Below are 144,179 nucleotides of genomic sequence, written 5' to 3'. Positions count from 1 at the left end.
ATTGAATCCACTCAACTGAAAGTCACAATATTTTCAGATACAACATTTGGAAATGAGCTAATTGCTGTTTGCCTATTTCTCAAATGAACAGTACAGGCCCCTCAGAGATTCCCATGGCAATGGGACATAGACTTTGCAAAATCATAGACCAAATGGGACACAGTTTCTTGGAGGATCAATTTTGTTGAATGGTGATTAGCCTAAAATATTTCATATTAAAAACCACATTATATGGGTGGAGAAGGAAATGGGCAAGTATGTGAGATGATGGATGTGTTCATTTGTTCCACTGTAGTAACCATTTTACTATTAAGCACATATGTCTTTTATAACATGTTGTATACCTTAAATATACACAATAAAATTTATTTTTAAAAAAGGGAAAGAATCCACATTATAAATAGAATTCAACATATGTATGGAGTTTTAAGGGAAAACAGAAAATTTTAAAGAAGTTTCGTTTGCAGTGCCAACATCATCTCTCCAGCCCCCCCCCCCCCACAGGATATGTATGCATTCAATTTCCTTTTCCTTGGGATTGACTGGGAGAAGTTTAAGATACTCTAACCTAATATGTTGACATTAGTCAAAGTTCATTAAATGACCTTGAGGAAAACTAGCTAACCTGACCTTGGCTGTGTGGGTGGTGTACTCATTCTAGTACCCCACCCCCACACACCCCAACATCACCTCCCCATCCCCACAACCCCACCCCCTACCCCCATCTACCTTTCTCAGGTCTGCTAACTGCAAAAGGAACTCAACTAAAACTTACATTCCGCTATGAAGTTTGCTTCTTTTCTTAGCCAGGGTGTGCACTTCAGGACTGCAAGAAGGAAGCCAAAGCCTTAAGAACCCTCTTTCTTTCTTTTTCAATTGTCTATAAATACCTAAGTATTGTACACGGGGCCCACGGTTTAGACCATGCTGGCTTTCTCATATTGGAGGTTCCTTTCCTGAGAGTGCTAATTCTCACACGTCCATACCAGTTTCTCACCTTCTGCATCTACACCCCAGCTGAGATCTGTTCACACGGCTCTACTCCCTCCCTAGCACCTGTGTTACTCCTTCCAGTTTCTTTCTACGAATGTCCACCTGCTTCTCCTGCTTTACTGTAAAGACAAGAGGTAAAGACAGGAGTTGTTTTCTGCTAAAATCTGATATGCCATTACGGATATGGCATTTCCCACATAAAAATAGTTGATGGTGCCATGTTATATCATTTTTTAAGCTTTGTGCCTTCTTTAATTTTTCCCCCCATTATTTCAGCTCCTCTAGTTTTTGCACAAGGCTTGATAAAATCTCTAAAATTAAACTTTAGCTGGACACAGTGACTCATGCTTGTAGTCCCAGCTATTTGGGAGGTTAATGCAGGGGCATCACTTGAGACCAGGAGTTGGAGACCAGCCTGGGTGATATAGCAAGACCCTGTTTCTAAAAAAAATAAATAAAACTTTCTATAATCAAAAAATAGGATCATATTCTAAAATGCTTGGAATATATATAGAGATGATATTCTAAATGATGAATATGTTTTCAAGATACTGTCAAAAACCTAACAACCTCCCCCACACCCACCCCAATAAAACAGAGTAAAGCAGAACAGAAATGACTACAGCCTGCTGAGAGGGAAAAGAAGACACTTTCAGACTTCTCATTATACTCTTGGGAATCAAAAGGTAGTGTCCAAGAAGAGAGAACAGGCTGAAGAGACCCACTTCTGGACAGATTTATGGTCCCCTCATCCACTGAGAATGTTATTTATGAGGACATACAGTTCAGGCTGGTGGAGAGTACAGGGTGTGCATGACTATGGACTAGACTCTAAACCCTGTCATTAAGCGCTGCGCAAGTCATGTTTCCCGTCCAAGTGCACAGTAACTTAATGCTTGGGTCTTGAGAGGTGTGCAATTAACTCATACCAGCACTGGGCAGAAGTTTTAAATTAAACAGATGTGATGTATATTAATGGCCTAATGTGACATCAAAGGGGCCGTTTGGAATTATTTTCTTTCTTTCTCCAAATGGGCTTTGATCTGGCTCTCTTGCTCTAAGATTGCCAGGATTAGTGTGATGGCTGGAGATTCTGTTAGAAATGGACCACCACTTAAGGGTGCGTTGTATGGATGTGGCTGCCCCTCACTGAACCCAATTTCCTGCGTAGAAATGGAAGCATCATTGATTCTACTTAAAATAACACAAAGCAGAATAAACTTGGGAAGGTTTAGTATATTGTACTAACAACTATCAAGAATAGCACTTTCTTCGCTGGGTGCAGTGGCTCACGCCTTTAATCCTAGCACTCTGGGAGGCTGAGGCAGGCGGATTGTTTGAGCTCAGGGGTTCGAGACCAGCCTGAGCAAGAGTAAGACCCCCCTCTCTACTATAAATAGAAAGAAATTAATTGGCCAACTAACATATATAGAAAAAAGTTAGCTGGGCATAGTGGTGCATGCCTGTAGTCCCAGCCACTTGGGAGGCAGAGGCAATAGGATTGCTTGAGCCCCAGAAGTTTGAGGTTGCTGTGAACTAGGCTGACGCCACGGCACTCACTCTAGCCTGGGCAACAAAGTGAGACTCTGTCTCAAAAAAAAAAAAAAAAACCAAACTCAAAGTTGGGTGTTATTGGTTGCCAGATTATAAAATTAGTGGAATTCAGAGTTTCCCCAGCTGTAAGAAGTGAAAGTTAGAACTCTTGCTGAGAAAGAATGTTTCCTCAAGAGTTGATTAGATGGATCATGCCCATATAGTCTGAATCTCCCTTTCTAGAAGAAGCTGCCCTGCTCCTCTTCTTGTGAATCTGTCTTGCTTTACTTGAAGTCCTTGCAAAAACCTTACCTGCCTGCAAGGGGAAGCTAGTTCTCCCGGCTCCTCTCCTCCGTTGCTTCCCAAACCATAACTAGAATCAGAGCCCAGCATGTGCTGAGTGGCCAATTACAAAGTTAGACAGAGGGGAGATTATTTTGCTAATTTATATTAGGAAAAAAAAATAGAATACCTAAGTAGTATTCTGAGGGTGTTAGACCAAGTAGGAAAGATTAAAATTTTAGAGGAGGCTGAAATTATGAATGTGGGTGAAATTATCAGAAATTCTGAAATCACTGGGCTAGATCAAACAGCTGGGAGCAATTCTAATTGTGTGCTCCCTGTTTATACTAAAAGTTGGCCCACGGTGGCAAACTATTGTCTGGAGCTGTTACAACAAGGCCTCAAGAAGGCCCAATGGTGCAGAAAGCCACAAAAGCAGCAAGAACCAGATTGTGTGTCTATATCGGAATAAGAAATTCCTTTTCTGGAAATTGGACAATCCTTGAATGGACGTGGCTTTCTTTCTTTCAGCCTAAAGCGATATCAAAGACAGCCAGTCATATGCCTAGACTCTATTGACCTGACGATTTCGTCACTGTGTGAGGGCTGTTGAGACCACCAAACTTAGGGTCCACCTGTGTGATTAACCATGGGGATCCTGAGGTGTTTGTTTACTCACACCAACACGAATCCTTAATCATCTGTGAATATTTTGAAGCAACTGTGAAACCAAGTGAGAGAAGTCTTAGCTAAGTCTGAGCTGTCACTCTCACCAGTCCACACACATGGGCCAGCCTTTGTGGCCTGTCCTAGCGTACCCATGCTAATTGAAGCTGAGATGCCAGAAATTCCTTGGTATAATGTAAAGGCTTAGGAAAATAGGAATGTTGGAGCAGATTTTTAATGGGTGAGCTGCTCACTCATCTCCTATGTCCCTTAAAGGGCTGGAAGACACTCTGTTCACCAAAGACCTTGAAAAACCACCAAGACCTTGAGAAACCACCACACCTTGAGAAACATTGGAAAGAGGAGAACCAGCATCTTTGAATATTGCTAGAGTGGCTGTCAGGAAATTCTACAATTGAAATGAGTACCCTGATTTCTACGGGGAGAAAAACCATGATCCAGGGGTAGCAGAAGTTAGGTAGAGGCAAAGTAGGTGTCATTACAAAAATAGGCAGCAAGGTCAGGGTCATTATTAAAACAATCTGACTGGCTGGGAGCAGTGGCTCACGCCTGTAATCCTAAAACTCTGGGAGGTCGAGGCTGGCGGATTGCTCAAGGTCAAGAGTTCGAAACCAGCCTGAGTAAGGGCGAGACCCTATCTCTACTATAAAATAGAAAGAAATTAATTGGCCAACTAATATATATAGAAAAAATTAGCTGGGCATGGTGGTGCATGCCTGTAGTCCCAGCTACTCAGGAGGCTGAGGCAGCAGGATTGCTTGACCCCAAGAGTTTGAGGTTGCTGTGAGCTAGGCTGATGCCATGGCACTCACTCTGGCCTGGGCAACAAAGCGAGACTCTGTCTCAAAAAAAACAAAAGACAATCTGACCTCCAGAACCTAGCAGTGGCTGATTGATTATGGGTTCCCTCTGATCAAATTGTAAGGCAGCCCATGCAAGTCCTGCCTGATCTATATTCTAACAAAAACAACAAGAAAATCTCTAGGATTGGTGAACAGAAGCCTGACTTGCATCATGCTAACAGCAATTTATAGATTCCCAACTGATGGCACCGGGTGAGCAGGACCTAGCAGGTGACTAGAGGACTTAGTAAGACAGACACAATTTAGAGTAAAGGAAATACAAATTGGCCTTAAACATATATGAAAGATTCTCAACTTGACTCATCGTAAGTCACTTACAAATTAAAACTACTGAGATATGATTTCTTACCAAATTGGCAAAATTCCAAAACTAAGACAACACCTTCTGTTGAAAAAGTTGTAAGAAAATCAGCACTTTAATAAATTATTGGTAGGAACAAAAAAAATGGAACAACCTCTATGCTCTAAAATTTGCCTGTATTCATTAAATTACAAAAGTATGTACCGTGGGAGGCCGAGGTGGGCGGATTGTTTGAGCTCAGGAGTTTAAGACCAGCCTGAGCAAGAGCAAGACCCCGTCTCTACTAAAAAATAGAAATAAATTAGTTGGACAACAAAAAGTATATATAGAAAAAAATTAGCCAGGCATGGTGGTGCATGCCTGTAGTCCCAGCTACTCAGAAGGCTAAGGCAGGAGGATGGCTTGAGCCCCAGGAGTTTGAGGTTGCTATGAGCTAGGCTGACACCACAGCACTCTAGCCAGGGCAACAGAGTAAGACTATGTCTCAAAAAAAGAAAGAGAAAGAAAGACAGAAAGACAAGAAAAGAAAGAAAGAAAGAAAGAAAGAAAGAAAGAAAGAAAGAAAGAAAGAAAGAAAGAAAGAAAGAAAGAAAGAAAGAAAGAAAGAAAGAAGAAAGAAAGAGAGAGAGAAAGAGAGAGAGAGAGAGAAGGAAGGAAGGAAGGAAGGAAGGAAGGAAGGAAGGAAGGAAGGAAGGAAGGAAGGAAGGAAGGAAGGAAGGAAGGAAAGAAAAGAAAGAAAGAACATGTACCCTTTCATTCAGGATTCTTTTTTCTGGGACTGAATCCTTTAGGTATAGGCATATTTGCATATGTACAAAATAATGTATGTACTAGGGTTTTTATTGCAGCATTGTTTAAAATACAAAACATTGGAAATAATAAATGTTTACTGATAAGAAGCTATTAAATAAACTATGGTAAATTTGCACAGCAAAATACTATGCAGCTATTAAAAATTGTGAGTTTTTTATAGGTACTGATATAGAAAATATGTAAAATATATTGTTAAGTGAAAAATTGAGGTGCAGAAAAGTATATATATAATAATATGCTATTATTTGTGTGACAGAGGTAGGGAGGGTAAGAATATTTATTTTTCTTGCATTTCTATAAAGGAACTTCAGAAAGATACTGAAGATATGGAGAAGGGAATTTGAGAGGAGGTGGAAATAAAAAATAGAGAAAAAAGGGAATGAGAGGGTTGGGGGAAAGGGGACAAAGTTTGGTGGCCCTTTGACTATCAGAGATAACACATATTAAATGTGGGATTTGTTCCCCAGTCCATTTGTATTGGATATACTACTTAAGTTGTTGGTTTGGCCACTAAACAGATACTCAAATCATCAATGCCTTAAACAAGATATTGATAGAAATGCTTTTCCTTCTCATGAGACAGTCCAGCGGTAGGTGGCCCAAGCCTGGCAGGGCAGCTCTGCTCCAGAGACCATGAAGGGACCCAGGCTCCTTCTACCATGTTGCTTTGCCATGTCTGGGGTGTTGTTCTTGTTCACATGGTTTATCTAGCATGGTAGGCTGGGTAGTCATGCACTAGCTAAAATTCTATTTTAAATTTTAAATTCCAATTTAAAATACGATGGGGGAAAGGGAGAACGGATATTTGGGGACAACCCACAGCAGTCTCTGTCATGCTAAGTGATCTGGAAGGCTGTCAACTCTAAGGGAGCCCAGAGCATCAGAAGACCCTCGGCTGGGCCAGGTTGGAAATCAAGACAACTCTGCCACTTAGCCCGTGGGAGCCGGGTTCTGATGGTGCTCAGAGTGCCCGTGGCCCATCAGGACCCTGTGGTAAGTCCTCCTAGGAATAAAAAAATCACAATGAAGATCCCTAACAGAGACATACTCTTTTCAGTAAATAACTATTCTTTTGAGAAAAAGACTTTGTTTTACTGCTTGGTACTGGTAGCAAATAAATGCCTTATCACAGGACACTAGGAGCATAAGCACTTTGAGCTGTCAATCAGAAAGTAGGTGTTATCTGACTTCTAAGCCATACGGTTGAGCATGTCCAGTAAGATCCCATCATTAAGAGGAAGTCATCTACACAAGACCAGGTGTGAACAGGTCCCGAAGGCACGAGCAAGTTACGACGACAGGTAAGTCACATGCCCACTATTCCCATCCCTGCCACATGCCTACTCCTCCCTCAATCCATGGCAGGAGACAGACTAGACAGACACAAAATGAAAAAATAGGTCTTAAAAGCCAGGATAGGTGCACGTAAAAGGGAAGTAGAGACGCTCTCATATCTAAACTGCTGTTTAAAGAGGGCATCCGAAAAAGTGAAGATGTCTCAATAGTTACCAGGTCAGAAATAATGACAGACACAAAGAAGTCTAACAGAGAAGGCAGGGTATCAGAAAGCAGTCTAGAAGGATTCTCCCAGAGGAGTCCAACAACTAGGGAATGACTTACAGTGGTCTCCTAAAGTTAAAGAAAGAATTTAGAATCATTGTTATAAAGACACCACCTCCTAATTACTGGGACAGCCATACTAAATGGTCCAGAATGTTTAGACAGACTTGACAGGAAACAACCAAGGTCTGTGTCACACACTCTAGAAATTATTGGTAGGTTTCACTGTGCTCAGTCATTCTAGGTGGATTCATAAGCATTATCCGGAGGGAACCCAAGAAACATAGGGACGGCTCTGTACAGGTGAGACATATGAGAGACGCGCAGGAAGAAAGATGATAAATTGCATCTAGGTCTGAATCCGATGATGGTCTGATGAGGAAAATGTTTTCCAGATGGAACTATCCAGTCGAAGGAACTAAAGGTGGATACGATGTAGTTGAACAATGGATGGGTTTTGCAAACCAAGAAATTATTGATGTTATATCTCTCACTATAGAATATTTCACAAGACAAACTTGGATGAATGTGTTAGATGAACAGATATCTGGGCAAAAAGGGGAGTTGTGGATTCTGAAAACAATTTTGCCTGGAGTAACCACTCTAGGGATTGGAGATGGTTTGTTTCCTAAATTTGGTGGGTCCAGTGCCAGTGCTGGGATTATCTTACATGTATGGTAACTCGGACTCTTTGAAAAAGAAGCTTCATGAAAGACTTGACACTGAGCTAGTGCAACTTGTGAGGCCATGAAGGAAGGATGCACTTTACAGAAGAGATAATTCAGGCTTTCTCTGTTGGAATAACCTCAGCTCCCACCCAGACGTTGAGAAACATGTCACTGAGGTTGAGCAGGAAAAGCAATTAAATGTTTACATCACATTTGTTTTAGGCTTTTAAATTTATTTGGATTTTAGTGCCATTAAATTTTAACATACAAGGGGATCCAGGTTTTTGAACTTTGATTTATCCCTGGGAATTTCATATTGGGAGGGGGGTTATAGTCATATTGGGGAAATTTTTTATATTTGGGGCCTTTTATTATTGGAGTGTATCTATGCACAGTACTATCAGAGGACGTTCATTTCAAAATGTAATGTCATTGTGAAACTTCTTGCATGCTCTGTTTCACAACATGGCTGGGTGTATTTTAGACTAGGCAGTAAATTTATCGTCTTGGGAACACAATGAGCCTGGACCGTTTGGGCCCTTTTTAGTGTCTTCTGGCGTGACATTTACACTGCCCCTCAGTGGCTCCAGGATACCCAGATAAGCAGCGGTTGTTTGGAGTGAGCAATTGCATGAAGATGGGAGCCCATTCGCCTCACTTCTGGGAATGGTGAAACCAAAAGTATTAGAAATAAAAATCTGGAGACAGTTAGGCAGAAACACTTCCCCTGCCCCCCCCCCCAATCCTGATCACCAGGAGCTGATGTGATTGACTTTACTAGTCAGGGAAGAATAAACTGGGCATGCTAGACTCAGTGACTTTCTCCTTCCACTTGGGTGGGAGCTGCCCCCAGGAGTGCTTTCTACCTGTCCTCCTGCCTGACTCTTACCCTGAGAGGCCCCGCACATTGGGAAGTGCCCTGATCCAGAGCTGCCGGCAGCAGGTGGTGGAAGCCTGCTTAATTCTAGGGCTCCACTGTAGGCCTGTTTGTCTCTTTCTCAAAGCTACATCCTCCAGCTGTCTAGTAGACACAGTGGGGAGATCTTGCTTTCATACACTTCACTTGTTTTGTTTCTCCATTTTTTCAAAACCCAACTAGAGAAGAGAGGTGCTATTTATTGGAGCCCACTATGCTTTGTGTCCCCCAGAGTTCATGTGTTGGAAACTTAATTGCAACAGTGCAACAGTGTTGAGAGGTGGGCCCTTTATAACCACTTCTGTACGGCGCTCACCGGCCGCAAAACTTTGCCCACAGCCGGCGCTCATAGTCCGCACGACAGTCTGTGCTGTGCATTGACGACGAATCCGTCTTGCTCTTGTGTGATGAGGAAAGCTTTAAAGCACTGAAAGCTTGTTTTGCTTTACAGGCAGCTTTACTTGTAATGCAAATCAGAATAGGTAACATATACATATATGTTTTCATTACGTTATTTTTAAATGTTCACAATTTTATTTTGATAAATGAAAAATTAGAAAAGTCATATCACGGCTGTTGGGTAAAGTTGACGCTCAGCTGTGCGCCTTCATATCACGGCTGTCGGCTAAAGTCACCGTGCGAGTGCATCTGTGGCTATCGACTATAGTCGCCGCTCGTACCGAAGTGCTTAAGAGATGAGTAGGTCTTGAGGGGCATGGGATGACATGGCAAGAAGGCCCTTACCAGATGCCAGCACCTTGGTCTTGGACTTCCTAGCTTCCAGAACTATGAGAAAGAAGTTCCTTTTCTTTATAAATTGCCCAGTGTGTGGTATTCTGTTATAGCAACACAAAACAGACTAAGATAGGCTCCCTTGAAGACTAAACTCTCTCTTTTTATTAATTCCAGAGTAGCTGGGTACCAGGCAGAATGGGTTGCATAACATTTGCTGATCTTGCTCTAATTAAAATAACCAAAAAGGAGAGGGCATACGTTGTTATTGCATAAATGAATAAAAGTGGCATTTATATTTAAAATCTCCATTTCCTTAGAAATTAGGGGAGGCTTTTTCGAAGTTAGCAGAAGTCACCAAGAACTCCCAGGGCAGCTTCCACTGAGCAGCTCGTCTCAGTCCTGACATCCCCATAACCCTCAGGAATCAGAAGTAAACAATTCGGTGGCATTTAGTGAGAAGCAGCTTGGGAGGGAAAACAGCTGAGTCAGGATCCAGAAGTGAGAGTCATTTTCCTCCCCCTCCCGCGTACAGAGCCAGACAGTGGTTGAGTGTTATTCTCCAGATTTCTCACTCTCCATTCACTATTCAACCCACTGCAGTCTGCTTCCACCCACACTGAAACTGCTTATAACAAAGTTTTCAGTGACTTCCTAGCTGCAAAATGCAAGGGGCAAGTTTTCAACCTTCATGTTACTGGACCCCTTTGCCTTATTTGAAACTCTTGATTAACTTTCGTGCTTGTCAACTTCTTTGATGTCACCTTCTCCTGGATCCTTTCCTGCCTCCTGACTGCTCCTTCTCAGCCCTAGGCCAGGTCAGGTCCTAGGCTAGGTGCTGCGAAGACAGCAGTGAACACAACACAGGGGCTTCCCTTATGGGGAAAGACAGACATCAAACGAACAATTACACATCGGTTATTTAATTACAATTAGGAAAACCATGACAAAGAAGACTACAAGGAGCCTTGGGAGCCCATGCAAAGGGTCTAGTTACGCTGGGGGCACAGTGAGGGCTCCCCTGAAGAAGTGACATTTGAGCTAAGACCTGCAGGATGTGTGAGGAGTGGCGAGAACAGTCTCCCAGGCAGAGGGAACAGAAGGAGGAATGGCCGTGAGACAGAAGAGAGTTTGCATGTTCCAAGAACAGAGAAGTCGGCACTGCTGGAGAAGAGAGAGAAAAGGAAAGAGGTTGGGAGGGATGAGATTTTATAAAGCCTTATAATCATGAAGGATTTGGGACTAAATCTTAAAAGTAATGAGAAGCCATGGAAGTGTTTAAGGCAGGAAAGTGACATGATCAGATCTGTGTTCTGAACTGATCTCTCCATGTGTACATCCGACTTACCATACCTCTAAATCCATTTCTCCTGTTCCCCTTATGTGGCATCTCTATCCATTAGAAACCTGGGATCATCCTGGATGACTTCATCTCCCTTACCTACCACTTCCAATCAATTACCAAGTGTGTGGATTTGACCTACTAATTATTTCCAGATAACCAAGCCCTTCTCACCATGTCTACTACCATTAACCCATCAGATCCTTATTATGCCCCTCTCAGCCTGTGCAATGGCCTCTTATCTGCATCCAGACTTGCTCCTCTTCCTTCTAGCCATCCTCCAAGCTGCAACATGAGTGATCTGTCTATACCACAGCCCTGGCCACAACCAGCCCCTTCACCTGCTGCCACCCTCACTCCAGGCTCCCCAGAGCCTTGAGGCAGACTGGACTCTGTACTGAGGCATGTGAGGCCTTCTGTGGCATGACCCTTTCCTGGCTCCATCTACGGCTGCTTCCAGCCTCACACTGGACAGCCTAGAACAACTGAAATGCTTGAGGTTCTCTGTACAAGCCATTCTGTTGTATCCCGCTCAGTCTTGGCTGATATTTCCCTTCTGACTAGAATCCCCTTCCAACTTTTCTTTCAGTGGCTAGCCTTTAGAGCTCAACTCAGGTGTTAACCCATCTTTCATTGGTTTTTAGTCTCTCCTGGATGGTTAATACCTGTACTTCAGGTCTGTCATACCTTTGAAGCTAGAGAACATGGTCGGGTTGAGAGGATACGTAGGGAATGCTCCACAGGTAACCTCTGGGTGGCCAAGGGTATAGACAAGGCATCAACAGGATCATCTATAGGCTCCACTTATGCACTGTGCCCACAGTTTCCACCTGGAAGAGATGCACATCACTTCTGCTCATATGTCACTAAGCAAATCACATGGCCACATACGACTTCCAAAAGGGTGAAGTTCTCCCCTACCATGTGCTGGAAAGGCAAAGAGCTGACAGTATTTGGTGCTTAGCACTAATGACCATACCAAGCTATGTCAAAATTAATAAATGATAGGAAGGAAAATACTGGACCCAAACTAATTTCCATCCATACATTTATTTATCTACTAGTCATTTATTATTTTCTAAGTGTCAGGTAGTGTATTAGGCTAATTTTCAGCTTATAGGTACCAGGAAGTTCAGAATGGTTGATTGTTGGTTTAATACTGATATATTACTGTATCAATTGGAAAATAGCATAATATAACTTCAGTTAAGTCATACAATGAAATAATAATATAAAATATAAACTTTTAATTTTAGGGCAGTTTTAGATTTACAGAAAAAATGTGAAAATAGTACTAAGAGTTCCTGTATACCCTACACCTAGTACCCCTATTATTACATCTAACATTAGTATGTCACATTTGTCACAGTTAATGAACCAAAGTTAAAACATAATTAGTAACTAATGTTCCCACTTCATTCAGATTTCTTTAGTTTTTAATATTTTTTCCTGTCCCAGCACACTACATTACATTTACTTGCCATGTCTCCTTAGGTTCCTCCTGGCTGCAACAGTTTTCTCAGACTTATCTTGTTTTTTAATGACCTTGACAATTTTGAGGAACACTGGTCAGGTATTTTGTAGAATGCCCCTCATTTGGGATTCGTCTGATATCTTGCTCATGATTAGATTGGTGTTAATCTGTTTCAGAGAGGAAGATTCACAGAGATTAAGGCCATTTTCATCACATTACATCACGGGTACGTACTGTCAACATGACATCACTATTGACATTAACCTTGATCACCCCGGCTCAAGTAGTGTTTGCCAGGTTTCTTCACTGTAAAGTTACTCTTCGCCCCTACTTTACTATACGTGGAAGGAAGTATAGTATACTCCAAAGAGTACACTTTACTCTTTGGAAGGAAGTCACCCTGCACAGCCCACAGTTAAGGACGGGGAAGTTATGTTCTACCTCCTTGAGGGTAGAATATCTACATAAATTATTTGGCATTCTTCTGCCTATCCTCCCTCCATTTATTTATTTATTTATATCAATATGGACTCATAGCTTTTTAATACTTTGAGTTATAATTCAATACAATTTATTTTCTTGCTCAAATTTTTCCAGTTTTGGCCATTGGGAGCCCTTTTAGTTGGTTTCTGTGTCCCTCTGACATACCCCCATCACTGTGGGTGTTTTGGGCAGGGGCAGGGGGAGATGACAGGAAATACTTCCTTACTTTCCAGCACTATAGGCTGCTCCAGGATCATGCTGTATATTTCCCGCCCCAATCCTAGACTGAGACATTTCTGCAAGGAGCCCTGGTTTATTTTATTGGAGAATGGTATTAGAAATCAAAGGCTGACGCTGGATGTACTCTTTGCTAGTGCAGTGTTGCTGTTTTTAGTCTCTCTCAGAAGACAGAGAAAGGAAATACAGGTGTATACTAACCCAGGTACATATACATATCTATAAGTATTTCTATATGTAACCATTTGTATCTTTGTTAAGCTAAACCTCAGTTCATACAGATGTCTCCAACTCTAATCCATTACCACAAGGATCACTGTAGCCTCCTCCCCTTGCTTGTTTGTAACCTTCTACTCTAAGAATGAGGAGCCTGGCTCTCATCACCTGCCATCGCTTTAGTTAACAGTTCAGTTCCAGGATACATGTATGGAGGTATCAGAATCATTAACCCATACCACTGTGGGAAACGACTTTATCAATTACACTACTGGGCTAATGTACAGTTCCTTTTGCCTTTAATCTTACAGACTCCATTCATTTCCAAAGTTACTTAGGTCAGTAACTTTTTCCTCCCAACCCTTCAGTAAGTCTTTTTCACAGACTTGTAAAACATTTAGATTCTTTTGTCACATTCTGCAGCCCATCATCAGAATTCCTGCCCTCCAAAATGATCTTTTAAAAGTTTGCATACATTAAGGATCACTCTTTGTGTTGTAAATTCCCATGGGATTTGACAAATGCATAGTGTCATGTGTCCATCATTATAGTCCCATATGGAATTCACCACCCTAAAAATTCCAGAAGTAACATTTTAAAAATATTTAGGTTTAAATCACATATAATAAACTGTATTTATTTAAAGGAGGTGACGGACAAAGTTTCAAACTGAAGATATATCAGTCTTTAGGCCTTCAGAAATATAAATCCCCTGAAGGAATAGTATCTATTCAAAGGTATTCATATTGTAGAGATTTATAAGTCACAAGTCTAAGGCTTTTTTTATTTTTGTTTTTTAACTTAACAAAGGTAATAGATGATTATTATAGAAAAATGACCAATAACAGATAAAAAAGAAAAAAATTACATATAATCCTGCCATTAAGAAATAACATTTATCACTTTATTATATATAATTCTGTTTTTAAAAAACTATTTATATATTTTCAACAAAATGAGGATTCATATATGCTATTGTTTTGCTACTCAATAATATATATATTGAGTTGCTGCTTTATGCTAGATATGAGGTTAGTCTCAAGGAACATGATTTTGTACCCTGTCTTTTCATCAAACATTATACAATATTATAAACATCTTCCCTTGCCAATCAGTATGCTTTTTCAACATTGTTTTTGATAGTTGCATAGTATTTCATTTTGTTGGCTTAACAATTTATCTCCTATTTTTTAAAAAAATCTAAGCTATGCTTAGATTGTTTGCTCTGATTTTGCTAAATCTTTGTATACATTCTAGATTCTTTTCTTAGGATATGGTCCTAGAAGTGGAATCCACTGGCAACCTTGTTAGACAACTTCAGATTGGGTCTTCTAATGCTTCTCTCTTTAGTCACCAGGCCACCAAGTTCTCCTGCAGTGTTGCAGCCAAAGGGCCTGGCCCTTGCCTCAGAGAAGGTCTGCAGATTCTATATCTCTCACCTCTAGGACTAAAGGCTACTCCCAATAAGGCCAGGGGGTCCCATCCACTGTCACTTAGGTATAGTTTGCTTTCAAAATATTCTGAATATATTAATAAAAAGAAAACTGGAAAACTTTAAAGTTTTAGTCAATTTCCAAAATGTTTTCAAGTTTGTTTGTATTTATTTATTTAGGAGATGGGATCTTACTATGTTTCTCAGGCTGGCCTCAAACTCCTGGCCTCAAGCTATCCTCCCATCTTGGCCTCCCAAAGTACTAGAATTACAGGCGTGAGCCACTCTGCCCAGCTCAAGTAAATTTTTAATCCAGCACCTCCCCTCCCATGTTGTTGCATGTGTTAAATAATTTTTTTGTATGACACATTAAGGTAATTATGCCAATTATGGATTTTAAAATAAATATATGTTTTGCACCCATTTTCTTCATCAGGTCTGATTGTTACCTTGGATTATAATGTATATTATATATACTCGATTTCTATAGTTGGATCATGCTCTAAGAATTTGTTGCCAGTTGATTGTTTGGAACTTGAATGAATTTAACCATAAAAAGAAATGTTATGAATAGTTTTCAATCTCTAAAGTAACACATGAAATCCATTTGATCTATAGTGCAGCTGCAATACTAATTAGAGGTTCTGTGGCCAAGACCCCAACCCTTGATCTAAGTATTATGCAGGATTATGGAGGGTGATACCAAGATGGGGACATTCTTCAAACAAGCCAGTTTGCTTCTCACTGATGCCCAGCCCTGACGAGTCAGTCCCTCTTGGGGACAGAGGCTTCCCTGTGGAACCTCAGACTCAGAGAACAGGCACCTCCTATTGGGTGTGGAAACCAATGGCTTGCTTCGTGGGGGGACCCTTGACCCTCAGGAGTGCTAGTTTGACTTTAACCGACTCAGGCTCTTTAAAACTAAAGGTTTCAGCTGGGACAAGGCCAACTGGGTAGCTGAGTCAAAGAAGCATGATGGGACTCCCCTAAAACACGCCTAAAGTGACCCTCTCTCACATTTACATTTTCTTCCTCTGGGAATCTTTTCCTGACCCTCAGTGTTGGGGTCAGGTATCCCAGCTCTGGGCTCCCTGAGCACTCAGACTGTGGCACCCTCAGCTGTCACTGCCAGTTGACAGGCCTGTCTCTTTTATCCTGGCCCAGTGGCTCTCAATCCTGGCTGCACGTTAGACAGATCAGGAGAGCTCTGAGAAAACCCTGATGTTCAGGCTCCCTGCTGTCTCATTAAAGGAAAAATCTCTGGGTGTAGGGGTATGCAGCCTACTCACTAAGGGGTTTTTAAAGCTCCCCAGGGGCTCTGATCTTGGGCCAGGATTTAGAACCACTTCCCTTTACAACAAGCTGCATGAAAGCAAGGAACATGTTTACTCATCATTGGTATTACATTAGTTAATAAAGCTCTTAGAATAGTGCCTGGCATACATTAAGCTCTTAATAGTGTAGCCGCTGTTAGCAGCAGTAGTATTAACTCCCCACTGGCCAATACAGTCCTGCCATATAGTAGGCAGTCACCACCATGTAAGTTACTTAAATTGAACTACAAATGCTGAAGAGAAAAGAGAGAGAGAGAGAGAAATAATGTTTTAAAAGCCTGGCCAATTCCACTGACCCTTCCACTCAAGCAGCACAGACCTCACAGTGTGCCTGAAATGAGAGGTCTGGACCCGCCATTCCTTCTGTTGGTTTAGTCCTCTAAGTGCCTTTCAGAATGTGAGCATCTTGCTGCGCTGTGTTATAGACAACGTAACCGGGTTTTGAGAGCAGTTTTGACTGTGATTTTCACCAATGTGTAGGATAAATTCACTGGGTGTCAAAAGCCTACAGTTCTGTCCTTGGCTCAGCCCCTTATTAGCTGTATAGCTTTGAGCAAGTCACTTCGTCCTTCTGGGCCTCATTTTTGTCTCTGGAGTTCTTCAATTCTCTAACTTTAAAACCTGGCTGAGCTCTGTCTCACTCTTCCTTGTCTGCTTCTGTAACCCGGATGGATCAGGCTCCCCAGTCAGGCCTGCATGGGCCTCACTCCTGGCCCTGCCCAGGCTGCCCCCGGCTGGGCATCCAGGGTCATGCCCTGCGAATGCCCATGAAGCACCAGTAGCCCTCCTGGTACCCGGAATGGTGCAGGGGAGGTTATCAGTATCAGTCTGAACAGTTCAGCAGCCATGTGGGTTGAATAAGTGGTTTTGGAAACCAACTGCCATTTACACCTTAGCCCAAAGGAAAACCACTGTAAACATCATTGTCAACAAGTCTTCTCTTTCCTGGGTCCTGGTTCTGGGGCAGCATCAGATTTTTTTGGCACCAGGTTTCACCAAAGACATTTTCCATGGATGCAGGGAGCGTGGGTGGTGTGATGTGTGGCCTGGTTCCTAACAGGCCACAGCCCGGAGGTTGGGGACTGCAGTTCTGGGGAATAAAGAGCTCCAGGAGTCCAGCTTAGGCTTTGGAGCATTTCTCCCTCTCCTCAAACCATCTGACTTTTCAGTCAACCTGGCCGTTGTCCCAACTGTCCCAATCAAGGGAGGCTTCTCAGCCTGGTAACTCATCAAGAACAGCGGGGCAGATGCCAACGCCAGTCCCTCTAGCAAGTTGTTTATAACAAGGTGTGAAGTGCTAATCAAACACACGTGGCATTTGGGTCAGTTTTAAAAACGGACACAAAAAAAGCACACAGCCAACTGGAGAGACAAAGAGATGAAGTCGATTCCTGCTAGAGATGAAAGAACAGAATTGCCAACATTCTTTTATTGTACTTATTTTAAATGAGACTTTTCGGGCAGGGGCAGGGATTTTTATTTTATCCATAGACAGATATGTTCTAAGGGGATTTGATCTGTATTTAAAAATAGTGAAGTGACAAATCTTTTAAATCCATGTTGTGCATTTGGGACTACTGTGTGTTTATTTTGGTTTCTTTTGGTTTTGCTCTTGATTTTAAAGAGTTCATGGACTGGCCTTGTTTTGCATGGAGTTTCCTGGGTGTCGTGTTAGAGTTCGGTGGGGTCAAACACACTCGCAAGTTGCCTATGAGGCTCACCATTTAAATCAGCTGTCTTTCATGACAACACAGGATTCACAAAGCAGCAACCTCTTTCGGGGCCAGGCAGCAACCTTTATTTGTGCTCTACTCTTAGCCAGCACATCGTTTTGTCGGGATATTTCCCCAAACCTGCTCCTCCTCTTTTGTTTCATTGGCCCTTCCTTCTCCTCCTTCCCCCTATCTAGGCAGTCCCCAGCTTGTGGCTTTTCTTTCTCACCTCCACAGCCGCCACTGCCTCGCCCCTGCACTGACACTCACCCACCCGTTCTACTTCACTGTCACACAGCATCTAGAACCGCCCTTCGAACACATCGATGTGGCCACACCATTTCCCTACTTAACACTCTCCAATGGCTTTGCATTGCTGTTAGGACTGAATCCCACATCCTCAGCCTGGCCGCAAGGCCCTGAGTCAGCCCACGTCCACTTCAGGCTCCTTTCACAGTGCTCCAGCCACACCATGCTCTATTTTTCAGTTTTCTCAGGGCTGACGGAAGCTCCTTTCCATCTCAAGGTTGCAGGACACGCTGCTCCATCTGCTGGCATGGCGACCTCCCTGCCCCAGCCCCCAGCCAGTGACCTTTCCCTCATTCTCCAGGTCCTGGTTTAAAGGCTCCCTCCTCAGAGAAGCCTCCCCCCACTGCCCTAACCAGGTGGTCACAACCAACAATGGTCACACTTACAGTCAGGTAACTGAAACAGTTCAGGCGGGCCTCTCCCTTGAGTGAGTAAGCTCCATGAGGGCAGGAGTATTCTGTCTTGTTCACTGCTGGAACTGCACACCCAGCAGAGTACTTTATACCCAGTGGGTGCTCGATATATACTGACTGAATAAAATAATAATTTCTCCTCTATGGGTCTGCTTACTACTCTCTGAACACCACTGCTTGTTTTACTTTCCCTTTATAAATTCATTTATTTTCTCCCTGACATGATTCAGTCTCCTCCTGAACTGAGGGGCCTGGCACAATTCCTTCAGGACTGACCCCTCTCTGGAGGAACGAACCATTAGGGCACTAGTAATTCATCAACATTGTGCCACTGAGTTCCTGTTCCCATTGTACCTCCTCGCACAGGCAGCCATCTTTGAGACCTTCCAGAACAACGTGTCTCAGCGACACAGCCCCTCCGAGGGCAGAGTTCTACTGCCGAGTCTGGTCATTCTGCTGCCACTGGTCTCCAGTGACCCACAGCAGAGCAGGGTTAAACGGAGGAGGTGTCGCTTCTGCTCACACTGGCTTGTGGCGTCTGCACACCAGCTGCACATCACTCCTGTGCAGACATCGCAGAGCCCGTGCCCAGACTCGCGGGCAGTGAAGAGTTTACAGTGAAAGTTTTGCATTAGCGCACATGGAGACCCTACGGGCCCTTGCTGACATGGCGCCTGGAGCACGTACTGGACTTGGTGAACTTAGGCTTCTGTTTGCTGACCACTGGCATGTGCATATTTCCCCTAATGGTCATGATTCTTTTAATTCCTTGAGGTCCGTTCTCCCTCTAGATCATAAACTTCTTGAGTGTAAGGATCATACTGTTATTTTTTCTTTTGTTTTCGAGACAAGCTATCACACTGTCTCCCGGGCTGGAGTGCAGTGCCGTCATCACAGCTCACTACAACCTCAAACTGCTGGGCTCCTCCAGAGCAGCTCGGAACTACAGATGCGCACCACCAAGCTTGGCTAATTTTTCTAATTTTTTTGTAGAGAAAGGGTCTCGCTCATGCTCAGGCTGGTCTCAAACTCCTAGCCTCAAGCAATCCTCCTGCCTGGGCCTCCTAAAATGCTAGGATTACAAGCATGAGCCACCGCGCCCTGCCAGAAATCATACTTTTTTGGCATTGTATTTTCTACCCCACTGCTTGGCATGTGGTAGGTGCTTAAGTATTCATAAAATTGAAAAGTGCCTAGCAAACAGTGACAGCTATGACTAGAAAATCTAGGCTGGGCAAAGGATTTCCTGTCTATGACTTCAGTTTTTTTCAGGCCTATTAGTTGGTCCATTCCTGTTCAATGACCCCCCCCCCCCCAAAAAGGGCTCGCCCTCTGTGGCCTGTGAGTGGCTGCTCTTGGTGGCCTCATGAATTTAGATTTTCTACTTTTTCTTTACTTGAGGTAAGTTTTACAAGTCAGGAATCTGCTCAGATAGCCACTTCCCTAATTTTTATCTCTGTAAATCGCACAAAATTATTTCCATTCTACAGTATATACTGCCTGCGCAGACTGATTATCCTTTCTGGGAAACCAATTCAGTTATCTTCGAAACCATTACCTTCCCTCCTGTCTTCCATCTAGCAGGTAGAAAAGAACTGGTCCCCAGTTTTATGGGAGCAATTCAGAAATACTCGAGTTCACCGTTAGTGTCTGGAAATGTTTGCAGATATCTCTATTTTTCTTTCGTGTTCGGCCCATTTTTGTTATCCTTTGAGTAAGTACATTCATAATTTCCTTAAAATTTGATCCAATAGCCTGTTCTCTAGTTTAACAGACCCTCAAAGGCCTCCACTGGATATTTAAATTTCTCACCCTGGAATTCAAGTGATAGGTAGCACATGGTGGCAATAGGTTAGAGACTCTGGAGCTAGACTCTCCACATCCACCACTCAGATATGTGACCTCCATGCAAATTTTTTTAACCAGTGGAATTGGGATAGTACCTACCTCATTGGGTTGTCGTGAGAATTCAATGAGTTAATACATGGAAAGTGCCTAGTATACAGTAGGCACTGGGGACATAGTAACTATCACCATCTGGTTCTGGTCTGCCAACAATGTAAACTCCATGAAGGTAGGAATTTTTGTGTTTTGTTCATTACTGTATTCCCAGGGCCTAAAATAGTGCCTGGCACATATTAGACACTCAAATATTTGTTGAATGAGCTAATCCATTATGTATTTTTAGCTCAAACAGAAATACTATCCTTTCTCCAACTATTCTTAGTTTTCTTGCTCTTTCCTCTGACACTAACCACTTCTGTTAGGTTTGTCATAACCACTCAAATAGCACCTGTAAGAGGCCTTTCCCGATCATCCCAGGAGGAAGTCATCTTCCCAGACTATGCTCTCGTGGTACACCATATGAACTACTTAATACTTTTAGCATTCAATAGTCTTATCTTTACTAGGTTTTAAGCCCCTTGAGGAAGTTACCATCACATTACTCGAGACCAGAATACTACCTGACAATGTGCTTGCTGAACAAATGTACATGATTTTGAAAACTGAACAGATTTAATAACCTATTAGAGCATTGTCTTTTTGTGGCAATCTTCCTAGGAGTTCCTCTGTGTGGAGACCAAAGTCCTACCTGCAGTGGGGAGATGGGTAGGGAAGCTCAGATTCAAGACAACAATTTTGAGCCCCAGTGAGCTTTGTACACAGAAAATATTTCTCAGTTACAGGATACGCCCTCAACTTCTACTAGTCACCTCAAGGCCAGTGTAGGATTTGGATTTAGGTTTGAGGCATAATAATAAAACCCACATGCTACAGGATTTGTTATAATCAAATAAGGTCTTAAGTAGCAGTGTTTTGATAATTATCACATAATATTAAAATATTGTTATTGACAATTAGCCTATTTACATAAAATTGGAGAGGGATAGGTTTCTTGGTGTGCATACTAGTGACAAAGCAACGTGGAGCCTCGTGTACCATGCAGATATCCTGAGCAGACCCACTCAAGTCTGAAGGACTATTTTGAATTGTTCAGTGATAATATGTCTCTAGACAAGATGAGAAAAGATCATGGTCATCTTAAAATACAATATTGTTTTTAAGAAATGTTAACAGTTTACCAGCTGCACTTGTAACATTTGGTCCTCATAATTAGTGTCTGAGATGGTATAAATTGTAATATTTTCACCTGTGATGGAGAAAAAGTTTCAGAGACTTCAAGTCCTGAAGTGATGGCAGTGGGACATCAACTTGATTGAAATAATTTGCTTTTCAAATTTGCTATATTCAGCAGATAGAACTATGGGAATATTGGAAATGCTCAGACCCTGAGAATTTTGTTTCAATGGCTTTGGAAGACTAATAGGAATTTGGTCAATAATTTTTAGTTTAAATCAGTATTATTAATAAATTTCTTAAATAATGTCCCTAATTTGGCCAGGGCTTTCTACTCCATTCCAGATCAAAGATGTGCCCTCAAAGGGGAGCTCTGAGCTGGTTGTTCACACACACATACCCTGATGAAACATCAGCTGTTTTCTGAATGGGCAATACATAAGCTCATGGTAGCTTTCTGACACTCTCATAGCAGAATTCCACAGAAACTCCTTTGGCCTAGAATATAGAAGAGATATACTGTTCAGTGGTTTGGACTGTAAAAGAACAACTAAATATCTCAAGTCCACATTCTCTGCTAGGCAGTCCCATTGGGATTATAGTGCTCAAGAGACTTACTAGTGCTCAAGGACAAAATACCACAGCAAATGGGCTCCCTTCAGAAGATAATGCACACGTGGTTTTTGCAGTGTGACTTCAAGTTACCTAGTGATCTGGTTGCTCCTCAACACAAGTCATCCGATTCTCTCATAAAATCTAAGGTCTCTCCAGGGATCAGAGTCTCACATAGTCGTGATCATCTGAGCATCATCTACATCCTGAGTTACAGCCCATTAGATGCCTCTGTTGAACTTTGGCTGCAGAAAGAAGTGCTTAGACACAAGTTGCTACAAGGCTCCCTGAAGAAGGAGAAATGACCTTTGGCCAGGTTTCCAATAGCTGCATCGCTGTGTTACTGTAGCTGGCTGCAGTAGCTCATGGAGTACTACTAAAATGCAGATTTTTTCCCTCAGATTCTGCCACTTCATCCACATCTTTGAGAAAATTAATTTCTCTTTAAGTTGACCATCATGTTAATTCTATGTAAATCCACCGTAACACAAGAAGCTGATCTGAAACTGAACAAATGCCTTAAAAGGAACTGAGATGTGGCTTCTAATAATACCCAACAATAAAAAGTACAGCCAAAAGGTGATGTCTAACTCATGGATTATTTTATGTGGGTTCTATGAAGGTCATGGGAATTCTCGTCTCATGATAAAATATACTTGGGAAATATGGGGAAAGGTATGTCATAACCCAAGAAATAAGTTTTAAAAGGTTTGTTATATCACAGCTGTTTGTATTTAGGTAATACAACAAAACATACTCCATGTGTGATTTGTAAAAGCTGTAGTACTAAATGTCAGACTTTTCATCTGATTTTTGATTCAGTAAACTTTAAATTTAAAAAGACTCTTTATCACAAGTTTCTAATGACTAACATAAAGATACTAAATGCCAACAGTTTAAAGTGGAATAGGGATGAGCCACCATGGAGTCCAACAGCATTAGCACAGGTGGAACTCTGGAGCCAAAGGAGAGCAACACAAGAAAGCCAGGTTTTCAGTATGATTGGTAATTGCCAGGACCAGGGAGGTCTGGTTGCAAAAAGAGAAGGTAAAAACATGTTACTGGGTCCTTGGGGCTGCTCCTGTGTGACCTCAGCTGTTAAGAAATGAATATCAGGGGGATTAAACATGACCCACCAGTCTACTGGCCACTCCTGTAGTAATCACCTAGGTTTCTTTTTATTACTAGTTATTGTTCTTTCTCGGAAAGACTATTTTCCTGCTTATTTCAGCTGGGCAATTCATTTGCCGAGCTACTGAACTTTAATTTTGGGTCTTAGACCCAAGGAAATGTTATGTAACTACTCAATATCAGCTACTAAGTAAGACTACTATACTTCTCAAATATTTGGAATGCTCCTCCAAATCCAAACATATTCTGAGTATTCTGCTACTCCTCAGACTCAGAGTTAACTAAAGGTTATACAATTCTGGCTCACAGGACCCAGGATGAAGGTGGACTCGTATTACTAGACTTTAAGCCATCCAACATACAAGTGCATTGCTCCTTAGAGCAACTCCCCAATAAAAAGTGCAATGTATAGAGACACAAGGTATGGTTTTGAGCTAAAATGTATGACCACTGTATTTCGCAGTAGATAAAGGAAACCATCAATTTCAAGCTCTATAAAGTTAGTGTTCTATTAAATAAATTATATGTAGCAAAATGTTCAGATTTGCCTTACCAAAATAGATGTGTCAATAGTTGATTATATATACACACACACAAAGAAATAAATCATTTTCAAAGACGTATCTACTTCTTATTCAAAGTTCAGGACCTACCACTTAAATTTGTGAACATTTTTATTTATAAAACAATAAGTAATATTGATCACTACTACAAGTGTTCTGTTCTGGAGACCATGAGAGAGTATTTTGGAGAAATAAAATCAAAGGACATTTTGTTATACTCTTCTCAGTTTCCTCTGAGCTGTTATAATGTAGTAAAGTCATTTAAGAATGAAGCAGACGCAATTCTGCTTAGACACTATCATTGATGGAAATGGTATACGTGAAGAGTACAGAATATAAAGGTTAAAGAATTATATCCATACTTCAAAAGTTCTAAATGCCATACTTAACTTTAAGAAGCAAAACTAACCTTAAATTTAACCTGTCTACCAGTTATTACTGAAATCACCTTTAATTTTAGTACCTGTTCTACTGGAATAACATTAAGAAAAAAGTTTCAAATATCATCAATTGTTAAAAACAACAAAGAAGAGTTTAAGGAAAGAATGTATTTGAACCACATAAACAAACAAAAAGGTATTACATAAGAAAAATAATGTAACAATTTATGTAAGTACCTAACATGAGCATGCTCTTACATCTAAAACAAAAAATAAAAAGGTAACATTGGTACTATATATATATATATTTGACAAGTGTGCATTAAAGAATTCTCTAATATAAAACATTTAAAACGTGGAGAATACTTTTCAAGATACAGAAAACAATTGTTATGATAGGCACACCCACAATTCTTATAAAAACATGCTTGCAGAGATAAAATTCATCTGAGCACTCATTTCTCAGATATACAAAAGCTATGAAATTGTTAATCACTGGATATTGCCTCCCACTTTTGCACTGTTTTGAGTTTCAACACTGATTGGTATGAATTCTGAATTACACAATTAATTACTGTTATTTTTCAGTCTTTCTACCATATAGAATGCATCTATTTAATATGAATACTTAAAATAGCAACATTATTTGTATCAAGGTCACTTCCTTATGTTCATTTTTCTTTAAAGGCACTATATTTAGAAAATAGTTATTACAACAAATAGTGCTTGGAAGATCTGAAACTCCAAATCAATGTGCTCCATCTACTACAAGTAGAACTAAGAAGCCCTAACTGAAAAGAACACAAATGTAAAAAGCTGATAGATTTAACGATTATAAAATTGGTTTATTGTAAAAGCAATTCAAGAATACCCCATTAAAATCTTATCCCAATGCTACCCAATACAACCAAGAAGCAATTAAACACTTTTACATTAGGAACAAGGACATAAAACAAGAAAGACCACATAAAGGCCGTGATTCAAACTCAAAGAGAGAAAGGACTCTTAGGTTCCTTCAGTCAGTACAGAGGGTATAAGGTCAAAGCATTGTGTCAGGCACCACAGTGCTGCTACAACATTGAGGTATGACTGAGCAAATCAAAGTCAAGGGGAAACAAAGATCTCCATATTCTTGTTTTGTGGGTGTACTTAAATGATTGAAATTCTAGGAACGACTGCCTTCATTGACAGCAAGATGCAAGACAAGTCTTTACTGAAGAGAAACAGTTTATAAAGTTCTCTATCAAGGTCCCACTAAATCTTCAAAACCCTTCCCCACATCTTCCCACCCTCCCCCTAAACTAACACTATTCTGCTGATACATAAGATGCATTCTTCATTTGTGGCTTATTAGAAAATTACAGGCACTCCTTCCAAGTAGCTTTGCTCTTCTGCACATTAAAAAAAAAACAACCCAACAACATGATATCATCCATATACTCTACTTTGCATTCTAGGTAGAATTTTATTACCACTCTAAAACTCAATGCATCTGCACAGAGGCCATTTCCCCCCAGACTTAATTCAAGATTTAATCTTTCTGTTGTTTTTTTATTAAAAGCCTTGGAGTTAATTATTATGAATGACTGACCTATGATTTATTATATACAACACAGTGACTGCATTTTTTTTTTTTAGCACTGAAAGTACTTAAAATCGAACTTCTTACTTCCAACTTTTGCACTCCTCCAAATCAAAGGGCCAAAACGCTTACATTTTGTAACCGAAAAAATCTGCCTTCCTAAGCTGTGGCTTTTCATAGCAGCTTTAGCCAGGAAAGAAGATTTTATATTTGTTATAAACCCTTGAAAATAAGGGCTTATTCTAAAAACATTGAAAGACCCTTAATCATAGAGGTGCTTAGCTGGTGCCACACTTTTAATTCACAACCATTACTTCATAGCTTATACTGAAGAGTTAATTCATGCTCATTTTGTTCCTTTAAAAAATACTCTTTGGAAACCATTATTACTCCGGTAGACACATACTCTAGTTATATCTCTTCCTGTAAAAATAAAGGTATAATCATGATTATCTCTATTTCTTTGCTAAATTCAACTACCAATATACATTTATCAATCTGATCACTTTACCAGCTAACTCATGACCTTACACTATTCTATATATTCTATACCCAGGGTCAATTTTCAGCATATAGAAGTAGGAGCAAGTCTTATAAGTAAGAAGAATATTGTAGGCAACATTTCAATCTAGTCTTTAATGTATTCATTACAAATGAGAAATAAAGTACTAGAATTTACTTCCAAAACTAAGGTGAAGGTAAACTCACAAAGCTAAAGAAAGGTAAACCGCTATAAAGTTTACTTCTGTCTTGTAAGTTATGAACCTACTCAGTGATTTCCCATCAAGACTCCCAAGGGAGTCCAAGGAGGAAAATAAAGCCATTTTTTGCTTACTCCTTCCCAATTCATCAGATAATATATATTGTGTGCCCAGAGGGCACAGAGCACTATGTGTAGTAATAGCCCTTTCTAGAACACTAAACTACTTTAAACATCTGCAGATTGCCCCAACCAGATTTAAACTACCTGTGAAATATAAACTACTAGTCATGTATTCTAAATGCATACATTCAAAGCTACCATTTTAAAAATAAATTGGAAAGTAGGAAAACCTTAAAAAAAATACATTCTGCTATCACACTATTATAAACATTGTGTATGTGTGTGTATGTATGTATATAAGAGAGAGCAGAGATAATCAAGATTTAAATAAGATGGTAAAAAACCAGGAAATGTAGGTTTTACCAAAAACTCTAACAACCGTCCCAAGCTACAATTATAAACAGATTCATTAATATGGTAATTTGTCTTGGTTCTGACAGAACCAATCAATCGATGACAAGAACAACAAAACACCCACCAAAACCTATACTAGAGTATGTGGCAATAATTAATATATTTCTATGGAAATTGTTTCATGCCTTATAAGTTCCTAAAAATAAAATCAAGGTCACTATGTGACTAATGATAGCACTAGAAGGAAAAGAAAACACTGAAAGTTAAACAGTCTTCAGCCTTGGTTTCAGCTATCTCTTCAAATCAGCATTAAGTTCTTAATATCAGATACAACATTTTTGGCTTGTCAGACCAGTAAGTCATGTTTTTCCACTGGCCAAAGGCAGCTGAAGAAACAATTGCTTGAACAAACTAAATGTTGTGACATGAAGCATTCGACTTCCAAGTCTGAGTATTGAGTTAAAATGATTGGTGAACATCTAACTGGGCAAAAGGAATGGCATCCATCATCCAAACAGGCTCACTTCCCCCAGCCCCAAAATGAACAGTAGTTATAATAGCAAAAGAAATAAAAGTATTTTTTTTTTTTGATTCTTTAGAGCCAACTGTGAAAGAGGTCAGCAATATATTAACAGCAGCAATGGACAAAGAAGAGCAAAATAGTGGATGAAAGAATCTTGCTGGACGTTTGTTCATCTTTTTCTGTATTAGCCAGAAACTGCAACTGGCTTATTTGGAAATTTCAGGTATATATGTCTTATCTCCTTAGATCCTTCACAGATTTAGAATTCAGTCTACCTGAGGGCTCTATAACCATGTAAGAAAGCTTTCTTTATCTAGCTTGGTGGCAGCCAAAACAGACTCCATGTCATTAAGGATGTCAGAACTCAAAGCTTCCTGCAGACTTGGCATCAACTCCTCTCCTTCTATGTTCATTCCATCTCCTTCCAGTGTTCCAAGGTCCACATTTGTCCCAGGAATGGCTTCAAGGTAGTCTGGGAAACGGTTCTGCTGTGAGGGCAGGGTGCTTTGGTTAATAGTATCACCTAGTTGGAACAGAAAGAGAGATAATAAGGTCCTTTTTGAAAAGCTAACATCAGAGTCAGAGGTGTATCATATGAACATACAGAAATGCAGAGAAAGCAAAGGACTCCTAACCTGATGATGCTCAGAATTTATTTTAAGCCAAACAGCCCAAAGATAACAAAATATCAATGCCAAGTTTATTTTTGCTTCAACATTTATCCAGATATTCAACCAATAGGTTGACTGCTCATCATTATGTATTGACTATGGAAGAGAGTCGATTAAAAAAAGACAAAAAAACTCCACAAGCCTTGCAAAACTATAACCAACAGAGAGTGAAAGAATAAGTACCCTACACAAAAGCATCACTATCCTTCTGTCTTCCAGATATGCACCGCCATAATAAAATTAAATATAAAAATGAATGGTATGGACTCACCTTGCCCTTATATACACTTTGGGAAGCACTAAAGCAAAATAAAAAGACTGTATAAATACTCTATTCTACCCTTGGAGATTCACATTCATAATAGCAAAATGAGCCTCCCAGAAGTTCTTAAATAAATCTTCTTACCTTTGCTTCCAGGTTTCTCAAATTTACCTGGCCACAGAACCTTTTTAGCATATGACAACATTAACATTCCTCAGAGCCTCAATAGAACATTCTTTAAAAAAACTAATATAAACTATTAAGTGCTACAGAGGGTTAGTGAAGAGAGAAATGAAGATAGCAAGGTAAGGTACGACACCTCTAGGTATTATACATGAAATGGGTTTGAAGTAGGTTCCTAAGGATGACTTAAGATCTAGATAAGCAGAGAGAGGAGGCAGAGGTATAGTTTCTAGGCAGCATCAAAGCCATCAGCTGTATGAGCAGAGGCACAAAAGACTTGCTAAACACTTTTGGAAGAGTTGTCAGCTAAAGAACTAGCCGGCTAGCAAAGGGAACTGCCTCATTTCCCTCCCGATACGTGTGCTCTGACAGTTGTCAAGTCCAGGGCAATGGTCATCAGGCAAGCCACAGGAGAAATGCTTCCTTAACTACCTTTGTGAGGGAGGCATTTCTTAGCTCCCTTAGTGTTAGGGGTCTTCTTAGCAAGACCCCTACAACTATTCTAACAACAAAGGTGCCCCGCCCCATCTACCCTTTGTCACCTGGTTTCCTGAGACCCATAACACCTGAGCTGGTCTAAAAACCCTCAGAAGACAGGGAGGGTTAACTGAATCACATATAGAAATCTCTCTCCAAAATTAAGAACACAAATCTAGAAGGAGAGAGACTTCTAATAGGGTTCTCAATTGCCTTGCCAATTAACATTAACATGCTAAAATAAATCACATTACCAGAGTTTTATTCAAAAGAGCTAATATATCCAATCCATGATATTTAAAAACTAGGAAAAGATTTATATTTTAACCAGTTTTCTTCTGAATAATCTTTGCTCACAATAGCTTATTAGCCCTGGTGATAACATGACTATATCTGACTAAAAGTCAGGTTATTAACAGGAATAAAGAATACCAACCTGTATCCATTTCATCAACGCTGTTCAGAAAGTCATCTGGGGTTCGAGGGACACTGTAGCTGCTCATGCTTAGTCCACTGTCTGTACTCTCATCTCGAGAGTGATAGGTGCCACTACAACATACGACAGTTAAAAACCAACACAAAAATTTAAAAAATCAATTTGAAGCAAAAATAAACACCTTGTGACTACCAACATAATTCTCAAAGAGGATTAGTGAAAATTCCTACCCTGCAATGTCTAAAACAAGCACCCTCCTTCAGGGTCATATACAGCCCTTGTGCTATGAAGTAAGACAGACAAGTTAATCCTAACTGAAGCTGGCAGCTTGAAGGGGCCAAGAGCTCTCCTAAGGTTCTGCACTTGGTGACAATAAGGTAAAACAGATATACTCAGTTTTCGTAGGAAACAAAACATTCTCTGCATAGGTATTCGCTCAGTAATGCCATTTTAATCTGGAGGGTGGGGGCTGGGGTTAGGATCCACATACATAGCTCACTTGTTGCAAAGTCTCAATTCCCCAGGTGGTGGTAGCACAGGCAGAGGTCAAAACACAAACTCCAGGTGGGAGGTGGGACAGGTCTGCACTAGACTCATGTTAAATTCCTAGCTCTCTTGCAGAGAACTTAAGCCAAGAAAAAAAATCAACCCCAAATAAAGAACCAGAATTCCTTTTCAGACTGGCCAAAATAGATCAATCACTGCTGATAAGGTAAGAATACCCACTTGATCTCCTTGCTTCAGTCTGGGGTGGGGGGACCCTAAATGCCTCAGCACAAATAGGAGGGTGCACAGCTCCAGTAGAAGGAAAGATCAAAACAAAAGAAAAAAAACTACAAGGTACATCCCTTGAGAAAAACATGACCCACGATAGATTATTTGCTCAAGGCTAAATGAAAAGTCTCCCAGATTTGCATACAAGTATGATAAATATCCTCAGAACATGACTTTCATAAACAGAACACTTTCCTAAGCTAGTAGCACAAAGACATCAGCTGGCACTGACAGTAAAATTTTGAATTTTACTAACTAGAAAATCTTATGAAAAAGTGTAAAACCAAGGTTACTGTTTTTCTTCTTAAAGGTCTCTGAACATGAATGTGAACTTTCCCAACAGCTTGGACATTTAGGCAGCTATCTGTTTAACTTAGATAAAAGTTAAAAAATAAAAAAAAACCCTAAGCTTTAAAAACAAGCTTTTATAATACAATTAATCCAGGTTAAAAGCTCAGTCAATACCTCAAATTTTTGCCTTAAATTACTCAATGCATTTGCCTTGTCCACCCTCCCCCACTCACTCTGCAATTACTGGTTTATTCTAATGCTTCTGCCACATTTTGGCAAGATTCAAAAGCCTCACACAGATCCAAGAAAACAATTTGTTTCTGAGACCACTTGTATACAATGCAGTCATGTATGAGAAGGCTTCAGGATGTGGTTTGTTTTTATTTTGCCTGCCCTGATCTGGGACAACGGCCTGGTCCCAGTCATCACTTTATTCCCACTGCAAAGCATAGAACACGCATCAGACATTTGAGTCTGTTACCAAACTTATAGTGTTCATTCCAAACCACAAGGAAACACATGGGCATTCCTGAGGACAGAGTTTACAGGGCCATTTTCCTGACTAGGAACTGCTCCCTACAAAAACCCACCTCCTGCAGGCCCCACTCATTCAATAAGCATTCATTGAGCATTATTTGCTACTGCATGACAGGCATTAGATAAGGCTTTGAGGACAAAGAGGTTAACCACCACTACCACCACCATCCACAAGTGATGTTTTTTGAGAAGCTCACAACTTCAGGGAAGGAGATAAACAAATACAGTAATGAATCATATACAGAACTATATGAGCTATGTGAACAAAGTGCATTCAGAACAAAAAGGGAGCCTGAAACGTAAAGGGGAAAGGTTTCATGGAGGAGGATGTCTGAGCTGGCCTTGAAGGATCTCGAGAGTAAAAGGGAGATAAGGGGATGTTGCACCACTATTAAGAGCCAACTTCACAGCAAGTTAGAGGAAAAGTGTTTAGATTTTAAGGAATATGTGTAAATCAAGTAGAAATAGAGAAACCATCAAGAGTTTTGTGTGTGTGTTTTTTTTAAAGAAAAAAATGTCAAAGTCAGATATATGTTTTAGAAATTGGGGGTGCTACAGAAAGTAGATATATGATTCTGCCTTTACACTAGTGACATTGATTACCAGCCACTGTGATCTTCCCAGAAAATAGAATGTCAAACTACAGGCTCTCACTAGAAGTTTTAAGAAAGAATCTTCATAAACAACTGCCAGAAGGATATGCAGCTTATGTATTTTTTAGGCCTTCAGTAATACAGGTACTCGAATTGTATTGATCTGAAATTTTCCTTGTTGGGGGAGGAAAAAAAAGTTCTGTGGCTATGACCTTTTCTAATCAGTCTAAGTTCAGAACTATAATCTTGTTTAAATACACCTAATTTCAAGCAGAACTTTAAACTGCATGTATGTGTGTGTCAGAAGAGTAAACACAACTTAAAATGCATTTTAGATGGCCTTCAAAATTAAACCTCCCAACTAGGCACCAAGCAAATGGTAACAATTTAATTGGTGAGAACCGAAAGGGTGGCATAGTTTTCCTGAACCAAAATATGTTTAAATATTTTTAAAAGCATGTTGTTTAAGCTATGTTAGTTACAAATACTGCCATTAATCTTAATGCATTTTTTGAAAGAGGCACAACCTTACATTTTATCTCCTTGAACTACAGCCTTTAAGAACATGAGGCCTTATAATGCTGCTGGGTAAAACCTCTCAGGTTGAATAGCTATGTGGAAAATTCCTTCCAGTGATCCTTATAATGCAATCCTAAGTAAGTTTAAAATGCATTTCATTTGCTTTCACAGAAAGGCATGCACATGTTCCTTCATGATTCTGTAATTTTAAGTAACTGTTAGTCAACAGTATAAGCAGAAGCAAACACGTTGAGACTGAATAAGTATCCTTTCTGCAAGTCTGAACAGCTCACTTCCTCTCACAGGAGACAGCTTTTTAATCCTCTTTTATTCTACGTGCCATTTATGGAGAGATTCATTTACAGCTATAGTTTTTGGCCAACACAGATGTTCAAAACAGTCTATTAAAAGAGCTAAGCGGAATGGTCTTAAAGAGATGATCTTTTCCAGATATTCACCAGTAGCAACTCTCACCTGTTAAGAAAAGGATCTGAGCTATTGGTTGTCATTGTTCTCAATTCCTGAGACATCCCGGGAGAAGATACTGCATTTTGAGTCCCGCCATCCTGCTCCAGCGTTGGCAACTGGCTACGGAGAGCTAATTCCTAAAACAAACAAACAAAACAATCAATCTGATTAACAAATTTATTGTTAGGTTTCAAGAAATAAAATGCAGATTAAAATAACTGTGTACATATAAAGCTGAAATATTAACATCCATTTTATAGTTAATACACTTCCCAATCAAAAAAAAGAAATCATTTCCCAATGAGAATGACCAAATTCTTCTATCCATTTCAAATGACTGAAAATTACATAACCTTAAAATTTGTTTAGTATTATATTAATCCAAAAACATATATACTTAACTACTTAGTTTCACTTTGTTATTTTCTTTATTCTGACAGATAGTCTCAAACCCTCCTTTGAGGTAGAATGGCAAGGCTGGTGTTTAAAAAGTAATTCTTAAATTTTATTTTTACTCACCAACACTCATATGGTTTTGTGTGTTTGGCATTAGCAATAAAAACAAATATGAAGAACAACATTTGATGATTTATTACTGTAAGACATCAATTCTCCCCTCCACCCCCAACATTGTTTTTATACTTTACTATCAAGTGTCTCACTCTAACTTCAGGTTTTTCTATCTTGAGCTGGGAGAAAAAGGATAAAAAAGACATCAAAAGTAAAAACATAAATCCAAAGTTTCTCCACCATAATAACCATCATATTTAAAATGGGGTAACATTTCTTCAGGGGCATACAACAATTTTTCAGCAGGATTCTACCTGGAAACCTGAGCAAAGGCTTTCAATCTGTATTTACCCAGGACTGCAAGGCCAGTTCATCTGAATCTGACCAAGCCCTAACACCTTTATTACTACTCTGTCTCCTTTTCTCTCCTTTCCATCTGTTCTCTGTTCCCTACCTTCCTAAGAATTTCCACTAGGCATTTCCAGCTATCATAAATATAATCTCTGCTACAGCATCAGCTTCTCCCTTCATTTTTTGGTTTCATTTGAAATACGTATGGCTTCTTTTCACAAAGGACACTGGCCTTAACCCCTCCATCCCCATCCCCTGAAGCTTTCCTGAGCCAAGTCTGCTTACTGAGGCACAGCCCCACCATCTCCAGCCCGCTTACTACCACAATCACTATAGGGTCCAGAGGTGTGGAAATAGTCTCCTAACTCTATACTGCCACTGCTAAACTATGCTTCTCTCTTCAAGCACTTCTTTTTATTCAGGTTTATACCTTCTAGATATATCATCCTTTAAAACAGAGTTTCTTAATGAGAAGACCATGAAAAAATTTAGAGGGTTGCTGAACTTAATGAGAGGAAAAATTATACCTTAATTTTTGTTCATTTTAACTTAAATTTTACATTTTCACCAATTATGAATATAGGCAACAAACAGTAGTATTTACTACACACTAACTTTTCATCAAAAGAAGATACAGATATTTTCTTTTCACAATGTAGTTGTTGCAAATATCTTAATATACCATTTGTGATCGTAACTATTTCATTATAGCAGTTATAAGACACGCTTCTAAATATTATTTGTATGTTAATAAAGTACATTATATGACATTATTTAATATTTTGTTAACTATATCAATAAAATTCCTTTTCTTTATAATTCTATATACATTTTTTAAAAACCCAATATTCTGAGACAGGATCCATGGGCTCAGCCAAATACCAAAGTAGTTTGTGCTCCTCTCCCTCAACACTAATTGCTTCTTAAACTCAATTAATGAACTTTTAGCTACTCCATCTCATATATGGGAGAATTTTAAAGCCTGGTCAGAGCCTCTTGCCACTCCAAGTATTATTCATGCCTCTTAATATGCTTCAGTATTAAGTGGACAATTAACTCAAGTTGACAGCTTCTCGTACCTTCTGGATTCCAATAATGGTCATCTCTACCTACCTCAATCACCTATTTGCACAGCCAAGACATCTTGTTATTGGTAATTAAACCATCTCTAAAATCTTAAGTCATGTTTGGGACAACAATCAGTATTTCACTTCATTCTAACTGCATCCGTCACATTGGAACTGTCAACTTCCATGCACAAAATCCATATAATAATCCACTGTTGAAATTCCTGGATCGCCTTTAAATTGCAACGATACTGACCACTTCATCACTGTATTTCAATCATTAACTTCCTCAGTCACACCCTGGAAAAGGTTTAGAAATTTTTCTCCCAGAAATCTTACATGCACTTGTCCCATTTTCTGATCACATTTTTTTCCTAACTAGTTCCTGTATAATCTAACTCCCATTCTATCAGCATTCCAATCTCAGAGACTCCAGACCCTTCTCTTCTTTGTCTTCCAGTCTACTGGCTCTCTTCTATAGTTTCTTATTTTTTTCTCCTTCCCTTCAAGCTTGAACTCCTGGCCAATCATTTGAAATAAGCAGAAGCACCTTTCAGATTCCTGATATACATGTAATTTTATCTCAACCTAGCACATTCCAAGCCTGAATCAATGCTAATATGTGCTTGTTTCATTTTTATACTGAGACTGTGGAGAAATGCTGGGGGGGAATTATACCATTATTCAAAATGTTACCATTACAAATTAATAGTCTTTGGTCTTGGATGGGCCCTTTATAGTACTCATTGTTTTTCTTTCTTCTTTTGGCCTTGGTCAATTCTTTCTCACATCCTCATGGTCACTACTCCAAATGCTGCACACTTTCTCAAGCCCCTATTCCCGTCCAGTCTATTTCCATCTCTTTCTCATTTAAATAAGAACGTTGAGACCATGAGACACAATTTTGACTTTCTGGTTCCTCCTGTCACCTCTTCCTGCCTCCCTCAAAGTTATCTTCATTCACACTCATCTTTGTAACTTTTTTTCTAGTCTTGGAAAATGAGTTAGTTTTCTTTCCTGGTTATAGGCCAACCCACTCTCCCAGTGCTTCTGGGGATCTCTTCTATTCATTTTCTCTCTATCCTCTACTTTGGCCCCTTCCCATTCTTATCTTATAAAGTGAGAAGTGACTTTAAACGATAATAGTGCACTCCCCACAGCTCTGTAGAATGGCACAGCCTCTCAGTACCATTTGTCTTTCCACATGCTGTACCTGTCTAAAACACCTTCCTCTATTTCACATTATTTGAGACCTGGTGAAGGTGACACCTCCTCTAGGTAACTCTCCAAAAAGATCCCATCTCCACCCTGAGATTGGATTAGATGCACAGATGTCATGTTTTTATCATCCTGAGCATAATTAACATGATCATAGCACTTATCACATAATACTATAACTATTTCTTCTGTGCCCATGGCCATGAATGTGCCCATTAATTCATTCAGTGAATGAATGAATTGCTTTGGAGCATAAAACATAACTTCTAATACCTTGAAGAATCTGTATCACTTGGAACTATGAGGATGTATTTAGCAATAAACTTTAAAATGAATAAAATTATAGCCTTTAAATGAAACTAATACCTAGGGTTCTGTGACAAAACACAGGAACATTTGAGAATATCCTAAAGACTCTCATTTGCTTTTTATCAAAGAAGATATGCAAGGCCAGGCACGGTGGCTCGTGCCTGTAATCCTAACACTCTGGGAGGCTGAGGTGGGAGGATCGCTGGAGGTCAGGAGTTTGAGACCAGCCTGAGCAAGAGCGAGACCCATCTCTACTAAAAAAATAGAAAGAAATTAGCTGGACAACTAAAAATGTATATGGAAAAAATTAGTCAGGCATGGTGATGCATGCCTGTAGTCCCAGCTACTTGGGAGGCTGAGACAGAAGGATTGCTTGAGCCCAGAAGTTTGAGGATGCTGTGAGCTAGGCTGACCATGGCACTCTAGCCCGGGCAAGAGGGGAAGACTCTGTCTCAAAAAATAAATAAAAAAGAAGGTATGCTCATATTTCTGTTTGCCAAGTTTTGAACTCCTTGTAGCACAAAACAAATATAAGACATTAACCAGGAAGTCATTATTAAAATAACTGAAATGGCTATAAATTTCACACTGCTTTTTTTTTTTACAACTTTTTATTTTAGCCTTTATTTTGAAACTTATTTTTCAAGTTCCCATTTGATTCATCTAAACTAGACTTGAAAAGATCAATGAAAAAAATGCCACTTTATTTACTAGTGGTAGGAAGGTTTTAGCATTAGTAATCAAACAGGAAAGAATCTGGCATGAAAACAAATACAGTCAGTCCTCCCTATCTGTTGATTCAACTAACTGGGGATTGAAAATACTCAAGAAAAGAATGGATGGCTTTGTCTATACTGAAGATGTACAAATTTCTTTCTTTCATTATTCCCTAAACAACATTGTATAACAACTTTTATATAGCATTTATATCGTGTTAAGTATTATAAGTAACCTAGAGATGATTTAAGATACACAGGAGGATGTGTGTAGGTTGGTGCTATGCAAATACTATGCCATTTTATGTAAAGGATTTGAGCATCTGTTGATTTTGATATCTGTGGGAATTCCTGGAACCAATCCCCCGAGAGATGACTGTATAATGTAACAAGACCAATGATACAAATAAAATATTTACAGATTATAGATGCCACATTCAAGGTATGAGTATTCACCTGAGTTTTGAAACTTCTAGTTATAGTGAATGGAATAGTATTAAGTACCCTAAGTTTTGAAAAGCTTTATAGGTGTATAATTGACATACATTACACATAAAGTGCACAATTTAAAGAGTTTTGAAATGTGTGTACACTTCTGAAACTAGCACTATAATCAAAGGAATCATTCCCAAAATTTTCTCCCACTACTTCTCACCTCTCCTACTCCCAACCCTTAGAAATGAATGATCTGCTTTTTGTCATTATAGATTAGTTGGTTTTTTATAGAATTTCCTATAAATCAAATCATACAGTATGTACTTTCTGACTTAACATAACAATTTTGAGATTCGTTCATTCTACAGTTCATTCCTTTTTATTGCTAACTAGTATTCTACCATAAGGATATACTAAAATTGTTTACTCACCTATTGATAGATATTTAAGTTGTTTCTAAATTTTGGCTTAGTGTAGATACATGCTTTCATTTCTCTTGAATATCTTAAAAATGTAAAAACCTAAAAATAGTGTCTCCAGATTACTGCCTTTCTCCTCATTTTTCTAAATGATGTGTCAATTTTATATGGGGCCCAAAATACGTTAACTACCAGATATAATGATCTTAGTATCTTTTTTTATCCTATGGAAAATTATATTGCTATTTAAATAAGAGGATGGAAACATAACAAGGTTCAGTGGCTTATGGCTGGATCCTGAGTCCATAAAAATCCACTACACAAAACAGGCAAACTCACGTTTTCCTTTATAAACCACCATGGAAAGTTCCTTCCAGACCAAGCTGGGACCACTGATTTTACTTATAGTGCAGATAGCTCTGACTCCAAATGCATGCCAAATTAGCTAAGATTTACAAGCTCAATGGGAAAAGCCACCACATTTTTGTATTATTACAGAATAAAATGAGCTAAAAATATTTGCTTCATTTAGAAAAAGTCAAATACTCTAAAAGAACTATCTGACCTCTGAAATACAGAACAGAAGCACGATTAAGTTTTGGCCGAATTTCCTATAACTTGCTTATTTCCCCAGTGTTGAAAGTCTGTCAAACTATTTATTCTAGTTACCTTTGGGAAAAGAGAAATTTGACAAATTTGTATTTTTAGTCCAGTATTCTAATTTTAGGTACTGTGTTCAGGATAAAATAATCCAAAAACTCCTTAGAGATAGATGTAACTTTCAACTTAAAATGTTTCAAATGAAATCAGTTTTGTAGACAATCCAATTATGTCCCAAGGCTTATTTTTAAAACAGCTATGCCAAATTTACTCAATTACAAAATAATGTTCATATTCATCCAGAATGTTTTGATAAAATTACTCTAATGCAATAGAATAGGTATTTTCTACATAGATATATATATATACACATATTCTACATATATACAGATAATATACAGGCTGATTTTTAAATGCAGTAAAATAGAGTTTATATGGAATATATATTTTGATTTAAAAATTCAGGTTAAGTAACTTGATTTTATATTTATTCATATAAAAATAATTATTTTTTTCTAAAGTAACTAGCAAAATGTCTATATAGCCCTGAAACAAGTTTTTAATATTTTACTCTAGCATTCACCTTTACATTTGCAATCCTTGGCTAAGAATACAGGTATTATACTGCTTACTCACAATGGAAACCCACAATTTAACTGTTCTTCCCTGGAAACAGTACAGCTTATGGGAGAAACTCTTTTTCAGTTCTAACATCATGTTCACTCTCCTTCAAAATCTGACTAGGTAAAGCATAAAGTGGATACACATCCCTAAATTTCCATTTCATTTCTGCCTTCTTAAACCTTCATTATCTGAGAGAGCATATATGTGTGTATTTATGTGAGAAGTAGCAGTTGCTATTTTTCAAAAACACATTAGAAAGGGGAAAAGGGGATAGCCTGTTTTTTCACATAATTACATGCAATTTTCCTTCACAATGTTTATAACTTCTTTAAATATCAGTAATTTATCTTCCTTTTTTTTTTGAGACAGAGTCTCACTCTGTTGCCCTGGCTAGAATGCAGTGGCATCATCACAGCTCACTGCAACCTCAAACTCCTGGGCTCAAGCGGTCCTCCTGCCTCAGCCTCCCAAGTAGCTGGGTCTACAGGCGCAGTCCACTGTGCTGGCTAATTTTTTCTATTTTTAGTAGCGACCAGGTCTTGTTCTTGCTCAGATTGGTCCTCAACTCCTGAACTCAAGTGATCCTCCTGCTTCAGCCTCCCAAAGTGCTAGGATTACATGAGAAACCATGCCCGGCCTTTTATCTTCCTTTCTGAACCCAGTGAAAAAAATTATGTTCACTGCATATGAAAATATTAACATAAAAACTGATTTGGGGAAGGAACTACCAAGTCAACTTCAATTGCTTTCTTAAAGTAATTTTGTCTTTGGTAAATACTGAGCTATGTAAAAGTATATCCATTTTTGGCTAATATATGGTACAAGTGAAGGGTTTTCTTCGGGGTGGTGGTGGTAATCAATTTGTTTAAGCAAGATTAGCTCAATGAACTTGAAATCCAAATTTAGAAATGGAGAATAACTTTATGTCAACAATTCTAAAAACAGAAAAAAGCCACTTTTTCCAACTATTCAAGATAAGGGACCTTGCCATACCCCATTTTCCAACATAGCTTTAAACAATCAGAATATTTCATTATTTCTAAAATCATTAAAACATTTAGCCAATGTTTTTCTCTTTTAATGTTTGTGCCATTTACTAAAATATCTTCAAATTCATAATAATTTTTTTGACTAAAAAATTATACCTGTGGATTTGGGGACAGTTATGAAAATAATATGATAATCCCAAACTCTGAAAAGTAAAATCCAAAAGCAGAGTTGTAGTTTGGTATTCCCAGCATTATGCTGGGATTTAACACTCTTTATAACAAGTTTCTGCAATTAGTTCTTTTGTGATATCTAGGTTTGAAAGTAATAAAAGTTATGATGTCACTGGTCAAATAACACGGAAGAGGTGAATCCGGTTAATAAAACAAATGAAATATTACCTAGAAGAGTACGCAGGGTGTGAGGCTAAATCCTCTTCCCCATACAAAGTTTTCAACATACCCATTAAAAATAAAATAAAAAATATTCATTAGAAAACATCCAAATGAATCTATGACTTATTTAATATTAGAACTTGAGAGAGGAGAGAGATAATGTTAGGAAAAGCATTAACAGGATTCTGAAACAGCTTTCTAGATTCTGCTAACATGAAAGAGTTTGGAAGAAAAAAAAGCCAAATTTTTTCTAAATTCAGGAAAAAAAAGGTTTTTGGTGATTATTTTCACATGGCTCTAAATAGTGTATTATTTCACTCTAGTTAACTAAAACTGTCAACATCTGAACCTCTTCACTATTGAGAGGTAATGGTATAGTACAATATCCTAAGCAATAATAATACTGGTTTTATCATTCATTAAACCAGTGACTGGCCCTGATGTATATTTATTAATACCCATAAAGAATGGCAACTGGACATTATTCAATAATTGCAAAATATTTAAACTTCAATTTTTATATAGATTGAAGCAATTATTTGCTCAGAAACAAAAATATCATATCATATACTTTTGACCACTTAAATTTGAATTACACTGGCTGCTGAGTTAAGATATCTTTGTTTTTATTTTCTGGGTAGTTTCAAGAATTCTGGCAAGCCCACTTGGGGAATGAATTTTGACCTAGGCCTTATAAGAGAAATGAACGATCTTAATTGGTAAGAAGGGAAATAAACAAGTTTCTTACTATGAGGAAAAGCTCATGAGTAGAATAATGGCAACAAGGCAGCAGAGTACACTCAGCTAATGGAAGAGTAACTGGCTTAACCAGCATTACTGAGAGACAGAAGGCTATTTCTTGACCACAAATGAGCCAGGTTGCGGACTGTAGAACTGATCTCATAGGAATTAGGGAATCCCGATATTAAGAACTCATTCTTAGGCATAAGAAAAGGTAAAAATGTTCACACTCAGAGGGACAGACTATCTTTTCTCAAAGTGTTTCTCTCAAAAAGACCTTAAAACAGAAGCTAAAATGCATTCCTAAACTCCCTCTCTCAAAAGATCTCTCCAACTTAAAGGAGCATTGATGTGTAACAAAGAGGTATGATTAGAAAATAGAGCATTAAATGCTCAATCTCAAAAAGCAAAGATGAGAATAGAAATTGCTTTTGAAATATAAAAATCCTGAATAATCAAAATGAAATTAAAATTTTAAGTTCTACAAGGACAAATTTTTCCAAAATTCTACTAACATACCATAATTAACATGATAATTTCCATACTGAACTAAGAAGATAATGAATGCATTTAAAGTTTTATTTTTCAAAATTTTGCCTTTCAATATCACACAAGTCCTATCCCTTAGGATTTTTCACTAACTTCACCCATACTGACATCAGTGTACATGACCACAGAAGCTTACAATATAGACATGATCTGTTAATCCTATTGGAAGGACTTAAAGACAGCTTTTGAAGTTAGTAATTCATACACATTTTGAAGTTTGATATCTTCTCACATCCCAAAGCATATGAGATGTATGATTACAAAATAATTACACTGATTTCACTATTGCTTGTTAACTCAGCTATACTAGTATCTATGAGAACAGTGAAACAAACAAACAAAAAACCCTGAACAACGCACTCAGGTATTAAGTTATGCCTGTTCTCTGAGACTGGAAAGCCCTTTCTGGCTTTCTTGATTATCCCAGCCAAACCATCTTCGCTTAAGATACGACTCTTTGGAATTTTCCCTTACATCTACCTTAAGGTCACCCAGAAAATAACAGGATGAGAAAAACATACAAATACCACTAGATTCTTTGTATCTAAGTTACTTTGAATTTAACCCTATACTGGAATTTCATACATTTACTGACAATTTTTATAATTGTACCAGATAAATGCACTGACAACGGAAACATATGTAACAAGTCAATATTTTAATCTCCAGCATATGCAAAGTAGATTTTTAAAAGTCTACCTACCTCTTTCAGATTTCTTGCTCTGGCCTAGGCACATCTAAGTAACTAATTTTAATATCTTAGAATTTTTATTACTAATAAGCTTTACCTTTTCTAAAGCTTTATTATTAAAAAGAGTCTATGAATTCCTGGTGATAATTTTAGTAACAGCAACTACTTACTCTTCAATTATGAAATAAAGACCTAGAAGGATATGATTTATTTACCAGATATAAGGTTTAAGATGAGTACCAAAAAACAGAAAAAGAAATAATTCAACACCCACTTTTGGCATGGAAGACTTTTTACTAGAATCCAAATCTCATTTGAATTAATTTCTGCTTCTATATTAGATTCTACTTCATTTGTCATGAATAAAAGCCTTCTTTCAGAAATACTTCAGAGAAAAGGCAAAGAAAAAATGTCTTCATTTTAAAGATCCAATGCTATGCTGCTCTTCACAGTCAACTGTAGTATCAGTGCTCCTTGTCATAAGAATGTCTATGCTCTCCTTTAGTGAAGACGACTTGTTATGAGTTATCCCTTACTTGGTCTTTTTGACTACATGAAGATATTTATGAGATAGATCAAAAAGAACAGAGATTCCCCTCTCAGAAAGTTAACTGGTCTCTATGAGGCCTGCATCTGACCTTATCAGCATGGTAGTCCAACGGACAAGTCAAAAGTATCTCAAATGATGCAATTCTGCCAACTCCCACTTCTACAGCAGATTCTAAAACAATGCACTTAACCTAGCATAGAATGAGCCACACAGAATGTGAGGTGTTTATGGTTGCTTCTGCCCAAGAGAAGCACAACGATTCTCTAGCTCCCTATTTCTTCTAATTTGTGGACCCTAAACACACAGAATCTCTTTAGTTTCAAGAATGAGATTCTTTCCATGAGTCAGATAAGTGCCTGTGTTAGAAGAAAAAACGGCCAGAATCTTTCCATCTAAATATTAATAAGATGCCTTCACAACCAGTGCTTCCTGAGGTTCATCAGGGAGGAATGTTGATAAAAGGCAACAAGGAAACCTGAAATACTATCAGGGCAGATCCTTTCTCTTCTGATAATTTTGAATTCTTCCTTTGGAATATCCACTAGAAAGAATTTTTCTTTTCCTCATAGTATCATGATTCTTACATAGTATCATAGTATCAGATCCTTTCTCTTCTGATAATTTTGAATTCTTCCTTTGGAATATCCACTAGAAAGAATTTTTCTTTTCCTCATAGTATCATGATTCTTACTAAAATTTCCTAAACTAGCCTACCAAGTAAATAATCTGTACTACCTTTGTTATTATTCAATTTATTAACTCCTTTAAATCATTATAAATACTATTTTAAGCTATTCAAATAATAATTAGGCACACCCAGAGGCTGACAGGATGTACAAGTGAGATATAATACATTTCAAATATGAAATAAAAAAGACCTCCACAGAATCAAAATAAACACTAGAAACTCTCTGGGAGGAATGGGGAGAGAGAGATAGTATAGATTTTCTGGGAATAGCAATGTTAACTTAAGTAAGTTTCTTAGCAGAAAGATGGCTCAAGGTTATACTCTGGGCTAATCTTCAGTGAGCACAAGCCCCTGGAATATAAATTTCTCTCCTTCCTAATTTAATCTTTTTTTTTTTCCAATGCTAAAACATCAGATAAGAGCCTACCTGACATTTTGGAGAATTTGCTGTGCTGGGATTGATATTCCGCATTGCCTAAGAGTAAAAAATAAGACGGATAAAAATTACTTTAAGCTACATGGTTGGGCTATGTAGGCTGACTTACAAATTGTATCCAGACATATCATCATAGCACAGAATTCCCAAGCTACCCAAGAAGCAGCAGACTAAGGAAGACAGGAGCCAATGGAGTCACCACATAATAAGACGAAACCTCAGAAGTTTTTTAACAGCATTGAGGATAGGACAGCAAGATTTTAGGTGTCAGGACTAAAATAAAATTTGATATTGGTCAGGTAGGTTCTTTGCTTCTGAGTATTAGATAAAGCAAGTAAAATACATTCGATGTTTCAGTATAAGAGAAACTGTCAATGGAAGTTCATAGGGAAGCCAAAAGACTTAAGATATATAGAATTTATACTGATTGCTAAAAAACAAAAACAAAACAAAACAATTCTAAAAATAGACTATTAGTATGAGAATAAAGCAGGTCTATCACTTCAAAATAAGAAAAGACAACATAGTATGTATAAAAGAAGAAACACAGAAGTTACCTTTAAAGAAAGTGAAGCTATTCTGTCCAGGGACCCATCACCCAGAGTAAGAATAAGTTTTAGAAAAATTCTTTGGAAGTAAGAGTTTTATAAGTAGCAGCATTTTGCACCCACCAAAAAACCCCAGGCTGATCTATAGCATACAACAAAATGATGAATAGCCCCATTTCAAGACTTTAAAAATGATCTTAAAACAGTTAAGACTTTGACATTAGCAATGAAACAATTTTTCTTATTAAAGTTTTTTTAATTTTTATAGTCTTCATTCATATGTGAAATTAAGATTTGTATTTATTTAGATGAACTAATAGTAACAAAATGAAAAACAATGAAAACAGGTTATGTAAAACATACTTTAAAATTGCCTTATTTCTTCTAATAACCATGTAATTATATAATTGATGGTGCTACTTTGTTGCAACAACAGTTTTATCTAAATGAAAAACACTCTTCCTTTATAGTAATTTGTTAGAAAGTCAGTTAAAGGTACAATAAACTGTGTCAATATGCTTCTTCTCTCCATCTTCTTTATAGCAGATAAAGAAACATTTTTTCAAGACCACTTTGTAGGAACCAAAGGGAAAGCTTCCCCTTCACCCTCTAAAGGTTTGCTGAAAATGAACTGAAAATAGGCAGATTAACAGAGAAAAAGGCATGCAAATTTATTTAATATACATAAGCATGGAGAAATTGCTTAAGAATGATTACCCAGTAACTGAGTGAGGTCCAAATGCTTATATACCCTTCTTCATAGGGGAAAGGGAGATGGCAGAAATGTAGTCATTTTGAAGGTAGTAAATGATTTTTAGAGGGAATGAATGGACCCACAGCTCAGACAACAGTTTGTAAATAATTCTTTGGAAATTGAATGGGATCTGAGAACACACAATACTTTGGGTAAAGTTCATCTGGGCTCTAGGTGTGGTGTTTAATTTTCAGTCTTCTGTGATACGAGTTTCAATCTTCTCTGGTTAATGAAATTTAAGGGAACGGATGGAAGACAACTATGGTCCTTTTTGGTGGGTCTGGTTTCTAGGTAGATAAAGAAACTTTGGAGAACAGCCTCATCCTATACTTTGGTACAGACCTTCAGGCTGCTTATTTAGTTCAGCAAGTCAAAGAGCCACATTTTGGAGTAGCATTTTCTGAGCCATGATAACTTCCTGACATTGTATGCTGGCACGTACTATCTTATTTCTTCTATCAGGGCTTACGTTTGATGCCAAACACACTAGAATTATACTGACAGAGCACAGTTTAAAAATGAATTTGTCTAGGCTTCCATGGCTTAATTTAACTTCTCAGGTACTAGTTCCTCAAATCCTGATTCAGAGTTCACAGATAGTATTAAGTTCATGTTATTTTCTTTGACACTCAAAGTGATACTCTTAAAATATAGCCCTTTTAAAAAATAGATCTTTAAATGCCTACATCCTGGTAACAGAAACATAGGGTATAATGATTTCTCAATGTCCACAATGATTTAGGTGGGGAAAAATAGTACAGATACATGTATTTTATGTTTCTAAAGACATGTGTATCTCTGGGGAGAAAATAACCCAAGAAACTCATAGTTATTTACACCCAGAGAACTAGGAAAATAGGGGAAAAAATTCTATTTTCGGTATACTTTTACCTTTTGTATACTTTATCACTATTATACTGTGTTTTTATAATCTACTCAAAAAAATTTTACATGGAAAATTTAAAATATCTATACTACTTAACATAAGATCACATTCCTAATACCTGAACTTAGATTTAACCACTTTGAAACAAGATAAAGTAAAAATTAATTTTGAGATGAAGAAGTATCTACTCTTACGGAACATAAAGACCAATAGTTCTTTCTGAAACAACTGACAGAAATGGTGATAAAGGGCTTCAAGCTCCCTAATGTTAGGTTCTACTCTTCTCAATATGAAAAATATCCATAAGCAAGTTAACTTTTAGGGATACTGGCATCTTCTAAACTTGGAGATAACTTTTATTATGCTTTAGATAAAAACTCTTAGACTCAGTAATACTGAAATCTATTTGTCATTTGAAAAGTGCCATATTGGTGGATCCCACACACAAAAATAATTCATTTAAAGTAAAACATGTTTTTCCCCAACTGATGTCCCAGAGTTTCTCCCTTAGTGAAATCTTCAGAAATACAGTAACCTAAAATTCCACGTACATTTGAGGAGGCATCCTTGTTTCCTTCAATTTTTTTTTTTTTTTGATACAGAGTCTTACTCTGTTGCCCGGGCTAGAGTGCTGGTGGCATCAGCCTAGCTCACAGCAACCTCAAACTCCTTGGGCTCAAGTGATCCTCCTGCCGCAGCCTCTCGAGTAGCTGGGACTATAGGCATGCACCACCATGCCCAGCTAATTTTTAAAAATATATATGTTATAGTTGTCCAGCTAATTTCTTTCTATTTTTTTAGTAGAGACAGGGTCTCGCTCTTGTTCTGGCTGGTCTTGAGCTCCTGAGCTCAAACGATCCACCTGCCTCAGCCTCCCAGAATGCTAGGATTACAGGCATGCGCCACCACGCCCGGCCTGTTTCCTTTAGTTTCTGCTCAACCACATGACCACAGCCAAAATAGCTCTTTATGATATACAGGTTTGTAAGTTACTTCTCATGTGGTCAAAGGCCAGTCAAGAAACTAAGACAAGAACAGAGCTGGATAGGATGCTTCTGTGTCACTCTAGTTTTACAGAGAATGGTCCTCTGTTACTAATAAATACTAAAATGAAATTTCCCCACTTTATGTAGGAAAACAAACCCCCAAAAGTGGAAGGCTGGTTTCTAACCTGTGGCCTCACCTGCCGAAGCAGTTCTTGCTGTTTCAGTCGCAGTCTCTCTTTCTCCATCTGCAGTTGTTGCAGCCTCATCTGTTGTTGCTGGTTGGAGCTGCCGCCACCCATGACGCCTCCCTGAGGGCTCTGGGGAGCCAGGGGTGGTGGCTGTTTCACCGGAGCACTCTGACTGATTCTCTGGTTCATGGCTGAAATGAAGAAAAAACAAAACCTAACAGATCTGTCCTAAAAAACTAGTTAAGGAAGAGAAATTGAAGATTTAGTTATTCAAAAGCAACTGGGATATTCAGTGTAGCTTTTCTGGTAGTAACACTGAAGTAACTTAAAAATCCATCAATATCACAATGGATACATTGACTTATTGTTGTCACCATCGTTGTTATAAGATACAAGGCAGTTGTAAGAGCAAAGAAACAAGAGATACTTCTAAGATGCAATGATATGGAACAGTTAGTTTCTAAGACCTTAAGTTAATAGCAAAGTGTGGAACAGAAAATATATATATTAAAAAAAAAAGGTGTGGGGAATATCCAAAGGGTATGAACTGAAGAACAGCTAAGAAAAGACTAATATCTATTAGCTCTGGAGATGGGAAACTGATGACTAAATGACTGAATTGGAGAGACAATTATTTATAACTTTTGAAGTTTGGTGCAAATACCTTACTACAAAAAATATATATAAGTTCAGTTAGAAACCCATCCCCCAAAGCAACTGAGACAAAGCACTCTTTGCTGTAAAACCTATCAAAATAATCAATGCTTAATATAGTCATATATCCTATATGTATATCCATAATAAAGCAAGTAGATCAAAATGACCTGACGCATGCTTGTATCAAACCAGGTCTGCAAGTATCTGGATGACAGAGATATATCTCATTTGACACCACTGTCTACCCAGCATACAACCCAAGTAATCCAAAAAAAAATTTTTTTACCTGAATCCATAATACATAATTTAGCAGTTAGAAATGGACAGGATTTTTATATTAGTGAATTTCTGTCACTGATATGACATTCACCAAACTGTGGATTAACCTCAGAGCAGATGGAAGTTTTATGTGAAAATGTTAGTAATGATATACCTTTACAGACACGTATTCAACTTTTTAAGTTGAAATTTTTGGGACATTTTCTACTAAATGTTTAATACACACTAATCAAAGAAACACCTGACCCAAATGGCTTCACAAACATTCAAGGAAGAAATAATACCAATATTCTATAACCTCTTCCAGAGCATAACAAAGGAATACTTTCCAACATTTATGAAGCTGGCATAAACCTCACTACAAAAATTCTAAATAACACACATTGACAGTTCTTGTAATTTACTGGCCCCCAACCACACAGCAAACTCCTTGTGGCCATTTTTCATGTTCCCCCTGTTATAACAAAGCGGATGCTTGGTAAATGCCATCTCTTCTTGGAGATACTTGAGCAAACCTCACAAGGCTTTCCCAGAGTCCATCATACACATTAAGAATCTTCTTCCCTCAAGGAAGTAGTACCTGTGAACTTTTCCATTTTGTCTACTAACATTTCTTATCTGCTTCTAATTTTCTGCTTACAAATTCATATACTCTCCTACAATTCAGTGCCACAGGAGTGAGGGCAGTACCCTACTCATTTATGTGTTCTCAGTACCCAGCACAGCATCTGGCACAAAGTGTATACTGAAAAAAACAAACAAACAGCAACAAAAAGCAAAAAATAATTAACCATTTCTATGTAAGTTGAGTATTTATTCACTGAGACAGAAAATTAACTATTTAAGACCTAAGACAGTACAGAAATCCTAATTTCTCTTTAGATTGCCCAACTCTTTTTCTTGTATCACTATGTTGCCCAGGCTGGCCTTAAACTCCTGGGCTCAAGCAATCCTCCTACCGCAGCCTCCTAAAGCTTGTAGCTGGAACTACAGGTGCGCACACTACCATACCTGGTTCAAGATTGCCCAAGTCTTCTATGAGGCCAGCATTAACAATAATACAGAACCAAGGATATTAGAAGAAAGGTAAATTACAGACCAACCCCTCTCAGAATTCCTCAGTTTAATTTGATTTTCTGAGCCACTAGTTAATATAAGATGGCACTATTAACTTATTTCTATTTTTCTGATCTTAATTTTTCTTCCTAGTTTTTCCTATATTTTATTTTCTAATTTTTGAGTTGAACTTACATAGTTTAAATCTTTTATTAGAGGATTTAAGTCAATAAATTTACCTTTAAGTTCTGCTTTAATGCATACTATACATTTTGAAATAGTATAATTCATGATTGTTCTATTCCAAATATTTATAATTTCTACTGTGACTTAAATTTAACTCATGAGATATTTAGGAATATATTTTTATGCCTCCTGGCTAAGCACATGGTGGCTCACGTCTGTAATTCCAGCACTTTGGGAGGCTGAGGTGGAAAGATCACTCTAGGCCAGGAGTTCAAGACCAGCCTGGGCTACATAGCAGGTCTCTACAAAAAAATTAAAAAAATCAGTACACTGTGGTGGCAGGCACCTGCAGCCCTAGCTACTCTGGTGGCTCAGGCGAGAGGGTCCCTTGAGCACAGGAGTTTATGGCTTCAGTGAGCTATGATTACACCAATGCATTCCAACCTTGGTGATAGAATTCGACCTCTCTAATTAAAAAAAAAAAAAATTCTTGTAAATGTTTGTACTAGGCCAAGGACAGGTCAGCTGTATGCCTCTGGCTTTTACCATTCAGCCTGTTTATGTATTTCTTCCTTATTCCTAACACTTTTAGTTCCTGATATCCTCAGGATTTGAACCTGGCAGCCCTCAAGCACCATGCTCAATGCTTTGTGTGGTTTTATTTTCTGACCTATAGAGTTTAAAAAAAAAAATTATTATCCCAGTTGTGTCTTTTTGGTTATCTTGTTTTAATACTTTGTCTGGAAAAACAGAGGAGGGATGTCAAAACATGTTATACTGCTCAATCTTGTTCCAAGCCTTATTAATCTCTTACAAGACAAAAATAAAATCATACTGACACATGAAGATTTTGAAAACATCTTTATAAAGAATAAGTGGCTAGGCCGGGCGTGGTGGCTCATGCCTGTAATCCTAGCTCTCTGGGAGGCCGAGGCGGGCGGATTGCTCAAGGTCAGGAGTTCGAAACCAGCCTGAACAAGAGCGAGACCTCGTCTCTACTATAAAAATAGAAAGAAATTAATTGGCCAACTAATATATATATATAAAAAAATTAGCTGGGCATGGTGGCGCATGCCTGTAGTCCCAGCTACTCGGGAGGCTGAGGCAGAAGGATTGCTTGAGCCAGGAGATTGAGGTTGCTGTGAGCTAGGCTGACGCCATGGCACTCACTCTAGCCTAGGCAACAAAGCGAGACTCTGTCTCAAAAAAAAAAAAAAAAAGAATAAGTGGCTAAAAGTTTCATTCTCGTGGTTTATAGCTTAGTATTTTATAGGGGAATGGAGAGGAAAAAAAGCTAACAATTTCTGAGAGCTAAGATTTGCCAGGCACCAACAACCTCATTTCATAAAACTGCTTGTATGTGTCACCAACATATATGTATAACTGACAAGTACCATAGTATAATATAAAAAAGATGGCCGTTAGAGTCAAGCAAAAATGGATTACAGTTGGGCATACCAATTTAGTAATGTACTTAATCTTCATTTTCCTCAGCTGTACCTGGGGATCCACATCTCCCTTTTGGAGTCATTATGGGGACTGAATGTTCCATTATATAACTAGAATAGTACGTGCTCCATTAACGGTCATCTGGCTCTCTCCTCCAGAACAGTTATTTATAGTTCTTTCTGTAGAAAGACTTCTACAAATACTCACCCATACCTTGATGATTCCCATACCTCCCTGGAATTCCCATACTTCCTTCCACTACTACAGAAAGACAGAGAGACAGACAGATTCTCTCTCTCTCTCCCCCCCCTTCCCATTTATCATACCATTCACTGTTTCCAAATATTCCTATGATTCATGAAGACATGCATGCATTTTTCCTATAAGACTTAAATAGAAAAAGATAGGTGGTAGAGATTGAGCTAAGGGGTCTTCCTCTTTTGGTGAAACATGTTCCTGGTATTTCAATAGAACACTCAACATATTTCCACATAGAGTCATTTTTTTTTTTTTTTTGAGACAGAGTCTCGCTTTGTTGCCTAGGCTAGAGTGAGTGCCGTGGCATCAGCCTAGCTCACAGCAACCTCAAACTCCTGGGCTCAAGCAATCCTGCTGCCTCAGCCTCCCAAGTAGCTGGGACTACAGGCATGTGCCACCATGCCCGGCTAATTTTTTTTTTCTATATATATTAGTTGGCCAATTAGTTTCTTTCTATTTATAGTAGAGACGGGGTCTCGCTCTTGCTCAGGCTGGTTTTGAACTCCTGACCTCGAGCAATCCGCCCGCCTCGGCCTCCCAGAGAGCTAGGATTACAGGCGTGAGCCACCGCGCCCGGCCTTTTTTTTTTTTTTGAGACAGAGTCTCACTTGCTTTGTTGCCTAGGCTAGAGTGAGTGCCGTGGCATCAGCCTAGCTCACAGCAACCTCAAACTCCTGGGCTCAAGCGATCCTTCTGTCTCAGCCTCCCAAGTAGCTGGGACTACAGACATGAGCCACCATGCCCGGCTAATTTTTTCTATATATATTAGTTGGCCAATTAGTTTCTTTCTATTTATAGTAGAGACGGGGTCTCGCTCTTGCTCAGGCTGGTTTCGAACTCCCGACCTCGAGCAATCCACCCGCCTCGGCCTCCCAGAGAGCTAGGATTACAGGCGTGAGCCACCGCGCCCGGCCCACATAGAGTCATTTTAAACACTATGCTATGTCAGGTTTGCTAGCATGAGTTAAACATGAATTGGGAGACTGATCTGAGACACATCATGTATAGTGAACATGTCATAAATCGAGGCCCAGAACAAACAGCTATTGGGAAAAAATATTTTCAATTCCCAGCAATTAAATTAAAAAAATAAAATTGTGAGAAAATAGTCTATTAGTAAACTGAGGAGTGCTGGGATTATAAAACACAATTGATTCCAAAATAGATCCTAGAGCTACACACTGTTAAATATCTCATCCATTAAGAAACATTAGAAAAAACTCTTGAACTTTTCACAGATGTTTAATTAAAATAACATTTAGGGAATTATTTATAAAGTAACATACATTCTTGGTGAAAACAAATTGGACACTAACAAAACTGCATGAAAATAAAGAGGTAAGTATCCTTTGCTTCTCACCATTTTTCCAGAATTAGATACCATAAACAGAATCATTAATGACAACAGCCATCGCTGTTGGCAAACTGAATTGGTTGGTAAGGTCTTCTTCAAATCTAAGTTTATCTGACTACTCAAAATTATAGAATGAGAAAAATTAAGATATCAAAATATATCAAAAGATGGAGGAAGAACCAGTTCACAGAATGAAGCAGAAACTTACACAAAATACATACCAGAAACAGTCTGGTGACTACAGTGAGCACTTTTGGCTGTGTTTACCTAAATGTTGTTACCTATGGATACAAACAGTACTTCAAGGTTTCCATATAAAGAGCTCACTTTAATGACCAATTCAAACAACCTTGTTTATCTACTAAAGCTGGGATTTATTCTTCTCCAGAAGCATCCTGTTCTTTACCTTCTGAGTAACTTAAGCATTTCAACAAAGCACAGAGCAATGCACCCACATGGGGTGCAGCAGAGACCTCACAAGCAGGCAAGAAACAAAACAGGCTTTGTTTCCTGGGGAAAGGGGGCAGGGTAGCTAGAAAAGAAAAGAACAGAACAGCATTACCAACTTCTTCCCCAGGGTAATCAACTACTGAAACCCCAACGTTTCCAGTTTTAGTAAAATTTCTAAAAGGTAAAGAGAAAAAAAACCAAACCCTATAAAATGTCAGAATTCAAAAAAATTGTAACATGCTATATTTTTAAATGCAAAATCTGTGCTTCTTGGACTATGAAATAGTAACTGTTTTAAGTTATACTTAACAAATCAGTCCTGACAGCTTTATGGTAGAAAACCAAGGACTCAGCAATTACTGAAAAATAAGAGATTTTCTAAAAAAGAAAAGAAAGGGGGTCATCACCATAGATCTTTTCCCAGGTTTCATTCTAAACATGTGAATTTCCAAACTTCAGAAAATTTTTAGGTTTATATAATTTGTAAACCTCAAAACCTTGAAATATTACAAAGTATTACAGATCTGTTAGTCATAAACTTTGGGATAATAAATGCAATTCTAGTAACTTTATTAAGTATAAATTTAAAATTAGATTTTCCAAACTATCAAAACATTAATCTATATAAAATCTCTCACAATAAATGCACTTAATATTTTATCAAATGTCAGACATTGCATGTTTACATATTAGTATGGCTTTGTTCACAATATTTATAAACAAAATTGGGGTTTGCCCATACCTACACGTATACTCAAGATTATAAAACAGTAGACTTATTAAAAGAAATGAATGCTTTTCTAAAAACACAAACTAATAGGCCATCTGTGCATTTTAGAACAGTAAAAACAAAACACAGAACACTCACTGCTGGCTCAAAGTGTTTACTACATGACCTCACGGACTGAATCATCTACAAAAAGTTACTATAAATCAGCATAATTTACCTACTTAAGTATCATTTTCCCTTTTTTTGTTTTTACTTAAATATGAATTTAATGATAGTTTTTGAGTGAAAATTACTATTTGATTCATAGTAAAAAGCTGTCTCTTACAAAAAGAGCAAAAGGTCTAATGACTGAATATATCTTTTTACGATCAATATGCATAAGATGTTTCAAAATTAACTTATGTACCTAAATGACAATGCCATGCCCAGGAATAGTTGTTTTTTGTTTTTTTTTTTTTTACTGAAATAATTCACATAAAATTCACTCTTGTAACAAGTACAATTCAGTAGTTTTTATATATTCATACAACTGTGCAGCTATCACCACTACCTAATTTTCATCACTTCAAAAAGGAAACCCCTATCCACTGGCAGTTTACTCTCTACTGCCCCTCCCCCAAGTGCCTGGCAACCACCAACCTACTTTCAGTCTCTGTGGGTTTGCCTATTTTGGATTTTCTATAAATGGAATCAAATGATATATGGCCTTTTGTGACTAGCTTCTTTCATTTAATGTTTTCAAGGTTCATCCATGTTGTATTAATAGTATATAACAGTATTACACTCCTTTTAATTGCCAAATAATATTATGTTATATGAATCTACCATACTTTGTTAGATTATTCGTTAACTGAAGGGCATTTGGGTTATTTTCACTTTTTGGCTATTGTGACTAATACTGCTATGAACGTTCATGTGCAGGTTTTTCTGTGGACACATGTTCTCAATTCTTTTGCAAATATACCTAGGAATGAAATTGCTGAGTCATATGTGAATGTTATAGTTAACTTTTGGGGTAACTGCCAAACTATTTTCCAAAGTGGCTACATCATTTTTCAATCCCAACAGCAACGTATGAGGGTTTCAATTTCTCCACATTCTGGGCAACACTTGTTATTGTCTGTCATTTTTAGCCATCCTAATGGGAGTTAAGTGATAACTCACTGTGGTTTTGATTTGCATTTCCCTAATGACCAATATGTGGGAACAGTTGAGCTGCTCTGATCCTGCTTTATAGGTCTTCTCACACAAAAAATAATCTCTCCCATCATACTTTGCATTTCTCTCCCTTCCCAAGCACCCAGCTCCCCCAAAACTGGGTTGCACATCTTTAACTGTGCAAGAATATTGATAAATATTAATATTTAGATCAATCCAATTTCTTCCTCCTTCAACCATCTATCAAAAGACTAGCATAAAAATTCATTGTAATGGTATATTTCAAACAATACAATTGTGGATGGAACTAAATGAAAAAACCCAACTGAATATTTTCTCTTCATCTCAGTAAGCAGTTTGGGGTGGGATACAGGGGTTGCTAAATAAAGTGAGGCAGAAAAGGGAGAAAGTGTTAACTAACTTTCAGCTCTCAGTCCCCAGAGTAAAACCACGTTTTTCCCTCCCACTATGAAAATAAAGTTTAAAGTCTAGTTTGGAAAGAAAGTTCAGATAATAAGACTACTGCTCTAAAGAGAAGGGGAGTTACATTTAAAATATACCTGCCACCATGAATTCATGTTAATGAGTTAACAGGTCCATTAATAACAGCTTCCTTTATAATTTCATATATTTTATTACTATTAGTGCTTCTTCACTGGGGGAATTTATAATTTAAAAGAGATATAGACCTTGGAGCTTTTACCAATAAACACAAAATTGGTCCTTTCATAGTCTGTAGTTTGACTGGCTTTCCATCCTTCAATGTCCCTCTTCCTAAAAGCCTTCCTTGACCACCAAGATGCAAGTAGGTTCCCACCCACCTTACCCATTTCCTTTCACAGCACCTTTTTTATTATGTTTTATTGTACTTAACACATTCTATAATGATTTATTTACTTGTTTAGTAGCTTGTCCCTGACCCCATGGCTAGCATAGTGCCTGGTATGCAATTGGCACTCAAACATTTGCTGAATAAATAAATCTTGAAATAGTTTCTTTCTCTAGTTAGTATTAGCAGGATGCGATTAGCAATACACAGGAGAATCTCCAAGTTGAAGCAAGCCCACAATTAGTTCTAAAATGACCTCAGCAACTGGGGAAGCAGAACAAAATGAGTATAAAACAAAACAAAAAATCTGAACCATTCTCCAACTTGACTTTTCCCTTAGAAATGCTATACTCTCTTTTTCTGTTTCTTGTATCTGAATCTCTGAGTTGGCACAAAAAGTGGCAAGCAACTCCAAATGGCTCCTCTTCTCAAGCGTATTTTGTGAGAAGCATATTGTTAATTTAGAGTTAACACAAATAAAACTGGAAACATAGTTTTCTTTTAAAAATTAAGTAAGGTTTTTTTGGTGTGTGTTTCATATTAGGGGATTTAATAATACAAGCCATTATTAGTTTAAATTATCATTTGGTGACTTTGGTGGTCTTAAACTTTTTTTTTTGAAGACAGTAAATTACTCTGTTGCCCTGAGAAGAGTGCAGTGGTGTCAGCCTATCTCACTGCAACCTTAAACTCCAGGGCTCAAGCAATCCTCCTGCCTCAGCCTTCCAAGTAGCTGGGAATACAGGCATGGGCCACAACTCATGGCTAATTTTTCCATTTTTAGTACAGAAGGGGTCTCACTCTTGCTCAGGCTGGTCTGGAACTCCTGAGTTCAAGCAATCCTTCTGCATCAGCCTCCCAGAGTGCTAGGATTACATGCCTTAAACTTTTAAGTTTTAAAAATCCTATGTGAATAATGTACTCATTATGTAAACAAAAACATTTCTTCACAGTATAATTAACTATTTGCATCACAGAAATTACCTATCAATTTAAGCTCATTAACATATATACCTACTCACCCATGGTGAGCAGAGAAATTGTTTAACCATAATTAATAAAATATTTTGGTACTATACTACTAAATTGTTTTCCTGGCTAACCAAAATATTAATTTTTAAATAAAAACTACACGTTTCAAAAATAAAAAGCTAAATTTAAAAAAACATACACAGCTGAGACACACTTTACAGAGGAATATAACTAAAGGTGTTTACTTTAGAATACATCCTACTGAATTTAACATACATTTTTAAAAATGAATAAAACCACAGAGCTCAAGTACTGAACTGATTTTGATATTTATTCTATAATCTTATGTATTAAAATATTCATTTCAGCAAATGTTTATTTTTTAAGTTAAAATGTAGTGAGGGCATCAATTAGCAACAATCTCTAACAGTATGTCTTAAATCAGATATTGCTAAACACAGCCTGAAACTATGCTTCAAATCTGCTTAGACTTTGTATCATGACAACTTTATGAGCATTCTAAATTTTAGAAATAAATTACTAACAATGCATCATATTTAAGGTAGTAAAGCTGAACCCTGCTAATATAAGCATGTTTAATCTCCTATATGCTTCCAAGAGTCTGACAGTGTAGACAAAGCTTAAATATCCCACACAGCACTCCCCCCCCCCATCAGATTTGTCTGCCTGGGCATACTCACCATGTGATAAGGCTTATCTTTAGATTAAAGGTTGAAAGATTTCCCTGTCTCCTCTTCAAAAGTAATTCCCAACTGTGACCAGAGGACCAAAAATTAAACTTAAATGGCGCAATAAATAGTTCAAAAGTATCTCCTAATCCTCAATACACTCAAATCAAAAAGGCTATTGAAAGTAATCTTAAGCAAGGGTCCAAAGCAGTTACTGAAGAATTTGAAATCTAGCATATTGTATTCAGTTAATTAAAGACTGAAAATATAGTTAAGAGCATTCAGTCTAACCCAGTCAGTCACATTTTACAGATGAGTCAAATTAAATCAAGAGAAGTTAGATATCTTTCTGAATCAGTTGGTTACACTGTGATACCAGAAGAACTTGGGTCTCTTGATTCCCAATTCAGTAGGTTAATTTTTTCTAAATTATAATTTAGTTCAGTTGAATCATGTACATTGTGTAATTACCATATGGAAAAAGGATGCTAACCTTTACTGTAGATTTGAAAAATGGATTTTTGTGAGGCATAGAAAATGCCAGGTAAGAGCAATGTAATAACTATTTTTCTCACCGGATAATGTATGCAAAAAACACCACAGAATATCACATTTAAAGAGGTACTAGTAAGATCAAAAAGACATGTAGAGGAGGTAAGTGAATCGGTAAAGAGCAGAAAACTCTTAAGACATGAAAAACTGGAGAAACCACAGTTAGAAAAGAATACTGCTGGAATTAGAGCTGTATTCACAAAAGTGAAGGGACATAAAGCTTTTGGATAATAAAAGGCAGCAAACTTTCTAGTCCTTAGAACTTTCCTTAAGTAGAATGGACTATCAATGCAGTAAGCCAGTCAAGGGAAAGGTCAAAGCTGAGAATGAAAGACAATCTCTTAAGAATATGCTAGAGGTGAGGCATGAATTGCATAGATAATTCAACTAGATGGCTTCAAAGTCTGTTCCAATAAGAGATCTTATAATTCTCTTCTGTAATTAAAAAGTCATTACCTTTGGGCAATTTCTCAAGATGAGTCACAATAAAGGATACAAAGGCATTAACCACTGTCGTCTTCCTCCCTCTGAAACTTCCATGTATCAGTACTGGTGGTATACTAGGTATGTTTATAAAAGATTAACTGCATTCAATATAAATTTCTTATAAATTATAGGTGCCAAAGTCAAGTTCAGATTTCAGTTCTGTCACTTAACTATATAACCTTGGATAGTTTATGATTTCCCTACATCTCAGAGGAGCTCAGATTTTGGGAAATATTCCCAACTTCTCCCAGGATTTTTTTTTTTTTTTGCTATGTGTTGGTAGTTTGGGGAGTCACAATGACCAGGTGGCTGTATGGCATTTAGTGGGCCAGGGATGCTGAATGCCCTGCAGTGCCCAGAATAGTAGCATTTACCCCACTGAAAAATCCTGATTAGAGCACTCATAAATTCCTTTTCAGGGCCAAATTTTGTAAGGTTTATCTGTTAATAATTTTTAGTTAGCAATAATTCTTTTTACCTAAAATATACATCTTTTCTTCTCTATCTTAAATAATTCCAAAACCAAATATTTACAGTCCAGGAACATCAGGAAAGATTTAAAAGAGTTGGAAGGGAAAAAAAGAAAAAAAAAAGATCAACAAACAAAAAACTTGTTTCTAATGTGTATGTTTTCATAGGGCTTTTACTAGAAAATATCCTTATCACTGTATTATATAAAACAATAATTCTATAGTATACAAGGTAATGTTTACACTTGAGACTATTCATGTTTATCAGTACAACATGCCCAGGAAAAAAATCTCTTAGGTGTTTATATGAAATGACTTAATGGCTTTCGTAATACTCAAGGACTCATTTTCTTTAATACAGAGTGAAAACATTCCTAATATAATTCCTTAAAATATAAAGAACAAAAAAAGCCCTTTTTTTCCCAAAGCTCAATAAATATCAGGGCATCCTTATTGCCATTTGAGATCACTTCATAACTTGTTGCAAATTACTAATTCTCTAAAGCAATTTAAATATCAAAGATACAGTTTTTAAATGTTAAAGAACAAAAAAAATCAGATAAAAAAGAACCAATGGGCCGGGCGCGGTGGCTCACGCCTGTAATCCTAGCTCTCTGGGAGGCCGAGCCGGGCGGATCGTTTGAGTTCAGGAGTTCGAAACCAACCTGAGCAAGAGCGAGACCCCGTCTCTACTATAAATAGAAAAATTAATTGGCCAACTAATATATATAGAGAAAATTAACCGGGCATGGTGGCGCATGCCTGTAGTCCCAGCTACTCGGGAGGCTGAGGCAGGAGGATTGCTTGAGCCCAGGAGTTTGAGGTTGCTGTGAGCTAGGCTGATGCCACGGCACTCACTCTAGCCTGGGCAACAAAGCGAGACTCTGTCTCAAAAAAAAAAAAAAAAAAAAAAGAACCAATGCACAACTATTTAATTTCCTAGAATTATGTAGATAATTTAGTAACATCAAGTGAGATATGAAGGATTGATAAATTATTCTAAATACAGTCATGCACTGCCTAAACAACCAAGATGTTCTAAGAAACATGTCATTAGGCAATTTCATTGTCGTGCAAACACCATAGAGTGCATTTACACAAACCTAGATGGCACAGCCTACTATACACCTAGGCTGTATGGCACAGCCTGTTACTCCTAGGCTACAAACCTGCATAATCTGAATACTGTAGGCAATTTTATCACAGTAGTTAAATATTTGTATTTCTAAACATAGAAAAGGTACAGTAAAAAAACGGTATTACATTCAGTTCTCTGTGTCGCTAAAAAAAAAAAAAAAAAGAAAAAAAAAAAAAAAAAAAAAAAAAACGGTATTACAATCTACAGGACCACTTGTGTATGTGGTCCATCATTGACTGAACCATCATTATGTGACATGAGACTATACTCTAAATATAATTAATCTTAAAGCATATGACTACATTCTAAATATATTCTTAAAGCATCTGAAAAAAATAGTAATATAAAAGGTGTTGGTGGCTGAAGGAGGTCTAATAAAACTAAGCTTATACAACGGTGTACATCTCATTCTAAGATGCCAAAAGACATTTAAGCTGATAATTAATAATACTTTAATATAGATTTCAAGAATATAGGAAAGCAAACTCTACAACCATGAAGCCATTTGTTTATGTTTGCATGGCCCAAAGGGTCAGAAATAAGAGGATAGTTTATATTTCTTTGGCAGAGAAAAAACATAATCCACTATATAGAACTTCAGATTTCAAGGAAAACTTCAAATCCAGCAGCTAACAGCTTGTCTCTATTTGCTGTCACTCTAGATCAGAGAAACCCACACATTTTTTCTTTGCTACACCCCCCTTCAGTTACACTTGAGCTCTCTGACTGAAAAGGTCTGGAACAGATTAAAAGTCGGGCCACAAAATAAAAAGCTTTGGCATACTGTCAAGCCTGTCTGGAATACACATACACAGAGGGCCCGAAAAGGGAAACTAAATGCAGTAAGAGAATTTTATGAAACTTTTGAGCATAACTAATTGTAAGCCTGTGTGTACATATGTGTTAGAGGTAGGGAGGGCGTATTCCCCCCCAAAACAAAAGACCAGGCTGTGTGTGTAATCAATAGATCTATTTAAGCTCACAACAAAGTTGTTTTAACATTTTAACAGAAACTACTTAAAAAAAAAAAAAAAGCTTTGTTCTAATTTCTGATCTCTGCAGTAATTAGTAAAGAGGTAATCATCATCTTTCATAACCTTGTGTTAGAGGGGAAAAAACTACTGCACCATTCTTTAAAATTCCCCAAATACAGGCAAATTGAATTCATTTCATTAAAGATGATTTAAGGAAACACGGTTGTTATTGCTCCAGTCCGTACAAATGGCAATATTTATTAAATTCTCTACCTTACTTGGTTTCCTGCTTTAACCACAAGGGCTTATTCAAATACTAAAGAGAATCTGAAGTTGCAAATTACTAACATGCCACATTACTTTTTTAACACCCAAATAGATCTTGAAGCTCAAAAGGCCAGCATTTAAACCAAACTGGATATCTGTCAAAATGACAGTCTCTGCCCTGACCCCACCTTTGATTTTATTTAAATAGGAGGTTCAGTCAGTCCATAAAGCTAACCAGTCAGTCAGTTTGGGGTAAACCCAAATATTGTTTTTTTTGTTTTTTTTTTTAAGGTATACATAAGACACAGGAGAACTGTTCATAATGTTCCTGACAGGGAAGTTATTCTACCCAACCAGCTCCAGATAGAGTTTTTCTTTTTCTTTTTCTCCCCAGGGTTGTGTTTTGATGGCATTCACAGAGTTAATTCCCTTTTCCAGTAAGGGCCCCGCAGTTGTTGTTAGGTCAACCCCTATAAAGCTTCAAAGGTTCTGAGTCCCCTCAGTCTGACCTACTCAGTGATCTGCACATTGTTTTCATTTAGCTACATCTAGTCCAAGAAGAAAGTTTCAAAACCACAATTATCTGCTCCTTTTTAGGAGCATTTTCCATGGCTTTGGAAAAATATCTCTGAAACTTAAATGAATAAACTGAAAACAGCAAAAGAAAAAATCCTACATATATATAAATATATGTAGATACATAAAAAGGTACCAAAGAACTAGAATATCCTTATCAAACTGTATACATTTAGGAGAGAAGAGTTCATTAGTGCAAATGGTGATTTATTCTTATAATCTGGAGGGGAATATGGTTTGTTTTTTATTTCCTAAATGAAAAAAAAGAAAAGGACTTTTATTTTAAAGAGAAGGAAAGAGAGAGAGGGAGACACAGTAGAAAGAAAGGGGGGGAGGGAAGGGAAATTACTTTCACTGGACCATTTCTGGGGTGACATTCCCCTCTAACCAAGGTGGGAAACACAACAATACCCAGGCGGCATGGATGGTACTCCTCACTCACAGAAGTTAAGCATAAGCAGACACCAGGTCACCAACAAAAGCTGATATTCCAGGTTTTAGATGTTGAATGACAGCCTGATTATTACTGCAGCTAAAAAGATCATTTCAAATAAGATTACTGTGTCTCCCCTAAAATGTGAAAACAAGAGTGATTCTGGCTAGTCAGCCACTACAGTATTCCCCCACCCTAACCCACGAAGCCCAGGCTAAAAACCTGATTTAGATATAAATCTCTCAAGTTTTAAATGAGAAGTATAAAAGTAATACTAGTAAAAGTTGGGTGGGCAGTAATTTTCTAACACTATAAACAATGCAATTTTATTTAAATGTGTTTTCCCAAATTCACATACAAAAAATATCTAAAAGGGTTTTGAGATGAACCTTTACCAAAACGAGGGTCAAGCCTTGGGTCTAGCCAAGAGGTGGTCTTGTTCTTATGGTTAATATAGTAAATTTCTCCATCCTGAGTCATGGCTTGTTCCCATCCATCAGGAAGAGGACCTATAATACAGAAAAAAAATCATGGTTGGTTTTTATTTGGTGTACCTAAAAAAAGTGGGAGGGGTGCTAATTTAAAAAGAAAACACATCTTGACATAAAGCAACTCATTAAAACAGATTTAAGCCTGTGTTCAGAGAAGAAAGGCAAACCTATATACCTGATTCTTCTCCACTAAAAAGAAACCACCAAATAATAAAATTGACATCTCTAAAGATACAAATTAAAAAAAAAAGATTTTCAAAAAATCCTTTTGGAAGTCATGACCAAAATAATTATTATTACTGTTAATATAAGACATAAAAGTGCTTGCAGCTCAGGGACCACCCACCAATCCAGTTTTGTGACAGTACCTTCCTAGGAACTCGAAGTTCTTTAATAAGGAATATATGCGAGTGTTCTCAGAATATCTAAAGTATCACCATAAACATACAATTTAATATTATATAAAGCACACTTTAGCTAAAACTGCCAAGCTCCATTTATTTCATTATTCATGTGACTGGCTCACATTAGGAAAACTGTAATATCAAAAACTACAGTCCAAACAAGGCTTATTTTTAAGTAGACTAGAATTGCTAAGGAGGTAGGGGCTGTGGTTAGAAGTTTAAGTTTTCTGGAAATTTAGAAGGGGGCAGCAGTACTAAAGCCTCTGGAAGGCAAATTACTCAGAAAGAAAAAGGGAAAAGATACCATTTCAAAGTTCTAGAGTGAGGAAACGTCATCTGAAATGGGACTGAAATTTAGTTAACTAAAAAGATTTTTCTACTTCTATGAGGGTAAGATGATTGCTTTTGGGACGTAACAGCAATGAAAAGAGAGGCCCAGAATAAATTACTAAAGTATTTAAACATATTTCTTTTTTATCTCCTTGTCCCTCCCGACCCCCCAACTTACCATTACCACCAGGAGTCAGGAGAGGCAAGGTAAGAGGTATAAACTAGAACAGAGTCTAAGTATATTACTAAAATCTTTTCTTCTGTGGACTAAGATGAACTGAGTACTTACCATGTGGCACTGTTCTATGTATATTATATACATTAACTCATTTAATCCTTACAACAAATGACATAAGCAGTAGTACTATTTATTCTAATGAGGAAATCAAGGCACAAAATGGTAATGTCTGGCACAAGATCACAAAGCTGGTTGGTATCAGGGAATGATACTCAAACCCAAGCAGCCTGAATCTTGACCAATTGCTATTCATGACTACACTTCTTTTCAATCATCTCCCAAATTCAAGACTACCCTGTGCAAAAATGGAACAAGTTCTTTCTTTCTATATTGACAGTCCAAGCCAGCCTCATGGGCAATGCTGAATAAGTAACTTTGGTTAAACTGACCACCCACATAAGGCCTGTGGGACCCAAAGCCCTAATTTTAGGCCAGTTTCACTGGCATTAAAACAGATCAGTTTGCTACTGTATTGTCAAAAGTCTGCTTTAATGGGACAAAATCCTGTTAGGAAATGCAGGTGTGTGGAATTGGAGTAGTCTGTATGTCTAGAGTCCATAGGGGGAAGCCTCTCCACCCCGTCCTGGATGTGGAGCTCTACATGATGCTAACCAAGTTTAGAGTTAGAATTTGCTGTAGGCACCTTAAGTTTACTAAAAGGTGAATAGGAAACAAAACTGTTTAACACAGAAACACACATACAACACACATAAAGCATTTCTCACTCGCCTTCACTGTCACATGAGTGCTATTTCTCCTCCAGGAAGATAGAACTCTAAAACTGAAAATTAATGGTTTGCCACAAAAGATGGCTTGATTATAAAATGCTTTTGAAAAACAAGTAACTATGTTTAAAATTTAAGTTCCTAAAATATCACATGAATATATGATGGTGAGCAAGTCAACAGTAGTCACTGAGTACCTTTGAGAGCCTCAACTCAAAACTACCCTAAGAGACCTCATTATAGCCTTCAAATCTGCTTGATTGTATGGATTTTTTTTTTTTAAGATGGGGATCTTCCTCTGTCACCCAGGCTTGAGGACAGTGGTATGATTGTAGCTCACTGCAGCCTCGAAATCCTAGCTTCAACCGATCTTTCCCCCTTAGCCTCTCAAGTATTAATAGTTGGGATTATAGGTGCAGGCCACCATGCTGGCTCCTATCTTTTGTTAACAGCATCACTTTCCACTTCAGTTGAGTTAGAAACACGAGAGCTAGCTTGGATACAAACCAACCTTTCCTACCTGTTGCACTTCTTCCATACTGTAGATTCCATTTACATTCTGATTAGTCTGACCCAGTCTACATCTAAAAACTCAGCTATCAATACTTACCAGCTCTTTTTCTTAAGAGCTAGAGAGCTTCCTTCCTCAGTGACTAACTTCTCATCTCTCCTCACTCTAGTTTCCTCTGTCAAACAGCCACTGTTTGATATTTTCTAATCAACTTCTATGTCACTGATTTGCCTTACTAAAAAAAAACATTTCTATTGCTCTCTCCCATCAAGAGGAAAATGTCCAAATCCTTTACTAGTTAGACTCATGTCAGTCTTCAGAATCCCAATTTTCCCACCAACTTTTCACAAAGTCATACCATCTTCTTGTACATGCTGTTCCCATTGTCAGACATCTTGCACCCCCCGCAAAAAAAAAACCTTATTTATCCTGTAAGAGACAGCTCACATGTCACCTCTTCAATTCAGTCTTTCTTCAATTCAGTCTTTCCAGATTAGCTCAGACAAAAATTAGTTTCTTCTTCTATTCTCTATTAGCATTTAACATAGAACTATAATTACTTGTTTACATCTCTGTTCTGGCAGTGACTGGGTCACTCATCTTTACAAATCTGTAGGCTAATCCCTGAGTAGTTGCTTAATAAATGTTTAACGGAAGAATGAATGTCCAGCCTTTTAAGTAATACTTTTAACTTTCTATAAATAAGATTAAAATCATGTAGGACATATATTATTTTCAATTAACATGTTTCTAAACAGAATGAAAATGACATGTTATTAGTCTAGTGTCCTTCACCCTTAAACTTTTGTGAGTTAATTTTTACAGTTAATTTAAATTAAAAAAAAAAAAAAAAAAAAAACCCTTTAAACATTACAGAAATGCATAATGGAAAGCAAAAGTTCCCTGAAATTCACTCCCCAGTTGGAAAATGGAACAATTTCCATTTTTGTGACATGTTTCTGGGTTTTCTTCCTGTGCACAATCTGTAACACATGCATACACACTAGTATGTGCTCTACCTGTACTATTCCTACCTTATTCACTTAATATACTATGAGCATCTTTTCTTGACACAACACATTCTTTTTTTAATGGCTTCATAGATCCTACTGTACCAATACCCTAAAATTCATTTATCCCTTTCTCCAGCATTGGCTATCAAAGCTGTTCCTAATTTTTTTGTTATAAATAGTAGTACAACACACAACCCATGGGGCAGTTATGGCAGCAGCTCCTCCACCATTAGTTCCATTACCACCATCACATCATGATGACACTGTTACATTTAAATAGTACCCAGTGGCTCCATTCACTGGGTACTATTCTCATCCACATTATACAGATGTGGATTATACATATTATACAGTGTCACAGATGAACAGTGACACTCAAAGAGGTTTAGTAACAAGGTAAACAGTTAAGTTTCAAGCCAGGACTTGAACCCAGGTAGTCTGATTTTGGAGCTTCTGCTTTCATTTTAACCCATACAATAGAATGCTTCCTAAAGTTATAAATACATCCTTCCAAAACTTATGCCAGTGTACCCACAGATTAAATTCTCAAAGTGGAATAGTGACTTTATCTTTTATACCCAAGTCTCAATCATTAAGTATTAATTTCACTAAAAAAGATTTCAAAAATTAGATTCAGGTAACATTTTATCAATACAGTTCTATAATGTAAGCAATCAGAAACAAACCTGTAAACATACAAATTTTGGATAGGAATATATAAAGGAGAAATGAGCTCAGTACAAATCAATAGTGTAGTGACTGTTGCTTATTTTCTCATCATATTTCCAATTAGAGAATTAAATGTGTATATAAAATAAGAGTAATTATACAAATAACTTTGTGAGCACTCAAATTTATATCAAAATATATATGCCAAACAGAAAAGAAAACTTTATATTTATTTATGTCTTTCATTTAACACTCTCTGGGTAAAAATATAATGTTATGTGGAGAGATCACCCAAAATAGGATGAATGCTTTCTGTATATTGAAAGAAAGTTGATGAAAGGCAAGGACTAGATTAGGAAAGATAATCTTTAAATAGCTTTACTACAGCAAAGTAAACAATCAACAAAGTAAAAAGATAACCTAAAGAATGAGAGAAAATATTTGCAAACTACTCATCCAATAAACTACTAGATTAATATATAAAATATACAAGGAACTGAAACATCTCAACAGCAAAAAAAAAATAAATGGACAAGTGATCTGAAAAGACATTTCTCAAAAAACATACAAATGGCCAACAAATAAACGAAAAAATGCTCAACATCATTATCAGAAAATGCAAATCAAAATCACAATGGGGTATCATCTCACCCCAGTTAGGATGGCTATTATCAAAAAGACAAAACAAATGCTGGGGAGGATGTGGAGAAAATGGAAGTCTTATACACTATTGGTGGGAATATAAACTATTAATAGTACAGCCACATGGAGAAACGTAAGGAGAGGTCCCTCAAAAAACTACAACACAACTACCGTATGATCCAGCAATGCCACTAACAGAATTTATCCAAAGAAAAGGGAATCATTTTATTGGGGAGACATCTGCACTCCCATCTTTACTGCAGCACTATTCACAATAGTCAAGATGTGGAAATCAAACCAGGTATACAACAACAAATGAATGGATAAAGAAAATGTAGTATAAAAACACCAAAACAGAAAATGTAGTATATATACACCATGGAATACTATTCAGTCATTAAAAAAATGAAATCCTGTCATTTGTGGCAATGGATCTGGAGGACATGATGTTGAGTGAAACAAGCCAAGAACATTAAGTTAAACACTGCATGTTGTAGCTTGTATGTGGAGGCTAAAAAAATTGATCTAATAGAAGGAAGAAATAGAACAGAGGATACTAGAGGTTGGGAAGGGAAGGACAGGGAGAGATTTGTTAAAGGATACAAAATTACAGCCAGATAGGAGGAATAAAACTCCAGTGTTCTATACCATTTTAGGATGACTACAGTTAACAATAATATATAGTTTCAAATAGCTAGGAGGATGTTAACTGTTCCCAGCACAAAGAAATGATAAATGTTTGAGATGATGGATATGCTAATTACCCTGATCTGATCACCACACATTATGTGTATCAAAACATGATTATATACTCCATGAATATGTAAAATTACTATTTGTCAATTTAAAAAATCTAAAAATAAATAAATAGCTTTGCTTCACATTGAATCTTTAGTAGTAAAATTAAGATGGAGAAAAGCAAAAAGAAACAAACCTTCCAGATTTAATAGAACAACACAGATCCAGGTTTTTTTCACAAAAAATTTTTAGTCAAATGTTCCTTACAAGAAATTCAGTGACTTGATTCTTAATGCAGGATTCCACGTCATCCTGTTAAACTAAGCTAACTGTTGAACATCCATAAAAAGGAAAGAAAATATGACTGATAATGTTTTCTGAATCATCAAGTTACACAGGCTACAGAAAGTCTGATTTAAACAACTGTTTGGACTTGAGTTAGAATGGAGTAAGGTCAGTAGTCCAAAGGGGGAATCTGAAGTTACCACAAAAATAAATTTTTAAGAAGAGATCACATGGATAAATCAAAATAATCTTAAAATGCCTTTAAATTTAATTTATATTCTGATTTTAGTGTGTCATAAATATTGTAACCTTTCCAATATGGAGTTTATAAAATGAAGTATATCTTAGTGGCAATATTTTATTTGCTTAAGATGATCAAAAACAGTGCTCTTTAGCATGCACCAGAATCACATGGAGGGCTTGGTAAAAGTACATGGTGCTGAGACCCCAACTCTACCCTTTCTGATTCAGTAGGTCAGGGCTTGGGCCTGAAAATTCCCAGATGATGCTGATGCTGCTGGTCTAAGGAACACACTTTGAAAACCACTGATTTAAAATAACCACGTAGAATTCTTTAGCTGGTAAAGAAATGCCTCTTGAATTTATCTAACTTATTCACAACTACATCTATTCACTGTTAGGCACTTCAGAGATCAATCTATCAACATCTTGTTGAACCAGCTGGTATAGTTCACTGCCACATCTGCTAGGATGAGGCAAATGGTTCCCATTTATCAGGATAAAACAGTCACAAGACAGGTGGCATTTTTTCTTTAAAAAAACAAACAAAAAACGTGAATGTCCCCAAGCTGCTATTATAAAGTAACAGACCAAAATTCATTTCACAATTGCCTCCCAATGATCAGATGGAAATGAGGAATAGGTGTTGGGAGATAAGTTGAGAACTCTTCACTTTCTCAATGCAAATAAAGAGTAGCACTTTCTCTGTGCTGCCAGAGTATTTTCTTTATACCTATATCATAGCATTTATCATATTTTCTTCCTTCCTTTCTTTCTTTCTTTTTTTGAGACAGTCTTGCTGTGTCACCCGGGGCTAGAGTGCCGTGGTGTCAGCCTCGCTCACAGCAACCTCAAGTTCCTGGGCTCAAGTGATACTCCTGCCTCAGCCTCTTGAGTAGCTAGGACTACAGCCATGCACCACCATGCCCGGCTAATTTTTTTTTCTTATTTTTAGTTGTTTTACTAATTTATTTCTATTTTTAGCAGACACGGGGTCTCGCTCTTGCTTAGGCTGGTCTCACTCTTGAGCTCAAGCAATCCTCCCACCTCAGCCTCCCAGAGTTCTAGGATTACAGGCATGAGCCACCGCGCCCGGCCGATCACACAGTATTATTTTCATTGTATGTGCTTTCTTCCAGGCTAGACTAGAAGGCTAGTGTGTGTGCGTGGACAGGGCAGAATAAGCAAGGAATGAGGTACAGTGGTTCACCTAAGTTTTTATAATCAAGAATCTACCAGAAAACTTTTCATTTCAACTAGTAAAGGGATGGATGGGTAACATGGAATGGGGATTACCATTACTAAATGGTAATTACAATTCCCTGGAATTTATGGTTAGAATGGATAATAAACATTTGCATCCCAATTCACTTTTACATACTATAAAGCTAGGCCTTTAGACATGGAAAAGATGTGGGAGTTTTTCAAAGCTGGGTTATCATGCCTGACTACCACACCAAAGCCTGTTGGGGAAGAGAAGATAAAAAAATAGGCCCTATATCAAGGAGAGAGAGAGAGAGAGAGAGAGAGAGAGAGAGAGAGAGAGAGAGAGAGAGAGAGAGAGAGAGAGAGAGAGAGAGAGAGAGAGAGAGAGAGAAAAGGCCAACATTTTAATGAGCTGTAACAAGGGGGAGAAATCTGAATAAGGATAAGTAAAAGAAAGCAGTAGGATATAATTAAAATAATTCATAAATTAGAATTACTTAACCTTGGGGAAAACAAGTTTTCATGTAGGATTTACTACTTCTGCTTGATCGATAACTTATCTACTATAGCAAATACTAACTTCCTGCAATATTTTAAAAACAAATAAAATACCCTAAGTCATAATACTGAAGATGACTCAACATCAACTTCCTGCTCTTGCCTAAGGACCCTCTTGCATTAGTAATGACTAACCACAAACCATTTGCAATGTCTACTCAAACAAGAAAATCTTGATTAACTGAGATCAACCTCTTCCTCTCACCTGTCCCACAATTCAGGAATAAAGAAGTCACCCAGGACACTGAAAGTTTACTAAACACACCCTGAATGGTTCAAAGTACAGGACTATGAAGTAGTAGTTTCCTTAGTACAACAGGAGTAGCTGGAAAAGTAGATTCAGTGATCTTTTAAAGGAACCTAATTCTAAAATTCTGACCAATTTTGGTATTGAAATTCTGGTCTCATGTATTTATGATGAGTCACAAACTGTTCTTACTATATGCAAGGCACTGTTCTAAGTTCTCTGCAAACAAATATTAACTCATTTAATAACCTCATGACGTAGGTTCTATTATTATCCCCACTTTATAGATGAGGAAACTAAGGCAAAGAAAAGCTAACTTGGCCCAGATCACTCAGACCAAGTTAATAAGTGGCAGAGCTGAGATTCAAACCCTGACAGTTTAGCTCTCCAGAACTCATGCTCTTCAGTACTACACAAACAGTAGTAACAAGTTGTTTTGTTTTTTAAAATATTTTCCTGGGACTTTCATGACATTCCATGGCTTTGGTCATATACATGTAGATGACTCTCACCTCTTTTATGCCTCTCACAGGGTCGTAGGTTTGTAGTCCTTCTCTACAAACTGAACATTGATACTTCACAAAATGTGTTCCCATATTTTGAGTGGATTTTACTTTAAAACATCATTTGTATTTATCCCTCAAATAAAACTTTAATGTAAACTTTCACATTTCCATGACTAAATTTCAGCAAGTAGCCTCCAAACTGATATTATTCAACTCCAATATTAAACTTTGTATGGACCTCACCTCCTTTGAGGAAGTAAGTAGCGCTCAGATTCAGGGCTTCATAATTCTCACAGGAAAAATTCTCAAATTTTTGGTGGGTTATCCTCTACGGCCCAGCATTACATAGCACTACATAGTTACAGAAAGCATCTAACATGTCAGGCTCTACCTGTTCCTCCATGATCATTTCACACTAATCATTCAATCTTCTTTCAGTTCCCCAAAACTTCTCTTCCTCTTCCTGCTCCAGAACCTTCAAAAGTGCAGTTGCTCCCTGCAGGAACTCTTTTCTCCACCCTCTTCTCTTAGCTAACTCGTACTCATCCCTTCCACTTTGAATACCACTTCCTCCTGATCCCTTGCCTACATATCGTTTCCTCTCATACTCCATTAGGTGCTTTCTCTTTAGTAAGATAATTCCATCACTTTATTAATTTAGTAATTATAATTTAGTAATTCAGTCCTCCTAGCTGCATGGCTTGTTCACTCTTGTCTTTCTAGTACCTAGCAGCATCATGCACTTTCCACCTCCACTTACATTCTCAATGTGCCCACCCCTCAGAGCCTGCCTCCTCCTAACCTCCATTGCTTTCAATCCACTGAAATTCTACTCTGCTCCTTTTGTGAAGCTTTCCTCAATTGTCCCACTCTTCCCCACCTACAAGTTGTAACTGCACTTGTTTTGATTTCTTGAGTACTTGTGACATATTATCTTGTGTTCACTCTTTTACACTGAGTTTAACATAGGCCATGTGGGTATTAAGGGAAGAACTTACCATTCTGCCATAGAATATAGAAAAAAAATTCTCCTTTTTATTTTTTTTCTTAAGATTTACACAGTTTTGCAAGGTTGCTCAGGACAAAGACGGCAACATTTATTAAAACTACTCCAGGTTAGTTTGTATTATTTTGGTCTGCAACCTGTACAGACTTGTGACTTTCCAAATATACAGAACTAAATATATTCTAAGGATTCTGTTTACAGGAGTCTGCCATAAAATATAAATATCTGAAATTCATACGCTTAACCATGTAAGCCCTGCTAAAATTTTTAGGTAGACACAATGAAAAAAAGTCATCATATATAAATTTGAGGAACTTTTAAATAACAGTCATGTGCTGCATAATATTGTACTAGTCAACAATGTACTGCATATACAATGGTGGTTCCATAAACTTATACTGGAGCTGGAAAATGCCTATTGCCTAGTGAAATTGTAGCTATCATTAACATTGTAGTGCAATGCATTATCTTTCCCATGTTTAGGTACACAAATACTTACCATTATGCTACGACTGCCGACAGTATTCAGTATAGTTAGGCACTGAACAGGTTTGTGGCCTAGGAGCAATAGGCTATACCATGTAACATAGGTGTGTAGTAGGCTATACCATTTCTAGGTTTGTGTATGTACACTCTATGATGTTTATGTCTGCACAATGACAAGATCACCTAACAACCCATTTCTCAGAACACATCCTGGTTGTTAAGTGGTGCATGACTATATTATAACTTTTTTGTGGCCTTAGTAAGCCAAACATGGGATAACAAATGCATTTACTGAAGAAAAAGTAGTTTATAAAACAGATTTTGGTTTTAAAAAAAGATTTTTCTTTGTGTTTTCAAAGTAATTGTTTTATTCTCGGGGGGAACCTGTGGCCTTCTAGGTCCTTAAGTGTAGCCTTTTGACTGAATCCAAATTTTACACAACAAATTATTTTATTAAAAGGGGTACAGCAGAGAAAGAGCTTTTCTTGTCTTCTTTGATGCTTTAAAAAGAACCATCTTGAAATCAGAAGGCTGCAGGTTCCCCACCCCTGACTGAAAATCGGCTTCAAGCAAACAAATGCAAGAGTGGTGGCCAGCCCATTTGCCCGCCCTTTGGTTTAGGTGTTCCCATATATTATAGGTAGCTAGAAGATTCTACCACCAAACTAATGGAACATGCTGATGAGTCCAAACCCTTTCTAAAGCGCAACGGACAGTGTGATTGATTATGACAAAACTCTTCCAGATCATATATCTGAAGCCTCAGGTTAGAATCTTGGCACTACTACTTAATCTGCACTCATTAGTATATCTTGTGCCCCAATCACTGTGGCCCATGTCTCCTTTATCACAGGTGCCTCACTGTGCCCTAACCATTTGCCTGCATCCTTCATTTCTCAGCAGGCTCAAAAAAGGTGTCTACTTTAAGAGCATAGAGTCTTTGTTTCTCCAGGGCTTAGTATTGCCAGCAAACATAAAAGTTTGAGCTGAAATGATTGAGAACTTATCTGTGGAAAGAATGATTGGTCTTGGTCAAGTTAAAATCTCTCAAATTCTTAGTTTGTGCTTTTATAAATCATAGATTTAAACAAGTAGATAACTTTTTTGCAGAGTTTTTAAATTAAATGAATGTCATGAAATGATGGAGTCATTTATAAGTATTAGACACTCAGTAAAAGTTTCATTCCAGCCTAAAATAGGAAAAATAATAGAAATAAAAAAAGATCTCTAATGATATTTCTATAGCTTTACACTTAAACCATTCAAAAGTCTTCTATTTGTACAGTCTGTGAACCAACAGTATCAGCATCACCTGGAAACTTATTCGAAATGCATAATCTCAGGTCCCATTATTCCTACTGAATCAAAATTACATTTCAACAAATACGTAGGTGATTCCTCTACGCGTTATAAATTGAGATGGACTACTCCAGAATATAGGAGACTAACATGTTCACTTGTTTGACTACACCTTTTATAGAACTATCACTAACTCAAACTTTACAAGTATAGCAAAAGTACCATTCATCAGGTTACTTGGTTAAAAGAAAATCTTTGATACATTATAAATAAAATTAAATATGATTTTAATCTCATATTCAATTCTACAAGACAGCATAAGTTAGAGACAAACTATAAAGGGTTTAGATTCAGACAGACGGGTTCCTTGGATCCAATATTTATCAGTCTTCCAACCTTGGGCAAATTCCTTAACCAGCTTGATGCTCACTTTCCTTATCTATAAAATGGAGGTGAATATTCAATGGATTATTGGGAAGTTTAAAGAAGAAAGTGCTTGACACAGGTCATGGCTCATAGTAGGTGCTTAAAAGTCAATTTCCTCCTCTTTCCTGGAATAGTTCTATGATTTTGTTCCAATAATACATTTAACTTATTAAAATTCATGTATAATATATATAAAGGGATAGGCTTAAATATAAGAAAATGAAAGATTGGGTCTCAAAGATCAATGACCAGGTAACAAAAATAGGGAAAAACATAGGGGAAGACCCCTATAGAAAAGTCTTATTTTTAATGGTGTCCTAAAGTTTTCAGGATAAGGCTCAAACTTCTCAGCTAGCTTATCACACAAAGGCATTCAGAGGATGTCTTCAGCCTCATATCCCTACCATTCTACCACTAGTTATATGATGCTAGGGGTTTTAAGCCTCAGCAACTGCCTAAACACTGCTAAGCTACTTTTACCTTCCCTTCATTTAACTCCAACTCCTCCACTAAAACTCAGGTCCTGAACCCAACCACATCACCATCTCCACGTTGGTCATCCTCTCCCCTGGTATATTACACAACTGCCCCCTAACTAAGCTCCCTATTTTTATTTATTTTAGAGATGAAGTCTCATTCTGTTGCCCAGCCTAGAGTTAGTGGTGCAATTATTGCTCATGCAGTCTTGGACTCCTGGACTCAAGCAATTCTCCCATCTCAGCCTCCCAAGTAGCTGGGAGTACAGGCATGAGCTGCTGCATGTGGTACTAAAACCTCCCTACTTTTAAAAAACTTACTCAGATCGTGTCACCCCTCTGTTCAAAACCTACAAGAACCTATGTAATCAGTGGTCTCCATGGTGCCTTTCACTGACTCTACCTTAGCTGCAGTGACCTCCTTGCTTTTCCCCAAACATGACTTAGGGCCTTTGAACTGACTATGTGCTACGTATGGAACATTCCTCCCCTTTACCCCATGTATACACAAGGCCCTCAGCCTTAGGTCATTCACATTTCCGCACAAAAGACACCAATTACAGCGGCCTCCACTGGAAAGGCTATCAAATATATCATCTCTCTCCATCCCCAGCCAATCACTGTGACCCATAACTGGCTTTTCTTCCTTCCACTTTTAACTATTTGACACATTGTTTATTTGTTTATATTCTTTATTTTTGGAGTTAGAATAGTGCCTGGCACACAGTAAGTATTCCATATTGTTTGAGGAAAACAATGAACCCCTGCCTCCTTAAATAAGTCTTTACCATTCTCCCTCCCCACTACTGACCCATGTGTTCCTCCTTCTCTACAGTCTCAGCACTCAGTGAATAACACCTGCCATAAGATCTGTTATGATTATATTGAATCCGTCTTAACTCTGCAATCCCAGCGGCCATCACAGTGCCTAGCACAAAGTAGTGCATTTGATATTTGTTGAATGAAAGATTTAGGAAATGAAAAATACAACTGTCTTAAGGTAAAACTACGAGACACTTAAAAAAATCATTTTCCTATTCGTCATGTTACAGCAGTATGAACTTCCTGGAATAAAAGGCCACGTATAAGCTCAGACAACTTTCTAATTACACAACTCTTCAGACTTTCTTCAGTGCAACTTCAGTTGTTTAGATTTTAACTCAGAAATGGCTTAGAGTCTAAGTAAGTTTATAAATGATCAATTTTTATTTTATTTTATTTTATTTTATTTTTTTGAGCCTAGCTCACAGCAACCTCAAACTCCTGGGCTCAAGTGATCCTCCTGCCTCAGCCTCCCGAGTAGCTGGGACTACAGGCACGAGCCACCATGCCCGGCTAATTTATATTTTTATATATATATATATATGTTGGCCAATTAATTTCTTTCTATTTTTATAGTAGAGATGGGGTCTCGCTCAGGCTGGTTTTGAACTCCTGACCTTGAGCAATCCGCCTGCCTCGGCCTCCCAGAGTGCTAGGATTACAAGCGTGAGCGTGAGCCACCGCGCCCGGCCTGTAAATGATCAATTTTCTGTAAAGTTTCACTGAAGCAAAAACAAATAGCTCATTTAGACTTCAGGGTGCTCAAATTAAGCAACCACCTTTCATTAAAATTTTAACCTAAAGCAAGTTTTACTACCTCCTTACCTTATTAACATCAAAAGAAAATCTTATTTTGGAAAACTATGACTATTGTTGCAGGACTTATTTCATTTCACTTATGCTGCCTATATATGGTAGTCTATGGATATCATTTTAAAAGAATTAGCATCTTAATGTTTCACACAAATATTCCTCCAATGAGTCATAAAATTATTGTAGGAATAGAGTAACTAACTAGGAGGGTTTAGAAATCACTGTTCGGAAAGACAAAAATAATATTCCAACACTTATCAAGAGAAGAAATAAAACAGGCATTTGATTTGGTTCTTAACTATAAATAATGTAATCTTTCTAATTTTCTCTTCTCCACTGCTGAGCAAAGTTTCCAAAAATCTACAAATAAGCACTGAAGAAAAGCTGAACATAGACACTATCATTTTTATGCCCCACTATCTAGTAAATCACTTTACTAAGAAAGCTGTCGGTAATAATTCTCATACATCTAAACATTTTTCTTTATATTCTTTAACAATATCTTCTTACTCTTCTAATTAGTTTCTTGGTTAAAATAACAAGTTTATGTCCTTTTCTTCTTTGTTAGGTTCAGTATTTACACTAAAATCTTAGTAACTTTCAGAATGCAAATGAACTTTACTTCCCTCAACGATTACTCCAGAGACTTCTAATAGATTTTTTTAAAAATATTTTTGCTCTAGTTTATGAAGAAGTCCCCAAAGGCAATCAAAGCAGCAACAAAAATAAATAAATGGGACATGATAAACTAGAAAGCTTCTGCACAGCCAAAGAAACAGTCATGAAAGTAAACAGACAACCTACAGAATGGGAGAAAATTTTTGCATCCTACATATCCGATAAAGGGCTGATAACTAGAATATACTTAGAACTCACGAAAATCAGCAAGAAAAAATCAAATAACCCTATTAAAAAGTGGGCAAAGGACTTGAACAGAAACTTTTCTAAAGAAGACAGAAGAATGGCCAACAAACATATGAAAAAATGCTCATCATCTCTAATCATCAGGGAAATGCAAATCAAAACTACAATGAGATATCACTTAACTCCAGTGAGAACAGCCTGTATCAAAAAGTCTCCAAATAACAAATGCTGGCGTGGATGCGGAGAGAGAGGAACACTCCTACACTGCTGGTGGGACTGCAAACTAGTTCAACCTCTGTGGAAAGCAATATGGAGATACCTTAAAGCGATACAAGTGAATCTACCATTTGATCCAGCAATCCCATTGCTGGACATCTACCCAAAAGATCCAATGACACTCTACAAAAAAAGACACCTGCACTCAAATGTTTATAGCAGCACAATTCATAATTGCAAGGCTGTGGAAACAGCCCAAGTGCCCATCAATCCAAGAATGGATTAATAAAATGTGGTATATGTATACCATGGAGTACTATTCAGCTCTAAGAAACAATGGTGATATAGCACATCTTATATTTTCCTGGTTAGAGCTGGAACCCATACTACTAAGTGAAGTATCCCAAGAATGGAAAAACAAGCACACACATATTCACCAGCAAACTGGTATTAACTGAGTAGCACCTAAGTGGACACATAGGTACTACAGTAATAGGGTATTGGGCAGGGGGGAGGGGGGCGGGTATATGCATACATAATGAGTGAGATGTGCACCACTGAGGGATGGTCATGCTGGAAACTCAGACTTGTGGGGGGGGGAGGGCATTTATTGAAACCTTAAAATCTGTACCCCCATAATATGCTGAAATAAAAAAAACAACAAAAAAAACCATATTTCAGTAAAAAAAACAAAATGCATTATAAAAAAATATTTTTGCTCTAAGATCAGGTCAAGAGAATTCAACAACCTTGAGTTTGTATATAATTCCCCTTCATTTAGAAGATAACCTCTAAAATAAAGCAAAAAATACAAGAAAGAATTACCTTATCTGAATTAATCAAGCATACAACTAAGTACATGAATACAGCATTCTCCAAAACATTTGAGATTTAGAATATTATTTTGGATTTCATGATTCTCAAATTGAAATTATCTTTCTAATAAAAATGTAGCACTATAAAAATACTGAAACTACTGAAAAGCAAAGTTAACTCTATATTCTCACCTCTCAACATAATTAATTTGGGTTTCTTTAAAGGAATGAAGAAATGAATTTTTAAAAAATTATGACTAGAATCAGGTAACATCAAGAGTGATCCTCGTAGAGGAGTGACAGACTCTCACCATCGGAGCAATACAGAAACCACTAACTGCCCTGACGTGAGTGGTATGCTTTTACAGCAAAGTCAAGAGCCATGATTTAAAAGCGCCACAGGTCAGCCATCACTGGGTTTAACAAAGACTTCAGAAGAATTCCTACATTGGAGTAGATACAACAATTGCAAACCAATGTCATTTGTAGTCTGACTAGATGTTATCTTGAATTACTTTTTCTATTTCACAAAGAAATTATTTTAATCTTCACATTCTCTACATGTTGCTTATGTGCATCTTTTATTAAAATGAAATGGATTGATCTACACTTTTAAATAAGACAAATGGTAGCTGTTTCTATATGACCAACCATTTTTCAGGAACTTAATCATCAAATAAATCAAGCCACCAATTATATAAAACAAACCAAGCTTCTTAAGGGGTGATTACAATGATTCTGGATTATTATGCTTTTGGTTTTACTATTTCCCCTTTTCCCATAGTAGTCTTTTCTCAATAGCCATTTTGTTTATACTTGATCTTAGCCAAAAGGCTGAAAAGTGACAGTAATTTTCTTTCGAAATGAAACTTTTGAAAACTTTGTTTAAAAAACATTTAAAAAGATATTTGGGAAGATTGAGCATAACTAATAAAATGCACTGTCTCTGTCTCTTCACTGCTCTGACTTTGGGCTTTATTTGTTATAGTTTCATTCCTATTTGATTTCACTTTAGTATAATCTTTTTCCATATACCATGATTTCAGATTGACAATTTCCATTTTACAATAATCAAGAACTTTCAGAAGAATTAGAAAAGTTCACTTATGTAAAAGAAGAAAACTGTATTCGTATTTAACACTCTACCACCTATACCAAATAGAAACTCTAAGTGAATCTAAAAGTCAGAAGATAACCCAGTATTTGGATCAGAGTCACCCATATTTGATGACAGAAAGCTTGCAGAAAATAAAAGTAGCCCTAAAGACAGTGTGGTAACACGAAGCAACAGTGGCTATTGGTTATTATAAACTGATTAAGTTGTGATCTTAAAGTATTACTATCAGATCACATTTACTTACCTATTATATATACAAAATACCATACCAAGCACTGTATATTGTTGTTAATAAATTGCAACTATGTATCAATCTCATATATGGATTGTGTAATTTAATCCTCACAACAGCCCTATGAGTTTGGTGTTATCCTATCATTGTTATTATCCCATTTTCCAAGTGAATAAACTGAGGCACAGATAGATATAGTAAGTTGTCCAAGATCTCACAGGTAATTAAGTGACAGCTGGGATTCAAACCAGGTCCACCTGACTCCAAGAGCCCTTGGTCTGAACCCTTATTCTAAGTTGTCTCAGTTTCAAAGGTGAAAAGCAGAATTTCAAAATTTATGAACTGCAACACATAAAGGAGTAATTATCACATCTAAAACCTGCTGGCTCTGCAACTTTTCACACATCCTTACTTTCTCTGTTTTTTTAAAGTTAAAAATCTTATATCAATGTTTTAACTGTCATTTTTACATTTCACATCTATTCTCTAGCTTTGTCATTTTTCTTGGTGACAATCTCTCTTTCCCATTTGGTCTTCTGTGCTCTCACAGGGATTACACGAAGCAGTTACGAGTAATACAATAGGCAAACATTAAGGCAGCTCTATATTACTCACTTTGCTTGCTTCTGAAGAACATTCCCCCCTACTCCAATGAAGGTTCTTAGCACATTCCTCTAGCATGCATCACCTTTCGCAATCAACAGTGCATTTTCTCCACCCATCTTGAGGTATTTCCTAGGAATTCCATGCAATTTTTCATAATAGAGAAATCTGAAAGTGCTACATCGGCAGATTTGAGAATTAGTCAAATAAATGTCAATAATTTCTAACTTTAAAGCAAAAAAAAAAGAATCCTCTAAAACCACGGTCCCCAACCCCAGTGCCGAGGACCTGTACCATACATGGCCTAATAGGAACCAGGCCGCACAGCAGGAGGTGAAAGGCAGGCAAGACAGCAAAGCTTCATCTACATTTATAGCCATTCCTCCCATCACTGTATAAGCTCTGCCTCCCATCAGATCAGAGGCCACATTAGATTCTCATAGGAATGGGAACCCTACCCTACTATAAATTGTGCATGCATGCAAGAGACCTAGGCTGCACGCTCCTTATGAGAACCTAATGCCTGATGATCTGAAGTGGAGCTGAGGCAGCGATGCTAGTGCTGGGGAGTAGCTACAAATACAGATCATTAGCAGAGAAGTCTGTTTGACTGCACAATAAATGTAATGTGCTTGAGTCATTCTGAAACCATCCCCACAACGCCCTGTCCGTCAGTGAAAAAACTGCCTTCCATGAAACTGGTTCCTGGTGTCAAAAAGGTTGGGGACTGTTGCTCTAAAATATACCTGTAATAAGACATTTTGGCTTTAGACTGATATCAAACACACATTTTTCAAAGCATTGATAAATGGGTTAATTCATTTTGCTTGATATAAATCAAGGCTTATGATTTTTAAATGATCCTAAATATTTATCAACCCTTTGACATACAGTGATTTCTGGATCATCATAGAGTACGCTTTCTTGACTTTACTATTACTTTAAGTTTCAGCAATCTTATGGATCAGTGTTAACAAGCTACTACTAAAAATTTTAATATATTATCATACAAAGACAGTTAAAGCAGAAACATCACTTTTCTATCCCCAAGTCCTTAGTTTCTAATGTCAAACACAAAAATCACTACGTTTTCCTTATATGTAAAGAACTATTTCATATGGATCTCAAGCATGCATCAAAAGGCAATTAATGTGGTATAAGCATCATTACTTACTTATAGTAAAACTTTTAAAGGGCAAATCACTTCAAATAATTTAATAGGTTAGGCCTTACATATACACATATTAATCCTATTAATATAGGATTAAGTAAAATAAAACTATTCTTACTGAATTATTCAGATTTCCTTTTTTCTTTTCCTCACGTTTCAAATTCCTTTCACAAAGTTCACTGTCATTTATCTGCCAATTAAATGGCACAGTTAAAGAATATAAGTTACTCTTATTCATGGGATGTATTGTCTTGCCTTTAGAATGTTTTCCAGGTGTACCTTGGTTTTAGGTGATTTTTCTCAATTACAGATATTTGGAAATTTGCCCAATTACAAACCCCAGATCTCCAGTCTAGTAATGAAATCCATCATTTTAACTTCATATTTTAAAAGAACTTGTAAAAACAAAACTAAACTCTGATCATTTTTGCTAAACCGAATTAGACTTAATGAAATAGAATTTCATAAAATCTTAGAATTGAAAAGAATCATAAAAGATCTTTCACTCCAGTCAACCATTAAAAATTATGCAGAAAACAGGTTTGAGGAGTCTAACAAAAATGACAGTATTTTAAGGGAAGTAGTCTCTTTACAAAGAAGTCAAAGCAGAACAGAAGCTAGACTCAAATTTTGAATGAGAATTCTTTTTTCAAAAAGAGCGAACTACAAAGTTCTTGTTAAAGAGTGATAAAAATGTAAATCAAATTGCATTTAGCTTAATTAACAGTAAAGTGCTTCAAAAAAGCTGTGTAGCTTTCTTTTATCTGAAGGCTTTTTGCATTAGCAGATTCAAAAGGCATTTCCTTCAGGGTGAAGATTTTCTGTAGGGTAGCCTGCTTAACTGGAAGCCATTTCCTGCTTTCTTACAGTGAATGCCCTCAAAATTTCCTTAGATGCTCTCAAAATTCTTGTTCACTGTTTCTAGAATTGAAAAACTCCTTAAAAATCTTTTATTCCAAGCAGAGAAGTGCATCACTTTAGCTGTTTTTCTCAAAGAGATAAAGTCACTTCCACATTCTGTGCAATCCCTGACTGAGAGTAAGATCATTTTCTTTTAAAGCTATTTAGGAAATTATTGGGTATCCCACTGGAGAGTATACACAGCCACCAAACACCATGGCTGTTTTCTAGATGGAGAAAGAGAAGCCCCTAGATTGAAACCTTATTAACATGACATTTTGGCTACAGTTTTATGTGAATATGAGGTATATCAAAGATTACAGTTCCAAACTGTAATCCAAACTATAATGACATTCATTCCAAAGCATGTCAAAAACATGTAGAAGAGTCCTCTATTTATTCTTTTTCTAATTAAGAAAATTTTTTTAGTGACAAAATCTTGTTCTGTCACCAAGCTGGGGGGCCCTGGTGTGATCATGGCTCACTGTAGCCTTGAACACCTGGGCTCAAGCAATTCTTCAACCTCAGCCTCCTGAATAGCTGGGACTACAAGCACATACTGCAGGGCTTGGCTAATTTTTAGAATTTTTTGTACAGTCTTGCAATGTTGCCCAGGCTAGTCTCAAACTTCTGGCCTCAAGCAATGCCTCCACCTCCCCCATCTCCTAAAGTGCTGGGATTACACACATGAGCCACCATGCCTGGCCTGTTCATTCTTAAATACCCAATGAAATGGAAGAAAGGAAAGACAACAAAGTGCCTGTAATTCACAGTGAAAAGGGGCATGCACTACACAGATATTACCAATAACCTCAGCACTTGATTTAATAGTTAAGCCTCCATTTGTATTTGTGACCAAATTCAGAATAATCCATATGTAAATTTGTCTGATTTGGGGAATTTTCATATATACTTAATACCTTGTTCTCACGTTGAAACTTTTTTGGTGACTATCTGTCTTCTTTAGGATCAGTTTTTGTTGATGTCATTGCTTTAAAAAGCTTTATGATTTCACCACATCTGTCAGCCCAGCTCTTCCTTTCCTAACTCATCACACTGTCTTGACCATTCCCCATCGAAGGCAATGACCTAGCACATTCTCTTTAAATATTCTCTCCTTTTAAGGGGCAGTATTTTATTAGAACCAAAGCCTCCTTAAGCAAACACCACCTCCACATCCACCACCTTCTGGAGAGGCAGTTCCCCGGTACATCTACTAGTATTTTTAGAGCCTCCAGTGCATTAGTAGGTCCCATCCATCCCCTTCTGCTTTCTCTCAGGCTTTAACTCTGTCAGGTGATCTATCCCTAGATAACATACAGATTAAGAGCATGGGATCTGGAACCCCATTACCAAAATCTGAATCTGGCTTCCACCACTTAAAAGGTGTGTGATTTGCAAGAGGTTACTCAAATTCTCTCATATATTAAGTGTGACTAATTAACAGCACCTAGCACCTAACAAATGGCCACTATGAGGATTAACCCTCTGCACTCGCTTGCTTTTTTCTCGATTCCTTTATTCTACTTGGGATTTAATTTTTAAAATACTCCAGATTTTACAAAGCACGGCCGTAGAATAAAAAACTGGAGTTTCTTTTCATACAAACTTATGTATTTGGATTTTTTTATATTTCAAATTACTGATACATTCAAAGAGTAATTTTAATCTCTATAATTTTTCATGGTGTGATATTTTTTGAAACATTCACCCACATGAAGACCTGGTTTACATTCACGTTTCGCAAATATAAATTGTCTCTCTTCTTCCTCCTTTGATTTTTCTGTTAGAACAAACAACACAATCTTCGTGTTTTTTGTTGGCGTGAGGTGTGATTATATGGAGCTTTCCATCTAAACGTTGCTCTAAATTAGTGTATAATAATCTACCCCTGGAACTTAGTGTACCATCTCTGCATTTACATTTTACTTGTCCTTTCATGCTAATGAAAACAAGAAAAGATACTGGAAAAATAGACAAAAATCCTCCTTCCCCTGAGGTGAAACTACGTGTCGAGTGTGGCTTGACATACAAGCTGCTACCGATGCTAACCGTGTTGAGTCACACTCAACATCTGAGTACAAAGGGTTAAATGAGATAATGCAAAATGACCCTGGCAGAATGCCTGTGAAGTAAATAAGAATTATGACTATTACCATTATTAAGTATCTTCTACCACCATTTAAAGATTTTAATTCTCTTCAGGAGCAGCTTTTCCAATTTTAGTTCCTCCTTCCAACTCTCTCCCACAATGCTCTCTTCATACTCTCTCTCCCTCACTCCTAACCCTCCAGAGTTCTGCTTCTTGCCACTTCATAAAACTGTGCTGAAGCTGTTTACTAAATACTAAGTAAGCATGCCTACTAATTTATATGTAGTATATTAAAACATTTCATTTTTTTTCACAAACAAGACAGAGCTGAAATAAAACATCCACAATTACTTTAAAACTCATTAAAACAAAGTTGATATATACCTTTGATTTTAAACATAAATTTGAAGCCAAATTCTCTCATTTCCTTAGACTATGACCATCAGAAAATGAAATAGGACACAAACCAACCTATGTTCTAATAAAATCACAATCAACCTTGTCAGATGCAAAATGCTTAATCTTCCAAAGTACAGTTTAAATTAATGAGTTATGTGTTACTAATTTCCTAGGTACACTTTTAGATGGAGCATGGCAAAATAAATAATATAAATCATCTTTTTTAGAACATAAATACAAGGCATATTTGACAACTTTATGTGAAAATTTGGTAATTAAAAAAATAGTTGCCAAGTAAAAAATATTAATCAACACTCGCATAACTTTTGCCTTTAAAAATTTAAGATTTAAATTAAATGTCACATTTTATAAAAAATATTCTGAGAATAAGTAAATGTATTCACATTATGAGTTAAAGATTTAAGGAAAGCCAGGCGCGGTGGCTCACACCTGTAATCCTAGCACTCTGGGAGGCCAAGGCAGTTGGATTGCTCAAGGTCAGGAGTTCGAAACCAGCCTGAGCAAGAGCAAGACCCGTCTCTACTATAAATAGAAAGAAATTAATTGGCCAACTAATATATATATAAAAGAAATTAGCCGGGCATGGGGGCACATGCCTGTAGTCCCAGCTACTTGGGAGGCTGAGGCAGAAAGATCACACAAACCCATGAGTTTGAGGTTGCTGTGAGCTAGGCTGACGCCACGGCACTCACTCTAGCCTGGGCTACAGAATAAGAGTCTGTCTCAAAAATAAATAAATAAATAAAAATTTAAGGAATGAATTTTTCTTTAAGAGTTTATACAAATAAAGCTCAATTACCTTGTTCTTTGTTTTTTTTCTCTTACCTCTTTAGAATGCAAGTGTGTTCAACACACCAAAAGCAAGAGCACAGAGTTATGGAATAGCAGAAACTTCTGATATATTGACATCATCTTTGGGGCAAAAGGATATTTCAAGTTCTGTGAACTTTCCTAATCAACGGACCCTCTTTGTCAACTAATTGTACCACCCTCCCCATCCTCAACATTCCCTTGCCAAAGGCTGCTATATAAAGAAAATATACAGTGCAGCTAATATTATATTGGTCAGTTTACTGGGTAAGGAAAATGGATGGGCTGTGAGGGAGAAAGCCATTAAAGTCATGAGAGCTCCCCCACTTACTGTTTTTGTTATCTGTGCCCTAAACTAGGGTACTCAGCAGAGGGGTAAAGTGTGAGGGAGAGGATAGTCATCAGAAACCCAGCCCAAATGTTCCAATCCCTGATGCCAGGCATGGAGTTACATCTTCCCAGAGGAAGGGACACCTTTTCCTAATATGTGCAAAGGCACATAATGGGCTAGCTATGTACGGTCTTGGAGCTACCTAGTAACAGAGAAAGAGGCCAGACAATATCAAATTGACTAGGGAAGGTAAAGAAACTAAACTTTCACTATTCTGTAATAGAAGCTTTATATACATTATATCATTTCCTTTAATTATCTTCTCCTCTACAGTAAGGGGCATTGTTACATCCCATTATATAGATGACAAAAACTGCAGATCCAAGTAAACTGCCAGATAAGAGGCAGAAAAAAAGATTTAAATATCTTCTGTTAAAAAGGTAGAAATGTGGTTAATAGTATGTGTTAGACATATTATTGTGAGAGTAGGAAAGGTTCTTTGGGGTTTGTTAAGTTACTGCCTTCCAGGTATTTTCAGGGTAGCACGAATAACTTCTTTAAAAGTTAGATTAAGAGCACCATAGCTTGGCTTTCCATCCAGATCACCAAAGGAATTGGGAAACTTCAACTCTAAGATCTCAGGCACAAGAAAGCAGCAGAATAAAACACAAGCACGTAAAAATAAGCAAAACTAAAAATTTGAGATACTCATTTCAGAACCAAAACCTTAAATATTGCTGGCTTTCACTTATTGGCCCCTTTATGCATCAATGACTAAATAAAGCTATAATACAGCATATGTAATTTTTTAAATAAAATATGTCTCCTATATGAAACTAGATAGAACATAAATATCACCCATGATCCAGTTTCCTTAAAAGAATGAGTATTTTCCACAGAAAGTTTTACCAATGCATAGACATTACTCCAAGTGCTCTAATTATAGTGTCTCACTCACCTGAGGCTGAGTTCATCATATTCTGCTGTACTGGTGGACTGGTGGGGGCTGTAACATTCATCTGAGAGAGCATGGCCTTCCTGGGGTCCTGCCATGTTGTTGTCTGATCGATGTGACTGAGACAAAACAAACCACTGCATTAGGTAACAAATACCAGGTCCTAAAACCAACAATTCACCCTATCACAATTGAGTACATATGTGGGCTAATAATCAAAAGGTACTAAATAGGCTCCGTAAAAGCAGCAAGTCATGTCATCTCACTGCTGTCCCACACTTCCTCTGTAACAGAAATTTTTCATCCTTAAATCACTCAACTTTCACCTCTTAAGATATTATAAGTGCAAAATTTGAAAAACTTATGCCTGGAATTTTAAATGAAAGAAAATCATCTTCACCTAGTGATGACTACCCACTTCTAACTTAAAAATACAATGTAGTCTATAAATTAATCATCTAAAACAGTAATCATATGATTAAAACCCAAGATTCACAAGAGAATCACCCACTTATTCTCTCCTAGAGCTAAGAATACCAAATAACATAATTTTTAGGCCTAAAACCCTTTTTAAAAATAAAACACACACAAACACAAAAACCCCAAAAAACCTTATTATAATATATACTACAAAGCCAAAACAGAAAAATTTCATCTGCAAGTTTTCATTTTCTCCTAGGACTGTTGAATATGTTCTTACACAAAGCCTTTTGTTATTTGCTGAACATGTTCTACTTATTGTTAACTTACTGTGAAATTTATGTATCCATATAGATTTCTTCCTCTAGGGATGAAAACAGCTAAACATAATATGAAATATAAGACTAACAAGGTATCTAGTACAGTATCTGGTAGACAATCTTTTAATAAATATTAGTTTTCTCCTTCCATCAAAGTTTCATTGTTTCAGTGAAACAAAAACTAAATATATTATACAAATAAAACTATCTAAAAGATTAGCCTGAGCAACCTAGCAAGACCCCATCTCTATAAAAAATTTTTAAAAACTAGCCAGGTGTGGTAGTGCACACATGTAGTCCCAGCTACTCAGGATGCTGAGGCAGAAGGCTTGCTTGAGCCCTGGAGTCAGAGGCTACAGCGAGTTATGATGATGTCACTGCACTGTAGCTCAGGCACAAGAGCAAGACTCTGTCTCCGGAAAAAAAAAAAAAAAAAAAAAACAACAAATCCTGCAGTAAGAGCCAGAAAAGTACTCAAAGATTTCTACTATCATTTATAACAGCAAAACTTTGAAAGCCAGCATCCCAATGATGGGGGATTGGTAAAATAAATATGGTTACATATGACAGATACTATGCAGCTGTTTAAAATATCAGATCACTTAACATGGAAAACATTCATAATACAGTTTTAAAAAGTAGGTTATAAAAGAGTATGTACACTATAAGGCTAACTTTGAAACTATATATGCACGTGCTGTGAAAGTACATTAAAAGAATAGACATCAAAATGTTTTAACAGTGTTTATATTTGGATGGCAAAATTATAGGAAAACTCCACTTTGTTAGGTTTTCCTATTATTAAACAACCATGAACTCCTATTATTTTTGAAATGGGAGGAGATGGAAATAAGGTTGTTTTTTTTTAAAAAAGAAACCCCCCAAATCATTTTTTGGTGTTGTTTAAATTCCAAATTTGAGCTCTCTTTCTGAATCATCCCATGATAAATAACCATGTAAATGGTAAAGAAATGAAACCCTGTGTCATTAACTATCCTGAAATGGAACTAGAATGCTAGTATCATGTCTTGGATGGGTGCAGTGGCTCATGCCTGTTATCCAGCATTTTGGGAGGCTAAGGTGGGAGGACTGCTTGAGTTCAAGAGTTCCAGACCAGCCTGAGCAAGAGCAAGACCCTCTCTCTACAAAAAATAGAAAAATTAGCTGGGTGTAGTAGTGAATGCCTATAGTCCCAGTTACTTAGGAGGCTGAGGCAGGAGGATCGCTTGAACCCAGGAATTTCAGGTTGCAGTGAGCTATGATCATGCCACTGCACTCTAGCCAGGACAACAGAGCAAGACCTGTCTCTAAAAAAAAAAAAAAAAAAAAAAAATGCTATTTCATCAATAATTTTGTCTCATCATTAACATAGTAAAAGAAAGGATCACAAACTCTAGCTAGATTAGGACTTAGATATTATTTGCTAGAAATGGGAGAAGAGTACTTTCAGCTCCTAGGCAAGCATAAAAGGGATGATATAGGAAAGTTTTGTATACTTAGGAATGAGAATGGTAACTGTCACTTCAAGGCTATTACAGACCAACTATAAATATTAAGAGAAAATATTTATTTATTTAGTAGAGTATATAATTAACTTACTAGCACCTTCCCTTACCTACCTCCCCCTCTCCTGGATATATTTGCTTTTTAGCAGCAGACTAGTATTTGCTCAGGTCTAGACAATATAGGCAACAGCTTATTCAAATCTTGCTATCTAAACACCTTTTTCCAAAAGATCAAGTCATCATTCAGCTCAGTAACTGCTTATTCTTCCTCCTCTTCAACCTTCCATATGAATCACTGAATAAATTAAACCATAAAATGTTCTCTAGACACACAGTGATTCTCATGCTTACAAACAGATACAAGCAATACACATGTGTTAATTAATACAGTTATACTCAAGGAAAGAAGTTAAAAATCCACAAGATGACCAAAACTTAAGGATATGTTTCTCATTGCCTATAACATTAAGAAACCAGGAAAAAAAATGGCCAGTGATTCATTACAACGGGCTTTTAAATTCAATGGTATGTGCCACTGCCTATTCCAGGTGTTCTCAAATTACACCCCATGAGCCACATGCAGGTGTTTTTGTCCGTTTGTTTTTTTTTTTACTTCAAAATAAGATATGTGCAGTGTGCATAGGAATTTGTTCACAGTTTTTTTTTAAACTATAGTCTGGCCCTCCAATGGTGTGAGGGACAGTGAACTGGCCCCACTTAAAAAGTTTGAGGACTCCTTGCCTATTCCTTGTTTCCAAAACTTCCTTAAATCCCCGATATGTGGGAGTGAAGAAGTTCAAGATCTTACCTGTGAAGGTTTTCCAAATATCTAACAGTTGAGTTTCTCTGAAAACTAATCCATTATATAAATCATATTAACCCATTTTTTAATGTTCAGTTCTTGAAGCTATCGGTCACATGAGACAGACCTCCATCAGGGGGTTTCAGAAGACCCCATTCTGATGACTGAACATAACAACATGAATTTTTCCAAACAATGCAGTCAATCCATAAATCTGTTCTTTCTCCTTTAAATAAATTAGAGATGTGAATATAATTCAAAGAGTGTATAGTTTTATTGCTTGCAAAAGCCAATTATTTTGCTAAAATGTTACTTAAATATATAAATGCTAAAATTTCTCCTCCTAAAAAAGTTGTTGAACCCCTCAGTAAGGTAGTTTAGCACCCAAAAGAACTGTACTATGTTCCCTTGGCTAATGTTCCACTTACTTAAAGATCTACATCTCTTTTAAGAATAAGTATCCCATTCTCTAAATTTCCATTTAGATGTCAAAGGAAATGTGAAAATTAACTTTAAAATATTATTTTCATTTATTCTATAAGGTTAAATCATGAAAAAGAAATGCTGCTTTATCAGTTTTTAACAGTATACAGTTGACCCTTGAACAATGCAGAGGGGTTAGGTGAGTCAATTCCCAACCCTGTGTAGTCAAAAATCTATGTAAAAGTTTTGAGTCCTCCAAAACTTAACTACTAATAGCCTACTATTGACCAGAAGCTTCACTTATAACAGTTGATTAACACATATTTTGTACTGTTTTCTTCCAAAATGTGACCTAGAGAAACAAAAATATTAAGAAAATCATAAGGATGAGAAAATGCATTTACAATACTGTATTTATCAATACCATAAGTTTATGTCATCTGTTTACAAGAATGGTCTGTCTGAAATGGCAGACAACAGCAGCTGCAGACCTCAATACATACAGTACTATCAGGAAATTCAATTTTTTCTTGTCATGACTTATCTCTGCTTCTTGGGAACACTTCATCACGACTAGTGGCACTTCCTATGGGTCCTATGTTATTCAAGGTTTACAATATTGCACTAAACAAAATGAAAAATACTCAAGAACCCCAAGAGATACCTTTCTACTGTGATATGCAATTTACTAGAGAGAAGACTAGCTCACATGGAGATGATTAGCATTACAGGGTGTTTTAAGCAGATACAATACTTGAGCTCACCTCAAGAGCAACAGGAGGTGGCTACACAATTATTACAGTAGTATATACTATGTACTATAGCTAATTTTATGCAGTTATGATTTAATACTGCATCTTTATGTTTTACACTTCTCTCAACTGCAAATGGCACCATGTACAGTCTTTCAGTGTGTGTGAGTATAAATTTCAATAAGTTTTAACATTTCATAATAGATGTGTATATTTTATGGTAATAATAGACTAGTATCTACATATATTTTATGCATTCATGACATACTTAACTTTTTCTTAATTTTTCTGATATTTCTAGGCTATGGAATTTATCTGCAAGTTTTTCCAACTTGTCACAAATGTTCCCGAATTTTTCCAATATATTTATTGGAAAAAAATGTGTAAAAGTGGACCTGCTCAGTTCAAATCTATGTTGTTCAAGGGTCAATTGTACACAGAAATATCCAGTCCTCCCTTTTATAACAAGAACAAGAACTCTATAAAAATATTTCATACCACAAAAAACTATTTTTGCTAAGACCAAATAAATACATTGCCAGGTCCACTTTTCTGCCAGATACCTGCATGGTACCCTTTCTTACCTCCTTCCCATATCTGCTCAAATATCATTTTCTTAGTGAGGGCTTCCCTGGCCATATCATCTAAAACTACCCTACCCAAACTCCTACTCTCTCTTCTCTGCTTTATTTTTGCTCCACAATCCTTTGTCATTATCTGACACATATTTTACTTATTTTATTTGCCTGTTTCTAACTAGAACATAAACTCCAGGACAACAGGGACTTTTGTCCATTTTATTCACTACTGTATCTTCAATGACTGGAAGAATGCTCAATAACTATTTGTTAAATGAATTAAGAAAAAGAAAGTTATTTTCATCTTTCTTGCCCTAAAAATATCAAACTGTCTCTTAAAAGTCCTTGCAGCCTTACTAACTTTATCAACACCTACCTTTTCCAAAAATGAAATCACAAGTAAGGATTGTAGATCTACTAGATTCATCAATACAGAGATTACTGGTGACATTGGCAGTTTCAGTGGCACAATGAGGGAATAGTGACTGGGAGGTAAGGAAACAAGTTTAGTTGTGCCTAGGGAAGAAAGTAAAACTCATGTGGATGGATAGGAGTTTGTGTTTTCAAGAGGAAGAGACACAAGTGTTTAAATGTGAATACAAACAGCAGCTGAAGACACCACAACGGGATTGATGGGGCACAAATATCCTTCAGAGAGGGGGAAGAAACAGGATACACACTGCTTTCACCTTAATAGGAGGTAAGAAAGAAAGGACGGTACAGAAGCAAATAACCTCACTGGATGGTGAAAGCTAAGCAAGTTCTAGCGTGATGGCTTCTACTCTCTTATTGAGAAGTATAACATTAAGATGATTAAAGAGGCTGCTTTTGGTATCCCTGCTATGCAAACAGAAAATTGAAGGACTTGCCCAAGGCCATACATCCAATATTCAGAACTACATCCAGCACAAAGGAATTCTGCAAACGATTTTCTCTACCAGACACACATATGAGAAGAACAATACTGAAAAATGAAAATTGTTTGTAATACACATTAAACAACGAAGATATTATATAAATACTGAGACTAAAAATGCATGGGTATTGGCCGGGTAAGGTGGCTCATGCCTGTAATCCTAGCACTCTGGGAGGCCGAGACGGGCGGACTGCTCGAGGTCAAGAGTTGGAAACCAGCCTGAGCAAGAGCGAGACCCTGTCTCTACTATAAATAGAAAGAAATTAATTGGCCACCTAAAATGTATATAGAAAAAATTAGCTGGGGATGGTGGAACATGCCTGTAGTCCCAGCTACTTGGGAGGCTGAGGCTGTAGGATTGCTTGAGCACAGGAGTTTGAGGTTGCTGTAAGCTAGGCTGATGCCAGGGCACTCACTCTAGCCTGGGCAAAAAAAAAAAAAAAGCATGGGTATTGAGGATTCAATCTTAAAAGATGCCAAAACATTACAAACACAATTTCTACTGCTATTAGACTATAAGTGTCTTGAAGGAGGTAAACCTGGAAGAGTGCTTGGTACACAGGAGGGCCCAATAAATATGTGCTGGATTGAATGAATATTAAAGTAGCATGCATTATTTAATAATGTAGGTGATTAAGTGCTCACAAATGTCAATATGAAAAAGGGATGGGGAAAGAATTTTATCACTCAAACTATACCAATCTCACTTTGTTGCCCAGGCTGAAATGCAACGGCAGCAATCATAGCCCACTGTAACCTTGACCTACTAAGCTCAAGCGATCTACCAGCCTCAGCTTCCCGAGTAGCTAGAAATACAGGCATGATCCACTGCACTCAGCTCGAACTACATCAATTCTAAAAAAAGTAATACTATAAATAAGAGACTCAAAATATATAAACCAAGGAGATAAAATTAAATAAAATGCATAAAATAGTATTTTCAGAGTTAAAAATATGAGTGTCTATGTATAACATAAAAAATAATTAGAAAGATTAGTTTATCTTCTTCATAAGGATAGTCTAATAGTCTAAATGGAGAACAGGAAAATAAAAAATATGAATTTCTACAGCCCCGTCAAGATAAGTAAGTAAGTTACCTTATTAAGTATTCTCTTATACTTATAAGTTTTCTCTGCTATTATTTTGGAAAAGAAAAGGCAATTGGGTTTATGACCAACATAAACTCTGTGATTGCACTCTAGAGCAGCTAAGGCTGGGAAAAAACAAATTTGTCAAAGTTTAGACTGATGAAATAGACAGCTGTACTCTGACCAAGGTCAATGTCTAGCAGCAGTCTCTCCTGTGTATAGTATAGAGTCATCTTTCCCTGGTAGCTTTTGTCTCTTTTTTTCACCCTGTGGAGTGTGGTCTTTTATGCTGGATAACTTAGCAAAATGTATATAAACCCTCAAAAGGGAGCAGATATGCTGAAGTGAACCATTAGAAAATTGACTTTTTGCATAATTCCACTAGTTAATTAAGGGTATGGCATATAGAAATATTTAAAGAGCTTAATATCATCCTGTGAGATGTAAATCCTACAAAAGTCAAACCTGGGCCTTCAACCAGCAAGGGGTCTGGCCTTATAAAGAATAACAATATTGTCACCAGCATCAAATTCCAGGAGAAACCATAAGAACACTAAATGCTACCTGAAACTACCATGGGGAGACCGAAGGTGTCATCTTCCAGGACCAGAGTTTAACAAGGAGGATGATAATGTGACATTGTTTTTGAGTCTCTCACAGGAGTTTAAAAAATAATCACTTAAACAAAAAAGATCTGCAATTTGTTAAGATTAAAAAATGTGTCAGCAGGGCTCAGTGGCTCACACCTGTAATCTTAGTACCTCTGAGAGGCCAAGGCAGGAGGACTGCTTGAGGCCAGGAGTTTGAGACCAGCCTGAGCAAGAGACCCCATCAATATAAAAAAACAGAAAAACTAGCTGGGCACAGTAGAATGCGCTTATAGTCCCAGCTACTTGGAAGGCTGAGGCAGGAGGATCTCTTGAGTCCAGGAATTTGAGGTTGCAGTGAGCTATGATCATGTCACTGTACTCTATCCCAGGCAACAGAGAAAGACGCTGTCTTTTGTGTATATATACACACACACACACACAAGAAATATGTGTCCAAGGGAAGATGACCCTTATGCAGAAGAGCTGGGATTTAAAATTGCAACTGAAGCAAAACCTGCACTCTTTCTACTATGTCAGATATTCTCTTAGGTTGTGAGAGCATTGTGGGTGTCATTTAGAATTCTTAAAAGACTAATTTCTAAAATCATCACCTTTCCTCCTCCAGCCCTTGCAATAATTAAGTACAAGGAGACAGAGATCATCTCTGCAACAACACCCACCAGTCCAAAAACCCCAGGATCACACATCTTTTGCATCTTTCCCATTTTAATACAAAAGGGCTTTTAAATGGACCAATGATAGATAAGAGTACCTTCTCATATGGATCAATCTTAAAAACCTGGAAACTCAGGGACAAGAGCCCTCTATGTGAATCCAAAGGTCAAACATCCTACAGAAACCTTTCCACATATTATATACATGTGCTGTCTCCTCACTGATACCCTAGGGTTAACTTACAAGACAAAGTTGCTAACTTCTGGCAACTCCTCTCAGTATTCTGTGTCTCCTCTGAGAAGCCAGTGACAGATGACAATGAAAAGAGGCTAAAGAATCTGGTGTTGAAATGGTGAGAAACAGATTGGGCACAGTCAAGACTTCTCTACCTAAGATTGGTTCTCATTCACTTCTCAGAACAATCCTTTAACAAATGAGGACACAGAGGCTCAGAATAATTGAGTAATTGGTCTTCAATCACACTGTAAGTGATACTGCCAGGATTAAAACCATGTCTTTTAGATTCTAGCTCAGTTTTCTTTTCACTCCATCTTACTGGTCTCAAAATAGAAAAGGATTTTCTAAAATGATAGTTTGCTACCACCAGCAGAGTAGAATTTGTATAGGGAATATAATTGGAAAATAAAATCAGAATCCTTTCAAATGCTGTCCTTTTCCAATTGGCAACTGTTAAGGCTAATCTAGAACTAGCACATGAGCTCTGCTGTCAGAATAGAAAGCTATCTTCCATATATAAAATATACAATCATTAGAGAATGCTCACTGATTGGTTAACCAATGGCCCTGGTAAAGAGATAAATTGGTTAGGGGAGCATTATGCTTACTATTTCTACTCCTTTAAATTGGTGGCTTGAAGCTTTAAAAAATTATGCTGGTTTCATGTGCTGAAGTAAGATTTCTAGTGCTGGTATAAATTAAGATGCAGGTATGATAACCTGCAAGTTGCTTCCCTGACTAGACATTGTCTTGTATATTATGGCATCCAATCTCCCATCAGTGTTGGTTTCCAAGACTTCTATGAAATCATCTCTCAGAATCACCCAGAAGTGACCATCCCTGCTATTTACTTCAACATATAACACCATAATGGCTTATAAACAAACATGGGTTTTAAGACAAGTAGTGAACCCACTTTGGAAGGGGGTCATAGAGAGATGGCCTGAACAACATTTTGTTGCTTTAAAAAAAGCTTTTTTATGTAAATCAACAGTGTTGTCAGCTATAAAAACTTAATATGAATCTTTGATTCTTTTGAAACATCTACTACATTTATTGAGGCTACTATTCTTCTGTAATCTTTTTCCTAACGGGCCATCAAAGTGCCTAATTATCTACCTAATATTTTAAAGACCTAGATGCCTCCTTTTAGAAGACTCTTCTGTGGAAAAGTTAAGGCAGACATATAATAATAAAATCCTACCTCTGCTGATGATCATCTGGACTGTGCAGGCAAGATTTATCAATCTGCTCCATCAATGGGACTGATTTATTTACTTCCCAGAGTTGTGAAGATTAAATTTAGTAACGTATTCAACAAAGATTGTAGCTCCTGGTACACAAAAGGCCAAAGTATTTTTCCTGACTACATTCCTTTGCTAGCCCAATTAAAATAGGAAAAAACCTCATGGTGGACGGGCCAAGAATGTGTTTTTTTGTTTTTGTTTTATGAATAAGATAAGAGTTAAGTGAGAATGAAATCCAGGTAAAGAGCTTTAAAAGGAGTTTGGTTTCCACTGATAGGTGATGAGGAAACACAGTAGGTAGACACTACAGGTTTGGGGGCAGGGAACAGGAATGATAAAAATATTTCTGGACCATTACTTCAACCTGCACAGAGCTATCTGCTTAGAGTAAGAATGAACTAGAAAAGGAATCCAACAAGTACAGATACACTGGCTCCTAGGGAAAGAACAGCATAATAATTAGGAAATAAAAAAAAAAAACTCATTCCTATAACCAAATGTCTCAAAATATTAACTGCTGAAAACATCTCCATACAAAACAATTTTTACTTAAGCCATAATATGGTTTGTTCTCAATATAAACCAAGGTAAAGAATAATCAGTGTCTCTTATGTACTAGCCAAATCCCATTCCAATAAATTCTAAGACACTCTTCAAATTCTTGGTTATTTTCAAATACTTAATCCATAATCCATATTTAAGAGACACTGTGTAATATAATCAAAATGGGTTTATAGTAACAGAAAACCACTGATGACTTTCTTACACCTATCCTCAAAGTTTAGGAATAATTTTATGCTGCTGATTTGTAAAAGCACTAAAACTAAGCTAAAGTAGGTTAATAAATTTAGTGATTGACACTGATGAGGAATGGGTAACTTATACCCCTGCTAAGACTTGAGTATGGGCCTTGGGCCTGCAGCATTGGCAACACTTGGAACTTGTTAAAACTGCAGAACCAGCCGGGCGTGGTGGCTCACGCCTGTAATCCTAGCTCTTTGGGAGGCCGAGGTGAGTGGATTGCTCGAGGTCAGGAGTTTGAAACCAGCCTGAGCAAGAGCGAGACCCCCGTCTCTACTATGAATAGAAAGAAATTAATTGGCCAACTAATATATATAAAAAAAATTAGCCAGGCATGGTGGCGCATGCCTGTAGTCCCAGCTACTCGGGAGGCTGAGACAGCAGGATTGCTTGAGCCCAGGAGTTTGAGGTTGCTGTGAGCTAGGCTGACACCAGGGCACTCACTCTAGCCTGGGCAACAAAGGGAGACTCTGTCTCAAAAAACAACAAAAAAAAAACTGCAGAACCTCAGGGCTGCACCTAACCCACCTGTGAATCTGCAGTTTAACAAGATCCACGGGCAATCTGCATGTTCATTAGAATTTAAGAAGCACTGCCTTAGATACTACTTTGAGACCTGATCACCACACTGTTTCAAAGATGACAAATACTCTGGGTATATGATGAACTATATAGTTTAAATATAAGACTTAAAGAAAGCAAAACCAATAATCTGAGGAGTTAAGGGTCCTCTCAAACTCTCAATTTGTAAAATGATTCAATCTTGGTTAAAATCTAGAACTATTATCAGTAAAATGAACCTATTATAAATGTAAGCCTAACTATACTGTTAGGTTTTATCTCCTTTTCATAACCCACTTTTAAAAATGTTTTTCTTCTAAACTAAAAAACTTGTAAAACCTATTTTTCACAAAATCCCACCAGTGTAATCTTGAATTGTTTGTACCTATGCATAGCTGCCTAACAAACTGGTTCTTTCCAATTCTAAGACTCTGTGATGTAAAATGGCACAAATTAGGCACAAGAATTTGACAATATAATCTATAAACTTCATGAATAGAAACTTTTTAAAAATGCAGCTGTCAAGTGCTTAGGCACACACCTTTAAGACCTTCTTCAAGTGTTGCAAAAGAAAAACACACACATACTTTTGACAAGAGTGAAGTGGTCAGACACTTATAAAATGCATCTTTGCAGCCTAGATTTGTAATTCAACTACATTATGAGAATTATTTGAAATTCCTAATCTTTTTCTGAAAGAGGTGAACAAAGATAAAATGGTAGAAATGTGCTCTATGTGCCCAAATGAGACATTTGGGCAACCAAACCCCCTTCCCTGAAGAAAAGTGAGAAAATCTGTACTTAAATATATATAATACCACAAAACCTAAATACCTGGTAAGAAATCAAGTAACCAAACTAAAGATCCATTTTTATTAAGAAAAGTTAACTTTTAGGAAACAAGAATAAGGTTAAATCTGGGAAGCCAGGAATAATACAAAATGGATGTGAAGAATGTTTTAATTTTAAACTTCTGTTATTGCTGTCAGGCCCTCAAAATACTATGATGGCAGTATTGGGAGTGGGCAGCAAGCCCAGATTTACTGCTCACTTATCAAGCCCATGTTTGTTATGCAAGTGTTATTTATAGAGTCACATGCTAGAGACTGTTCCCAAACTAGCTAAACCTACACGCTTAATTGACTCTAGGAACAATAATACATTGTTCAATCTAATCCTCCTATGAGCTACAGTTCCTAAGCCATAACCATATTCTTGTTATATTTGTATGTCTATGAGGGACTATTTTTAGAACCCTCAAAAGTTCAGAGATATGCACATACTATAATTCCTTGATGAGAAGACTTATACATTTTGCCTCCATGATAACATAGTTTTTATATTATTGGAAATCGAAATCTTACATTGAAATTGAAATAATTGGGCTATCACTAAAGATTGTTAATAGTAAAATTATGAACAAGCGTAGGCAGAAACATATGAAAGTAAACACTGGCAATTAATTATATTCCACAAATTGTACATCACACTGTAATCTGACCCCATAGCTTTAGGTTTAATAAAATTAACATCTGCTTACAAGTATGAAATCAATTTAAAAACAATTTAACCATGTTGACACGTAAGAGTGACATGCTTATATACAGCTCTCCCTCAGAAATGATTATTCATTCCTTAAGGAAGGAGCAAGGATGGACCAGTCATAAGAATAATGCCAAAACTGAAGTAGAAGCTTTCTGAAACCAACATACAGTTCTTGGAATCTTGATCCCAAATGGCTTTTATCTGAAGTTATGTTTGGCATCTTTTTCATAACGCCATAGTAACTGAGAACATTTATCCCAAAAGTTCAAAAACTATTTTTCCTGGTTTCATGATACAGAAAATACAGGTGTCATCATAGTACGAATTGAGAACGAAGACCAAAATTCAAGTCTCTTGATTCCCAATTCTATGCGCTACTTAGCTCTTTTCCTAAGAGTCACCTTAGAGGAAAAAGAAAAAAAGAAAAAAAAAAGGAAAGAAAGAAAGAAGAAATGGTAGAACCGGAAAAAATAAAGAAAAAGAAAAACTAGCTCTGGAGTAATTTTAAGTTACAGGAAAACCACTATAAATATTATTCAAACTGTGATCCTTAAACAACTTGCATCAAAATTACCTGGGAGATAATCTATCACGGGATTGGAGTTTGAAAGAAAAAAAAAATTACCTGGGAGATTTATTAGATCCTGGGTATTTTCAAGAACAATAAAATTAGAGAATAACTTATCTGGCAATTTTACATATTGTTTCATAATCTGAGATTCTTAGATAAAATAAGACATTTATTTACCCAAAAGAGCCAGATTAGCAATTCAACCTTTTCAAAAGATGGTTAATGGTTTTCTCATATTCATTGTTTTGTTTAAACTGATATTCCTGAGCAAATACTGTTTCAAAAGGAACTACTTACACATCAGATATAAAAAAAAGTGAGCTTTCTCATTCAAGTCAAAGATATTGGCAATATTATCCTTTCATTTTAGTCAGTCTAAGGGTAGGAAACACAATTTGTGAAGATGAGGAAACAAATGTGTTGAGTACTTTGACTCATTTGCCATGACAAACATGACAGGTCTAAGGCCCTGAACCGAGGACCAGAAAGGAAGACAGATTTAGGTCAAACAAAGCTATATAGTCAGCTTTCTGTGGCCACATCAAATACCAGAAGCTTCCAAGTAAGTATCTGTTCAGTTTATTGGCTCATATGTCTACTGTGAGGAATCATATTTAGTTACAAACCTAGAACCATATTCACAACTACATTCAACTTTTCAACTGCTAATCAACAGAATAGGGCTTCAGCCACCCAAAATATTAACACAGGATGAGTCTAAGAGCCAGGAAAACATTTCCATACACAGAAATTTTAACATAAAAAAACTGCTGACACTCCCCACACCTCCAGCCATTTGGATAAAAATAATACAAAACAGTGAAAGAATCTTACATATTCTTTACCACTCATTTTGTTTTTCTTTTTTATTTCAGCATATTATGGGAGTACAAATGTTTAGGTTATGGGTATTGCCTTCTCTCCCTTCCCCCCCAGGGTCAGAGCTTCAACTGTGTCCATCCCCCAGATAGTGCGCATTGCACTCATTAGGTATATATACTGTGTTTCCCCGAAAATAAGACCTATCCATAAAATAAGCCCTAGCAAGATTTCTAAGCATTTGCTCAATATAAGCCTTACCCCGAAAATAAGACCTAGTGATGGGTGTGGCTATGCATTGTATCTGCACAACCCATGCATTTTGTCACAGAGTTCTGGTAAAGAAGATGAACAGCCCTCATCTGCCCCATGAGAGCTCTATTGCTCGACATGAGAGATTGGGGCCAATGGTTCTAAAGGAAATAGAGCCACAAGAAATTCAGGATGGGATTCGGGGTCTGGAGAGTTTTGATGATGTTCCAGAAGACGACGACTTAACTATATATGAATAAATGTAGATTGTTGTACCGTACTTAAAAAAAATAACATATCCCCTGAAAATAAGCCCTAGGGTATCTTCTTGAGGAAAAATAAATATAAGATCCTGTCTTATTTTCGGGGAAACACGGTATATACCCGTTCCCTCTGCCCCCTTCCCATCTGCCCAATGCCTAATAAATGTTATTCCTGTATGTCCACTTAGGTGTTGATCCGTGTAGGTGTTGATCCGTTAATACCAATTTGCTGGTGAGTACACGTGGTGCTTATTTTTCCATTCTTGGGATACTTCACTTAGTAAAATGGGTTCCAGCTCTATCCATGAAAATACAAGAGGTGCTATGTCACCATTGTTTCTTATAGCTGAATAGTACTCCATGGTATACATACACCACATCATTTTATTAATTCAGTGCTTGATAGGCACTTGGGTTGTTTCCACGTCTTTGCAATTGTGAATTGTGCTATGAACATTCAAGTGCAGGTATCTTTTTTGTAGAGTGCCTTTTGTTCTTTTGGGTAGATGCCCAGTAATGGGATTGCTGGATCAAATGATAGGTCTACTTGTATCGCTTTAAGGTATCTCCATATTGCTTTCCACAGAGGTTGAACTACTTTGCAATCCCACCAGCAATGTAGGAGTGTTCCTATCTCTCCGCATCCATGCCAACATTTATTGTTTGGGGACTTTTTAATAAAGGCCATTCTCACTGGAGATAAGTGATATCTCATTGTGGTTTTGATTTGCATTCCTTGATCATTATAGATGCTGAGCATTTTTTCATGTTTGTTGGCCATTATTCTGTCTTCTTTTGGAAAGTTTCTGTTCATGTCCTTTGCCCACTATTCGATAGGGTTGTTTTGATTTTTCCTTGCTGATTTTCCTGAGTTCTAAATAGATTCTAGTTATCAGCCCTTTATTGGATGTGTAGCTTGCAAAAATTGTCTCCCATTCTGTAGGTTGTCTGTTTGCTCTTGTGACAGTTTGTTTGGCTGTGCAGAAGCTTTTTAATTTGATCAGGTTGCATTTATTTATTTTTGTTGGTGCTGTGATTGCCTTTGGGGTCTTCTTCATAAATTCTTTGCCTAGGCCAATGTCTAGAAGAGTATTTCCAACGTTTTCCTCTAAAATCCTAATAGTTTCACACCTTAGGTTTAAGTCTGTTATCCAGCGTGAGTTGATTTTTGTGAGAGGTGAAGGGTGTGGATCCTATTTCAGTCTTCTATATGTGGCTATCCAGTTTTCCCAGCACCATTTATTGAATAAGGATTCTTTTCCCCAGTGTATGTTTTTGTCTTTGTCGAAGATTAGATGGCTGTATCAGGATGGTTTTATATCTGGGTTCTCTGTTCTGTTACACTGGTCAATGTCTCTGTTCTTGTGCTAGTACCAAGCTGTTTTAATTACTATAGCCTTGTAGTAGAGTTTGAAGTCTTTTACAATTCATTCTCAACAAGTTTGATAACAGTATAGAATGTCTTCAATCATCTACAAAGATTCATATCAAAGTTAGCAAAATATCTTAGGGAGAGACCTCCAAAACCTAAAATAATTAATTTTTACATATTCTATACATTTTTAGGATGAACAGATAGAATTCACAGAATTCATGTCAAACAATGACAGATAGTTTCCATACAAATAAATACTAAGCATAGAGTCTTAATTTTAACTACTGATTAAAAGACATATAAAATCTATTTTATTTTGATGTTTCATTATTTAGTGGTTAGATGTCACTTTAGAAAATACTGTTTGAATAACATTGAAATTTGGGGCCTTTAGGAGTTCCCCAATCAGAAGAAAGAATAGGACACTGGTGAAAAGGAACCAGATTTACTTAACTTAGAACTTAAGTTACCCAATCTCAGTCAAGTTATTTGACTTTTCTGGACCTCAGCTTCAGCAGCTGTGATATATCATAGGCCTTCATTAAGCTAGAACAAATACTTCACTTACTGACTGCCTATTGTGCTAAGCTGAAGGATTTTATCCATATAACCATTTTAATTAAAGCATAATAAACAAAATAACATCTGATACCAAAAGTGTTCAGTCTTTTGGCTCATATGCCTGCAGTGAAGGAATCATATTCAGTTACAAACCTGGAACCATATGCATATTATGCGTATTTATAGCTGCACTGAAGTTTTTACCTGTAACCAACACATCCGGGGCTTAAATTATAAGTAACAAATTAGCTAAAAGGGAGTGATGGAGCTACTTGGGTAAATTAAGGTTGCTGGTGATAATAATAAGTGAATAAATTTTGCATGTAGGCCTACTAGAGATATTAAGGTGGTTTGCTAGACCTGTGTATTTTATATGTGGCAAAGGAGTACTGGGATTCTTTCATTCTTGGCCAACTAGTCACCCACCATTCTTCCATCAATTAAATTTTCTTTGTATGATCATATATTGCTTTTTTTTTTATTAAAGAAAATGAATGCTAAACACTCATCCAAACCAGGCTTACAGGGCTTGCTTACTTAGAACAGTCAGTAGTCTTTCAACACTAAATTATAAATATAGATTAAATGCTTCCCTTCTGTCCCCTTTGGGTTTAATATATATAGAGAGAGAGGGGAGGGGAGGGAAGAGAAGAGGAGGAGAGGGGAGAGGAGAGAGAGAGAGGAGGGAGAGAGGAAAGAGGAGAGAGAGAGAGGAGGGAGAGAGGAAAGAGGAGAGAGAACACCAGACTCAGAACATTTGTTCAGGCTGAAAACTATGATTCAACTTGCTTTCTGTAAGTTGCAACAGAAATGTGATCCTGTTAGTGAAAATACAGCTTTCTTCTTTGAACTTTTCAAGTTAAATGACTATGAAATTCAATTATACTATGAAATATATTATCACCTTTTTGAGGGGGATTTTTATGGATACTGGTAGAAAATGTTACAAATAGTCACAGTCATGGTCATTAAAAAGACATTAATAAAAAGGTTATACTGTAAACACCAAGTAACATGATTACTTAAGGAGTACCCCAATCTGAGAACCATGCTAGAAGGTTGGATCTTCAATGTTACATGAGGATTACCCAAAGGGCGGTTTCATAGGTTTCTAGGTCTTAGGGATTTTTTTATTAAAGAGTTTTTCTGTATGGAGAGGGGCATTCCTCCAGCCTTCCATTAAGACATCAAATACCCAGCAGCTCATTAAGAAAAAGCCAAGCTCTGGGAATCTAAAAATTGAAAAGGCTATTTACTAAATTGGAAGAAACATCCTTGAGTAAAGCAAATATATTAGGAGTTTCATTGAAATTCTCATTAAAATTCTTTCAGTAACTAAGATTAATTACTGAAAAAGGTTACTGAAGCAAGAACTCAAATTGATTATCTATAGAACTCATTTTGTTCAACTTCTACTTCACATATATATACACAAAAATAACTGATACTTTAATAATGTATCATTACATTTATTATAATAATGTAAATATAATATTAATATATTAGATTTTAAGGTGAGAAGACCAAAATATCTAAGAATTATAAAATAAATAAAGATTTCTTTGTATCTGTAAAAAAAAAAAAAAGACATCAAACCACTACACATGTAAGAGTTTACATAAACTATTTTGTCCACTACAACTGTGGTGGGAAGAGCCATGGTAGAATGGGCGGTAACTTTTGCCTATTATGAATCACTTGTATCTGTGATATTGTGGAAAATTTTAGTCTATATTGCTCAAGACTGACATAATGTAGCTGCTACACAAAGATGAACTATTAAAATGACTTAAGGAATGGAACAAAGACTAGGGCCAATTGAAACTGGAATGCCTTAGTCTATAAAGATGAAGTCCAAGTGGAGATATGATTAAAATCACAAGTAGAAAGGAAGATTCTAAAGTTCTTAAATATGAAAAACACTTCACACCTGAGGGAAAACTTCCGCCACTGATCACTATTTCATGTCTCCATGCCTTTGCTCACATTGTATCTCTGCCTTCAATTCCTTTTCCTCCCCACCCCTCCACTCTTCCTCTGTCAAGTCTTTCAGGCCAGCTCAAATGTCCACTTGTAGGAAGGTTTCCCTGAGCTCACTCAGGCTCCACATGGCCTCTAACAGATCAAATGCTGCCTCCTGTACTTTCATGGAAATTTCTTTATAGATCTACAACTATACTGATCAGAAGATTATGCATGTGTCTTTTAACTCTCACTATATGATAAGCTCATCAAGGGCTCTAGACTCTCCATATATAATATACATTCATGAATGTTTTACAGAACAAAAGAGAATATTCATGCAATCTTTCTGTAGATTTATGACGCTCTATGTAAGAGAGGTATTATGAAAAAAGTACTATTCCACCATAACAAATATTAAGGGAAAGAATAAATCTAAGGACCTGAGAACTTTATTAATATTAGGCCAATTTCTGATTTTTATTATATAAATCATTTCAGATGTATAAATTAAAGTAGAAAGATACCTGTATCACAAGGGCTTTTATATGATCAGTCAAGTGGCATCAGGTAGAAGGCCCAGTGTTTGCTAGAAGATTTTAAGATTTCAGAAACAATCCAACATACTCATGTTACAGATTAGGAAACTGACAGACTAAAAGTAAAACTCATTTTTTCTTCTATAATCAAAGATGTCCAAATGAGCAACATGACAAAATGAGTTTCTGTGGCTGAGGAAGGTAAGGAAAGGAGGTGAATGAGATAATATGCTAGTTCAGGCAATCTCTAAAATCATGTAAAAGCCATGAGAAAATCATCACCAGAGGTAGCATTAAAAGATCCCAAATCTGCTAGGTTCGGTGGCTCATGCCTATAAATAATCCCAGCACTTTGGGAGGTGGAGGTAGGAGGATCCTTTAAGCCTAGGAGTCCGAGATCCCCAACTCTACAAAAAATTTAAAAAATTATCTGGGCATGATGGCACGTGCCTGTAGTCTCTGCTACCAGGGAGGCTGAGGCAGGAGGATCGCTTAAGCCAGTAGTTCAAGGTTGCAGTGAGCTGTGATCATCCCACTGCACTCCAGCCTGGCCAACGGAGTGAGACCCCATCTCTAAAAAATAAAAATAAACAAATAAACAAAAAGATTCCAAATCTTCTTCGCCCTTTAATAACCTGTATGGCCTGTCCCACAAAAACCTTCTTAATGACTTCACCCCTTAATAATTTTTTCTTTTCCAAAACTGTTATGGTAGTTGCAGTGTGTTACTTATCCAATCATTTAAACATTCAATTTTCCAACACTAAGCATGGTACTAGATGCAGGGAAAACAATGATGACTAGCAATATTTTAAATTTGAGAGATTCAGAGATTTTGAGCCTACTATGAGACAACTGTACAGCTTATTTCACCTATTAGATTATAAATCATTAACAAAACTTTACTTTCCTGTATACTTTCCTGTATATGTTCAAAGCACAAAACAAACTCAAGTCATTCATTAGTGGGGGGGGTAAAAAATAATATGCATATTTCTACAATGAGATGTTAAAATTTCCTTTTTAATCACCCAAAGACAGCACAATTTACTTTTACTAATTAAAGCAAATTCTAAAACATATTCAGATTACTCAGTTACGTTCCAGGCATAATCTGAATCTTTTGAATCACTTAATGACTTCTTTTGAATGGTTTAATTTGGTGATTAATAGAAATAAATGAATCACTGAAATCAAAGGGAAAACTTATACAGAATAGTATAATGTTACAACTAGAAGGAAACTTGGAGATCATTTGACCAACTATTTCATTTTACAGATAAGGAAATGGACAAACGAGTCATTTAATTAAATGCTTGCAATGGCACTGTAACACATTTTCTGACTCAGAGCAGCATGGCTTTCCTTAGGCAACACCCAGACTTGCCTCTCAAATCAAGGACCTGGTCTACAGGCACTTTTCATGAGTGAAAGGTGCATGGGCACTGCCTCACAGTCACCTGCCCAACAACTGCTAACATCAAGGTCACTGGTAGAAGCATCATCTACAACTGCTTTGATGCCAATGACTCAGAGTTAAAAAACAACTCACAACAAAGCTATTCCATCAGCATCTTACAGCTAGGTTGTCATTAGCCAAGTGAGAGATACTTACCAAAGATTGCTGTTAACCAGAATCAATACAATACTTCACTTATTCAGGTCATCAGTAAAGCAGACAGTGTCACCACAAGTTCATTCACAGACATGTGAAGGGGCCTCTTCATTCGGACTCCCAGTGCTTGGTATTTACTATTAACTACTGTTTCTAATCTGCTCCCTTAAATTATGGGGAAAATATCTGGTAGTTATACTGAAACCTCTTGTTTACTCTTAGGTACACAGCTGTGTTAAATAAGGTTGCATGGCCTCAAGTTAAGTGGGCTATGATACAATATTTTTGGGTTGAGTACTCTTTTTGACCTTGTAGCCCAGTACTCTCTGACTCTACAGATGACAGAATTGAGACTTATGATGGTCACTCAACCATCCTGAGGTCATGACACCAGTGGGTGATAGAGGCAGAACTAGAATTCAAGTCTCCTGTCAATCAGCTTTTATTTTTCACAACCCCAACTCTCTCCATACCACAAAAAATTAAAAAACAAACCAATAAACCTAAGCCAAACACTATTATCTGAGCTACAGTTCACCTAAAGCTGTGGTCCCCAAACCCTAGCAGCTGACTAGTACTGGTCCTTGGCCTGTTAGAACTGGAGGTGAGCAGTGGGCAAGTGAGCAAAGCTTCAGCTGTATTTACAGCTGCTCCCCCCAAATCCCCACCACCCCATCCCAATTTCCATCTTAGAAATTCTCTTCCAAGAAACCAGTCCCTGATGCCAAAAAAAGGTTGGGGACTACTGATCGAAAGCACTTATTGAACACCTAGTAAGTGCCAAGTACTGCTGACACCAAAATGAAAAGATATAGTCCCTGACCTGGAAGAACTTATCTTCTAGTGGGAAAGATCCTTAAAGATAAAATTTTAATACAAAATGACAGAAGGGAGGCTCAGAGTGTTTATAGAAAGGTTATTGGTCCAACCTAGGGAAACAGAAGAGGACACATAAAGGAGATAACCTCCAACCAGACTACTGAATAATCTGTAAAATTAGCCAGTTGCAGAGGCTGGAAAAGCATTCCAGAAAAATGGGGGAAACATGGGCTAAATCACAGAGGGATAGTTTAATATGTCTCTAGACATTTAAACACTTAAATATATCTCTAGACATTGTCAAATGTCCCCAGGGAGAAAAGGAACAAAATTAGCCCTTGTTGAAAAATACTGCTCTAGTTTTAAGATTAAAGATCATGTTCCATTCATCTTTTTTTTTTTTTGAGACAGAGTCTCACTTTGTTGCCCAGGCTAGAGTGAGTGCTGTGACGTCAGCCTAGCTCACAGCAACCTCAAACTCCTGGGCTCAAGCAATCCTACTGCCTCAGCCTCCCAAGTAGCTGGGACTACAGGCATGCGCCACTATGCCCGGCTAATTTTTTTCTATATATATTAGTTGGCCAATTAATTTCTTTCTATTTATTGTAGAGACAGGGTCTCGCTCTTGCTCAGGCTGGTTTCCAACTCTTGACTTCAAGCAATCCGCCTGCCTTGGCCTCCCAGAGTGCTAGGATTACAGGCATGCGCCACCATGCCCGGCCTCCATTCATCTTTGTACCTCTAGGCCCTAAGACAGTCCCTTATACATTCAATACTATTGCTTGACCTAAGCTATCAAGAAAGATTACTGCATAACTAACACATTAAAGTTTATCATTTAACAAATTTTAGCTAACATATATAATAAAATGGGAGAATTAAAAAAAGAATAGATTTAGAAATACACCAATCACCAGGATCAAGGATGTCTATACTTCTTTAAAGAGCATACCACATGTAATATTAAAATCAGCCATGGGTCAATTTCCATTACCACATGAAAGATTATTAGGAAGCATTAATGATCTTAATACTTGCTTATTAAAAATTAAATATTACAATTTTGATTCTAAATTTAGAACTCTCTACTATTTCTATGTGGCAGAAACATTTCCTGATCATCAAAAAAACCCAAATCCTCCCCCATACTTTCTATACCTGTTACAGCAAGGAAGAATCTAGTGACTAGTTCTCACCAATGGGCTATGAGAAGTGGTGTGTTTTACTTGCAGGCCAGAGCATAGACAAACAGGTGTAAACATTCCATGTTTCTCCTTCTTTTGTAAGATGACAATGAAGGCAATGTATTGAAATGACAAAGACACAAGAGAGATACAACCAGGATGCCTGAATTGCCATTAAGAAGGAACACACTGTAGAGCCACCAAACCACAAAAAAAATATTTTGTAAATGAGAAATAAAGTGTTTAGCCACTGAGGTTTTTGGTTTGTTACCCAGCATAACCTAGCCTGTCCTAATACAAAGTACAGAAAAGTGCTGTTAGTATCTGATGTGTCTATTCAGATGTTTAAGACACGATAATACTTTCTGAATAATCTTTATAGGTTCTAAATTTCTCATATATCACATAGAAAAAAATTATAAAGGTTCAAAATTTTCTCTATGATTACTATGCTTAATTGAAAAGGTTAAGGGAAGGACCTGAATAGACATTTCTCCAAAGAAAATACACAAATGACCAATAAGCACATGAAAAGATTCTCAGTATCACTAGTGACTGGGGAAATGCAAATCAAAACCACAAGACAACACCTGGTACCCATTATGATGCCTACTACCAAAAATATGGAATATAAGTGTTGGGAAGGATATGGAGTAATTAGAGCCCTTGTGCATTGCTGGTGTAAATGCAAAATGGTACAGCCACTGTGGAAAACAGTTGGATAGTTCCTCAAAAAAATTAAACATAAAATTACCACATTATCCAGCAATTCCATTTGTAGGTAAATACACAAAAGAACTGAAAGCAGGGACTTAAACAGATACTTGTATACTAATGTTCACAGCAGCATTTATCACAATAGCCATTAAATGTCCACCAAAGAATGAAAAAGCAAAATGTGGTATATACAAATAGTGGAATTCAGCCATAAAAAAAAAAGTCTGTTACAGAAAAGGATAAATATTATATTATTCCATTTTTATGAGGTAACTAGAATAGGCAAATTCATATGCAGAAAGTAGAATAGAGGTTACCAGAGGCTGGAGGAAAGCGAAGAATGAGGAGTTATTATTTAATACAATACATACAGAGTTTTTATTTGGAATGATGAACACAGACTGGACACAGATACTGGTGATGGTTGTATAACACTGTGAATGTACTTAATACCACTGAATTGTGTACTTAAAAATGGTTAAAATGGTGAATTTTATATTAAGCTACATATGTATGTACATATTATGTGTGTGTGTATATATATATATATATCTTAGGTATCACATTTAAAAAAAAAAAGGTTTTTAACCATGCAGATCATGTGTTTCTTTTTCTTTCACAGCCTGAGACCTGGCGAAAATTCTTCTAAATGTGCTACCGAACTAGATTTTCAATCCTGTCTGCCAAGAACTGCAACCAGATTGAACTCAAAGGAAGTTCAGTGAACCTGTCTGCATCTTAGTATGTATACGGAATTTTCAAAGAAAAACATCAAGATCTCTGTGAAACTTCGGTTGACTTCATAAATCTATTTGATACCATTGGCAGATCTGGGCTTTCGCAGCTACAAACAAGTATGGCAAGCAAGGCAGGAGATACTCTTAATGAACTGAAACAAAGCTATATATAAACAATGAGCTCTGCCCACAAAACTAGAATGGCAGACAAAACAGCCTGTGAACAATCAGGAATAAAATACACCCCCTTCAGGTAAAGGCTTTGAGTTTATTTCAAACCCCCAGAGGCATAATTTTAATTGACTCTGAACACAGTGGATTTGGTGACAAGTCAAAGTAGAATATTAAGCTGGATTGGATACTTGATTGGATACTTAAGTATCCAAAGATTGGATACTTTGTTCTATGACATTCTCACACAGTCACCAAAATCAAGTAAACATCTCCTAAATAAAATCCTAAGCCATTAAAAGTGACAAGCATGAAGACTATGTGCATTAAAAAAAGTTTGATAATTTCATCAAGGTAAAGAAAATAAAATGTCACATTATGATTACAACTATATAAAAGAAATATTGTTTGAATGTATGTATTTTCATAAGGAAATGCAGAACAAAAAGATTTACATGTGTAAGAATTTTTTATTATTTAAAGTTCTATTAACATTCTTAATATTTATAAAATAAAAACTGCTTTAAGGATTAAAACATAAATTAAACTAGTATACACATACTTTTAATTACTATAGGCCATGCACAATCCTATAGACCAGGCGTCCTCAAACTATGGCCTGCGGGCCATATATGGGGCCGCTGAGCACATTTATCTGGCCCTTCTGGTGTTTTTGCCGAGACTGCCTGTCCTGCTTAGCAGTTATCTCATCCAGGGCCCACGGTGTGCACTACCCAACGGTCTGAGGGACAGTGAACTGGCCCCCCCTGTTTAAAAAGTTTGAGGATCCATGCTACAGACTTTGTGGGACTAACAAATAAATAGTACAAGATAGAACACCTACTCTCTTGAGGATGTTATCTAAAAGGAGGAAAAGATTTGGGTGAAACTATTAGATAACCAAATATATTATATAATGCAGGCTTAACTAAGTAACTAAAGCTATTTATCATTAGATTTTATACCTCAAGAATTTGCCATGCAAGATAATTGATCACTAAGACATCATTTAAAAAACTCCCCTGACTCTGGCTGGCAATACTTCACTTGGTTAAAGATCAAAACATTCTGAGACTTCTTGCTTGGTAGATAAAAGACAAGGGACACTAAAATGACACTCTTAAGGTGTAAAGAAGCGAGCATATCGCGCACAATCTCTTTCTTAGCAAATAATAGCAGAGGAGTTGAAACTCCAGTAATCTATATTCTCTCATATACGCAATTAGTTAATGAATGCTCCTGAGCACCAATTATGATCAAAATCATCATACTGGGTGATGTGGAATATAGAATAAGGGAGATCCAGTCTCTAACAGAATCCAAAGTCTCAATAGAACAAGGGCTAGAAGAAAAATTTCACATAACTGAAAACAAAGGTATTCACCTTTCCTTTCCCAGACAAGTTATTCCCACTTCCCATGATAACAAAAGCAATAAAGTCATTTACATATCATTTCTTTTTTTACTCTCTATACTCAGCAATAACAAGTTTTGTCCAGGCTAGAAGAAAAATAAATTTCACATAACTGAAAACAAAGGTATTATCTTTCCTTTCCCAGACAAGTTATTCCCATTCCCATGATAACAAAAGCAATAAAGTCATTTACATATCATTTCTTTTTTTACTCTCTATACTCAGCAATAACAAATTTTGCCAATCATTTTACATATACCTTAAAAGACAAATTAAACTCCCTGCTTCACAATCCACCCTCCACCACATAGCTGCTAGACCAGATTCCCTCAAACACAATTCATGTCTAGTCTTTCCTTACCCTTTACAACAATCAATCTGGCTTCCCCTTTCATCCATTCCCTAGTTTAACATTCGTTTTGAACCTCCTATATCTCAGGAGCTTTTTTTCCTCTGTTGTAGATATGCTATCAATTTTTCTTATCCAGCATATATATCACACATCTTATCCCATCTTCCTGTGCAAATCATGCCTCTTCTTTTTCTTATCCTATAGTTTCTTCAAATTCTGACTCCAAAACAGCTTGTTCAGGAAGTTGTAGATTGACACCACTGGCTGGTCATCACTTATCTGAATGTGCTCATTAATATACTAATATCTGAATACTAACATTACATTAATGCTATCCAGAAACCAGTGTGTGGCACACTACAGGATTTACTAAACCGACTGAACCACTGCTAAATGTAGGTCTTAGTTGTAGGTCTTGATTTTTTAGTTCTTATCTACTACAAAAGATTTTTCAGACAGAAAAACTGAATCCAAACCTACTTTTTGCAGAAACACAAGATGTCATAAATGTACACTTATTTCAGCTTTCAAACCAATGACCTTCTTAGGCTTCCCCAAAACCCTGAAACCATATATTTACAAAGACAACAGATTTTACTTGCAAATTTAGAAATCAAAGCTGTAAATTCTCTTAAAAGTCAACTAAGAAACACCAAAGTTTCCCAAGTTTAAGCATGCTCGATTAATTTCATATGTTATGAAATGGGCTAGAATTTAAAAAGAACTAAAAACATTCAAAATTCTTAAGTTTCCAATACAGACTGTACTCTGTGTTAATCTCAGTTAAATAACTGAGGAGTCTGTGTTAATCTCAGTTAAATAAGTTAGTTAGCACAGATTTTAAAAGTTCAGAGATTTTTAAAAAACGTTTCTAAAGCTTTAACAAAATTCCACAATATCTACATAGTAGACAATTTTCTTCTCCTTTATCATGACTATCATTCTAATTTCTTTACTATACCAGTTTTTAAGAGTCCATGGTATGGCTGTAGAGTAACGATGTGGCTAATATTAAACATAAATACATAGTTGTGGAATTTCTGGTAATAGCTGTTGAATATAATTAAATTATATGAAACAGCAAAACATAACTGATAGCTAATGACTGAGTTTTAGAATAATTCATTGGTAAAATAAAAGGATGGTGGCGGGGGGAAGACTTCCCCAAAACCCTAAAAATAAAAAATACCACAGAGGATCTTCCTATTTAGAAGTCATTCTCAGAGGCAGATATCCACAGCTGAAATTTAATTCAGCCTGGCTTCTTGTTCCATCAGTTGGTCAAGTTATTTAATCTCTTTGAACCTTACTTTCCTCATCTGTAAAAAGGAACAGTGCCCACCTACCTTAAGTATAGAAGGTGCTTAATGTTAGTTCATTTCCACCAGAGTATGGATTTATTTCAGCAATCAAATTTAATAATTTTAAAAGGTAGAAAAGATTAGAAAGATCATTTTATCAACCCTCATATTCCAGCACATGCACGTAGGAACTTACTTTATTGTGTCTATAGTATCAGAACAGGGACTAGAATTTATACTTAAAGATGATTAGTGGAGTGTTTTAGCATATCACATTATAAATCCTTGTGGGGCTGTAATGAGGATTAAATGAGAAGTGCAGCTAAAGTACAAAGCACATGCCTGGTTAAATATATATTCAAATATATTTTAGTATGTAAGAGCATGGACTTTGGTGCTAGACTAACAGAGACCTAGACGATACATTTATTACATGTTTCTTTCTAGTTGATTATAGTTAACATAAAAATGGACACTTCTTTCCACAGGGTCTTGCCACATTTGATAACAACTTCCATGGGGAAGGAGCAGAGGCAGGTCTATCATATGAGTGGTACTGCTAATATGCTAGAATTCCTTCATGAACCCTTTTAAGAAATTATTCACAATGTACCTCTCCTCCCTATAAAGAAATGCTTGCTCATCCACTCAAAACACATACAAAACCAACCTGTGTGTATCTCAGATTCTGACCAATTACTGGAGAACACCATAAGCACAGAGCTGAACTCTAATCATTAAGCAGTGCACTTCTATTCTTAGGAAACATCAGGGTTTGGTTCAGTTGGCAACATTCCTGGCCTCTGGATCAAGAGGTCATAGTCTCACATTTCACATATGAACTCCAGTTTACAACCCTTGCTAGCACTCCTTCAGAATAATTCAAGAGGCATTAAATGACAGTGCCATCAAAAACCAAGTATCCAGTAAAACTTCAAATCTAGAAATATAACATAGAAATAAATTTGACATGCGAATCCTTCTTTTAAACAAAAGACTTTGTGCTAAGAAATAGTTGAAAGAGAGAGGGAGAGAGAGAATGTTTTGGCCAAAGGTAAGATAAATGAATTATATTGCATAACTACATTGACACATGTTGTTAAACACTGACGTATTCCAAAAAGGGTAAGGCAACATCTACAGTATTAAAAATAAGCTTCTAGCCTCTGAATATTTCTATTAAATAATTTAACTTCATACTGGGATGGTGGGCTAAAAATATAGAAAAAATTTTTGCAGAAATGAGGGGTCATATCAAGTGATTTCATGTGGACAATCCACAAGCACACAACTCAGACAGGGTGGCACCAAGTGATTAACAGCCCTTTATAAAAATAGATAAATAATGTTGCAATACATGAGCTCTCATTTGAAACACTAGGCTGAATTCCTGAAAGCAGAAGCTTATTCTGTACTTTAAAAATAGGCATCCTAATAAAATCAATAAGCTACATTTAAAATTCATACAACAGGTGACTTATTTTAAATAATACCAGAGGTCCCAAAATGCCACAATGTAAATTTCCTTAAACCAAACTATTTTTTCTCTAATTAAAGTTATATGATTGAATATGCATTTTACTCCTATGGAAATAATTTGGCCCTAAGATCATTACAAGAACTACATAACCTGAACTAATTCTGTATAGTTGCAAAAAAACCTTCTGGGATTTCTCTATGTGTGTAGGTATAGAAAATATTTTCTATGATGTCAAGAATTTTCACTTTTCATTTCAAAGGGCCTTATCTAGTATTGCTATTTTCAGTGTTCAGACAGCTTTACTTACGGACTCTTGATCACAATCTGGAGCCAGAAGGCACCCAAGAGGTCATTCTGTCTCTTCCCAGGCAGAATTGCCAACGCTGTAATGCCCTCTACAAATAACTGTCAGCCTCCACATTTGCTTAGTCTTCTTTACACATCTTAACCATGAAGGCTACTTTATCTCAATCAGGTACTATGAAAGAAATCATTCCTGTTGCTTATCATTCCCAGAAGTCGGAAATTCCAACTACAACAGTTCCATTAAGGAAGCTATAATTAATAAATGACCGTCAATTTGAACTCACTACCATTTTCAGAGTTACCATATAAAAGCAGAGCAACACAAACATAAATGATATCTTTATCAAATTCTAACCCAGCCAGGTGCAGTGGTTCACATCTGTAATCCCAGCACTTTGGGAGGCTAAGGCAGAAGGATTGCTTGAGCCCATGAGTTTGAGACCAGACTGGGTAACACAGTGAGATTCTGTCTCTGTAAAAAATGTTTTAAAAATAGCTGGACATGGTGGTGCATACTTATAATCCTAGCTACCAGGAAGGCTGAGGCAGGAGGATCACTTCAGCCTCGGAGTTCCAGGCTGTAGTGAGTCATGATCATTCCAGCCTGGGTGATAGAGAAAGAAAGGAAAGAAAGGAAAAAAAGGAAAAAAAGGCAAAGAAAGAAAAAAATTCAAGCCCAATGTGTAAGTACTAACAAGTAATTTGTTCAATTAAGACACTGGTTTTCAGATAAAAGACAACTTCTATGTAACCTCTCTTCCTTTAGTGACTATATACTATGTGACCTGCTGTTAGCAATAAACAAAGCCAAGTAATAAAAGACAACATTTATATGGCCTTTTAGAGTTTATGTAGTAGGACTCTCACACACTATCACATATATGTATAAAATAATAAAGGAAACTTAAAATCTATCAGCAGCAGTTGAAGGTTGGGGTTTAGTGCTTGCTAAACCGTGAATATTTCTACATCTGTAAAATGACGATCCATCTATCTCACAGCCTGATAGATGTGTTTGATGATATGGAAGAGTATAAAACAGTCATATCTTGAATCTGAAAAGTCTTTTCAATTCATTCAACTATTTGACAAGTGGATGCATACATCAGAATCACCTGAGTTTTTGAACCAGTCGTTAATTCATCTTTACTGGTGCTATTTCTTTTAAGGAACATGCTAAAGCACCCCAGTTTAATTCAGTAAGTATTTGCGATCACCAAATGAGTATGCAATATAAATGAGATACTACAGTAAATATAGTGTAGTCTATTATTTATCTTAATTCAATCTATACAAAAACTTATTAAAGAACAAAAACAAAAAAAAACAATTTAAAAACCTTTAATGGCTATAAAGAGGCAGCAATAGATTAACAAATTGCTCATGCTTTGGAGTGACAGACCTGAATGGGTGAACTCTGCTAAGTTACTTTACCTCTCCAAAGCAGACCCCTAATCTATAAAACAGGTATCTATAAAGAAGATTAAATGAGATAAAGCCTGGTAAGAGACTTAGCATACATATAAGCAAGTATTCAAGTACTCACTTTAAAGCAGTAATACCAATTATAGCATATAAAACAAATTTTAACATGCTCGAAAGGAAGTTCCTTTAACCCAATTATTAGTCTGAAAACATATTATCACATTAACCACAAATGTTTTTCTCTGAAATTAAATGTAAGTATAAATCACTACCCTGCTCATAAAATATTAACATTCTTCCATACACATGAATGAAGCAACTAATCATCAGCAATCTGCATTACTGCCTATAATGGGTTAAAAAATTCTAAGTTGTATTTGACAATCAAAACAGTCCAAAATTAATAATGATTGTAAAGAATAGATGCTGAAAAATATGGAAAGAGTCTGGCTACACCATGGCTCTGACATCAATGAATAGTTCTTCTCTCAGAAGGCTATAAAAAGCCCTTTTTTTGGCTCTCAGGGACGGTGATTGCCTCTCAGTTTTTGTGCTAACAGAGTAGTACAAATGAGAAACAGCTGGAAGTTAAAGTATCAAATTTATTTCTCTTTTACAGTTTGGTAAATAATACACAATTAGTGATACATTAGTATTTTCTCAAACAGACAAATATTTCTTAAAATCAGTTTGCATTCTTATCATAAGTACAGCCAAAAACTAATCACTGATTCTTTCTCTGGAAAGGCTGGCCCTTGCTTTTCTAACTCTTTCAACCCTAAATATCAACTCCATCTTAATATAGATCCTATAATGTCATTGTTAGAACTTTTACTTTTCATTTTCCTCTACAATATCAGCTAAATCACACAAAGAAAAACATTTCCTCTAAAAATATTCCTCCTATTGCCAACATTACTAAGTATTTTTGCTTAATGGCAGTATTCACATACTAAACTTAGTATATTTTATTCTAAATGAAAACCACTATAAATACAACACTGTCACACTAGAAAATACTTAATTTGGTATTTATATATAGACCTGGGAGTTCACAGGAAATTTATTTTCATAGCATTTCAGAGCTGAAAAAGTTCTTATACATCATATATATATTCCAGTCCACTAATTTTACAAATGAGGAGACCAATGCTCTAGAATTCAGTCAGTAAATCAGCCAGCTAGCCATACTATTAAACATCTATTATACGCCAAGACACTGCTAACTGCTCGAAACATAATGGTAAACCCAATAGACCTTGCAACATCTAGTGGAAGAGACAAGCAATCAACAGCTAAAATTCAAATTAGAGAGTACTGGATTTTTAATCAGATGTAGAATTATTAAACTTACATGCTGTCATTATAAAACCATTCACATATAAAGCAAAGTCAACAGAAGGATATAGAGTAAAACCCTATTCTATCTAATCCTAAACATCTTTCAAATAAACCTCCAATAATTCCAACACAGAAATCTTTTTTTTTCTCCTGAGTTCCTAAGGTAATACTACTTAGGAATTACCACAGTGTTTATCAGTCAACTAGGCAATTTTTTCATGCCACATCTTACTGCTTCATGCACATTTGCCTCCTGAGTACTGGGACTACTACACTGCTCTCAGTCCCAGTCCCATAGCTCCAAACACAGTGCTGACGCTTTCTTTATGAAGACACCAAAACAGAAGAAAATAACTCAATGCTTCTGAAATAATGGGAACAACACTGAAAAGCAGTTCTCAACATCTTTTTGGTGAATATCTGCAATGTATTATCACTATGCTAGGTACATGGGATACAACATCAAGTCCCAAGTGAAAACTTTTACTCCCAATTCAGCGTGGTTAATAATGGAAGGCCAGAAGAGAGGACTCCAAGGCTGACCTGGGGCCAGGAAAAATCTAAGACTAGGGGAATTAACATCTGAGCGGAATCTTGAGGAATTTGTTATTTAAGTAATCCCCCGAAAGGCGGAAGTGGAGCACAAAGGTGAGGCAGGACCTTCAAACAACAGTTCCCAAAGGCCACCATTTAGTGAAACAAATGTCCTAAATCTCAATTTAGTTCACAGAACTAGAAAATTTCTCTCAATTATAACTTCCACAGTTAAGAAACTCACTATTCCACCTAATCTATGAAACTCTAAAGGATTATTCAGGAACTAAGGTGCCATTTTAAAGGCCTAGTAATTTGGGGGACATCCTTAATGATACTGTTCTTTTTAGTCTGTGTTCCTATCATAGGTAGTTTTGTTGGGGGTGGTGGTTCTTGAGTCATAGTAAGTCAGCAAATACTTACTCTTATAGGTAATGCCCATATGAATAGAAAACACTTTAAGTATCCTGGATTATTATAGTCAAGTATTAACACTTTCAAATAATTTGAATTAAAAATTTAACTCAGATTTTAATTCTTATAATAAATTCTGATTTTATCAATTGATGCTTTCTTGAAATAAAAATTATAGGTATTGACAAAAACTAATTTTCTAGTAGTCATTTAAAATTTTCCTGAAACAGTTGGATGTGGTGGCTCACTCCTATAATCCCAGCACTTTGGGAGGCTGAGGCAAGAGGATTGCTTGAGCCTAGGAGTTGGAGATTACAGTGAGCTATGAATAAGCTACTGCACTCCAGCCTGGGCAACAGAGTAAGACCCTATCTCTAAAACAAAAATAATATTTTCCTGAAATTGAATCCAAAACAATGGAAAAATATACATTCGTTTTTTATAGGGACAGAGAACACCATGCAACAATGCCCAAACTTTTTAAGCTATCAGACTATATATAGAAAAGCTGGTATGTTTTAAAAATTTAACACTGAAAAGTGGAAAGGTTGTAAAATTCACAGGTTAAAAGTATCCTGTTTAAGACAAAACCCCTATTAATTTTATCCTGGCAGACTGAAACTCACTGGTTTTCAGTTCACCATGTGCTGATATCTAATCAAATATACTTTCCCAAATTCAGGTAAGCCTACATCATTCTTTGATGACACAACCCCAAATGAGACCATTTTATTTCATTTTCTATCATTATCTAAAAAAACAAAAACCCCTACACAGAAATGAATATTTTCATAGGTAAGCGATAAAGACAACATGAAATCCAAAAATTAAACTGTCCCTAAACACAGATCCCAGATCTAAAGGATGTAATTTCTTTGACAACCCAACATCTGTTTTTATGAGCTTATGGAAAACTGTTAGACAAATTCTGCATTTGATAAGATGATCTAATTTAAATAACTAAAATGGAGTGGGGGCGTGGAAGAATCCTTGTATTCTTAGCCTCTGAACAATTTCCTGAAAACTAAAATACTAGCAGTATATTCTTAAAACTGCTTAATAATCTACCTACTAACAAAGTAGGTGTAGAATGCTTGAAACCCTCTTGCTCTTTAAAAAGTAGGCAATTGATAAAAATTGAAGAGGGTAAACTTTGTACAGCAGTAGTTCTGAACTCACTCCACACAGGCTGCAGGGTGGGGGCTTGAATGACTGTTGGCCTGCAATCACTGACTTGCTCAGCAACTTTGCTATAATAGCTTCAAATTGCAGGCCTGAGGAAATGCTCCATAAATAGCTGCTCTTTTTTTTTTTTGTAAAGCCTCTTCATAGACCCAATACAACTCCACTACCAAAAATGGAGGCATCACCATAGACTTTTTTCTTTTCTTAAATCAAGAGAACAACTAGGGATATACTGCTAATCACGTTACTCATTTTGGGCGTATGAATCACAGTGCTGAAAATCTGATTCACTGTTTAAATTCAACTTTTAGGTGACAAAAAAATTATAATGGATTAAATCAGTTTTGTATAATCACTCCATTACACAAAGAGGAAGTTCCAATTGCTTGTATAGGTCTTTAGAAAAACACATACAAGCTTAGTTTTGAAAATAAATGTTTAAGAATGTCTTCGTTACCTTCCAGTGAAGTAGTGCTCAAGTGTCCATTCACAAGAAAACAAAACCTGGACCCATGTAGTATGATCACAGAAAACATTTTTGAGAAGCAGAAACAACATGAATATAAACAATTATTCTAAAGTCACTACAAGTACTTTCCTCCTGTATTATTTTACCTATATTCTATGTATATAAACATGCATATACATATATAACTTGATAATTCTGATAATTTTCTAGTCAGTAAATTAAAGGAACAGCAAAATTCAAGGAACAGCAAATTAATAAATTCTAATCCATTAGCAATAACAATGAACACTTTTCTCAACTCACACAAACTCAGGGAGGGAAAGAAGGCAACAAAGTAATTAAATGAAACACAGGTACCAGGAAATCCAGGCTTCATTCTGCTACAGTTTTCCATGTGAGTTCATGCTTAATCTAGGGATAGGTAATTTAAGATGAGACAGGTTTTTTGGTAAAATACCAGAGTCAAATTTTAGAGGAAAATTACAATTAAGTGTCAATTAGAATTCATAGTCAGGGAGATAAATGCTAAATTGTAACCAAAAAGGCCATATTCTGTCCATCCCACCAAATGGTCTAAAAATAACCTGATTAATGAAATCTCAAGAGGAAACACCTATCAAATTTATATTAAATTATCCATAAAAATAAGATTTTTACATCTTAACAGTATAAATTGTTTCCTACTGTCATTATGTTCTACTCTCATTTTTTATGCCCAGATGATAATTCCTCTATCATGAACATTATTTAATAAAACTTCCCTTTCAAGTGCGGCTGATTTAAAAACATGGACACAATCATTTGCAGTTCCTTTCATCAAGAGGCACAATCTACTTCCCAAACCCTTAAATCTGGGCTGACCTTATCATTTGCTTCAACCAACAGAATGTGATAGAAAGTAACACTGTACAGTGTCCTCAAGCAGCCCTAAAGCTTCTACCTTCATCCTCTTGGAATGCTCCCAACATGTAAGGAAGCATGGACTAGACAGCTAAATGATGAGAGCTTGTGGAAAGAAAGGCCTAAACTAGGTTGGCACTAAGGCCCCAGACACTTGAGTGTCCTTTTACCCTCCAGCCCCGACATAGCTGCCAGATGCAGTTGTATGAGTGACCCCACACAGTATCAGCAGAAGAGCTGCTTGGCTGAGCCCAACCCAAATAAGAGAATTGTTTTAAGCCACTAATTTGGTGCATAGTCAGTTGTTAATGCAGCAAAGGATAAACAATACACTGAAGGAAAGAATTTGGTTCAACCCTTCCACCTTTCTAAAAAGCCAGAAGTTAAAGACAAGCTGTGTTATAAATGCTTTTAGAAGATTTATAAGGTTAATGAAACTCCATGACAGTAGGGGGGGAAAATAAAGCATGACTGTAATAATGTGAAATATTTCGAACTAAATCAGCCCACAAGAACATATTTGCTATTATTTTCAATGAAACAACTTAAAAAGTCAAATTTAACTTGTCTTTTTTGTGACTTAACATGTGGCAGGGAAAAGCAGCAAATGCCTTTAACCATTATATAGTTTTAAAATATATGTTTTCCTCAGAATGTTTATTATGAAAATTCTGAACATACAGCAAGATTAGAAGAATTTTACAGTTAACATTCATATACACATCACCTAAATTCTACCTATCTACATTATTTTGATGAATTTGTTAAACTAATCAGCTTAACTTTTTTAATACCAAGAAATGATATTAAAATAACATTATGTGGGCACTCCATTTAAAAATGAATATCCTACAAACTTTAAAGAGACAGATGCAGTGTAATATTAATATAGCAACTTCCATTCACTGAGAGATTATTATTACTAGTTTCTGTGCTATGGGTTTAACACGATACCTAATCCTCTTAATAACTATGCTTGGTAAATATTACCATTTATTTTATATGACTTGCCTGAGGTCCTAAAGACAGTAAGAAACAGAACTAAATTTTCAACTCAGATCTTATTAGTTCCAAATCTTTAGATTACTAAAACTTTGACATTAAGGGGAAAAAACAGAGGTATTTGTACCATCTTCATAGATTGGAAGATTTAATAGTGTAAAGATGCCAATTCTTCCAATTTTTCTATAGATTCATTGCCATCTCAAAATTTTAAGAGGTAGAACTTGACAGACCAATTCTAAAATTTATTTGACTACAACAAAGAATGGCCAAGACAGGACAAAATAAAAAAACTTTCTCCACTATCAAGACATATTATATCATGATAGTAATTAAGTCAGTGCTACTGGCACAGGAATAGAAAGAAAACAAAAAGGACAGTAACAGATTTATGTATCTGTCATGGACAGAGGTAAAACTGCTCATCACTGAGGAGCAGACTTTTCAATAAACTGAATGAGATGTCCAAGGTTAGGCTGTAAGAAGCTTGAAAATTCTACCCAGGCCTCTTGAAGTCCCCTCTCTAGGAATCCTCAGCTGCCATTTAAGAAATTCAACTGCCTTGGTTGGGGCTGCACTGCTAGAAAAGTCGCATGTAGGCACTCTGGTGGACAGTCCCAGATTCCACTCACCACACCAAAGCACAAGACCTGTGAGTGAAGCCATTTTTGGATGCAGTCTGACAACTGAATGTTACTGAGACACCTCCACTGATGCTACGTGGAATAGAGTCAAGAATTGTGCCTTGACTAAATTCCTAAGTCACAAAATTGTAAGTTAGAATAAAACTGTTGTTTTAAACCATAAATTTGGGGGTAGTTTGTTATGCAGTAATCGGTAACTGAAAGAGGTAACACATGTAGATGGTAAAACTAAAAATAAGACAAAAGTCAGGACAGTGGTTACCTCTAGATGAAAGGAAAGGGATGCGTTCAGTGAGAGGCACATGGAAGACTTGTAAGGAATCAGCCGTATTATCTTTATTAACCTTGTTAGTGGTTACATGGGTACTTGCATCCTAATCAACATTTAAAATATGTTTTATACATTATTCTATATATTTTTAAATTTTCCATAGATTAAAAAAAGGAGAGACATGAAAGCATATTAGGACAAAGTACATATCTCTAAATAATATGGATAGCAATATTAAGATTCAAAAAACTAATCTCTCAATCATACATCTGCATTTAATGTACATGCTTGTTTTTTTTTTTTAAGATATTATAGAGTCAAGGTCTTGCTCTGCCACCCAGGCTGGAGTACAAATGGCACAATCATAGCTCACTACAACCTCAAACTCCTGGGCTCAAGATATCCTCTACCTCAGCCTCCCAATCAGCTAAAGACTACAGGTGTGTGTCACCATGCCCAACTCATTTTTTTAAAATTACTTTTTGTAGAGATAGGGTCTTGCTATGTTGCCCAGGCTGGTCTTGAACTCCTGGGCTCAAGTGGATCCTCCCACCTAAGGCTGCCAAAGTGCTAGGATTATAGACATGAGCCACCACACCTGGCCATTATCTTTATATAATGTGCTAGTCTGGCACCTTGAAAGGAGAAAGCAAAAGGTTTCCTTAACAAGTCAATCCAAAGAAAGTGAGTGTCCCTTCATATCACCTAAACAGATAACCTTGCAAACCATTAAACCAGTATAACAGGCTAAATGTCTATGTTCCCCCCAAATTCAGTTGCTGATCCCCACATCCCCAATATAATATTTGGAGATGGAACCTTTTGAGGTGATTAGGGTTAGATGAGGCCATAAGGATAGGGTCCTCATGAAGAAATTTCTGTCCTTATAAAAAATAACACAAATGACAACTGAGAGCTCTCACTCCTTCTCCCCTAATGCACAAAAAGAGGTCATGTGAGCACACAAAGAGATGGCAGTCACCTACAAACCAAAAAAGGCCTCAGAATGAAACCCACCTCACCCACACCTTGACCTTAGACATCCTAGCCTCCAAAACTGTGAGAAATAAATTTCTTTTTTAAGCTGCTCAGCCTATAGAATGTTGTTATGGCTGCCCAAGCTAAGATAACCAGTAATAGTGAATGATTTCCATGTGGCTTACCATAAAACAGCAGAGTTGAAATCTTAACAGCGTAATATGTTGCTGTCAACTAAATTTATTTTTGATTACCAGCATTCGTGAAAACTCCTAACTTCCTTCCAAAAGTATATTAAACTCCTAAGTTTAGGTAAAGAATTTTTGACTGCTGTGTGCCACCAAAGCTTTATTAATAAATTTTAAATCCTAGAATGTTTTAAAGACAAAATTCAATTTCCATAGTAACTTATATAATGGTGATAGGCAGAACACTAGGTTTTATAATCTATCTGAATAAATTTTGATTAATAAACAAGTTCTCAAATATTTGGTTTTGGTAATTTAAAATGGACTAAGCCATTTGATTCTGTTTTTCTAAAACTATTTCAAAAGCTTATTTTAAAAATTCTTTAAATTTCTGAAAGTAGATACATTTCAATCAAACTATTTCCCTATGCAACTTTAAAAAGTCAAAAATTATGTATTATATCAAATTTTACTATTAATTCAATTTTGGCAGTGATAAAACATAAATAATCAATGTATGAAAAGGGTTTATATTCACTTCTCATAATTCTAATAAGTTCACTTGGTAAACAAATGAACAGTAAGCTAAATTTAAGTAGTACCGGGTAACAAAATGAAAACAATCACTTTCAACCAGCGTTTTCTGATAAATAATACTGTCAAAAAGTAGCAAAGAAAAAAAGTAAACAGGTGCTAACTTCAAAATAAACCTTTTTAAAATGTATACAGTATACAACTGTATTTGGTTCATATAATGCACTATCCTTACTTCTACACAATTTGTTTCAAACAATGAATAAAGCCAAGCCATTTATTGCTTGTTCAAGTGTTTTGATACAAGAACTGTCTAAAAAGTGAAAAAAAAAAAAAATGCCCAAAGTCAGAGTGCAGAGTTAACTATGATTAACAGTATCAAAAGAAGACTCTTAAAATGCAATCTCATTCAGAGTGGGAGAGGGGGGAGCAAGTCCTTTGGTGTTACCAGAAAACCTTTTGGCAACTCTGTCTCTGACTTTTCACCTCCTCTATCCTCACAATCACACTGAGCTGAAAATGCTGATTCCATAAACATGACTTGAGTACTGTCTCTTCTCTTGGGTCCTTTGCACCTACCACCTCATTATTTTCCCCCAGAACTCCCACAGTTATCTGCTCACTGGGATCACTTTTACAAGAACAGAATTTTATTGCTTATTCATTTAATTCTAAAGCAGTCAGATATTCACTGTCCATGGAATAATCTTGTAACACCCTAGAGTGAAACTATTGTTAATTTATATCCAGAAAACCAGTAGTACCCTTTTTTAATAGTTCCAGTTATTTAAGTTTAAGATTAATCTCAAAGTCATAAAATTAACTTTAGAATACACAAAGTAAATACCCTAGTTAGCATGCTTTTTAGCACAAAATGAGCATATATAATTTATCATCCAAAGTGGGATATTTTTAAGACTGAAAAGAGCAACAATGATTATGCAGTTTTGAAAAGAGCAATAACAATATGCAGAAACTACAGGCATCAACCAGGGTGACTACTAACCAATTGACTCTGAAATAATGAGCAGTCTAGGTGATGGCATCTGCCAATAAATATATCTAGAGCTACTCATATAACGCTGAACAAAGAGTGCAAGATCTATCTTTACTGAGCTTGTAGTCAGTTATTAGTGAGCCTGAACAGTGAGAGACAGTTAGCAATGATAAGGCAAACAAGATGACTTATAGTGGAGTTCTGAGACCCATCCAGTCAGTCCCTTAAGACTGACATATTAATTTTGTTCCATTCCAGAGAGTGGAACCCAGCAAACTCTTTAAACAATACAATGCCTGCTACATAGAACCACTACATAGGTGTTTATAAAATAAAAAGAACACTAATCACACACAGTGAGTTCAAAGAAAATAACAGAAGGGCAGGCAGAAAGAAATCATATCATAGCAAGCAACTCAACACACATCATCCAGAACGAAGTGGGTCTTTTTTTGAGAAAAAACACCCAGTGTTTGAGGGAGGAAAGGGAGTTAACCTACTGATAAGCTGTGTGAATTCTTATCTGTAGTATTATGGGAACTACCTCAAAACCGAAGAAAAGACAGGTACACAAAGGGCATACTTTGTCCTCCAATTCAGAGGACAATGACACTTACATATCATTGTGAAGAAACAGTGACTATTTTCTCACCCATAAGAAGAGATTTTTACTAGTCCTAACAGGAAAGTTTGTACATCCTCCAGCTGGGAGGGGTTAAAAGTGATCCTATTACATCATTTGGAGCCCATCCAAACTGCATGATTTTAGAAACATAACCTATATGGGTCTGAACATGTGTAGAGGAAAAACAGAAACATCTGTATTTGGACATCACTTCACTAGTTTTTTTAATCTTTAAAAAAAAGTTATCCAGGAGAGCTTGGTAAATTTTAACTGTGACTCTGTAAGAGATAAGGGTTTTCTGAGAACCTGCCTGAGAACCAGGCAGGTTCTCAGAAGTCTCCGCTCATTTCTAACTTTAGCACTTTAACATGCTTCCATATTTTACATGTTTAAGATATATTGATTCTGTTCCACTCTTCACACCATTCAATATTTTAATGCCTTCTATGATTCACAAGTATTCACTTCTTTGGTAGCATTTAACACTCTTCTCTGGTTGCTAACAGAATGCTCCAATCTGGTATGCTTTGGTCATTAAAAATTTTATGCAGTTTTAAAAGGTTTGCTTCCTCTTTTTCCCTAACAGATATTCCATATGTAACGACTTTTTACCTAAATAAGGAAGAGATTGCTGAAAAAGCAGACCTGGAGAAATTCAACTTGAGATCAAAAACAACAAAGGGTCCTAACACATCTCATTTAGCATCTATGGGTGAATGTATTTTAACCTAAACCCAGTCTTCATGAAATTCTAACTTAGTCCCTAAAAACACTTACATGTACCATACTACAGTATATAGGGGGGAAAATAATATTCTGTGACATCGACAATGGCCTATTAAAGACTGAGCATAGACAACTTTTCTGAGCTATCTATTAAAAGAGCATTTGCAAGGAAAAGAAGCAACCTAAACTGAGACAAAACCCAGTTTATATGCTTCTTGGGGTTAACCTATGCAAGTATATTTACAACTACTGAATCAACTGAGATATGCATATTTTTCCTACCATCTGTACTGATGAGAGAAAGAAAAAGGAAACAGAAAGAGAGAAGAGAAGGGAATGCTGCTAATTCTATAAGGCTGTTTTACTTTAAAGCCCTAATTTTTAAAGCTGCACATACTAGACAAGAATTCTGAAATGGTACACAAACAGAAATATCTCCACTATCATATATAAGAATAGGAATTATGTTTCCAGTCTTTCTGCCCCTTCAAATTTTTTCAGAATCCAAGACCTCTGAACAAAATTCACACACTGTCCAATCAATGCAAACCACCTCACGTTAAAGTCTATAGTTCTTCTTTAAGAAAATCTAACATGTAAAAATGTAGTGTAAAACTGACACTAATGGGGATAAATATACTTGAATTAATCATCTGCCTTGTAAAAGCATTTACTTAAGGATTTAGTAAAAAGGGATCTTGTAACATACAAGTCAAATCACATGAAATTGCTAACAGTAACTGGGGCTTAGAAAACCGATAACTTTATATAGTCACAGCCTGATAATCATAATTATAAATTTAATTCATAAAAAATCAGCTTACATATAACTTTTTAAAAACCTATTACATACCCCTCAGCCCAGTCCAAGCGGAAGATGGGATTTAGGTTTCAGAGAAACAGATCCAGAGCTTCTGGATTCAGACACTTGCCATAGCCAAGAGCAGAGATGAAGCCTAACTCTGTTCAGCCCTAGAACACTGGTAAGTCAGTCTTAACACCCATCACCACTGATGCTCTCTAGAGAGACTAGCAGATTTTTCTTCTACGAAAACTGGCCCCTATAAGAGGAAATTACTAAGATACTGACAGGTAGGGTCCCCCCTATAACTTTAGGGCTTGGTCTCTGTTGTATTATTCTCCAGTGAAGCCCACTTAAACAATGAAAGCAGAAGAAAATTTAAAAAAGAAATACCTCATATAATATTCTCAGAGAGAGATTACTACATCCATGACATAAGAACAGCATGTTATTAAAAATAACAAACAATGAGCTCAGAAAAGAGCCACTGGAAATTAAGAATGATAAATGGCTTTTTGAAAAAATAATATCAACTAAAAAATTAAAAGTTAAAGTTGAAGGGATCTCCCAGAAAGCATAAAAAAGGCTAAATGAAGTGAAATAGTAGGACAAGATAAGAAAATTAAAGAGTTATTTTGACTAGCAAAAATTCCAGAAAAAGAGAACAGATAAAACAGACTGCAAAAAATCACCCAGGAATTAATAAAAGAAATGTTTTCCAGGACTGTCCTTCACCCCTTTAGGGCAACTGTACTGCAAAACTTTAAGGGGCATCATTCATATTGAACACTGAGTTTCCAGATCATGCATTCTTTACAATGAATTTTAAAAGGCCCACACCCAGGCATATCATGAAATCAGACCTGCAAAGATAAAGAACAAAATACTAAAAACCCTAAGAGAAGCAAATTGGACTTACTCAATTAGAAAACTGGAAGCTAGAATAAAATGGAGAAAAGGCTTCAAAATTCCAAGAGAAAATAATCTTAAATTCTACAACCAAACTACCCATTAAATGTTAACAGACGAAGATATTTTTAGACACCTCCCATGCACCCTTTTTCTCAGCAAATTTCTGAGGGATGACCAAATTCTTAAGAGCAAATCAAGAATGAAAAAAATAGAGTATCCAACCAGGAAAAATGATGCAGGGACTCCCCAAGACAGAGCCAAGGATGTCATAGTATGACAACTCTAAAACAAGTCTAGCCCAGTGCGGGAAGACAAAAGGACTCAGGGATGCCTCCAAGGGGCAAAAAAGCAACAGAAATACAAATGGAAACAAACAAACAAGGCAATTAATAATTGCCTAACAAGAAAATATGAAAGTTGCTGAGAAAGCCATAGTATATCACATGGCTCAGCTGTGGGTAAAACCTAAATAGTCAAAATAATGTAAAAATATTTTAAAAATTATATTATTCAGAGAAGATAAAAGGAAGATTTGAGGAGTGAAGAAAATTCAAGAAATAGCAGTGTAACATATTTTATAGAGTTTTTCTAAGTATTAAGGGAAAATACATCTAAAAGGAGTTTAAAGTGTTTCCCTCTGGAGGATGCAAGCCAGATATCAAGAAAAGCAGGCTACTGCTCTTTTTCTTTATATATCTTATAGTATTAAGGAATTTTCTAAATTGATGTATATGTTACTGCCCTAAAAATTAAATTTCAAAACATGTTTGTACATGAGGCTATGAAAACAAGCATCTTCAAACTCCTCTCACTGGTAGACTCTGGTGCTTCCTCGCCTACTTCCTTCTCTCCTGAACTTTCCAATTCTAATAAATGTTACTTTTATAATAAAAGGCATATACCTTATTAAAAGAAATCCATTAAGTCAGATGCAGTCGCCCCTTATCCTTAGGCGATACATTCCAAGAACCCTAGTCTATGCCTGCAACTGTGGATACTACCAAACTCTATATATACTATGTCTTTTTTTTTTCTTCTAAATACTATGTCTTTCTGATGACCAAGATGGCTAATAAGTGATCACTGGGCAGGTAAACAGTGTGGATGATTCATGTCCCAGACTGGATGGCACAAGATTTCACATACTACTCGGAAGAGCGCACAATTTAAAACATATGAATTGTTTATATCAGGAATTTTCCATTTAATATTTTCATACTGCAGTTGACCACACATAACTGAAATCTCAGAAAGCAAAACCATGAATGTCATGGGGGAACTACTATATATGAAGAAAGGAGAGTGAGGGGAGAATGGTTTTGTAAACATAAAACAAGAGAACCCCACATTCATGTCTTGTACAGAAAATTAAAAAATCCCCATCTTGTCTCACCTTCTAGATGGTAGGGTTTACTTTCATTCCAAAAGCCTGTTCCATATTACAGTCACATCAGGGTATGTGAGAAGTTGAATTTCAAACAACTTTCTATCTCACATTTGATTTAGTCAAAGCACACAGTAGCACTCTAAAGGGGCTGTCTTTACCAAATCAAATAGTCCAAAGTAAGTTTTCGTGTGTGTATTGAAAGGCACATCTCTCTAAACACATTTACTAGACAAATGAAGCCCTTAGTTAGCCCCAAACAAACCTCCTCCCCCATTTCGGTTAAGTAAGCAATTGCAAGAGGAAGAAGGAAATGTCCCTTCACCTGACACCCCCCAAATCAGGACCCAGATGAAGAATTTGAAGTCTAGTGACTAACATTATCCCAAGAAGAAATAAAGATGCAAATTAACAGCACTAACCACAAATAAAGTGTTAAAAATATTTGGTGGAAGAAAACCTGAATAACAGATACTCCCCTGGGCATTATGTTATTAATTTGTAACATCACTCAGAGAAACAACAGCTTATCACTTGGCGTGTTAAAGATTATGATTCTTCTCTTGCTAAGAGCCAAAGGAGGATAAAACTACTGACCATTTTCCTTGTCTAGCATATTAATGGGGGGGGGGGGAAGGACCGTTGTGATTTATAGCAAACTTCTTTCTTTGCTTTTAGAAGGGGTCAAGGCCTAAGTAAATAAAAGTGCTTCCACCATGGCAGTACTTGTTCCCAGGAAACTTGGTGCTACAGTACTTGAGCAACCAGAACCATGAAGCAATTCTTCATAAAAACAGCAACAACCCTTTCATGACCTGAAGTTCTGATTAATCCTAGAATCAGAAGCCCTTTTTGTAAGAACTGCATCACTTAGAAACCACAGTTATAGAACCGCACAGCTCTTTTAAGACCTCCTTTTATACAATGCTACTCATCTATTATTAAACTCTCAAGCAATAATTAATGGCTAAATTATGCTATTACAGAAGGTAGCAAATTAAGTTTGAATAATCTTAAATCTTAACAACTGATTTTTTTTTTTTTTTTTTTTTTTTGAGACAGAGTCTCACTTTGTTGTCCAGGCTAGAGTGAGTGCCATGGCGTCAGCCTAGCTCACAGCAACCTCAAACTCCTGGGCTTGAGTGATCCTTCTGCCTCAGCCCCCCGAGTAGCTGGGACTACAGGCATGCGCCACCATGCCCGGCTAATTTTTTATATATATATCAGTTGGCCAATTAATTTCTTTCTATTTATAGTAGAGACGGGGTCTCGCTCTTGCTCAGGCTGGTTTTGAACTCCTGACCTCGAGCAATCCGCCCGCCTCGGCCTCCCAAGAGCTAGGATTACAGGCGTGAGCCACAGCGCCCGGCCTTTAACAACTGATTTTTAAAATGACTTCATTTTGATTTTGTCCTAAGCCTAAACTTCAATATACATTTTGGCAACTAAAAGGTTGGGTTTAGCATTTACCTCTCCCCCAAAACTCTAAGGTAAAGGCAATGCAGAATCATGACAGCATTTTAGGATGCTAAAGTACATTATTTTTCTAACTACAAAATAAAATATTTCTTTATATTACAAAAGGGGATTGATCTCAGGGTTTTAAAGTTTTTTGTTTTTTTTTTTAAGTTTCAACTATTCAAATACTACCTAGGGTTTTTTGTTTGTTTAAATGGTTAACATGAGGCTTTTTAGAAGTATTTCTGAATGTTTTTATTTTTTTGCTTTTTAAAGAGTCCTCTCAAAATTCAACTTGAAGAATGTTACTATTAGAATAAAATTAGCCTATCATCTTGCAGCCAATGGAGTTTGCTGCAATTAAATAGCCAGTTTCTTAATTATCTTAGTTCACACTAAAAATATTCAGTATTTTCCGTAGGGAATAAGTTAATTTCCATGTTCTATTTACTGTTTCACATCTACTGTCTTCCAACTGTTTTTCCTCTGTTGAATACAGTCCTCCAGAGTTTTTCTCCCTAAATCACTGTGGTACAGCATGCCATTCTTCCCTGGGATGCCCACCCACTGAGCAGAAACAAGCCTTTTTTTTTTTTTGAGAGCTGAGAGCATACTTTTATCTTCTCACTCCTCTCAAGCTCAATAGCAAGACAAACAGGCAGGGACTGGCCCTCCCCTCAGATAGGGAAATACTTTGTGACTGCAATTTGAACTTTTTTTGTTTGGGTGGGTGAGTGGGATGTGTGTGTATATGTGTTCGAAACTTAACATTTAAGGGCAAAATCGCAAGCTTTTTCATTCATAAGGGAAAATCATTTGGGTTATACTTGATATAACAAGAAATGGCAGTCTTATTTCTTATGAAACTATTCCTGTTTAAATCATCTCATCTTTATTATGGTAACAACATACACTGTAAGCATTTACAGTTTTCTACTGGGCAAGGGTTTGAGAGGGGAAGCATAAGATCAAACTGGAACAAGAAACTTAATTCATCTCCTTTAATTCATACATTTCTGAGGTAACTAATCAGGGCAATGGAGCATCCATTTCTAAAAAACATATGTAGCAGAAAAAAAACTACAGCAATCAATTACATCTGCAAGGGAAGTTCATTTAATGTTAGAATATAGCTAAGTTTTATGCCATGCAATGTCAAAAGTCTCTGAAAAAATATCCTTAAACTTTATAAAGTTTTATAAAGATAAAAAATATCTTTAAACTGGGATCAAGATACTCAATTTAACTCTTAATCAAATGATAGCCACAAGAAACCTTGAATCTTCACAGACTAAAAAGGCTGAGGCCAGTTATTCAGAAAATGTTAAATAATGGAAATGAAACAAAACTATCCTTTAAAAATTATTAGAAGAACATTATCAAAACAATGCAAATCGTTGGATCAGATTCCTTAAATCAAATTTTAAGGTCCAACCCGGTACATTATGTGTAACGAGGTCTTTGTAGGTTGTCATAGTTACAAGGTATCGGATTCAATAAAATAATATGACAAGTAAAAACACTCCTTGTAACCAGGGATATTATAGAATACTAATTCAGGAAGTTATTCAGCAGCTTATAAAGAAATAGGAAGTTGTTGACCAACTACTTGAAGAACTATTTCCTGTAGGAAAACTATAAGACAGCTGAAGAAGGCAATAATTCACAGAGTCACCAAGAGAATAAAAGCTCAATGTACTCTATGTTTAAGAAATTAGTTTCAAACAGTAAATTCAGTAGAACACTTATTATATGTAGTATGTGATGACTAAGCCTTTTTTATGTACTTCAAAATCATCCCACAGCTTGAATATGTATCGTTGATAAATGTAGCTAATACCATACCATACCATATTATTTGCCAAAATAAAATATAAGTCTTCTCCAGAGTATCTCTGACCTATGGAGGGCTTTAAAAATACCAATGATTGCCTGCTTGTAATCCTTCCGTAATTATGCTGCCTTGAAACTAGAGGATGGGCCAACTGACTTCAAAAAACTTATTCATCTATGGTCACAAGGCAATAATTAGTTGTTTCCAAAGTCAACATTTTTAAGTTTTCTATCTGATTACATCACCTTGCATGTTTAGACCATTTATAGCCAGAGTTTTTCGTGTCAAATATAAATCTCAATAGGTTATTAACATATACTTTGTGACTTAATAGTTCATTCCAACAAATACCTAAAGAGATGTATTAAAATATGATATTTCACTGTGGAAATGATTGTAAAGTATACAACTAGTTTAAATCTTCATTCTACATCTAGCTGGCAACAACTCTTCTTTAGACACGAGAAGAAAATACAAGAAGAAAAAGTGTCAATTGCCAACAGTCTGATTTTAAAACATTAAAACTAGGTAAAAATGAATTTTGACAGTAACAACTTGGTACCACATAAGCTTAGTTTATCATCTTTGACTCATAGTCGGGATATTAATCTCACTTATCCACAGAGTACACACAAAAAAGTTGTTTATGACGACATACTACCTATAACATCATGGTAGTAGCTAACAACTAGAGAAGGTGAACTAATGTTGTTTTATTAACATTTCCACGAATTGCATTATTGTTTATAAGCAGATATTCTTTAGAAGGATATGAAATTTTATAAGCCCACAGCACCCATCTTCCATATCCAATGCTCAGGGGCCCTCTATGCAATCCCTGACAGGTACCAACTAATACATGACTTCATCTGCTTTTAATGACCAAGATTTACTTCTCTGGGAAAATCCTTCTAAGTTCTGAAAAGTTTGATATAAAAAAAGTCTTCCATGGAATCAAAACTTCTCACATGTCTTATACTACAAAAAGATTAATCTTACATTCACATGAGAGTCTCAGAAGTACTGAAAGAACAAGTATATCTTCTCTCTTCCCTTTCCAGTTTTTTCTTTTCCAGTAAACTTCTCAGCCCTTCAACTAATTCTCATATGACATAATTCTTATTTTGGCCTGGTTTACCTTCCTTACAGGCCCACAGGTGACTGGGGTGAATGAGGTGAGTAGGGTGTGTGTGCACACCCTTCATTAATCCATCTATATATTAATACCTTTATAAGGGAAACCTTTCTTTTCAAAAGAAGAATCATTGGAAACTTAAAAAAATAAACACGACTTTATCAGTATCTGTGTGGGACTGGTTCGAAGACCTCGTGCAGATACTAAAATCCTCAGCTGCTGAAGTCTCTTATATAAAATGGCATGGTATTTGCATATGACCTATGTGCATACTCCCATATACTTTTAAATCACCTCTAGATTATGTATAACAATTAAGTAAATGCTATGTAAATAATTGTTATACTGTATTGTTTAGGGAATGACAAGAAATAATGACATTGTTTACTACAGATATAATTTTTTTTTTTCAAATAGTTTCAATCAGCGGCCAGTTGAATCCAGAGATGTAGAACCTATAGATACAGAGGGGCAACTGAATATTTATTTCAGCTCAAAAAAGATCACTCATTCGAAATAATCAAAATGCAGGCAGGTGTCACCTACAGGCAATTATTACAAGTTACAAAAGACTAAGATGAAGAACGTAAATGTTGCTCTGTGCTCTTTAACCTTAAACTTTTTGCCACAGCATCAACCAAAGAAAGAAGGCAAGCAGGCTATTAAGCTGTTTAAAAATCTCCCCAGGTCAGCAAGTGACCCAGCAGGGAGAGGTTCAAAAAAGTGCAGCCTTTCTTTTTCTTCCTAACAACCTGGTTTGTTTCTACTCCTTTCCCCTTCAAGACACATCCCTCACAGCTAGAAGCTCTTTCAATCATTTACTTTGGATGTGGGATTGAGAACAAATGATCTTGCTCATGCAGATGAGTTTGCCAGACTTGTGTGTACTTTCCAGTCTCAGGCCCTTTATTGTTCTGGTTGAAACCTGACTCTTTGAAATGGATACCAGGACACCAAAAAATGAATTTTAAAAAGTAGAAAAAGCTGCAGGAAAGAAGCAGAAAACTATAGAAACTTTTCAAGATCAAACCTTTTCCTCTGCTCTTCTAAATAAGCCTGTCACAAAATTTTCTTACATTATAAAATAACCTATCTTGAAAGATAATCAATATAAAACACATATAAGACTCACGCAACAAAACATCACTAGTAATTGTATTATCGGACCTAATAAATAAAATGTTACATCTGCCTTAGGAGTAGATTGTTGAGACAGATCTGAATAAACACTTGAATTGTTTTTCACTTTATGATCTCAACCCTATTAAATACTATTAAGTGAGCATTTGTAAGACATCAACTTCAGTCTATAATAATTAGTTTTAGACAACATTTTGTATACACTTGATCCAAACAAGTCAGATAAAATTAAGGTCTTATCTACGATTTCAAAATTAGAGGAGATAACATTCTATTTAGGTCTTTTCAGCTTAATGTAATTTTGCCATTTTGTTAAAGACAAAAGGCCCATGAAAATGAACAACATGATGGCCCTCTTTGTGTTTTTCAAAAAGAGATTCTGTTTTGAAGAGCTGCTAGTTTGTAAAGAAGTTTACCACTGGGTGTATATCAAACCTAAAAATTTATATTCCTTTCTTTACACTTTGATTAAAAAAACTGATAAATCACAAACTGCAACTAAAGTGCTTATCATTTCACAATTTAAAATACTGTAAAATTCAACTCCCAGAAAAATCTTATTTTGTAGTTCTTCTCTACCAATAAAATATTTATTTCAAAAGATGTAAGTAGCACCATACATATTTCATAAGACAATGCCAGTCCTATAACTCTCAGAATTTTAAAATTTTTATGGTATTCTTTTTCTTTTGCCAGGCTGATTAACAGGTTTGGCACAAACTCAAAATGAGACTATCCAAACTGCCTCAAAAGAAAAGATTATAAAAAGAGTCTATTTTAATTGAACCAAGAATCAATTAGGCTTTCAAAATATTACCCATGTTAAAAAAGGTATTTAGGTTATGTCAAACTGGAAAAAATTATAAAAGATATAACTGAGCTTAACATCAATATTGAGTAAAATATAAAAATAAATGATATTCTATATCTTAACAGCACTTTACTGTTTTCCAATACACATTTTTCTTAGATAACTATTACCCACCATTCTTTTCACTTACTTTAAGAAGTATCTCTGACCAGAAGATGTCTTTGCCATCTCCCAGCCTGCGGGCAAAGGCACATCATCAGGTATCTCAAAAGAAGACTGTCGAAGATGTTGAGCTGCAGGTGTGGCTGCTGGGCCAGAAACTACTCCAGTGGGGTTCAGCGTCCCAGGAGAAACAGCTCCCAACTGCAGGGAAGCTGGGGAGGAATGAGCTCGAACATGCTGTGGAGTCAAGGCTCCTGCAGTGCCTGCATCAGTACTGGCCTATTAGGAATATTAAAATGAAAATTTTAAAAAGAAATCTTTTTAGAGAGAGTGCCTTTAAATTTAAATTTCCCAGATAAATTTCATCACAACCAAGTATCTAAGTACCAAAGGCACATTTCAATATTTAATAGTTGACACTGGGGAACACAGGTTTTCAAATGAATACTTTTAATTGTATGTAACTTTAATATATGGTTTTTATAAACATTTACAATTTTATTGATGGACAGACCATGTAAATGAATTTCTACCTACTGCACATTAGACATGCCTTCTACATCTTTAAAAAGCAACTAATACAGAATGAATAAAACATTCCTAATGTTTTTATAATAAAGGTAGAATTTTAAAATCTAATTTCTAAAAGGTCAAGGCAGTATGGGTGCTTTTTCAAATTCTAAAATGTTTCAGGTATAACTATAACCCAAAGAGGAACTATGTATTTTTAACTAGATTTTAAACAATGTTTAAAATCTACAACAAGCCCTAGAAGAAATGAGCCCTTGTTATTCTTTCTTACTATGAACTATAGCAATCATCACAAGTTATACAACTTTTAATGAAAGCAAAAGATACAGAACTGCCCAAATGTTCTCAAAAGCCATCTTATTAATGGAATGAAAAACCAACCATATCTTTGCATCTAGAAGATAAAGATGTTAACAGTTCAATTACAATATAACTTAAAAACTTACAAACATTTGCAACTATGTAATAGAAAAAATTGTGAGTACCAGTCCAAGGTGGGTGGCTAGTGTGGCACTGAACAAATATCTTAACTTCCATGTTCCTCAGTTTTTTCATTTGTAAAATAGATTTTTTCATGATGGAAAAAATGTGTATCAAAGAATTTAAAACCATTAGTGTGTGAACAATAGGTTTTTCAACCCAGATGCATAATCTTCACAATCTAACATAATTTTTTAAATTTCTTGATTAGAAGTAGGGTTTGATTATCAAAAAATGAGAACTTCTTAGATTCATAAGGCGAATAAAGGAAACTGGAAGGAATCAGTAGTCATTTATGCCTTAAAGTCATGTACATTTCTGAGTGTCCAATCAGAATTAAATTTCCAACCAGAGTAAGTATGATTTAGGCAATCACTGGCAGAAATAAAAGTTAAACTTACAGATGCACAACACTTAGTTAAAAATCGTATTAAAAACAAACAAAACTTTTTATAGATTATGAATATATGAATTTGCAAATTGCTGGATATAAATTTTTATGTAATTATTTGCTTGAAGAGTAAATACACTTTTAAGTTGCAATTCTTTTTGGCTGACAGATGCCACAAAACAGCGAATTCAATCTCCTATGTGTATTTTGCTTTCAAAACATATTAAGTAACTAACTAGTAGCATAGCTGTGTAGTCTGTAGGGTGCATGCCAACATACATTTACCCGTAATGAGTCCATAAACCCACTTCCAAGGGTAAGAGAAAGAAGCATACCCGAATCTACTTCTTACAAATTGAAGTGTTTAGGCAAGCAGCTAAATTGTTTTTCCTTCCTCCTCCTTAACCCGGGTTTTGTCATCAGGTTAAGTGAGCTCTTCTGAGTTCCCAAACCCGCTGGTCTGCTACAGAAGAATATACAACAGGCCTGCAAATAGGAGGGGGAATCGGAGTGGGGGTGCTAATTCTTCTTTCCACTCAAGTTACAGCCCGAGTGGGCTAACTACATTGCAGTATTTGGAAAGCCAATTCACTTTTGGGCAAATTTCCTATGCTGAAGTTTAGCCTGAAGCAAGTTCTTAAAAAAAAAAAAAAAAGAAAAAGAAAAAGAGAACCCTTAAGTAAATAAATCCACTGGGACCTATCGGAATGTTAACACTTTCATAATAAATAGTTTCACTTCAATGCTGAATCAAGTTGGCAAAATAACCAAACGTTGTGTATGTGGAAAAGCAGCCATGTTCATATCCTCAATAAGAATTAAAAAGCAATGGCGATCCTAGAATTAGTCATCGCTTCCCAAACATTAACTTTTAATCACAGTTGAACTAGGCAGGACTGGCCTATGAGTCAACCTGCAGTGTATTATCAAAGGCTTGTGTTAAAACCTTGGTGCTGTAAAGCGCAACTCAGTTCCTGTGCAACGTACAGATGTGGCTAATTCAAAAGCGATTTCAGCAGACTGTAAGTAATAGTCTACAGTTGGGGAAACCAACACGCGAACCTACTAAGTTTGATAAGAGCGAGCCTGCCCGAGTTCCAGGGCACTGGGGACGCGCGGGAGTGAAAGAACTCCATAAACAACTTCCAGGAAAGTCTGGGCAGGGGAAGCCCGAATCCTGTATTCCGAAAGCGCCAGGCCGCGAGGAAAATAAATGCTTACAGGAGGAGGAGGGGGAGGAGGCAGAGGGAAGGAGGAAGGCTGGGGGACAGAGAGGGGGAGGGGGGAGGGGGAGGAGGGGATAGGGCGGAGGGGGGAGGGGGAAAGAGCAAGAAACTAAATGGACCGGTTCAACCCCCACCCCTAATCAACACTGGAAAACAAGAGAACAATTATTTGACTCCCCAGGAGGCTGAAGTGGACCGAGAGGCCCAGAAGGAAAGGGGGCCAAGGGCTCAACTTCACACACCCCGCCGCCGCTGGCAACTCACCCACACACAAATGCCAGAGGCCCCCCTCCCCCTTCCCGGCCCAGCCCGAGCGGGAGCGAAGGTGCGGAGCGCGGAGGCGCGCGCATTGTGCGAGCCCACCGCGGCCCCGGCCCGACTCTCCCCACCCCCTTCCTTCCTCCCACCCCCCCACTCCCGCCAACCTCCCGGGAACCCCGGGAAGAAAGGAAGAATGGGAAAGTACGCCCCCCGGGGCTGCAACCGCAGAGAGAAACTCCAAGAGGAAAAACAAATCTCGGCCCCGGACTCCGGGAGAAGTGGGGAGCCGGGAGCCGCGGCCGCCCCCAGTTCCTCCACTTCCCCGCGAGAGCCCCCGGCCCCGCCAGAGCCCCCGGAACCCCCTCCCCTGGTCGGGGCTGATGGCCGCGACGCCCGAGCGCCACCCGCCCCTGGGGCCTGCCCGACGGGGAAGGGGGGCGAGGGGCGGCGAAGTTACCTGCCGGGAGTGGGATTTGGGCTCCGGCGGCTTGAAGAAAGAGTCGGGCAGCTTCCGGAGCCTCATGGGCACGGTCTGGGGCACGTTGGCCGTCTTGGGGTTCATGACGGCGTTGAAGAGAGCCTCCAGGTCGGTCTCCGAGTCCCCCCGGACGTGCACGATCTGGTGCCCGGCGGGGGGTGCCTGTGGCGCCGCCTGGGACGCCGGGGGTGCGGGCTGCCCGGGCCCGGACGGCGGGCCCTGCCCCTGGGGGGTCTGCGCGGGCGGCTGCCCTTGGCCCTGGGGGGCCGGCTGAGGCGGCTGCTGCTGCCCCGGATCCATGGCTTCTGCCTCCCCGGACGCGCACCCCCTGACCAGGCGGGCGAGGGCTCCGCCCGGACGCCCCGGCTCGACGGGTCGAGATGGGAGAAGAGGCGAGGGCGGCGGGCCGGGTGGCGCCGGGCGGCGGGAGCGGCGCTCTCCTCGCTCTCAGGGCCGGGGGGCTGCGCCGCGGCCCCGCATCCCCCGCCCCAGCGCCTCCGCCCCCGCCCTGCGCCCCGGCTCCGCTGGTCTGGCGGCGGCGCCTCGGGAGGGGCTGCGGGAGACGCGGACCTGCGGCGCCGCCGGAGAACTTTTCTCCTTCCACTCCCCTGACGGAGGCCGGACAGCTAGTTGCCTTTCCCCTCCCCCTTTCCCTTTTATTTCCTTTTCTTGTTCCTTCCTTCCTCCCTTTCTTTTCCCTGGCGGCGGCTGCGCCCGACTGAGACAGAAACTCGCCTCAGACGCCAAAACTAAAGTTGAGAGAACCGCCCGCCCGGGCCGCTCGCCGGCTCCGCCTCCTCCCAGCTCTTCCTTCCTCTGCGGGCCCGCCCGCACCGAATCTGCGGCCGGCCGCGGAGGGAAACTTTTCGCTGCAAGTTACTGCATTCCTGCAGACTCCCGGCCTGCAGCGCCTCTGCGGGCCGCACGTGACCCGCTCGCCCGGGCTGCCGAGCTCCCTCCGCCCGCGCTCCGCCGGGCAGGGGCCGGGTGCGTGCCTGCTGCTCCGGGCGGCCGCCGCTCCGACAAGTGCTGGGACCAAGCTGGGTCAGAACTCGGGTCTGCGGAGCGCGCGGCCGCCCGTGGCCGCAGGAAGTCCCCCCGCCCCCCGGCGCCCGGGAAAGGCTCTTCCAGCCGCCCGGACGCGCGGAACGGCCGAGGCCGGCAGCAGTCGGGAGAGGACGGGTAGATCCACTCACTCGCTCCCCGCGACCCGACCGAGCCGCCGGGATCGGCTGGCGCTAAAACAGATAACAGGCACCGATTTTCCTAAAGGTCCATTTTTAAACTTGAACTCCATTTCGTAATTTTTGTTCACGTATCTCTTAGTATGCGAAAACCCACTTCAAAAGGGTGAGCGATTACTGTAATTGAAGCTTTGGTCTGTGACTCAAAGTAAGTTGCCTAAAAGAAGCAAAAACATTACCTTTTTTAAAAGTGAAAATCACATCAACTGTTTCAGCACTCAGACTTGGAACATAGTCACTGGGAACCTCAACGCAAAAAAAAAAAAAAAAAATTCAGGACTTAACTTTGGTTATGAGCATTCCTCCATCCCTATCTTTCATCCTCAAGGCGCTGGGAGCCTTTGTCATCCTGTGCCTGGCACGAGGGTGAACTCTGTCAATGTGGACTGAGTAAGAAATGAATGGGCGAGCAGGTCACCCCTGGCACCTGATTCCCCGTGTGTCATATGTCAAGGAATCCATTTGAAATCACTCGAAATTTGTTTTTTAAGTCATACATTCTTTTTTTTTTTTTTGAAGCAGTTTTATTGAGATGCAATCCACATACAACTTGTCCATTAAAGCAATTCAATGTCTGGATTTTTTAGTATATTCACAGGGGTATGCAACATCAGTCTGATTTTAAATCCGCTAGCCCATTCTAAAGTATTCTGGTTCTGGTTCTTGTATTAATGATTTTGCCTGCAATGCTAGTGAAACAGGTATCAATAGGATTAAGCAAGGAAAGGGCCCCTGAGCAAAAAAGATAATCTCTTCCTCCAGCCAGAACATGTCCAGGAGAATTCTGAGGAGGGATCTGTATCACTTGGTATGGTAGGGCTGGGCTAGGAGAGCAAGCTTCAGACACTCAAAATTCTTTCCTCTCCACCCCCCACATTGATTATCAGTGTGCATAGACGCTCAAAATTCTAACAAGATTCTAATCAACTGCTCTGGACCCCTAGTCTCCCCTCTGAAGAAAAGAATCAATGTAAGTGACTCTCAATGACTGCTTCTTGGATTTGTTCCTACCCGTACCCCCAATGTCAGGTGTATTTAACAATAAAATTGTAGGTTCTGAAGTTACAGAGTTTTGAATTCAAGTCCCAATTCCACCATTTACTAGCTGTAAGACATTGGTCAAGTTACTTGTTTCCTGTTCTTTAGTATTAGCATCAGGGGTACCTCATAGTTGTTGGGGCATTAAATGAGTCAATGGATATAAAATACTTGGCCCAGTTTTTTGACACATGGCAAGTTCTGCAACAATGTCAGCTGTCATCATTGTCCCATGTTCACAGATTACTTCACAGGTAGTGACATAGCCTCTTCTTTGCAGCAGTCCTCACTTGCTAAGCACCGCGGGAGGAAACCTTCCTCTCACATCCAATAATCAATCCATACAAACAAAGCCTTTGGGCAGAAACTAAACATTAATAACATCACCCAAAAGAAAACTTTAAGAACCAAAGTGGTTGAAAACCTGGAGTTGTAATGGAAGCTGTCCTTTTACTAACACATTTACTGCTATGAACACTATAATTAAAGGACTTAAGATACAGCAGAGTTTGCTTTGTTCAATATTGTTTCCCCTGCCATTAAACTGAGAACAAAATTGCTTTGGTAAGTGGATCGAAAGGCTCTTTGGAATGATTTTATATTCTGTAAGCACTTCTGTATCATCAACCAAGATGTCGTAACTTACTATTCCTCAACTGTAAAATTTCAGTCGTAGGTTAGTAAGGGATAAAGATAACATGTGTTCAATCCTTTGTCCCTTTACTGCCTCCCATGCCCCATTTTGGGAGCAATTATCAGTTTAAGACACTTTGAAATGGGGAGACACCTTCTTCATACAAAGATCCACCATTATCTTGGATCTTTTTTTTTTTTTTTTGAGACAGAGTCTCGCTTTGTTGTCCAGGCTAGAGTGAGTGCCGTGGCGTCAGCCTAGCTCACAGCAACCTCAAACTCCTGGGCTTGAGTGATCCTTCT

General features: G+C 37.1%; 1 protein-coding gene across 13 annotated transcripts; it reads right to left on the bottom strand.

The window, feature by feature from the left end:
* Window positions 1–24,217: 24,217 nt before the first annotated feature.
* Window positions 24,218–141,729, bottom strand: YAP1 (Yes1 associated transcriptional regulator). 13 transcript variants are annotated; one of them, XM_012770526.2, is made up of 9 exons: window positions 140,941–141,723; window positions 137,623–137,873; window positions 86,829–86,944; window positions 62,558–62,677; window positions 47,203–47,396; window positions 43,835–43,882; window positions 32,564–32,694; window positions 29,376–29,488; window positions 24,218–27,869 (listed from the first exon to the last, which is right to left on the bottom strand). In XM_012770526.2, the coding sequence occupies exons 1-9, from the start codon at window positions 141,259–141,261 to the stop codon at window positions 27,631–27,633; spliced, it is 1,533 nt and encodes a 510-aa protein (XP_012625980.1). In that variant the 5' UTR covers window positions 141,262–141,723; the 3' UTR covers window positions 24,218–27,630. The 13 variants fall into 13 exon arrangements, with proteins under 13 accessions (XP_012625980.1, XP_012625982.1, XP_012625981.1 ...); XM_012770528.2 differs by having other exon boundaries at window positions 47,215–47,396; window positions 140,941–141,722; XM_012770527.2 differs by having other exon boundaries at window positions 62,564–62,677; window positions 140,941–141,721.
* Between the last annotated feature and the right edge of the window lie 2,450 nt (window positions 141,730–144,179).

This window comes from Microcebus murinus, chromosome 4, assembly GCF_040939455.1.
Source record: "Microcebus murinus isolate Inina chromosome 4, M.murinus_Inina_mat1.0, whole genome shotgun sequence".
In the NCBI taxonomy this organism is placed as follows: domain Eukaryota; kingdom Metazoa; phylum Chordata; class Mammalia; order Primates; family Cheirogaleidae; genus Microcebus; species Microcebus murinus.
The sequence above is the reverse complement of the archived record's forward strand: the minus strand, read 5'-3'. Positions and strand labels throughout refer to the sequence as shown.

Bases quoted from the DNA above. Each gene is read 5' to 3' on its own strand.
- YAP1 (XM_012770526.2), bottom strand. From the start codon at position 141,261: ATGGATCCGGGGCAGCAGCAGCCGCCTCAGCCGGCCCCCCAGGGCCAA. The intron at 62,678-86,828 runs GTGAGTGAGACA...TCTGTATTATAG, and splicing joins TATGATGAACTCAGCCTCAG to GTCCTCTTCCTGATGGATGG. The intron at 27,870-29,375 runs GTTGGTATTCTT...TGTTCCAACTAG, and splicing joins CGTTGATGAAATGGATACAG to GTGATACTATTAACCAAAGC.